General features: G+C 44.5%; 6 protein-coding genes across 12 annotated transcripts; 5 read left to right on the top strand and 1 right to left on the bottom strand.

Moving 5' to 3' along the window:
* The first annotated feature begins 5,708 nt into the window (after window positions 1-5,708).
* LOC110531500 (lysophospholipid acyltransferase LPCAT4) lies at window positions 5,709-19,086 on the top strand. Of its 2 annotated transcripts, XM_021614710.2 has the most exons (13): window positions 5,712-6,328; window positions 8,286-8,652; window positions 11,287-11,399; window positions 11,870-11,930; window positions 12,241-12,299; window positions 13,262-13,296; window positions 15,266-15,320; window positions 15,435-15,517; window positions 15,697-15,822; window positions 16,136-16,289; window positions 16,457-16,549; window positions 18,259-18,394; window positions 18,737-19,085. In XM_021614710.2, the coding sequence occupies exons 1-13, from the start codon at window positions 6,239-6,241 to the stop codon at window positions 18,952-18,954; spliced, it is 1,590 nt and encodes a 529-aa protein (XP_021470385.1). In that variant the 5' UTR covers window positions 5,712-6,238; the 3' UTR covers window positions 18,955-19,085. The 2 variants fall into 2 exon arrangements, with proteins under 2 accessions (XP_036845089.1, XP_021470385.1); XM_036989194.1 differs by lacking the exon at window positions 16,457-16,549 and having other exon boundaries at window positions 5,709-6,328; window positions 18,737-19,086.
* Window positions 14,644-42,691, top strand: nola3 (H/ACA ribonucleoprotein complex subunit 3; the record flags this gene model as incomplete). The annotated part of the gene is given in 5 exon segments (NM_001160680.1): window positions 14,644-14,655; window positions 25,325-25,329; window positions 27,326-27,330; window positions 41,209-41,304; window positions 42,013-42,691. Coding segments are annotated over 2 exon segments (195 nt in total). The 3' UTR covers window positions 42,154-42,691.
* On the bottom strand, window positions 20,719-39,771 carry LOC118966159. The gene is made up of 9 exons (XM_036989250.1): window positions 39,145-39,771; window positions 38,228-38,574; window positions 37,273-37,401; window positions 34,477-34,577; window positions 33,975-34,135; window positions 33,595-33,810; window positions 27,217-27,306; window positions 21,314-27,116; window positions 20,719-20,759 (listed from the first exon to the last, which is right to left on the bottom strand). Exons 1-9 carry the CDS (start codon window positions 39,769-39,771, stop codon window positions 20,719-20,721), a joined length of 7,515 nt encoding a protein of 2,504 aa, XP_036845145.1.
* A 105-nt stretch (window positions 42,692-42,796) lies between the features above and the next one.
* On the top strand, window positions 42,797-67,745 carry LOC110531493 (solute carrier family 12 member 6). 3 transcript variants are annotated; one of them, XM_021614697.2, is made up of 27 exons: window positions 42,797-43,017; window positions 44,659-44,701; window positions 45,267-45,494; window positions 52,114-52,208; window positions 52,318-52,446; window positions 52,890-53,036; window positions 53,506-53,560; window positions 55,062-55,192; window positions 55,483-55,724; window positions 56,074-56,192; window positions 56,501-56,680; window positions 56,759-56,923; window positions 57,217-57,315; window positions 57,687-57,744; window positions 58,010-58,184; window positions 58,295-58,413; window positions 58,533-58,631; window positions 59,309-59,428; window positions 59,674-59,778; window positions 59,875-60,043; window positions 60,322-60,517; window positions 60,761-60,930; window positions 61,030-61,161; window positions 61,465-61,590; window positions 64,361-64,632; window positions 64,815-64,948; window positions 65,186-67,745. In XM_021614697.2, the coding sequence occupies exons 3-27, from the start codon at window positions 45,275-45,277 to the stop codon at window positions 65,275-65,277; spliced, it is 3,549 nt and encodes a 1,182-aa protein (XP_021470372.2). In that variant the 5' UTR covers window positions 42,797-43,017; window positions 44,659-44,701; window positions 45,267-45,274; the 3' UTR covers window positions 65,278-67,745. The 3 variants fall into 3 exon arrangements, with proteins under 3 accessions (XP_021470372.2, XP_021470373.2, XP_021470374.2); XM_021614698.2 differs by lacking the exon at window positions 44,659-44,701 and having other exon boundaries at window positions 42,808-43,017; XM_021614699.2 differs by having other exon boundaries at window positions 42,809-43,017; window positions 44,659-45,494; window positions 61,465-61,572.
* Window positions 67,746-68,567: 822 nt separating this feature from the next.
* Window positions 68,568-78,191, top strand: LOC110531498 (TOX high mobility group box family member 4-A). 3 transcript variants are annotated; one of them, XM_021614706.2, is made up of 9 exons: window positions 68,568-68,694; window positions 70,893-70,961; window positions 71,270-71,566; window positions 71,753-72,013; window positions 73,911-74,237; window positions 75,697-75,777; window positions 76,107-76,754; window positions 76,858-77,012; window positions 77,188-78,191. In XM_021614706.2, exons 1-9 carry the CDS (start codon window positions 68,689-68,691, stop codon window positions 77,243-77,245), a joined length of 1,902 nt encoding a protein of 633 aa, XP_021470381.2. In that variant the 5' UTR covers window positions 68,568-68,688; the 3' UTR covers window positions 77,246-78,191. The 3 variants fall into 3 exon arrangements, with proteins under 3 accessions (XP_021470381.2, XP_021470379.2, XP_021470380.2); XM_021614704.2 differs by lacking the exon at window positions 68,568-68,694 and adding an exon at window positions 69,472-70,145; XM_021614705.2 differs by lacking the exon at window positions 68,568-68,694 and adding an exon at window positions 69,472-70,145 and having other exon boundaries at window positions 73,914-74,237.
* A 2,441-nt stretch (window positions 78,192-80,632) lies between these two features.
* Window positions 80,633-99,823, top strand: LOC110531513 (FACT complex subunit SPT16). 2 transcript variants are annotated; one of them, XM_036989166.1, is made up of 26 exons: window positions 80,633-80,693; window positions 80,926-81,094; window positions 82,004-82,096; window positions 83,200-83,370; window positions 83,586-83,738; window positions 83,966-84,112; window positions 84,356-84,507; window positions 88,427-88,599; window positions 88,713-88,803; window positions 90,287-90,360; window positions 90,505-90,617; window positions 91,038-91,103; window positions 91,311-91,409; window positions 91,542-91,657; window positions 92,044-92,197; window positions 92,314-92,441; window positions 92,604-92,866; window positions 94,853-94,971; window positions 95,254-95,307; window positions 95,400-95,584; window positions 95,900-95,975; window positions 96,756-96,925; window positions 98,217-98,346; window positions 98,442-98,571; window positions 98,653-98,727; window positions 98,989-99,823. In XM_036989166.1, the coding sequence occupies exons 2-26, from the start codon at window positions 81,029-81,031 to the stop codon at window positions 99,093-99,095; spliced, it is 3,105 nt and encodes a 1,034-aa protein (XP_036845061.1). In that variant the 5' UTR covers window positions 80,633-80,693; window positions 80,926-81,028; the 3' UTR covers window positions 99,096-99,823. The 2 variants fall into 2 exon arrangements, with proteins under 2 accessions (XP_036845061.1, XP_036845060.1); XM_036989165.1 differs by having other exon boundaries at window positions 80,646-81,094.
* Window positions 99,824-106,459: the final 6,636 nt, after the last annotated feature.

The raw sequence follows: 106,459 nt of genomic DNA on the forward strand, positions 1-106,459 counted from the left end.
TATGCAGCACAGACAAACTACCCAGTAAATATACCACTTTGTGTTTAAAGGAATTCCTGCCTCAGTCTCCTCCATTCCTCTGTCACCTGACCCGTGACCACCTGTTCACCTTCACTAGTGTCAGTCATCCTACCTGTCCATCTACACACACAGATTCAAATAATCTTTCACCCTCTCTCTTCTTTATCTCTCTCTCTTATTTCTCTGATCTTTCTCTCATCACTTTCTCTTATTTCTCTATCATCTCTCTCTCATCTCACGCTGGCATTGCTCCCTCATCTTTTTCTATTATCTCTATCTATCAATCTAATCTATACCAGGATTCTCCCAGATTGGATAATATTGGGATTTGAGGAGCTAATAAACCAGGCAGCTACTGATGACCAAGTTTCCAATGGAAAGTGAAAAGGGGCATACCTAGTCTGTTGTACAACTGAATGCATTCAACTGAAATGTGTCTTCTGCATTTCACTGGGTGTCGAGGCTTGTCTGGCAGGAAACCTAGAACATCAAGAACAAGAGCATAGCATCTACTAAGTACATAATGCCTATCGAGATGCCAACCAGGAGAAAAACGTCTAGCAAGAGAATGATGCCAAGCAGAAAGCAAACACCTACCAAGAACACAACGGCTAACTAGAAATTGACCCCTGGCAGGAGCAGAACTCCAACCAAGAGCATACTGAAAACCCCTGCCAATAGAATAGTGAAAACCCCTACCAAGAGCATTTTATACTGAAAACCCCTACCAAGAGAATTTCATACTGAAAACGCCTAGCAAGAACCAAACGCCTCGCAAGAGAGTGCATTTCTCTAGAGACAAAAGGGCCTATCAAGAGCAAAAACGGCTACAGAAAGCAAAGACAAAACACCTACAGAGACTGTAAGATCTACAGAGATTCAAACATCTATCAAGTGTGAAGAGGAAATGCCATACAGACAGTGATAGGCCTACAAAGATTGAAAAACTCAGACAGCGAATGGCAGAGTTTATTTACAGAATTGAAAAGGCCTACCAGTGAAAGAGAAATGCCTACCCCAGAGAAAGGCCTGCAGAGACTAAGAAGCCTACTGAAGGAGAAATACCTACCCAGAGAGAAACGCCTACCGAAAGTGAAAGGACTAAAAAGACCAAAAGGCCTACCGAGAGGGCGAAGTCTACCAAGAGGGCGAAGCCTACCAAGAGGGCGAAGTCTACCAAGAGGGCGAAGCCTACCGAGTGAGGCCTATCAAGTGGGAAACACCTATCAAAAAAGTTATTTAACAAAATACTACACACTTTGCAGTGTAACTTTGTTGTTAAATTTGATGGTTGGCCTAATATATTGTACAGTGGTTCCACAGGAGGCTGGTGAGGGGAGGACAGCTCATAATAAGGACTGGAGTAGAGTGAATGGATTGGTGTCAAACTGTGTTTGATGTGCTATATACGATTAAGTAGACTCCGTTCCAGCCATTACTATGAGCCCATTCTCCCCATTGAAGGTGCCACCAGCTACCTGTGGGTGGTTCAGTCTCCTTTTTAATAAGCTGGCTCATTGAAATACACTGTAATGTCCACTATTTGGTTACGTACTGACATTGAAAATACTGAGTTACATTTAATCAGTTACATGCACAGAAACATCAGAACAGTGATTACTCACCACGAACTGGTAGAAGCTTTTTCCTTTAACGAGTTCAACGTGAAGGATATACTGTTTTCCCGGGAACAGGCCCAAATCCCTGTCATTAGCATGAAGAGAAGACAGGGAAAAAGGGGGCGGAGGTCAGGCTGCCTTTATGAGAATTCATTGGCGAGCGAGTAAACCCCCACTGCCATCAGTTCTATTGGCAGACCTGCAATCATTGGAAAATATAATCGATGACCTACGAGCAAGATTAAACTACCAACGGGACATTCAAAACTGTAATATCTTATGTTTCAATGAGTTGTAGCTGAACGATGACATGAACAACATACAGCTGGCATGTTTTACACTGTATCGGCAGGATAAAACAGCAGCCTCTGGTAAGACCAGGGGTGGCGGTCTATGTATATTTGTAAACAACAGCTGGTGCACAATATCTAAGGAAGTCTCAAAGTTTTGCTCGTCTGAGGTAGAGTATCTCATGATAAGCTGTAGACCACACTACCTACCTATAGTTATCATCAGTATTTTTCGTAGCTGTCTACATACCACCACAGACCGATGCTGGCACTAAGACCGCACTCAATGAGCTGTATACCGCCATAAGCAAACAGGAAAACGCTCATCCAGAGGCGGCGCTCCTAGTGGCCCGGGGACTTTAATGCATGGAAACTTAAATCCGTTTGACCAAATTTCCACCAGCATGTTAAATGTGCAACCTGAGGGAAAAAAAACTCTAGACCACCTTTTCTCCGCACACAGAGACGCAAACAAAGCTCTCTCTCGCCCTCCATTTGGCAAAGCTAACCATAACTCTATCCTCCTGAGTACACCACATCAGTCACTGGCTTCATCAACAAGTGCATCGATGACGTCGTCCCCACAGTGACTGTACGTACATACATACCCCAAACAGAAGCCATGGATTACAGGCAACATTCACACTGACCTAAAGGGTACAGCTGCCGCTTTCAAGGACGGGACTCTAACCCGGAAGCTTATAAGAAATCCAGATATACCCTCCGACGAACCATCAAACAGGCAAAGTGTCAATACTACACCGGCTCCAGAGTGTGCAAAGTTGTCATCAAGGCAAAGGGTAGCTACTTTGAAGAATCTCCAAAATAAAATCTATTTTATTTGATTAACACATGATTCCATATGTGTTATTTCATAGTTTTGATTCTGCAATAGTTTTGATTCTACGATGTAGAAAATAGTAAAAAATATAGAAAAACCCTTGAATGAGTAGGTATGTCCAAACTTTTGACTGGTACTGTACATATTACCTCAATTACCTCGACTAACCTGTGCACCCGCACATTGACTCTATACCGGTACCCCCTGTATATAGCCTCCACATTGACTCTATACCGGTACCCCCTGTATATAGCTTCCACATTGACTCTATACCGGTACCCCCTGTATATAGCCTCCACATTGACTCTATACCGGTACCCACTGTATATAGCCTCCACATTGACTCTATACCGGTACCCCCTGTATATAGCCTCGCTACTGTTATTTTATTGTTGCTCTTTAATTATTTGTTATTTTTCAATTTTTTTACTTCGATTTTATTTCTTTTTAATTATTTTGTTTGTAAATACTTTCACTTATTTTTCTTAAAACTGCTTGTTGGCTAAGGGCTTGTAAGTAAACATTTCACTGTAAGGTCGACACCTGTTGTGTTCGGCGCATTTGACAAATGAAATTTTATTAGATTTGATTTAATACTAAATTACCTAGACGATTGGCTAACCTGTGCTCATTCACGAGAACAGGCAGAAGCCGACACGACATCTCTCCTGAAGCACATCTCAGAGCTAGGCCTCAGGTTGAACATGCAAAAAGCCACCTGGCCCGCACACAAACTGCAATATTCGTGGGCATGCGGATTGACTCGTCTCTAATGAGGGCCCACTTTGACGAAGAGAAAGTCCAGAAATTGTAGTTCACCTCAATGTTTTTGTCCAAAACCAGAAGGTAAATGTTTTTCAGTGTCAGAGACCGATGGGTCTCCTCTCCGCAGCCTATTTTTTGACCCCATTGGGCCTTCTACACTTGCAGAGACCCCTGATGAGTTGGTTCAATGCTCAGGGTTTACATCCCAAGGAAGACAGGTATTGTCGTCTGACTGTGTCCAAGGAATGTACCTGAGCAGTGGCAAGATAGCGATCACTGAAATTCCTTTCAGTCAAGATACGCCTGGGCAGAGTCCATCGGAGGGAACTGGTCCAAACAGACGCCTCCTTGACAGGCTGGTGAGCAGGTATTGAGGAGGAGGGAGACCAGTGGGACATGGAGCCCCAGCTGGTCCAAACTCCCCATCATCATGCTGGAGTTGAGAGCAATCCAACTAGCTGGGCTCAATTCTTCTACAACAACTGCGAGACAAACCTGTGCTGGTACAGACAGACAGCACCACAGTGGTAGCTGTGGGGGGTCTGGGTTCCATCCGCCTCCACGGCACTTACACTTCTGCCGTGGTCACAGAAGAATCTGGCCTCACTGCGAAGCTGTACACCTCCCAGGGACTCTGCAGCGGACATGCTGTCCAGGGAAGGCCCTCAGAAAGGGAAGTGGCGACCGCATCCCCGAATAGTGAGGGGAAGCAGAGATGGATCTGTTTGCCTCAGAGAGAAACACACAGTGCCCCCTCTGGTTCTTGATATCCCCCCCCCCGGGTCACTTGGTCTAGATGCCCTGGTTATACACCTTTCCCCGCTCCCGCTGATTCCAGTGACTCTTGTCAGAATCAGGGAAGCGGGCCACCAGGTCCTTCTGATTTCCCTGAGATGGCAGAGACACCACTGGTTCAGCACAATACTGTCACTCCTAGCAGGGACAGCATGGGAACTACCTCGAAGGCCAGACCTATTGTCACATTGTCACATCTGAATCCCTCCCTCCTGCAGCTGTGGGCCTGGCCGCTGAACAGCGAAAATGGTCTGGTTTAGATTTTGAGCCCTCTGTTGTTAACATCTTACAGAGTGTCAGGGCCCCGTCCACCACATCGATCTATGACACAAGGTGACGCGAGTTCTGCCACTGGTGTGGGTAGAGCTGTGGGTTGCTCCAGAATCTTGTAGAATAAATTGATGAATACATGAATGCTATCTAAATTATTTGGATGCATTCAAGCATCCATCTATTTATACGTGCATGTATTTATTTATTAATGTATTTATCTATTTATTTGTGTGTACATTTTATTTATTCATTCATTTTTTTCTAATTGTGGCAGATTAGGTCCTCCATACAATTTACCTACTTGTTGTTTGTTTCTTTGTTCTATGGCCTATCTCATGTTGCTATGTAGGCCTAAATGTTGTTGACTGAGATTGGATGATGGAGCATGATGTTACACAGATTGCGACAGATGTCCATGGTCCATTCTTTACCCGACATTCTAATCGAACACATTTCTCCAGTATTAGGTTATGAGAACAGACAATACTCATTTAGCAATGCAGCCAAGGATGACTATTTTCTCAAAACATGTTTACTGGCAAGCTATCTAAATGGGCTAAATGTAAAACAAATGATCAATAGTTTTTTTGGCACAATAAATGAACTTTAACACCCTAATTAGATGACTGTCGCTCGACTGGGCGTGTAGGCCAATAGGCTAAACATGTTGTACCTGTGACCGACCTTTTAACCGGTTCGACTTGATGCCACAACCGTGGTTGCTTGGATGTCAGTGAGGGGATTCGATTAATCTGTCTCGGGAGCCTGGTGTAGCGTGTTTTGCACCGGGTGAAATTTGATCGCATTCGTTTTGGAACCGGGCTGCCTCCTAGGCGTGAGCCAGGTTGCCCGTTCAAAGCCCACGGCGACATCGGCTTAAAACCAAAGTGATGTAATTAAGCATGTGGGGTAATGAGTAGCATATGCTAAATTGATTGCCATATCTGCCTTACCAATGAAAAGTCGTTTGAATATTAAAAAATATACTTTATGGAAATTATATGTACGTTTCTGGACGATGCACCATGCTGCCTTGTTAACAAAATGACCAAGAAGCACATATTATTGTTCTTTTTGAGAGGGTACTCCTCCCTTACCGCTTTTCCCCGTTCACGTCACAGTCCATAGACCGGTGTCTCGCGGCTCAGCATAATCGAATCCTCCCATTGTCGGAGTCTTTCACTTGTCATGTCTTTCTGAAGAGCGTGACAGGTGTGGTATGTTAAAAGGATGGACTAACTACCCAAGTTGTTGTTATTCTTTTACTTTATGTGCAAGGACGCTAGCGCACCTTTCTTATAACGTTCATTGTGTTGTAGTACAATAAATCAACGTTTGGGATTTTTTGTTTGTTTTGTACGGGTTCACGTCTTCACTTGGCTAGTTTTCATTTTGGACTACTCTTTATTTATTTTTTATCCAACCAGCTTTTTCGCACTCGGTCTCCTGTCCTTCGCTCTCTGTATCTAGACACATTTTGAGATATCAGGTTTTATGCAAAGCAAAACAGTTGCAGCGGAATTAACTTTCGACTCTACGGCATATGTATTACCATTCAGTGAATACCTCACTCAACAAAGCTGAAAGGGTTAATTTGAAATCTGGTTTGATCTGTCAAGGCTTGTCTAGTCGCCATGGAGAGGCAGAACAGTCACCAAGCAACTTATTCTTCCCAACACCCATTTGTGCACACGTTGAAACTGACCAGGGCGCAGTTAATAAGGGTGAGTTGTCTTATTATGCTTGAGGAAATGTGGTAAGAGCTGCACAACGATCATACCTCCAAAACATGCTAACCTCTCACCATTATGCCTAACCTGGTCAGCCGCCAGTGGACGTTATGGATCTCAACTATCCAAACATAGCGCCCACTAGCGGCTGCCCGGCAGGCTACATTATATTTATACCACTTTCACACTGATCATTATTCACGATTGATTAATGATTATCTGTAATCATGGTAGCGTCCACATTTAATGTAGTTCATTAAATGAAGTGTTCAGAAATATATAATATTCTTATTTATAATAAAAATGACACTGCATTATTCACCATTCAGTTACTAATGGGCACAACATGATCCGAAAACACGACCAAAACAAAATGCAAATGCCTCCAACAAGTTGGTAGTCAACAAGTTTGATGTAGTCATTGTGTGCTATGAATATGGGACCGAAAACTAAACTTTTGTCTACTTTAATACACTATAAGGGAATTTGTCCAAATACTTATACACCTTCAAATAAAACAGATATGTATGAAAATACCCACAAATAAAAGGTGACATTCTGTACTGTCGACTTGTGAAATATTTGATCTCAAATTCAAAATGCTCGAGTATAGAGGCAAATCTACTTTGTGCATAACACAAGTCATTTTTCCAACAATTGTTAACAGACAGATTATTTCACTTATAATTCACTGTATCACAATACCAGTGGGTCAGAAGTTTACATACTCTAAATGTACTGTGCCTTCAAAACAGCTTGAGAAATTACGGAAAATGGTGTCATGGCTTTAGAAGCTTCTGATAGGCTAATTGACATCATTTGAGTCAATTGGAGGTGTACCTGTGGATGTATTTCAAAACCTACCTTCTAACTCAGTGCCTCTTTGCTTGACATCATGGGAAAATCAAAAGAAATCAGCCAAGACCTCAGAAAAAAAATTGTAGACCTCCACAAGTCTGGTTCATACTTTGGAGCAATTTCCAAACGCCTGAAGGTACCACGTTCATCTTTACAAACAATAGTACGCACATATAAACACCATGGGATCATGCAGCCGTCATACCTCTCAGGAAGGAGACGTGTTTTGACTCCTAGAGATGAATGTACTTTGGTTTGAAAAGTGCAAATCAATCCCAGAACCTCAGCTAAAGACCTTGTGAAGATGCTGGAGGAAACAGGTACAAAAGTATATATATCCACAGTAAAACGAGTCCTATATCGACATAACCTGAAAGGCTGCACAGCAAGGAAGAAGCCACTGTTTCAAAAACGAAACCAGACTACGGTTTGCAACTGCACATGGGGACAAAGATCGTACTTTTTGGAGAAATGTCCTCTGGTCTGATGAAACAAAAATAGTACTGTATGGCCATAATGACCATCGTTATGTTTGGAGGAAAAAGGGGGAGGCTTGCAAGCCGAAGAACACCATCCCAACCGTGAAGCACGGGGGTGGCAGCATCATGTTGTGTGGGTGCTGCAGGAGGGACTGGTTCACTTCACAAAATAGATGGCATCATGAGGCGGGAAAAATATGTGGATGTATTGAAGCAACATCTCGAGACATCAGTCAAGAAATTAATGGACAATGACCCCAAGCATACTTCCAAAGTTGTTGCAAAATGGCTTAAGGACAACAAAGTCAAGGTATTGGAGTGGCCATCACAAAGCCTTGACCTTAATCCTATAGAAAATGTGTGGGCGGAACTGAAAAAGAAACAAAAGCAGAAATAAATAATTCTCTACTATTATTCAGACATTTCACATTCTTAAAATAAAGTGGTGATCCTAACTGACCTAAAACAAGGAATTTTTACTAGGATTAAATGTCAGGAATTGTGTTTAAAGTTTAAATGTATTTGGCTAAGGTGTATGTCATCTTCCGACTTCAATCTACCCTATGCAACATAATATCCTCCATATATCATATCCCTGTCCCTCCCATCCACAGGGCATGGTGTTGGGCTCCATCCTCGTCCCCATACGAGTTTTTCTGGCTGTCCTCTGCTTCCTGATCATGTGGCCTATTGCCCGGCTCCGATTGGCTGGCCTCTCAGAGGTGGAACGGTCCCGGCCAGTAACGACTGGGTGGAGGAGATGGTTACTACACCCCATCATCTGGTTCCTTAGCCGGGCAGTGTTTTTCTTCCTGGGGTTCTTCTGGTTCCGGGTCAAAGGTTGTAGGGCGGGGCATAAGGAGGCTCCTGTGTTGGCAGTGGCACCTCACAGTAGCTTCCTGGATATGTTGGTGCTGACGGAAACCCAGCTGCCTACGGTGGTGTCTAGATCAGAGAACCAAAGCATTCCCGTTATAGGGGGTGAGTGTTTTGTGGGAGACTGGGAAGAGGTTCTGGGTCAAAGTTGCCCTTTTAAAGAGACAGGATGGACATTTTTCTTTGGCATCACCTTCATTAAAAGAATCACATACATTTTCACATCATACACATTTAAACCAGTCAGTCCATCATTAATACATTAATACATTCACTCACAAACGACCACTGTCCCAACTGCACTAGATAAGTACATATACCGATACAGTCTACTTTGCATTTAGTAGTCCAACAGCACAAGGAACTAATGAATATTTGAACACAACTCTCATGACTCTCTTCTGAATGTGTGCTAAAGTTGTATTTTCCCTCATTTTCTTTCACACCTTCCCCCTCTTAGTCTCTTGTCTCTTTGTCCTACACTCTTTCCCCATCTTCCATCTTTCTCCTTCACCTTTTCCATCCCCTCCTCTCCTCCCTCTTCATCGCCACCTCTCACATTTCCCTGTCTGTTCTCTCTAGTCTCTCTCTCTCTCTCTCTCTCTCTCTCTCTCACACAATTCCCTGTCTGTTCTCTCTAGTCTCTCTCTCTCACACATTTCCCAGTCTGTTCTCTCTAGTTTCTCTCTCACATTTCCCTGTCTGTTCTCTCTAGTTTCTCTCTCTCACAATTCCCTGTCTGTTCTCTCTAGTCTCTCTCTCTCACATAATCCCCTGTCTGTTCTCTCTAGTCTCTCTCTCTCTCTCTCTCATTTACCTGTCTGTTCTCTCTAGTCTCTCTCTCTCTCACATTTCCCTGTCTGTTCTATCTAGTCTCTCTCTCCCTCTCTCTCTCTCATTTCCCTGTCTGTTCTCTCTAGTCTCTCTCTCTCTCACAATTCCCTGTCTGTTCTCTCTAGTCTCTCCCTCCCTCTCTCACATTTCCCGGTCTGTTCTCTCTAGTTTCTCTCTCTCACAATTCCCTGTCTGTTCTCTCTAGTCTCTCCCTCCCTCTCTCACATTTCCCTGTCTGTTCTCTCTAGTTTCTCTCTCTCACAATTCCCTGTCTGTTCTCTCTAGTTTCTCTCTCTCACAATTCCCTGTCTGTTCTCTCTAGTCTCTCTCTCTCTCACAATTCCCTGTCTGTTCTCTCTAGTCTCTCGCTCGCTCACAATTCCCTGTCTGTTCTCTCTAGTCTCTCTCTCTCACACATTTCCCAGTCTGTTCTCTCTAGTCTCTCTCTCTCACACATTTCCCTGTCTGTTCTCTCTAGTCTCTCTCTCTCACACATTTCCCTGTCTGTTCTCTCTAGTTTCTCTCTCTCACACATTTCCCTGTCTGTTCTCTCTAGTTTCTCTCTCTCACACATTTCCCTGTCTGTTCTCTCTAGTTTCTCTCTCTCACAATTCCCTGTCTGTTCTCTCTAGTTTCTCTCTCTCACAATTCCCTGTCTGTTCTCTCTAGTCTCTCTCTCTATCACAATTCCCTGTCTGTTCTCTCTAGTCTCTCTCTCTCTCTCACATTTCCCTGTCTATCTAGTCTCTCTCTCCCTCTCTCCCTCACATTTCCCTGTCTGTTCTCTCTAGTCTCTCTCTCTCTCTCACAATTCCCTGTCTGTTCTCTCTAGTCTCTCTCTCTCTGACAATTCCCTGTCTGTTCTCTCTAGTCTCTCTCTCTCTCACAATTCCCTGTCTGTTCTCTCTAGTCTCTCTCTATCACATTTCCCTGTCTGTTCTATCTAGTCTCTCTCTCCCTCTCTCTCTCTCTCATTTCCCTGTCTGTTCTCTCTAGTCTCTCTCTCTCTCACATTTCCCTGTCTGTTCTCTCTAGTCTCTCTCTCTCTCACATTTCCCTGTCTGTTCTCTCTAGTCTCTCTCTCTCTCTCATTTCCCTGTCTGTTCTCTCTAGTCTCTCTCTCTCTCACAATTCCCTGTCTGTTCTCTCTAGTCTCTCTCTATCACATTTCCCTGTCTGTTCTATCTAGTCTCTCTCTCCCTCTCTCTCTCTCTCATTTCCCTGTCTGTTCTCTCTAGTCTCTCTCTCTCTCACATTTCCCTGTCTGTTCTCTCTAGTCTCTCTCTCTCTCACATTTCCCTGTCTGTTCTCTCTAGTCTCTCTCTCTCTCACAATTCCCTGTCTGTTCTCTCTAGTCTCTCTCTCTCTGACAATTCCCTGTCTGTTCTCTCTAGTCTCTCTCTCTCTCACAATTCCCTGTCTGTTCTCTCTAGTCTCTCTCTATCACATTTCCCTGTCTGTTCTATCTAGTCTCTCTCTCCCTCTCTCTCTCTCTCATTTCCCTGTCTGTTCTCTCTAGTCTCTCTCTCTCTCACATTTCCCTGTCTGTTCTCTCTAGTCTCTCTCTCTCTCACATTTCCCTGTCTGTTCTCTCTAGTCTCTCTCTCTCTCTCATTTCCCTGTCTGTTCTCTCTAGTCTCTCTCTCTCACATTTTCCTGTCTGTTCTATCTAGTCTCTCTCTCCCTCTCTCTCTCTCTCTCATTTCCCTGTCTGTTCTCTCTAGTCTCTCCCTCCCTCTCTCACATTTCCCTGTTCTCTCTCCCTATAGAGTTTAAGTCTCTCCCTCTCCTCTCTTCAGTAGCACTTCAGTGGCGTTTGTGTCCTAATGAATATAATTATCATGTCAATTTGGCTATGTCACATTATAACAGTCGTGTGTATGGTTTGTCTTTTCTCTCTCTCAGCCCTCCTGGAGTTTAACCAGTCAGTGTTGGTAAACAGGAAGAATCCAGAATCCAGGAAACGGGCTGTCGTTCAGATCAAAGAGAGGCTCACCTCCAATGGCTACTGGCCACAGGTAAGCAGGGATCAGAGGGCAGGGGTCAAAGGTCAAATTAGGCTCATGGGGGAACTGGTGTAACGTAGAAGCCCTGCCTGAGACATGCAAACCCAATTGTTGCTAGCAGACTACAATGATTTCCTCTTGGTCTAATGGTTAAGACAGAAGACGCTGGTTCACATCCCACCAGTTACACATGAACCTCACTGCATCAGTCTTGCGTCATATAGCACTACAACTTTGTTGACTTGCAATACTGGTATGTCATGTTCGAATAATGTTACTGGCGGCCAACAATGAACTTTACTGATGAAGGGACGGCTTTCATAGAACTGGTTTAACACACCTCTATTCATCAGTCCCTCCTCCGAATGAACCTTCCTGATGGGAGAACATAGAACTGGTTCTACGAACTCCCTTGCTTTCTAAATTCCCATCGCTCTCATTGTCTCTATTCATCAAACAGTCTCCCTTTCTCTCATGGCCAGATGCTGATGTTCCCAGAAGGCACCACGACGAACGGCACCACTCTCATAAAGTTCAAACCTGGTGAGATTTAGACCTGGGTTCAGATAATATTTGAAATCTTTCAAATGCTTTTTGCCTTTGCTTTAGCCTGCCTAGGGTGCCAGATGGGCGGGGTTTGCACTTTTGTGACTATTCTACTGGTTCCATTGTGCCAGTCAAGCTCAATCAAGCCCAGATAAAGTAGTTGAGATAATTTAAAATAGTATTTGAACCCCGGGTTGGTGAGAACATCATAAAGAATGTCACTTCTTCTACACCTAAAGTAATGGATGGTATGTTGTGTTACATAGGGGGGTGAGCTGACTGGTTTGCTGTTCTGTCTCCTTCCTAGGTGCCTTCCTAGCTGGAGTCCCAGTCCAACCTGTCCTGCTGCACTACCCCAACAAACTGGTGAGTAGACTGGACTGCGTCAATATTGGGATACAGCAGAGAAATTGAGTGTCAGAACGGAGGGGTGGAAGCGCTGGCTCCAGGGGTGCATGTTGTCAGGAGGAAGCAGCACTGTGACTGGTAGTTTACATACCGACGCAGCGGAAGGTGTAGGGTGAAGTTGCACATACATTTGTACTGACTCTACACACATCCCCTCACATACAATCATCATGTGCGCTGCTGCTACTCTGTTTATCATATCCTGTTGCCTAGTACCTTTACCCCTATACATATCTACCCCCATCTCTCCAGTATTCCTGCACATTGTAAATATGGTATTGGAACTGACCCTGTATATAGTACCCTTACCCCTATACATATCTACCTCCATCTCTCCAGTATTCCTGCACATTGTAAATATGGTACTGGAACTGACCCTGTATATAGTACCCTTACCCCTATACATATCTACCTCCATCTCTCCAGTATTCCTGCACATTGTAAATATGGTACTGGAACTGACCCTGTATATAGTATGCTTACTTGCTACTTGTGTTTATATCTTGTGTTTTGTTCTACGTTGTTATTTCTAGTATTACATTGTTGGGGTTAGAGCTAGCAAGAAAGAAAGACTATGCACTGTACGTGTGCATGTGACATTGAAACTTGAAGTTGGCACTAGATGCTTATCTTGGGTCAGTTTTGCATTTCCCCCCACTAATGGCTAAGGTTGGGCTTGTGGGATTTTAACCCGGAGCGCATTGGAATTGTGACTGAGAGCACCCTACCTTATCGTATAAAGAAATAGCATGTGGTTTCTAATCATAGTTAATGTTTGTGGATGTTGGAACTCTCATGGCCCCACAGCATGCCTGTACAGTCAGACGTAGACCCATGGGTGATATACTGTCTGCACATGGCAGTTCACCTTCTAGAGTTATTATTTCTATGCCTTTTTAAAAACATGCTTTACTTTCTAGGATACTGTGCGCTGGACCCACAGGGGAACTACCTGGTAAGACACCATCTATATGAAATAAAAACGTCTAATAATCATTCAAATCAATCTTTATTTGTCCCATGCGCCGAATACAACAAGTGTTGACCTTACCGTAAAATGTTTACTTACAAGCCCTTAATAACCAACAGTGCCGTTCAAGAACTAAAGTAAAACATAATAAAAAAGTAACACCATAAAATAACAACGAGGCCATATAGAGGAGGTACCGGTACCGAGTCAGTGTACAGGTTCGTTGAGGTCATCTGAAGTGACTATGCATAGATCATAAACAGCGAGTAGCAGCAGTGTACAAAACAAATGAGGGGAGGGGTGGTGTTAATTGTTAATTATTAACTGTTCAGCAGTCTTAAGGCTTGGGGGTAGAAGCTTTTAAGGAGACTTTTGGACCTATACTTGGCGATCCGGTACCGCTTGCCGTGCGGTAGCAGAGAAAACAGTCTATGACTTGGGTGACTGGAGTCTCTGACAATTTTATGGGCTTTCCTCTGACACCGCCTATTATATAGGTCCTAGATGGCAGGGAGCTTGGCCCCAGTGATGTACTGGGCCGTACACACTACCCTCTGTAGCGCCTTACAGTCAGATGCCAAGCAGTGCAACTGATCAGGATGCTCTCGATGGTGCAGCTGTATAACTTTTTGAGGATCTGGGGACCCATGCCAAATCTTTTCAGTCTCCTGAGGGGGAAAAGGTTTTGTCATGTTCTCTTAATAACCGTCTTGGTGTGTTTGGACCATGATAGTTTGTTGGTGATGTGGACACCAAGGAACTTGAAACTCTCGACCCGCTCCAATACAGCCCCGTCGATGTTAATGGGGTCCTGTTCGGCCCATCTTTTCCTGTAGTCAACGATCAGCTTCTTTTTCTTGCTCACTTTGAGGAAGAAGTTGTTGTCCTGGCGCCATACTGCCAGTTCTGACCTCCCTATAGGCTGTATCATCGTTGTCGGTGATCAGCCCTACCACTGTTGTGTTGTCAGCAAACTTACTGATGGTGTTGGAGTCGTGTTTGGCCACCCAGTCATGGGTGAACATGGAGTACAGGAGAGGACTAAGTACGCACCCCTGAGGGGTCCCAGTGTTGAGGATCAGCGTGGCAGACGTGTTGTTGCCTACCCTTACCACCTGAGGGCGGCCCGTCAGAAAGTCCAGTGCAGAGGGGTGTGTTTAATCCCAGGGTCATTAGCTTAGTGATGAGCTTCGTGGGCACTATGGTGTTGAACGCTGAGCTGTAGTCAATGAATAGCATTCTCACATAGGTGTTCCTTTTGTCCAGGTGGGAAAGGGCAGTGTGGAGTGCAATAGAGATTGCATCATCTGTGGATCTGTTGGGGTTGTATGTGAATTGGAGTGGGTCTAGGGTTTCTTGAATAATGGTGTTGATGTGAGCCATGCCTTTCAAATCAATTCATGGCTACAGATGTGAGTGCTATGGGTCGGTAGTCATTTAGGCAGGTTACCTTCGCATTCTTGGGCACAGGGACTATGGTGGTCTGCTTGAAACATGTTGGTATTACAGACTCGGTCAGGGAGATGTTGAAAATGTCAATGAAGACACTTGCCAGTTGGTCCGCGCATGCTTTGAGTACACGTCCTGGTAATCCGTCTGGCCCAGCAGCTTTGTGAATGTTGACCTGTTTAAGGGTCTTGCTCATATCGGCTACCGAGAGCGTTATCACACAGTCATCCAGAACAGCTGGTGCTCTCATGCATGCTTCAGTGTTGCGTGCCTCGAAGCGAGCATAAAAGGCATTTAGCTCGTCTAGTAGGCTCTCGTCACAGGGCAGCTCGCGTCCGGGTTTCCCTTTGTCGTCCGTAATAGTTTTCAAGCCCTGCCACATCCGATGAGCGCCAGAGCTCATTATCAACTTCATTATCAAATCTCAATTTAACATACATATTATTGGAAACAAGTGTTCAATATATGATATTTCACTGATTGGTGGGGTTGTTTTTCCCTCCAGGGTTGAGGCATTGTGGCACACCTGCTCTCAGCTCTACACTAACGTTACTGTTGAGGTAAGGTCATATTGTCCATAATCAGAATGACCACTCACCGAAGAAGAATTTCCTGTTTTCTCATTGGCTGTAATACCTGTCAGTAAAAAATGTATGTTCTCTTATTGGCTACAGTACCTGCCAGTATACACCCCCTCCCAGGAGGAGAAGGATGACCCGAATCTGTATGCAGACAATGTCCAGAAACTCATGGCCAAGTGAGTCTACACAGCGTGTGTGTGTAGTTTGTGGACGTTTCCCACTGTTTGGCATGTTGTGGTCAATTTTGCCTCTGTATTTGCATAATGTATACTTGGCTATCTGTTTGCTTTGGATGCATGTATTTTCTGAATGTGTGTAGATGATTCTAACATCTGTAACCTCTTGTGTCTATCAGGACCCTGGGCATCCCGGCGACAGACCATGTGATGGAAGGGCGTGTTCCTACCAGAAAACTGGGTGGGCTCTCCCTCCCCCTAGAACCACCTGCCAGAGAAACTCTCTCTCTGCTGCATAAAGACGGGTAAGAGACGTGTGTGTATGTACACTACATGATCAAAAGTATGTGGACACCTGCTCGTCAAACATCTCATCATTCCAATATCATGGGCATTAATATGGAGCTGGTCCCCCCTTTGCTGCTGGGCCCCTCTCATCTCTCTTTTTCGCTCCTCTCATCTGTCTCTCTTGCCCCTCATCTCTCTCTCTCGCCCCTTTCATCTCTCTCTCTCGCCCCTCTCATCTATCACTCTCTCTCTCTCGCCCCTCTCATCTATCACTCTCTCTCTCTCGCTCTCTCTTGCCCCTGTCATCTTTCTCTCTCTCTCCATCCTCAGTCTCAGAGAGTTCGAGGTGGAGGCAGCACTGAGTAAGATAATTGACAGGTGTCAGTCAGAACAGGGTTGGAGGGCTGGTGTGGATGAGCTGGCACCACTCCTGGGACTGACAGACAGACAGACTGCTGCTAAGATCTGTGGACTCTACTCCAAGGTAAACTACTCCAAGGTTAAACTGGCCACCACCAACCGGCGTCAAGTGTGGTGTGTGTGTGTGCTTCTGTGTCGAGTACTGAAGTAGTAGATTTCCATAAGTATTCCTTGGTGTTGTGTACTTTGCATACTCTCTGTATGTGTTAACAGTACGTGTGTGTGTTCCAGGATGACAAGGTGGACCTCAGGCAGATCTATTTAAGTGTGACATCAGTCTCTGGGCTTCTGGGATTTAAGTCCCTCCTTCACACTGCATTCACTGTAAGTTCTGCTCCAAGTGTGTGTAGAGTAGATTTAGAACCCCAGTGTTTGTGTAGAGTAGATTTAGAACCCCGGTGTTTGTGTTTAGTAGATTTAGAACCCCGGTGTTTGTGTTTAGTAGATTTAGAACCCTGGTGTTTGTGTTTAGTAGATTTAGAACCCTGGTGTTTGTGTTTAGTAGATTTAGAACCCTGGTGTTTGTGTTTAGTAGATTTAGAACCCTGGTGTTTGTGGAGAGTAGATTTAGAACCCTGGTGTTTGTGGAGAGTAGATTTAGAACCCTGGTGTTTGTGTTTAGTAGATTTAGAACCCTGGTGTTTGTGTTTAGTAGATTTAGAACCCTGGTGTTTGTGTTTAGTAGATTTAGAACCCTGGTGTTTGTGTTTAGTAGATTTAGAACCCTGGTGTTTGTGTTTAGTAGATTTAGAACCCAGTGTTTGTGTTTAGTAGATTTAGAACCCAGTGTTTGTGTTTAGTAGATGTAGAACCCCAGTGTTTGTGTTTAGTAGATTTAGAACCCCAGTGTTTGTAGAGTAGATTTAGAACCCCAGATTTAGAACCCCAGTGTTTGTAGAGTAGATTTTGAACCCCAGTGTTTGTGTAGAGTAGATTTAGAACCCAGTGTTTGTGTTTAGTAGATTTAGAACCCTGGTGTTTGTGTTTAGTAGATTTAGAACCCCAGATTTAGAACCCTGGTGTTTGTGTTTAGTAGATTTAGAACCCCAGTGTTTGTGGAGAGTAGATTTAGAACCCCAGTGTTTGTGGAGAGTAGATTTAGAACCCTGGTGTTTGTGTTTAGTAGATTTAGAACCCCAGTGTTTGTGGAGAGTAGATTTAGAACCCCAGTGTTTGTGTTTAGTAGATTTAGAACCCCAGTGTTTGTGGAGAGTAGATTTAGAACCCCGGTGTTTGTGTTTAGTAGATTTAGAACCCCGGTGTTTGTGTTTAGTAGATTTAGAACCCCAGTGTTTGTGTTTAGTAGATTTAGAACCCCGGTGTTTGTGTTTAGTAGATTTAGAACCCCGGTGTTTGTGTTTAGTAGATTTAGAACCCCGGTGTTTGTGTTTAGTAGATTTAGAACCCCGGTGTTTGTGTTTAGTAGATTTAGAACCCCGGTGTTTGTGTTTAGTAGATTTAGAACCCCGGTGTTTGTGTTTAGTAGATTTAGAACCCCGGTGTTTGTGTTTAGTAGATTTAGAACCCCGGTGTTTGTGGAGAGTAGATTTAGAACCCCAGTGTTTGTGGAGAGTAGATTTAGAACCCCAGTGTTTGTGGAGAGTAGATTTAGAACCCCAGTGTTTGTGGAGAGTAGATTTAGAACCCCAGTGTTTGTGGAGAGTAGATTTAGAACCCCGGTGTTTGTGGAGAGTATACATGTTAAACTTGGTATGTACGATATGCAGTTATACGTTTGAACCTATAACTAACTGTATGTACTATACGTAGCCTGGATCCCAGATCGGTTAGTGCTCTTGTCAACTCCAACATGTTTGCAATGACAATTCAATAAGGAGTTGGCAAGGGAGGAGAAATAGACTGGCACCCAGGCGGTATGTCCGGTTACTACGGTATAAAGAGGAAGCTTTAACCTATATACTAAATTAATATATTTTATATAAACTACATTAATATATTTTACATAGACAGTATATAAATGGTATATATTTACATAAATGTATATATTTGAACCCAGTGTAAACTGTCTGCAGCTGTATGACAGAGAGTGTAGTGGCAGTCTGACTGCAGTGGATGTGTCTGACCTGATGGGGGCGCTAGTGGGGAGTCCTCAGTACCACACAGAGGAACTGTACACTGAACTGTCCTTGAGAGGAGCGCCCACCGAACGTAAGCCCAGGCACCCATCCACTAACAATGTTGGCATTCAAATACATGAATAACTTGAAACTTATCTTGATTATTAGTGGTGTATTAGAAACTTCTCCGCCTGTTTGTTGGACCCTAGTTATGGCTGTTTCTCAATTCGTCTTTCTGCGATCCCTCGCAACCCATCTCCTCGCCTCCTTCTCAACAGCATTCGAGAAGTTCCAAGGACCTTTTTCTCCAATGAGAAGGAGGCAAGGAGAGCAGATGCAAGGAATCGAGGAAAGATGAATTGTGAAAGCCATGTCCTGTTGTTCGTCCCACTGTCCCTTGGAACTGCAATGCTATGTGGTTGTATCTCTACAGAAGACCTGTTCAGTGTGCTGACCACCCACCCCACCTATCAGAAACTGATCAGCGAGTACTTCACACCTGAGGGGGTGGTGTCCTCACCACCATCCTCTCCTCTGACCAAAGGGAAGGCAGGGAACAACAATGCAGGATCGCCTAGCGACAACAGAACGGCCTTGCCTTACAAAACGGCTGATAACGGCTCTCCTCTGCCCAGTAAGAAGAACGACTGAGTGAAGGAACTCTGAAGCATACTGATGGCTACCGGTTGGTTATACAGTGCCTTGCGAAAGTATTCGGCCCCCTTGAACTTTGCAACCTTTTGCCACATTTCAGGCTTCAAACCTAAAGATATAAAACTGTATTTTTTTGTGAAGAATCAACAACAAGTGGGACACAATCATGAAGTGGAACGACATTTATTGGATATTTCAAACTTTTTTAACAAATCAAAAACTGAAAAATTGGGCGTGCAAAATTATTCAGCCCCTTTACTTTCAGTGCAGCAAACTCTCTCCAGAAGTTCAGTGAGGATCTCTGAATGATCCAATGTTGACCTAAATGACTAATGATGATAAATACAATCCACCAGTGTGTAATCAAGTCTCCGTATAAATGCACCTGCACTGTGATAGTCTCAGAGGTCCGTTAAAAGCGCAGAGAGCGTCATGAAGAACAAGGAACACACCAGGCAGGTCCGAGAGGCTGTTGTGAAGAAGTTTAAAGCCGGATTTGGATACAAAAAGATTTCCCAAGCTTTAAACATCCCAAGGAGCACTGTGCAAGCGATAATATTGAAATGGAAGGAGTATCAGACCACTGCAAATCTACCAAGACCTGGCCGTCCCTCTAAACTTTCAGCTCATACAAGGAGAAGACTGATCATAGATGCAGCCAAGAGGCCCATGATCACTCTGGATGAACTGCAGAGATCTACAGCTGAGGTGGGAGACTCTGTCCATAGGACAACAATCAGTCGTATATTGCACAAATCTGGCCTTTATGGAAGAGTGGCAAGAAGAAAGCCATTTCTTAAAGATATCCATAAAAAGTGTCGTTTAAAGTTTGCCACAAGCCACCTGGGAGACACACCAAACATGTGGAAGAAGGTGCTCTGGTCAGATGAAACCAAAATTGAACTTTTTGGCAACAATGCAAAACGTTATGTTTGGCGTAAAAGCAACACAGCTCATCACCCTGAACACACCATCCCCACTGTCAAACATGGTGGTGGCAGCATCATGGTTTGGGCCTGCTTTTCTTCAGCAGGGACAGGGAAGATGGTTAAAATTGATGGGAAGATGGATGGAGCCAAATACAGGACCATTCTGGAAGAAAACCTGATGGAGTCTGCAAAAGACCTGAGACTGGGACGGAGATTTGTCTTCCAACAAGACAATGATCCAAAACATAAAGCAAAATCTACAATGGAATGGTTCAAAAATAAACATATCCAGGTGTTAGAATGGCCAAGTCAAAGTCCAGACCTGAATCCAATCGAGAATCTGTGGAAAGATCTGAAAACTGCTGTTCACAAATGCTCTCTATCCAACCTCACTGAGCTCGAGCTGTTTTGCAAGGAGGAATGGGAAAACATTTCAGTCTCTCGATGTGCAAAACTGATAGACATACCCCAAGCGACTTACAGCTGTAATCGCAGCAAAAGGTGGCGCTACAAAGTATTAACTTAAGGGGGCTGAATAATTTTGCACGCCCAATTATTCAGTTTTTGATTTGTTAAAAAAGTTTGAAATATCCAATAAATGTCGTTCCACTTCATGATTGTGTCCCACTTGTTGTTGATTCTTCACAAAAAAATACAGTTTTATATCTTTATGTTTGAAGCCTGAAATGTGGCAAAAGGTCGCAAAGTTCAAGGGGGCCAAATACTTTCGCAAGGCACTGTACATTGACTTGAATGGGGATCCCCTTCTAGGAATTCTATTTCTAATGGGGCTTACGCCATTTTGTGAAATTGAAGAAAAACCTAAGGCAGCTCAACGGTATCGACAGTAATGCCAATTTAACACGCCGTTCTCTAAGAAATCAAAGGGAACGACTCATAGTGAACTAGTGCGTATGTCTTTCAGATGGGTTATATGTGGTCTTTTAAGACTTGTTTACAATGTCATAGCTACATAGCTAGCTATGATTGTTACACAATTCTCTGGATCTGCCTGTCAAGATGCTGTGAAAATAGTATCACGGTAGTGTTTATTTATAAATGTAATATGATTTTAATCAAATTAAGAGTGTCTGTCTTATTTTGTAAGGCTTGAAATGGGATGTGGTATGTGAATTTGTATTGATTTAATGAACAAAATATACAAACCAAATGATTATGTAAATTACTATTCTCAGGATTTTGTATTGTATTTTACATTTAATCTATTAAACTGAATGTTAAACATTGGACTCCTTTTGTTTCATTGTAGCCTTATTTTAAAGAGGCCTTCTTCCTTTTCCTTTGAAGTTTGTTTCTCCCATCCTTCTGCCCTCTCTTCTGTCTTTTACCCACTCTCTGGCTCCATCTCTCTCTCGCTCTGTCCATCTCTGGCTTTCTCTCGGGTTCCACTTTCTCTCTCTTCTCACTCAGTCTCTGTCTTTTACCCACTCTCTGGCTCCATCTCTCTCTCGCTCTGTCCATCTCTGGCTTTCTCTCGGGTTCCACTTTCTCTCTCTTCTCACTCAGTCTCTGTCTTTTACCCACTCTCTGGCTCCATCTCTCTCTCGCTCTGTCCATCTCTGGCTTTCTCTTGGGTTCCACTTTCTCTCTCTTCTCGTCAGATGTGTGACCCTCTGCCTGTGTTGGTTCATCCTCCTCCACTTTACTGAGCTTGGCTGGGAAGGGAGGATGAATGGTCTCTCCATTTCTTTTTCCTCCCTCTGTTTTTCCTGTCCTCCGTTCAGTTACAGGGGACAGAACTGTTTCTATCTCCCTTTTCCCTTCACTGTGTTTGGTTCTGGATGCTGGAATGGTCTTTAGCTCTATTTTGTTTTCTGTTGTCCCTCTGTTTCCTGTTATCTTAGCATCGGTTTCTACCTTCTCTATCTTTCCTTTGGAGGAGGAGGTGGATTCCTCCGTTAGTCCTCTCCTGTTTTTAGTTTTAAGCTTTTTTAATACTAAATGGCTCCCTTCTTCAGATTGAACCACTACTTGTCTTTCCTTCTTCCCTCCCATATCCCCACTCTCTCCCACCTTCCTTTTCATTCCTTTACGGTTTAGACCCCTGTTGGTTACGAATGCATCATTCTCGATAGTCCCTTCCCCCTCGATAGTTTTACTTTTCAGATTTTCTGTCACATGCTCTTCCACCTTGTCCCCTTGTTTCCCCGTCTCCTCCTCTGCAGTGTTTGCGGACTCTTCCTTCTGCTCCTTCCTGCCCATTACGGCTTTAGCATGCCTCGTTCTTGCCATGGGACTTGGAATAGGAGAAGACTTTTCAGTCCTCTCCTCCTTTGTCTCGTTCCCTTGTTTTCCTGTCTCTTTCTCTGCTGGTTTTGGTTTATCCTCTTTCTTTACCTCTACATCCTTCCTTCTTGCTCTAGTCACAGGACGTCTAAGACTAGGCTTCTCAATCGTCTCTCTCTCCTTTTTCCCCATCTCTCCATCTATCTCCATATGTGCTGTGCTCGGCTCCTTCTCGTCTTTCCTCTCCACGTCGTTCTTTCCCCATTTCCTTCTTGTCATAGGACTGAGCTCTCTCCACGTCATCTTCCCTGAGGTTGGTACGTCCTCCCTCTCTTCTCTCCCTCCCTCTTCCCTCTCTTTATCAGTGTAGATATTAGGGGTAGTAGCCAATGCCTCTTTTTGAGCTGTGTGCGGATTCTGTTCTTTCTTACACTCTTCAGCTCTCCAGTTCCCTCTAGTTGTGATCATACGGCTTGTCGCAGTACTAGTGATGGGACAGGGGTTTTCAGTCCTCTCCTCTACCTCATCCCTTTGTTTCTCTGTCTCGCCACCTGTCTCTTTCTTTGTGTTTGGCTTCCCTTCTTTTTTCCCTTCTGCATCTTTTCTTTGCTTTCTTGTCACAGGAGTTAGAGTTCTGGTCCTTTCAGATCTTTGCTCTTTTCCCTCGCCCTCTTCTTCATCCATCTCTACAGATGGCACTTTATTCATTGTGTTTCCTGGTTTGGGCTTCTCCTTCTCTGCTGCTCTGCTCTTCCTTCTTGTGGTTATCATAGGACTTGGGATAAAACGGGGCTTTTCTGTCCTTTTTGCCTCATCCTCTTTCTCTGTCTCTTTCTTAGTTTTTGACGACTCTTTCCCCTTCTCTGCAGCTTTGCTACTCCTCCTTGCTCTTATCATAGGTCCTGTACTTGGCTTTTGTGTCTTATCCTTTGCCTCGTCTCGTTGTTTCAACGTCTCTCTGTCTGCCTCCGTTTTCTGGCCTTGACGCTGTTGAGGCTCTTTCAGTGTCACCTTCACTTTATCAGTGTTAATATTAGGAGCAGTAGCAGCCTTGAACTCCGTCTGCACCGCCCTGTGACTCCTCTGTTCTTTCTCTTCAGCCTGTTCTCTATTCACAGCTTGTCTCTCTCGTCCTTTCCTTGACGGTCTCTGTTTCTTTTTCTCTGTTTTCTCTTCCATCTTGTTTTCGGTTGCTATTACTTCCCCCTCTTCTTCTTCTCTAACTGCTACTTCCCTCATTTCCATTTTCTCAGTTTTCTTTACTACCTCCTTTTCATTTTCTATTTCTTTCTTCCCCTCTTCTGTTTTCATGGTGTCCTTCCTCCGTCTACTATCTCTCTGTTTCTGATGTCTAGTTGACCTCTTGCTGTTTCTGCTTGGATTCGCCTTTGACGTCTCTTCAAGTCTTCCAACGATCTCGTTCCTCTCCTTCATTCTCTCTTCGTCTTCTTCTCTTTCTCTCCTTTCTGTATTCCCTCTATCTGCATCTGCCCGTTGACCGGTTTGGGTGGTCTCTACCTCCGACTCAGTCTCTCTCTTCTGCTGCTTTATCTCTTTCACCTCCATCTCCGCCTCCTCTCCTGTCTCCACCCCGTTTTCTCTCTCTCCATCACTCTTCATCTGTCCCTCGGTGCCACCCAAAACAGTCTCTCCCTCTGTACTTCCACGAGACGCTGGGGTGAGGGAGTGTTCCACCTCAACCTGCCCCAGGGTGAGGAGGGTGTGTGCGGTAGAGATGTTGGCCGTCTCCCTCGTGCTGTCCCTGGGCATGTATGACTGGAGCTGGTCGTTGTTGACCCCTGTAGCCTCCAGACACAGGGGGAGTGGAGTGGACTCATCCCAGGCAGAGTGAGGGTGGAGCAGCCCAGGTATGGAAGCCTGACTATCGGACATAGACTCATCCAAGTTCACCCCTTCTATAGGCTGGTTCCATGTTTCCTCCATTCTAGGATAGGCTTCTTCCACTGTCTCACTTATACAGTCTGACAGTAGGGTTGATCCAGGATCTCTGCTGCTTATGGATGGCGGTGAGCTCTCTATGTCTGAGTCCACCTGAGTGATAATAGGAACTGTACTGGGGTCAGCGAACTCTTTCACACAGTCAATAGCAGGAGAGTCTGGCGACGGTTTGTTGCCACCAGCTGAACCACATGACTCAGTGATACCAGAGGCTTCGGTGGCTGTGATCACGTCTGTTAGCTTTTCGTTGACAGTGGCTGAACTTCCAGAGTTAGTAACGCAAGGTGCTTCAGTGATGGTTGTGTCTGTTGCTTGAACAATTGCACTGTTAGTTGCCTGAGTGTTGACATTGTCTGGAGGATTTGTTTCAGACACATTTGTCACCTTAAGATCAATTCTATTTAATGCTTTAACGTTGGCACGGTCCAGTCCTGAAGCTTGAGAACTGATATGCATGTCTGAAGCTTGAGAACTGACACGCATGTCTGAAGCTTGAGGACTGACACGCATGTCTGAAGTTTGAGGACTGACACGCATGTCTGAAGCTTGAGAACTGACACGCATGTCTGAAGCTTGAGGACTGATACTCATGTCTGAAGCTTGAGGACTGATACTCATGTCTGAAGCTTGAGGACTGATACACATGTCTGAAGCTTGAGGACTGATACGCATGTCTGAAGCTTGAGGACTGATACGCATGTCTGAAGCTTGAGGACTGATACGCATGTCTGAAGCTTGAGGACTGATACGCATGTCTGAAGCTTGAGGACTGATGTGCATGTCTGAAGCTTCAGCTTTGTTGCCATCTGAAGCTGAACTATTCACACAGTCTAACGTTTTAGCATTGAAACTATCAGATGTTTCAGTGTTGGGCCCGTCGAATGACGAAGTGTCTATCACCCTCCATTCCTCCTCACCTCCCTTGTCAGCTGCCTCCACCTCCATTCCTCTCCCAGTCACATCCAGTCTAGGACCTTCCTCCAGCTGAGGCCTGTGTTCCAGACTCCCTTCCCCAATTTGAGGCTCCTCTGTGGGGTCTGAGAGAGAGGCAGTAGCCCATAGAGGTAGAGGCTCTGGATCTCCCTCACCTGCCGGGTTCGGGGTGTCCCTAACCCAGCCTGTCAGGTGAGCATCCAGGAAGGGGTCGCCTCTGGGGGTGGAGCAGGAGACAGCCATGATGAAGGACTGGATGGGTACGGTGCAGGGGGTATCCCCATCCCCATGGCCTGAAGGGGGGGTGACCCTGTCCCTCTCCCGGGCAGGGTGAGACAGCTGAAAGGGGCGAGGATCCTGGGGCTTCCAGTTCAGTTGACCCTCGTCCTTGTTGTCGTCTCCTTGGCCTTCCGGGGGCGTTGAAGAGACAGAGTGGATGAGTGCTGCCATGGCTAGGAGTCTCAGGTTAGGGGGGCGGAATGGTGGGTTTTCCGTCAACATCCTCCTGCCCCCGTGATAAGCCGCCAGAGGGAAAGGGCCGGGGGATGCAATCGGAGTAGGCGGGCCTAGACTAGAGACAGGAGGAGGGGAGGGGAAAGGATATGTCTGGATGGGTGATAGTACTACTCCTTCTCTTCCTCCCTCTTCTTCTTCTCTCCATCCCTCCTCTTCTTTCTTTTCCTCCAGATCCTCCTGTTTCAGCACGTCTCCCACTTGCCCCGCGGTGGAGTCGCCCGAGTCCTCATCTTCTTCACTCATTCCCTCCATCACTCCATCTTCCTCTCTTTCCAGAGGCAGGATCGTGAAGGTTAACCCATCTTTACTCGTATTTAAGGGGACAGACAAGTTTGACAAGTTTGCCTCGTTCCGGGAGTTGTAGTTTTGTTGACCTGACTGGTTGTAGTTCTGTTGATCGGACTTAATCCGGTGCAGGTTGTTGAGTACCCCAGACGTGGTTGAGGATGTGGTGGGCTCGGAGGCTAGAAGATCCCCTTGCAGAGGACCGCCCTGGAGGTCAAGGACTGAAGTGATTGAGAGCGGGTCTTTTGATTCCTGAACCACAAAGTTTGAGGCTGAATGTCCTGTTCTATATTGACCACTGCTGCCCACAACAGGCAAGATGGCGGCGGGTAGTTCTATTGACGAGCTATGACCATGTGACAATATAGCTTCATAGGCTGTATTAGGCCCAGTTGTTATATAAAGATTCTGATTGTTTTCATTTTCTACAGGCAAAGCTCCTGGGGGATAGTAGACATCAGTCACAGCAATAGTATTGTTTGGATAATGATGCTGTGTGTGTTGGGAAGTCTGGTTACTAGGAGTATAACTCAGGATTTGATGTTCCGAGAAAGGAAATGGGGAGGGGGAGTTCATCATCATCGGAAGTGGTGCATTGTGGGGGACGTAATCTCCCATAGGAATAAACATGAAGGGTCCACCCTCAGGGCTGTCCTCACTGAACACAAAGTGCCTGGAACGTTGTGGAGGACACATCTGAAATGCATCCTGGCCTGCCATAGGGGTAGGGAGTGGGGAATAGCTTTCCGGTAGGACGAAAAACCCTTGCGGTGGTGGTGCGTTGTGGTAGTTGTCATTTTTGTGACTAACAGGTAGAGGTGGCAGAGGGAAGGCTCGGAGGTGTGGTGTGGGCCTTGGGAATGGTGCATTGTGGGAGTAGTTGTTCCCAGGTTGAGGAGGAGGGCAGGGACCTTGAAGCTGAAACATGCCGTTCTGTGAGGTTGCCAGTTGGAAAGTTCCAGACGGTGAAGGGGTAGGAGGGATGAGGTAACTAACAGTACAACCGTCCTGGGTCTGTATGAACAATGGAGGCCCGTGGTCAGGTACATTGTGGTTATCGTAGTTTGAAGTTGAACGCCTCTTACGATGAATACTGGTGGACATAGACCTGCAGTGCCTCTCGAATTGTAATTCATATGATGTCATAGGTGGGCTCAGAGCTTCTCTGTGTTCTGTGAGTGACGGGGCCTGTTGTTGTGCAGTACAGCCTTCAGATGCAGTGTGGGTAGCGTAGTCCTCTGGGTCACTGCAAGTAACACTGGCAGGCACGTCTGGCATCTCCTGATCCACCTGTGAGGAGAGAGGGACAGGAGACACACCAATGAAATAGGCTACATCAAAGCATTTCTTTGTTTGACTTTTATTTGAGAGATAGAGCACGTTGTAACACCTGTGCCTCCTCCTGTGCTAGGAGGTCGATGGTATCGGGGTCTGAGGTGAGGAGAGAAGACAGGTACTGCAAATCCAGCACTGCTCCGACCTGCGAGGGAAACACAGAGGGGAGGTGGTATCAAAACCCCACATATCAACCACTGCAACCTACAGGAAAGACAGAGGGGAGGTGGTATCAAAACCCCACGTATCAACCACTGCAACCTACAGGAAACACAGAGGGGAGGTGGTATCAAAACCCCACGTATCAACCACTGCAACCTACAGGAAACACAGAGGGGAGGTGGTATCAAAACCCCACGTATCAACCACTGCAACCTACAGGAAACACAGAGGGGAGGTGGTATCAAAACCCCACGTATCAACCACTGTAACCTACAGGAAACACAGAGGGGAGGTGGTATCAAAACCCCACGTATCAACCACTGCAACCTACAGGAAACACAGAGGGGAGGTGGTATCAAAACCCCACGTATCAACCACTGCAACCTACAGGAAACACAGAGGGGAGGTGGTATCAAAACCCCACATATCAACCACTGCAACCTACAGGAAACACAGAGGGGAGGTGGTTTCAAAACCCCACGTATCAACCACTGCAACCTACAGGAAACACAGAGGGGAGGTGGTATCAAAACCCCACATATCAACCACTGCAACCTACAGGAAACACAGAGGGGAGGTGGTATCAAAACCCCACATATCAACCACTGCAACCTACAGGAAACACAGAGGGGAGGTGGTATCAAAACCCCACATATCAACCACTGCAACCTACAGGAAACACAGAGGGGAGGTGGTATCAAAACCCCACGTATCAACCACTGCAACCTACAGGAAACACAGAGGGGAGGTGGTATCAAAACCCCACGTATCAACCACTGCAACCTACAGGAAACACAGAGGGGAGGTGGTATCAAAACCCCACGTATCAACCACTGCAACCTACAGGAAACACAGAGGGGAGGTGGTATCAAAACCCCACATATCAACCACTGCAACCTACAGGAAACACAGAGGGGAGGTGGTATCAAAACCCCACATATCAACCACTGCAACCTACAGGAAACACAGAGGGGAGGTGGTTTCAAAACCCCACATATCAACCACTGCAACCTACAGGAAACACAGAGGGGAGGTGGTATCAAAACCCCACATATCAACCACTGCAACCTACAGGAAACACAGAGGGGAGGTGGTATCAAAACCCCACATATCAACCACTGTAACCTACAGGAAACACAGAGGGGAGGTGGTATCAAAACCCCACATATCAACCACTGCAACCTACAGGAAACACAGAGGGGAGGTGGTATCAAAACCCCACATATCAACCACTGTAACCTACAGGAAACACAGAGGGGAGGTGGTATCAAAACCCCACGTATCAACCACTGTAACCTACAGGAAACACAGAGGGGAGGTGGTATCAAAACCCCACATATCAACCACTGCAACCTACAGGAAACACAGAGGGGAGGTGGTATCAAAACCCCACATATCAACCACTGCAACCTACATCAAACACAGAGGGGAGGTGGTATCAAAACCCCACATATCAACCACTGCAACCTACAGGAAACACAGAGGGGAGGTGGTATCAAAACCCCACGTATCAACCACTGCAACCTACAGGAAACACAGAGGGGAGGTGGTATCAAAACCCCACGTATCAACCACTGTAACCTACAGGAAACACAGAGGGGAGGTGGTATCAAAACCCCACGTATCAACCACTGCAACCTACAGGAAACACAGAGGGGAGGTGGTATCAAAACCCCACGTATCAACCACTGCAACCTACAGGAAACACAGAGGGGAGGTGGTATCAAAACCCCACATATCAACCACTGCAACCTACAGGAAACACAGAGGGGAGGTGGTATCAAAACCCCACATATCAACCACTGCAACCTACAGGAAACACAGAGGGGAGGTGGTATCAAAACCCCACATATCAACCACTGCAACCTACAGGAAACACAGAGGGGAGGTGGTATCAAAACCCCACATATCAACCACTGCAACCTACAGGAAACACAGAGGGGAGGTGGTATCAAAACCCCACATATCAACCACTGCAACCTACAGGAAACACAGAGGGGAGGTGGTATCAAAACCCCACATATCAACCACTGCAACCTACAGGAAACACAGAGGGGAGGTGGTATCAAAACCCCACATATCAACCACTGCAACCTACAGGAAACACAGAGGGGAGGTGGTATCAAAACCCCACATATCAACCACTGCAACCTACAGGAAACACAGAGGGGAGGTGGTTTCAAAACCCCACATATCAACCACTGCAACCTACAGGAAACACAGAGGGGAGGTGGTATCAAAACCCCACATATCAACCACTGCAACCTACAGGAAACACAGAGGGGAGGTGGTATCAAAACCCCACATATCAACCACTGCAACCTACAGGAAACACAGAGGGGAGGTGGTTTCAAAACCCCACATATCAACCACTGCAACCTACAGGAAACACAGAGGGGAGGTGGTATCAAAACCCCACGTATCAACCACTGCAACCTACAGGAAACACAGAGGGGAGGTGGTATCAAAACCCCACATATCAACCACTGCAACCTACAGGAAACACAGAGGGGAGGTGGTATCAAAACCCCACATATCAACCACTGCAACCTACAGGAAACACAGAGGGGAGGTGGTATCAAAACCCCACATATCAACCACTGCAACCTACAGGAAACACAGAGGGGAGGTGGTTTCAAAACCCCACATATCAACCACTGCAACCTACAGGAAACACAGAGGGGAGGTGGTATCAAAACCCCACATATCAACCACTGCAACCTACAGGAAACACAGAGGGGAGGTGGTATCAAAACCCCACGTATCAACCACTGCAACCTACAGGAAACACAGAATTCAACTGTTGTTTGAATAGTAGCTTATCATGTGTGAAAAATAAACAATAACATCATCCACGATGGATGGAGGACCACACTGGAAAACAAGTCTATTGACTTTATTGTGTTTACACCAGAGGCTAGCGGGAGGAGCTATAGGAGGACGGGCTCATTGTATGGCAGGAATGGAACGGTGTCACACATGGAAATCACATGCTTGATTCAGTTCCATGAATTCAATTCCAATGTCTGGAAAACTAAAGCTCATCCCACCAGCCTCCTCTGGTTTATACCCTTTATACAGTTGTTGGTAAATGTAGCTGTTGCCAGGTGTAACATGTTTTTTAAATTGTCAAATAAAATAAAACCAGCACATTATACTATTTAAAAGACTATTAGGAGACAAAATCCACTACTGATCTGTGTAAGAAAAGAAAAAAAGTGACATCAATTATTTTAACTGTTGTTCGTTCAAAATTCAAAAGGCACTTGCACATTGAGCTATCTTTGATGCAGGTGCCTGGTAACAGTTGAATAAGATGAGAAAAAATAAGGAACTGCTGTTGCTAATATCACTGTTATTTATTAAGCTTTATGTTTCGGAAAGGGGGATACCTAGTCAGTTGTACAACTGAATGCATTGAACTGAAATGTGTCTTCCGCATTTAACCCCGCCCCTGAATCGGCCTCAAGGCCTTCGGCGGAGCTTTTGTGAGTGTTTGTAATTTGCATCCTTATGTAGATATGGCTCCACCCACATCCGTTCAATGCACCGAATGGGGTTGGAGTCGAGGGAAAATGAGCAAGTGTTACCAACCATGTGTGTTTCAGAAGTATTCTAATAAAGTGTGTACAGAAAACGTATTAAACACGTCTGTAAACCACAAGTACGTTTTCATAAATCATCGGGTACAGCGCTAGAACAACGTCAGAGTCATCTGAAGTGGAGACATTAATTCATGTTCACATTTATAACATGACATACAGGCATTTCATCATTAAGTCCTTTAGGAATTAACATCTGGAGGGTGGAAATCCTAAAACATTCTCTTTTTCTCAGAGTATTATTTATATCACCTCCCCTGTCTGATATCTTAACTTTCTCTATGCCACAAAATCTAAAGTTAGAAATGTCATGTTTTAGGTCATTGAAATGTACTGCGACTGGATAATCCCTGTCGTTTCTTCTGATTGAACTTTTATGTTCACTAATTCTCTGTTTGAGAGAACGTTAGGTTTTACCTCCTTAACACAGCCCACGTGGACATTTAATAATGTAGATAAATGGGTGGTGGAGCACATAATAATGTCATTTATTTGGAACTGTTTTCCTGTGTGTGGGTGGCAGAAATATTCACACTTCATCATGTTGTTGCACTGTGCGCATCCTCTGTATTTATAGCTACCATTTGGAAGAGTGCGTAAAAGAGCCTGGCTCGTTTTCTTTTGTGGTTGGCTGTTGGCATGGAACAATTTATCGCGTAAATTGCTACCTCTCCTATATACAATAAGTGGTGGGTTCTTAAATTCAGCTGGAATAACTGGGTCCGATGATAAAACATGCCAGTGTTTCTTGACAGCATCTCCCACTTTGCGCGAGTTCAAAGTATATGTGGTGGTGAACATTCCAGTGTTCTTTAGCTTCAGCGGGTCCTTTTTGTAGCAGTTCATCTCGTGTTTGCCCCAATGCCAAATGAAGAGCTTCATCCACACATTGTGGAGTGTAGCTTCTTCTTAGAAACCTTATACACATCTCCGCTGCTTTTTCTAGACAGTCCTCGGTGGAGTGGAATATAAAGCAAGGTCTGAAAAACTGGCTTCTTAGAAGTCCTCTTTTTAATGGCCCCGGGTGGAATCTGTCTCTCTGTATTAGAGTATTTATGTACGTTTCGGTTTCTGTACTGAGTGGTAAACAGGGTTCCATTTGATTTCTCAATCCACATACCAAGGTAATGAACACGTTTAGTGTCACATTCAATAGTGAATTTGAGATGGGGGTCAATGTCATTGAGTAGTGCCATAAAGTCTGACAGCTCTTCTTCCGTTCCTTCCCATATGCAAAATATATCGTCAATATATCAATACCACTTCAGGACTTTATTCAAAAATGGATTTTCATTTTCATTATTAACAAAACGTTCTTCAAAAAGACCCAAATAAAGGTTTGCATATCTCAGAGCGAATGTAGAGCCCACCGATGTTCCATTCGTTTGGAGGTAATATTCATCATCAAACCTGAAATAGTTATACATCCAAACATATTCAGCCAGCTCTAGAATGAAGTCTGTTGGTCGGTATTTGTTAGAATCTCTGTCTCTCAAATAGTGAGCTAGTGCTGCCAGCCCCCCAACATGGGGAATACTGGTATACAGACTCTCAACATCTAATGTGACCAAAATACTGTCTTCTGTTAAACCCGTTATTGGTGAAATCTTGTTTATGAAGTCTGTAGAGTCTTTCACATATGATGGCAATGATTGCACGTGAGATTTAATAAAAGAGTCAACAAAGTTCAGCAATGGCTCTAACATTGGGATTATTCCTGCAACCACTGGTCTGCCTGGATAAGTCCCTAATTTAGGTTAAATGTACAGGCATGGACATATGGCACATTTGTAGCAAAGGTATTCATATTCAAGTTGTGAGATGAGGTTGTTTAATCGGGCTCCAGATTAGAGCGAATGTCCCTTTGGAACACCTGTGTGGGATCAACACAAATGTTCATTACTGAGTTGTCTCTGTCTTTCTAAAACAACCACAGCACCCCCCTTGTCTGCAGGTTTGATAACCAAACATGTTCTTCTGTACTGGTGAGGTTCTTCTGAATATGGTTTGTTTGTCTCGTATATACTGACAAGGCTTCTTGTTCCACTAACCTACAATAGGTATTAATCGATGAGTTGTTACCCATAAAACACAATTTTCTTTTGGGCTTAAAATGGGTAACAGTTCTTTGTTGGGTTTCTATGCCAGAAATAGTGTTTTGGGAAAACACATGTTTAAGTTTAATTTTGCGAAAGAATTTAAACAGATCTACTTTCGTATCAAATGGTTTGTCTGTACATGTGGGTACAAAAGAGACGCCCTTAGATAAGACTTTTTTAATACGTTTTATGTACACACTTCATTAGAATACTTATGAAATGCACATTGTTATATTTGGTAACACTTGCTTATTTTCCCTCGACTCCAACCCCATTCGGTGCATTGAACGGATGTGGGTGGAGCCATGTCTATATAAGGTTGCAAATTACAAACACTCACAAAAGCTCAGACGAAGGCCTTGAGGCCGATATGTAAAGGTTAATAAATAGCAGGGATACCAACAAGAGCAGTGTGCAGGTTTCTTATTTTTTCTCAACTGTTGTTCGTTACCTTAAAACTCCATCATCACACTATATGATTTATAAGACTGAAAAGACAGAATCCACCAGGAAATGCTTATGATTGTAAGAAAAATAGACATCACATCAATTCCTTTGTCTGTTCATTACCTTAGTGACAAACTCCTTCTGACTGCACAGCTCATTCAGGTACTCTGTGAACGAGCCTTCCCCATCTCCTCCTCCCTCCTCTTCCTCATCATTCTTCTTCTCATCCCCCTCTTCCTCTTGATTTCTGACCTCTAACCTCTCCCTGATCCCGGTGGGGTCAATAAGGAGGGCCTCCATGGCTGCAGTGTACTCCCCGAGGGCACGTTCCTCCAGGACCTTAAGGAAAGAAGAGAAATTGTTGCCTTTGTTTAACATTCTACACGGCCATGCCAAATGAATAAAGTTTAACTGCGACTAAAGCATCTGACAAGAGTGACTGGGTCCTTTTGGGACAGTCTCTATATCCTACAAGTGTAGCTTCCAGTAACTTTTGTCAATACCTTGATGTCCACTTTCCCTAGTCGGCGACCACGGGACACTCTAGGACCACTGCCACTCTTAGTGGCCCTCTGAGTTTTGTCTTTGGCTTGGTTAACTCTTGTGTTGCATTTGGTTTCTGTCTCTTTGGCTGACGTGGTGGCACTGCTCTTCCCCGTGTAACCTGCCGAGAGGGGAGAGAAAGAGGGAGAGAAAGAGAGAGAGGGGAGAGAGAGAGAAAGAGGGAGAGAAAGAGAGAGAGAGACCATCATAAAGTTGCCACACCATGTGGCTTCATTCGTTGATACAAATGATTAATTCACTTTTTGGTTAATCACTTTAACTATATATATAATTAACTATACACTACCGGTTAAAGGTTTTAGAACACCTACTCATTCAAGGGTTTTTCTTATTTTTTTTAATGTTCTACATTGTAGAATAATAGTGAAGACATCAAAACTATGAAATAACACATATGCTAAACAAAAAAGGGTTAAACATATCTAAATATCCTGACCTGACCTTTCAACTCAGCCTGGGCTCCACTCTGACCTGACGGTGACCTTTGTATGACCTTTGACCTTTCCTTAGCTGTCACCTCCTCCACCTCAAGCTCCACAAATCTAGAGTTGATCAAGCACACACACACACACACACACGCATGCGCACACACACACGCATGCGCACACACACACACAAGCACACACACAAGACACCTCAAATGACACCCTATTCCCCAACATACTTTAACGTGATCAAAATGTATGTGCACTACTATATTGGTCAAATTATGAGAAACAACCAGAAACTGAGCATCAATTACCAGGTCGTCCCATTCTCATGTTTCACATGCATAGTGGTCTAATTTTGACTGGGCCAATAGGGCTCTGGTCAAAAGAAGTGTATAGTATATACTACCACTTTATAGAATATAGGGTGCCATTTAGGATGCACCCATGGCATTTAGGGCCACAAACAGCATGTTTTGACAAGTTATGTGACAAGTGTTTGTAATCTAATTACATTCAGAGATACTAGAGAAAGAGGAGCTGATCGAGGGAGGAGCTGATCGCAGACGACAGGAAACAGGGGGTGTAGAACACGTCCCCATCCACATTGACTGGGCTGCAGTGGAGCGGGTCGAGAGCTTCAAGTTTCTCTGTGTCCAAATCACAAAGGACTTAAACTGTTCCACACGCACACGCGCACAGTCGTGAAGAAGGCGTGACAGCGCTTCTACCCCCTCAGGAGGTTGAAAAGGTTTAGCATGGGCCCTCAATTCCTCAAAGTTTTACAGCTGCACCACTGATAGTATCTTGACTAGCTGCATCACTGCTTGGTATGGCAACAGCACCGCCCTCGATTGCATGGCGCTACAGAGGCTGGTGCAAACAGCCCAGTACATCACTGGGGCCGAGCTCCCTGCCATCCAAGACATCTATATCAGGCGGTGTGAAAGGGAGGCCAAGAAAGACTCCAGCCACTCAAGTCATAGACTGTTCTCTCTGCATCTGCACAGCAAGCAGTACATCAAGTCTGACACCAACAGGCTCCTGAACAGCTTCTATCCCCAAGCCATAAGACTGCTAAATATCTAACAAAATGACTACATGGACAATCTGAGTTGACCCTTGTATTTACATTTTTCATTGCACACTCACTGGACTCTACACACACACACACACACACACACACACACACACTTAATTTGCTCACACACACACACAATTTGCTCACACACACAACATTCACACACATTTATACTGACTCTACACACACGCACACGGACTCACATACAATCATCAACTGCTGTTACTGTTTATCATATATTCAGATGCCTAGTCACCTTACCCCTATACATATCTCCCTCTATCACTCCAGTATCCCTGCACATTGTAAATATGGTCTTGGAACAGACCCTGATATATATATATACTGAACAAAAACATAAATGCAGCATGTAGGCTGTATCACATCAGGCCGTGATTGGGAGTCCCATAGGACAATTGGCCCAGCGTCGTCCGGGTTTGGCCGGTGTAGGCCTTCATTGTAAATAATAATTTGTTCTTAACTGACTTGCCTAGTTAAATAAAGGTTCAATTAAAAATTAAAAAATGCAAAGTGTTGGCCCCATGTTTCATGAGCTGAAATAAAAGATCCCAGAAATGTTCTATACGCACAAAAAGCTTATTTCTATCAGATTCTGTGCACACAATTTTATATCCCTGTTATCCCTCCTTTCCCAAGATCATCCATCCACCTGACAGGTGTGGCATATCAAGAGGCTGATTAAACAGCATGATCGTTACACGTCTGACACCAGCCACCCGGACAGCTGATGAAACCGAGGAGTATTTCTGTCTGTAATAAAGCGCTTTTGTGGGGGAAAACTCATTTTGATTGGCTAGGCCTGGCTCCCCAGGGGGTGGGCCTGATCCCTCCCAGGGTCCCCCATGGCAGAGCCCCTGTCCAGTCATGTGAAATCCATAGATTAGGGCCTGATCCCTCCCAGGGTCCCCCATGGCAGAGCCCCTGTCCAGTCATGTGAAATCCATAGATTAGGGCCTGATGCATTTATTTAAATGAACTGATTTCCTCATATGAACTGTAACTCAGTAAAATCTTTGAAATTGTTGCATGTTGTGTTTAGATTTTTGTTCAGTATAGCTTAAATACTTCTCGTGTTCTTATTTTTTATTTCTCATGTGTTTTTGTTCTACCTTGTGTAATTTTCAGTACTACGTTGATATTGATTACTGCATTGTTGGGTTTAGAACTCGCAAGAAAGGAATTTCACTGCACTTGTGCACGTGACATTAAGACTTGAAACTACTAATTTAAATGGAATCTAAATGGATAAATAAACTCTTTCCACATGATTCATATCTTTATATCTTCAGTAGGGTATCTTTGTTAGTAGCCTTCAATGTAATTCCACAATGATGCAGTTACCCACTTATTTGATAATCTAATCAAACATTCCATCTTTTATGAGAACATTCTGTTGACGTTAACACGAAAAGAACATTTAAAGGAGCAATCTGGGGGATGGAATCAATGGCAATATCAGTATAAAAATGGATGAACCAATCCCAGATTGCTCTTTAGGTGCAGAGCTATGGGAGTTACAAAACTGTACAAACTGTGAGGGTAATAATTGGATGGTATGTCAGTGTTAACACTTCTTTCAAAAGTTGTTTGTGTGTCTTAAAAACTGTGCCAAAGTTGAATGACATCTTGTGTTTTGTGAGGACACACACAGACACACTGACTGACTGACATGCACACACGCACCACACACACACACTGTGGACTCACTTCTGGGCCAAGTGATAGTACTCCATACGGTCGTAGTTAGAGAGCTTCCCCCATTCTCCCACCGCTATACCGATGCCCTGGGTGAAGAGGAGCGAGGGGTACTTGAGACAGAGGGAACGAATCACTGGACTGAAGAGAGAGACACACACACACACACACACACAGGGTTAGGGGTAGCACGGTCAATAACTATGTAGCCAAAACTGTAACAAAACCCTCTACAACTCTCACTCGCAGGTCCTCTACTCAGAGACTATTAGTTTTCAAGTTTTAATGTCACATGCACAAGTACAGTGAAATGTCTTTCCTGTTAACTCAAAACCCTACAATGCAGTAATCAATAACAGTGTAATACTATTAATAACAAGGTAGAACAAGAACACAATATATAAAAATATGAAGAACACAAGTAGCAAGTAAGCATACTATATACAGGGTCGGTTCCAATACCATATTTACAATGTGCAGGAATACTGGAGAGATGGAGGTAGATATGTATAGGGGTAAGGGTACTAGGCAACAGGATATAAGATTAACAGAGTAGCAGCAGTGTAGAGTGTGTGTAGAGTCAGTATAAATGCATATTATGTGTGAGTGAGCAGATGATGGTGTGAGTGTTTGTGTGTGTTGGAGTGACACTGTGTGTGTGAGTGTGTAGGGCCCTGTGAGTCTGCATAGTGACAGTGCAAAAATGTAAATAAAAGGTCAATAAGATTCAAGGTTTCTATTTATATTAAGTTATTACGTGGTAATAAAGACTGTATTACCAAAACAATACACAGCACCAAGTCACTGAGCAAGAGTCTACATAAAAACTAGCTAAACAAGAATAGTTAAGGGAAAGGGGGATGGAAAGTGCCCTATAGAGTGCACTCATTTTTGTCCAGGGCTCTATGAAAAATAGTGCACTACATAGGGAAAAGGGTGCCATTTCAGACGCAACCTCAATACTCACATGAAGAAGCAGGCCAGGGCCTCTGCGTCAGGCCCACTGTCGGGGTAGATTTTGCTGGCTATGTCTCGGAGGTTCTGCCACCACCTGTAGTTCTCAAACATCCCCCGGGAGGAGGAGCCCTCGCTGCGACACCAGGCCTGGGGAGGTAGGGGCTGGCTGGGGATAGAACCAGGGATGGAACCAGCCATCCCAGGGAGATGACCAGGTAAGCCTGGGCCGAGCTGGAGGTCCAGTGGTGGTTGGAGGTGGTTCGGGCGTAGCTGGGGGGCCAGTGAGAGGAAATTAGTCCTCGGTTGGGGGGTCATTGAGGGGTGATTAGGGCCTGGTTGAGGGCAGTTGTGGTTCATCTGGGGGTGATATGAAGGATAGTCTGATGGGAGATCCAGGGGAGGGCAGCTAGGGATAAGGATTGAGTGACAGATCATCGGACAAGGGCCATTCGATATGGATGGAGACTGCTGAGGCCGCATGGGTGAATATGGTAGTGATTGTATGGGTGGAAAGTATGGGACAGACTGAGACTTTGGTTGCAGACATCGCAGGTGGGAACTTTCAAGGATTCTGTCCCTCCCCTGTGAGTCAGACTGCAGAGTCTCTACACCTGGTTCTTGTCGGATGTATGCTGCTGGATACAATATAGCCAGAGAAGAGAGACCGGGCTCAGTCTTGACAGTCAGTGAGACTGGGGCTGGCTGTTCTGGCTGTAGGCCTGTCTGTGCTGGGTCGGATTGATGAGGTGGCACCGGCTCAAATTCCTGGGAGACTAGGTGAGGGAGAGGATCATTAGCCTGTATCTGGACCAGTTCAGGACATTTTTCTATCTCTATCTGAAGTGGCTCTGACGCAGGCATGGGATTTTCAGATCGCATCCCATTGCACAAGTCTGGTTGTCCAACACATGACACTGAACATGATACAGCTGGAGAGGCCAGGTCAACCTCAGATTCAGACATAGAGCTCAATGCTGTGGCCGGCTGCTCTGAAGGTATCTCGGCTGGGTCGGGCTCCCCTTGGAGCTCAGGCGGTGTCTCTGTTGTAGATCTTGGGTTTTCTGAGTCTGTGTCAGGGCTTGGGTCTGGCCCTAGCTTCGGCGTAGCCTCTAGCTCTCTGGAATCTACGTGAAGATGAGGAGTAGGCCTGGGCATAGACACCAACTCAGGGTCTGGTTCCAAGTCTATCTGAGGTGGTTCTGAAGCAGATATGGGATCCTCAGAGCCCCTCATGTCATATGGGTCTAGTTCTGGTCCTAGACACAGTGCTGTCTCTGACACAGTTGTAAAGGAGAGATCAGTCAGCAGGATCAAACCTGGGACTGGATCTCGCTGCTCTGATGGTTTCTGTGCCGAGTCGAATTCCTCTTGTGTCTGACATGGAACTGAGTCAGAGTTTGTGTTTTCAGGGTCCACCTCAGGGCATGGGGCTGTCTCCAGCTTCAGAACTGACTCTGATTCCTCAGGGTCTATGTCAGGAAGTGGAGAAATAGATACCGTCTGAGCAGGGTGTGATTCCCATAGTATCTGAGGTGGTGGCTCTGACTCAGACATGGGCCTTTCCGAGTTCACCCCACAGTCTGGGTTTGCTCCCTGTGCCGTTACAGACTTTGATTCATCCGGGTCTGTATGAGGAAGAGGAGTTGATATGGATGCTGTCTGTGTATCGCCAAGGTCCATGGGAGATGATGTTCCTTCTCCTTCCTCCTGGGGTAAAGAAGTGGGTTGTGGGGTTGTTTCCAAAAGTGGATCGGTCTAGAATTTGAATTTTTGCACCTGCCAAAACACATAGTATTTGATATCATGCTAAACTTACTGTAACTTTGGGAGTGTCTGTTTAGTGAGTGTCAGTGAGCGTCTCAATCTCTCCCTGAAATAGGACTATTACAACTAGTCTAGCTCAGGGATGGTCTCTTTGATGTCATGGGGCGGGGAGAAGTATTGCTATTTTATAAATGAATTTCATGCAATTCTACTCATTTTGCAATTTGCAGTTTTACAGCTAATTTCCTGCAATTCTACACATTTTGCCATAGGGTGGAGGCAAATGATTGCAGTTTTTAATATGATAACTGATGATCAATGGGCCTCACCCTGGTCGGTAATTCGACCATGCTTACTAGGTTACAAGTTTAGATAGCTGGCCGCTTGAATAATTGACCAATCTAAAAAAAATGCTGACATGGGATAATTGAGTGACTGCTAATACGCAACCAAATTTCGAAATTGCACCTTGTGTATTCTATTATTCTAACTAGTAACATTAAATTGATTCGTCCTCGTCCCAGTCCCCCCGGTTGGACGAGACCCGGACTGAGTCGTCGCCCTCCACCCCGGACATCACTGATCTAGCTGCATCGAAAACAACTATGTAAACTATGTAATAAAGCTAACTTTGTAAGTGTCATAAACTATCACAGACAGGCCTCTTATGATAGAGACTGGCGAATCTGATGTATTTAAAGCCAGCATAATAGGGAAAATACATTGATATCCCACTGGGTAATTTGATTAATCATCAGAAAAACTAGAGAAGCTATATATATATATATATATATATATAAACTCACCTGTTATGGCATTTGTTTTGGACGATGTTTTGCAATCTGTGCGCACACGCAAATTATCATTTTGCATTTTTCGTTCATTTTGTTTCGAAAATAAACATTTCGAGTTCTGATTCTAACTCAGATAGTTACGATGATCAAACATTATGGGGACAAAAAAAAACTATTTTTTAAACAGAACATTATAATAATGTTGTACAGACTGTGTTTATAAACTATTATAATACGAAAACTCTTTCAAGTATGAGGACTGCAAATAAAACTCATTTTCCCGATTTGCTTTGCGGAAGAGCTATCCTTTTGCTTACGGATATCCGCTTTTTAGTTTCTACCAAATGAGAAAAAGTTGCACGTGGAGCGCAGGAACGTTACAGATATATTTTCTGTAGAATAAAAGTGAACAAGTCCACTTTGGTCGGTGCAGTAAATTTGTTTATAACTTAAAAAGCACAAGTTATTTACCACGATGTTCCTGCAATTCTATTTGAACGAGAATGGGGAGAGAGTTTACACATTGAAGGTATGTTTAGCAAGCTACTTTTTATTTATTTAATTTAACTACTGTACTGTAACGTTAGCAGTATTCAATGTGGAATAGAATCGTGTCTGCTCTATACACATTGGCTACATTTTCAGTATTTTAATGCATTTTTCACGGAATGTGTTATTACATTGTGTGTATACCGTTATATGGTTTTATTGTAACTAGATCCTGATTTAAATAGCTAGTTAGCTAACGTTAGTGTTTTTATGTCCTGCTTAGATGGCACGTCAACTAATTACACAATTCATAATCTTCTCTAAGGATTGGTACACGTATCCAAACAACTTATTTTTCTGACCCTACAACTTGTATGTAGAAAATGGGCCTGTCCAACACTAACATCCTAGCTATGTGACAAGTTATACAAGGCTACTTGTTCATACTATCTGTTGTCCAGTGTTAATCTGCATAATTGTAATTATTTGCCTACCTCATGCCTTTTGCACACAATGTATATATAGACTCCCCTTTTTTTCTACTGTGTTATTGACTTGTTAATTGTTTACTCCATGTGTAACTCTGTGTTGTCTGTTCACACTGCTATGCCTTATCTTGGCCAGGTCGCAGTTGCAAATGAGAACTTGTTCTCAACTAGCCTACCTGGTTAAATAAAGGTGAAATAAATAAAATAAAAAGTCTTCTCACCCCTCTTTCCTCACGTTCTCCCATGGCGTGGCTCAACAGAAGGTGGATCTATTGGGCCAGCCCACCAGCTCTGCCCATCCTGCCCGCTTTTCGCCTGATGACAAGTTCTCCAGGCACCGGGTGACCCTGAAGAAACGCTTCGGCCTCCTCCTGACCCAGCAGCCTAGACCCATACTATGATTGAAGCATGGAACAACACTTTCCCAATAACTTATGGCTGATTAATGCAATATGGCTGACCCAAACTGTAGGCTTGGATATTTTTTTTCTTCACATTGTCCTTTCCAGCATGCTGTGATATGTAATCAGTACAGCTCAGCTTTGTCATGTATGTGTGAATCAGGCTTTGATTCACACATTATCAATTGATTTGAGAGGCTCGCTCCTCCATTGTTTGACAGACATGGGCCAAAGGGGTGTCGATGGCTATTGTTTGTTGACATCTGTTTAGGATGTTCGCTTGGGGCTAGCCTGAGATATCTGCTTGTGAAAGTCTCAGGCTGGCACCTATATAGGTTGTTTGATCTGCTAGAATGATTTTTTAAATTTAGTTTGTTTTATTTCTGTCTTGTTTACAGAAGACTTATAATTTTGGACATCACATTCTACATTGTGATTCTCCTGTAATGTGGTTTCAGAGCTGTCAAATTGAGGTGTACTATTGTCAATATGTTCTGAAGATGTCTTGGAGATGGAGAATAAATGAAATGTGGAAAGTACATTGAGTTCTACTAGCTACTGTTTCACTTGCTTTCCCAACTCTTTTGGTTCATCCTACCCCGCATGCGTGAGTTCGAAATTACGGAAAGCGAAAGAGGTATTGAGAGGCGGGGGCTGGCACGCGTTTCTGACTGTTGGACAAAGTGCCGACAAAAGGATGAGGCGAGTACATGCATGGAGCTACTATGGTTTCAATTCATTTTGAGGACCACTAGCAAGCCAAGCAGCTGGATACAAGAGTACTATATACGCGCTATGTATATTGTTTGAAATATTTCCGTGAAGTTGCCGCAGAATTCTGCCAATTTCTAGCGGTTGAGCAAGGTACGTGGAGTTCTGTCACACGTTAGCGGCGTGGCTAACAGCTATCTACTGTACCACTGTAAATTCAACAGACGACAGTCGTCTGATACCGACAAGTAGCTAATGTACTGAACGAGTTGAGGGGATCCTTTCATGATAAGCAAGACAAACGTAGTAGTGTGTTCGTCTAGTTTATTTCTATACCATGACTTGAAAGTTGACACAAATTACCGTACACATTATATTGTGTAATTCCAGAAAGAAAATGTTGTTTACTACAACGGAACATCTGCTTGCATACATTGATTGACATGCTAATACATTGTTGACATGCCGCATCGTTTTGTCAACAAAAACGCTATAGCTAGCTACCCATGCTAGTTGTAGTTTAAAAACACTATTTTTTTCCTAAATATATTTCAACCGCGGGATTGGAATATATTGATATGACAATTTTCCCTGACTGTTTCAAACTAGCTAGAAATTATAATTGGCTTAACGGTTAAGGGTAGTTACTAGTTAGCCAGCCAGCTAATGTTAGCATAACCGATACTAGCTAGCTCGTCGTACGATATTTCAAGCAAGTGCACGTAGGTGTAACGTTATCAGTATGTTTCATCTGGACATTTGATGAGTCTTGCTCCGCGAACACAATCTTATTTCGCTTTACATATATATGCTCCAACTAGTTGCTAAGCGTTCATTATAATTTCAACGGCTGCAGTTCAATTCAACAGTCGCATACTGGCCAGTTTTACAGATGCTGGTCCTTGTCTCTACCATTTGTATAGATTCATGGGATGGCAATCAAGGTTCAAACTAGCTATGAGACTAAAATAATTTAATGCACTATTAACTAGCTTCAGTTCATGTGTACCCCGCGAACTGACATGATTGCCCAAACAATTTGCCACCCCCTCGTCTAGCTAAAAATGTCTAGTATAAGACGAGTAGTACAACTCGAAATGTTGCGAAACTGATAAGCTACCATCCCATCTTTACATACGGGTAAGCAGTCTACAATACAGCCACAGCACTGCACAAAGCCATGAGTGCCTCCGCATGTGGCTCGGCTCTAGCTGCCGCTGGCCCAACCGGTTGGAACTGCTCTTGTATAATAATTAAATTATAAACCGCACCAAAGCAACTACTCAACTGAACTACAAGTAACTGCCAGAATAAAGGAAACAATTTAGTTAAATGAGGGAAACAAAGCAAGTGCATCCACACAGGTGTGGTTCCTGAGTTAATTAAGGAATTAACGTCACATCATGCTTAGGGTCATGTGTATATCTATGAAGACACTTTATGTTGGTGTTTCCTTTATTTTGGCAGGTACTTGTACCTCACATAATTGTGTCAGAGCAAGGAGACTGTTTATCAGTCAGTGTTCTCACCTGGTTAACTTTGCAGTTTGCTCCCCTGAGCGGTGTTTGTGAAAGCACATGGTTCTGTTCTGCTCTTTGTCAGGTCAGGTTAGGTTACTGAATGACCTACATGTCATCACTCATTAATCAAAACAAATGCCTTTTGTATACTGTCACCTACCATACATAATTGAACTCTAATAGCAGCTATCCTCCTTTGCTCTTCTCCCTTTTTTCTCTCCTTTTGTCTTGGTTCTTACCCCTTCCCTGTTCCCCCCAATCAATCCATCATTAGTCACTCATTGTCATCCATAGAGGAAATCTAAGCTCTCACTGAGGTGCATATAACCACAGAGGAAAAAAACAAACCCATGTTTACTTGGGAATACGAGAGGAGAGGCAGATTTGAGACTAGGCGTACATATTGATAGCCAGTATTATTCAGTTCATTGTCAGGTCATTTGGGCATGTACGAACTAACCATACTAATCCAGTTTCTGAACAAGCAATGAGATGCAATAATATTAATCGAAGTGAAAAGGGAACGCTACTTTGCTTCCCTCTTTTTAAAAATATAACCTGACTTGAAAGCTGAAGGGGAAGTTAAAAAAAATATTCTTAGAGACACAATTTTAAAGTGTAGGCTCTATGTTAAACCATTACACATTCATCAAATGGAAAAAAAGGCACACATATCTCATGACATTCATCCCATATGTGCCATTAAAACCAGTCCAATTCAATGGGGAAGTGCAGATTCAAGTCTAGTAGGTGTCTCTGCACAGTCACTTGAACGTTAGCTTAGCATAGGTTAGCATAGCGTGGGTTAGCCTAGTATTGGTTAGCCGAGCTAGCGTAGTTGGTGACCCTTGACCTCTAACCCTTGACCCCCATTCCTCCAAGACCCAATAATGGCGTCGGTACGGTTCACGGTGACGCCCACCAAGGCCGAGGACCTCCCGGGGCTGTCAGACACCTCGCCGGACATCAGTTCCCGGTCCAGCGGCCGCGGCCACGTACGTTTTGGCTCGCGGGAGAGTGTGAACCGCAGTGAACCGCTAAGCGAGGGGTCGGGAGGGCTCACCACAACTGGTGAAAACGAGACGCCTGACAGGACCAACACAGATCAAGGTGACACATCACTTCGTGTGTGTGTGTGTGTGTGTGTGTGTGTGCAACAAGTTGACAACTTTAGGTTATAAATGGGTTGTATTCATTAGGCACCAAACATAAAAAAAACAGACAAACAGCGATGGACTGTCTGGGCTTGTCTAATAAGCAGCCCTCATTTTTGTTTTCCATTGCAAAAAGTGTCCCATTGCATGTCCTAATGAACATTACCCTGTTTTGGACTGTTGGCCTATTTGCTCAACTGTTTGTGATGTCGCCCTCTAGTGGCAGGGTACTCTCAATCATTCTTCTGGACAGAATCAGCTTCTATGTTACAATAATAGTCTCAATGTTAATAAGCAATTACTGGCTCCAGAAATAGTCTCAGCTGGGTTATCTCATTGGTGATGCTTTGGTTATTTATATCAAGAAAGGAGAAAAGAAACACAACAAGTCAAACAGGAAATTAACTGGCACAGGCTGAACTAAAGAAGCAGACATGCACGCACACATTTGAAATGCTGGTGGTGAGAACACCTTTCTCACCTAAGTAGGTAACAGCTCGACAAGGCAGTCATGTCTTGCAATGTACATGTCTTTGTATGAACGGCAACCATTAACAACATGTGCAACAGTCTCCATTACATTTAACTCTGGGTGTAAAACACAGAAGGGATCATGGTTTGCAGGGTACCAGAGTGTTAGGTTGTGTTTTGAGAGTAGAACTTACAGCCTCGCCTTAACAGTAAGTGTGAGAATGTCCTCGTCACTGGCAGTATTCTGGTACATGGAATGGAAGACAGAAACGTCAGCACAGTCCAGAGCAGCAAGTTTCCCCAGCAGCCTCAGGCCAGTCCAGAGGTGCCGTTGCTGCATCTGTCTAAAACAGAGGAGTGTTGTCATGGGTGACAGAAGCCTCCACGACAACACAACTGCATCACAGGCAGTCACAGTCTCAGTCCGCGTCAGTGGAGGCTGCTGAGGGGAGGACGGCTCATAATAGTGGCTGGAATGGCATCAAACACGTTGAAACCGTTAATTGAGCCCGTCCTCTCCAATTAAGGTGCCACCAACCTCCTGTGGTCTGTGTGTCAGTTTGTGTCCGGTTGTACAGCTCCTTGAGGTCTGACCAGACTCCAAAGCCTGCAGCACGAGTGTCCAGTTTTCCATTGGCCTTCCTAATGAAGCTCAGGAAGTTGTCCCTTAGTGTCATTGGCCAGTGGGACCTTCCTAGTCAAGGAGGAGAAAGGCTCTGGCTAAATGTCGCGTTGAGCATGTTCGACAGGTGAGTCAGTCTGGTAGCAGTGTAAATCCACTGGACATTCGGGACACCCAGACCGTTTAGCTCAGGAAGATAATGTCATGTGTTGTGTCTGTGTTTGAGCATAGCCATTTTATTATCATTTCCCTTAGAATGTTCTGTGGGAGAGGTACAGTTGATGTCGAAAGTTTACGTACACTTAGCTTGGAGTCATTGAAACTTGTTTTTCAACCACTCCACAAATTTCTTGTTAACAAATTTAGTTTTGGCAAGTCGGGTAGGACATTTACTTTGTGCATGACACAAGTAATTTTTCCAACAATTGTTTACAGACAGATTATGTCACTTATAATTCACTGTATCATAATTCTAGTGGGTCAGAAGTTTACATACACTAAGTTGATTGTGCCTTTAAACAGCTTGGAAAATTCCAGAAAATGATGTCAAAGCTTTAGAAGCTTCTGATAAGCTAATTGACATAATTTGAGTCAATTGGAGGTGTAGCTGTGGATGTATTTCAAGGCCTACCTTCAAACTCGATGCCTCTTTGCTTGACATCATGGGAAAATCAAAAGAAATCAGACCTCAGAAAAAAAATTGTAGACCTCCACAAGTCTGGTTCATCCTTGGGAACAATTTCCAAATGCCTGAAGGTACCACGTTCATCTGTACAAACAATAGTACGCAAGTATAAACACCATGGGACCACGCAGCCGTCATACCGCTCAGGAAGGAGATGCGTTCTGTCTCCTAGAGATGAACGTACTTTGGTGCGAGAACAGAACAACCGCAAAGGACCTTGTGAAGATGCTGGAGAAAACGGGTACAAAAGTATCTATATCCACAGTAAAACAATTCCTATATCGACATAAACTGAAAGGCCGCTCACCAAGGAAGAAGCCACTGTTCCAAAACCGCCATAAAAAAAGCCAGACTACGGTTTGCAACTGCACATGGAGACAAAGATTGTACTTTTTGGAGAAATGTCCTCTGGTCTGATAAAACAAAAATAGAACTGTTTGGCCATAATGACCATCGTATTGTTTGGAGGAAAAAGGGGGAGATTTGCAAGCCAAAGAACACCATCCCAACCATGATGCACAGGGGTGGCAGCATCATGTTGTGGGGGTGCTTTGCTGCAGAAGGGACTTGTTCACTTCACAAAATAGATGGAATCATGAGGGAGGAAAATTATGTGGATATATTGAAGCAACATCTCAAGACATCAGCCAGGGAATTAAAGCTTAGTCGCAAGTGGGTCTTCCAAATGGACAATGACCCCAAGCATACTTCCAAAGTTGTGGCAAAATGGCTTAAGGACAACAAAGTCAAGGTATTGGAGTGGCCATCACAAAGCCCTGAACTCAATCCCATAGAAAATGTGTGGGCAGAACTGAAAAAGCATGTGCGAGCAAGGAGGCCTTCAAACCTGACTCTGTTACACCAGCTCTGTCAGGAGGAATGGGCCAAAATTCACCCACATTATTGTGGGAAGCTTGTGGAAGGCTACCCGAAACGTTTCACCCAAGTTAAACAATTTAAAGGCAATACTACCAAATACTAATCAAATGTATTTCTGGCCCACTGAGAATGTGATGAAAGAAATAAAAGCTGTAATAAATAATTCTCTCTACTATTATTCTAACATTTCACATTCTTAAAATAAAGTGGTGATCCTAACTGACCTATGACAGGGAGTTTGTACTAGGATTAAATGCCAGGAATTGTGAAACTGGGTTTCAATGTACTTGGCTACGGTGTATGTAAACCTCTGACTTCAACTGTACATTGAATCTTTGCAAGGGCCACCTTTTTCACAGCCGCTAGCTTCATGACCACAGTCGGATGGGAAATGTCAATCATATCAAGCCAGCACATTTAGTGTCTTTCACTTCCAGCCCAGACCATTTCTAAAAGTTGTCTGTGCAAGAAAGCATGTTTTTGATCTGAACATCATCACCATTCCCCTGTACTGGGTTCAGTGACCACACATGGGCTGGGGTACACACACTGGCATAGCCATTTCAGCCACTGGTTGATGGCTAGGATGAAGTTGACAGCAGTCTGTTTCTATGCTAACCCTGAGTGGGATTGGTTCGTTTTAGCTGCTTCCCACAGGTAACTTGGAGAAAAGAGCCTTTGTACTTATCAGATCTAATGTCCACATAAGCCAGTGTTATTTCCTCAATGCATCTCTAAAGTCCAGAAACACTGTGTAAAACCTTGTGGATTCATGCTTGAAGCCATCAATTCCAAATGCTCATTCATGCCCTGTCTGTCTATATACACTACATGACCGAAAGTATGTGGACACCCGCTTGTCAAATGTCTCATTTCCAAGGTCATGGACATTAACATGGAGTTGTGTGCTCGATTGTTATTCTTTTATACACCTGTCAGTAATGGGTGTGGCTAAAGTAGCCAAATCCACAAATTTGCAGGGGTGTCCACATACTTTTGTGTATATATGGTGTATATGCCTGTTGTTTGGGAGAGAGAATGCCTGTATCTATGAGCCATGGTAGTATGCAGGCGAAAAGCATTTCATGAACACTTTATAGACCAAGGGTGACGCTTTGGTTATTTATATCAAGAAAGGAGAAACGAAACGCAACAAATCGATTAGGAATTGACTTGCACAGGCTGATCTACCGACGCAGACACACACACACACACTGCTGAGACGATGCAGTGTACTGGCTGAGCAGCCATAACAGACAAAAGCAGTGGAGAGAGTGAGGCAGCTGTGTTATTTCAAGGAAGGTCAAGCGCGTGCAGAGATGGTTATTTTTAGTCGGTCTTGCCCACAAAGCAGTAATAGAATTTGACAGACTGGATCCATTCACATCACACATTAACTCCTGATATCACATTCTGCTCCATCAGACACACGCACATGCAGGGATACGCACGCGCACATGCACGCACACACCTCAGGTGAGCACTATCTGGAGGGAGGGAGAGAGAGAGACCCCTACACCTCAGTTGAGCACTATCTCACCTGTCATACACACATAAGGCTACCTTTGTGTATTGCTGGGGAGGATGTGCTTGCTGTGGCGGTTGTGTTTCCTGTGACGGTTGTGTTTGCCGCATAGGCTGTACAAAACATTAGGAGACCTGCTCTTTCCATGACAGACTGACCAGGTGAATCCTGGTGAAAGCCATGATCCCTTATTGATGTCACTTGTTAAATCCACTTCATTCAGTGTAGATGAAGGGGAGGAGACAGATTAAAGAAGGATTTCTAATCCTTAAGACTTTTGACACATGGATTGTGTATGTGTGCCATTCAAGGTGAACGGGCAAGACAAGAGATTTAAGTGCCTTTGAACAGGGTATGGTAGTAGGTTCCAGGCGCACTGGTTTGTGTCAAGAACTGCAACGCTGCTGGGTTTTTCATGCTCAATAGTTTCCCGTGTTTATCAAGAATGGTCCACCACCCAAAGGACATCCAGCCAACTTGGCACAACTGTGGGAAGCATTGGAGTCAACATGGGCCAGCATTCCTGTGGAACGCTTTCGACACCTTGTAGAGCAACAACTCAAAATTAGGAAAGTTTTCCTAATGTCTTGTACACTCTGGATAAGAGCGTATGCTAACTGATTAAAATGTATTTGTTTACTCAGCAAAAAAAGAAACATCAACTGCGTTTATTTGTAGCAAACTTACCGTGTAAATATTTGTGTGAACATAACAAGATTCAACAACTGAGACATAAACTGAACAAGTTCTACAGACATGTGACTAACAGAAATTGAATAATTTGTCCCTGAACAAAGGGGGGAGGTAAAAATTAAAAGTAACAGTCAGTATCTGGTGTGGTCACCAGCTGCATTAAGTACTGTAGTGCATCTCCTCCTCATGGACTGCACCAGATTTGCCAGTTCTTGCTGTGAGATGTTACCCCATTCTTCCACTAAGGCACCTGCATGTTCCCGGACATTTCTGGGGGGAATGGCCCTAGCCCACTACCTCCGATCCAACAGGTCCCAGATGTGCTCAATGGGATTGAGATCCGGGCTCTTCGCTGGCCATTGCAGAACACTGACATTCCGGTCCTACAGGAAATCCCGCACAGAACGAGCAGTATGGCTGTTGGCACTGTCATGCTGGAGGGTCATGTCAGGATGCGCCTGCAGGAATGGTACCACATAAGGGAGGATGATGTCTTCCCTGTAACGCACAGCATTGAGATTGCCTGCAATGACAACAAGCTCAGTCCGATGATGCTGTAACACACCGCCCCAGACTATGACGGACCCTCCACCTCCAAATTGATCCCGCTCCAGAGTACAGGCCTCGGTGTAGCGCTCATTCCTTCGACGATAAACACGATTCCGACCATCACCCCTGGTGAGACAAAACCGCAATTCGTCAGTGAAGAGCATATTTTTGCCAGTCCTGTCTGGTCCAGTGATGGTGGGTTTGTGCCCGCAGGAAACGATGTTGCCGTTGATGTCTGGTGAGGACCTGCCTTACAACAGGCCTACAAGCCCCCACTCCAGCCTCTTTCAGCAGCTGTCTGTCCTGTCTCCCTGTAGTGCTGTCTTAGGCATCTCACAGTACAGACATCTGCAGTCCTCATGCCTCCTTGCAGCATGCCTAAGGCACGTTCACGTAGATGAGCAGGGACCCTGGGCATCTTTCTTTTGGTGTTTTTTCAGAGTCAGTAGAAAAGCCTCTTTAGTGTCCTAAGTTTTCATAACTGTGACCTTAATTGACTACTGTCGGTAAACTGTTAGTGTCTTAACGACCGTTCCACAGGTGCATGTTCATTAATTGTTTATGGTTCAATGAACAAGCATGGGAAACAGTGTTTAAACCCTTTACAATGACGTTTTGGATTTTTACAAATTGTCTTTGAAAGACAGGTTCCTGAGAAAGGGATGTTTTTTATTTTTTGCTGAGTTTAGATGTTTGTGTATATGTGTAGCAATGAATGAGACAAGGATGTCACAAGGATCATCCCTGTGTGTGTGTTTTCAAGACGCAGTGTGTTTGTAGACATGTCTGTATTTAACTATGCATGTCTGAGACTGTCACGTGCGTGTGTGTTTTTGTGTGTCCTCCCTGGTGGTAGAGGAGAGGGAACTGAGAGTGCTGATTCAGGGCCCTGCTGACAGAGGTATAACTGTTCTCTCCTTCTTCCTCTCTCTCCCTTGTCTCCTTTCTGTCTCCCCTCTTTCTCTCTCTCTCTCCTGCTTCCTCCCTCTTTCTCTCCTTCTTCCTCTCTCTCTCACTTTCTCCCTTCTGTCTCCCCTCTCTCTCACTCACTCTCTCCTTTTCTGTCTCCTCTCTTCCTCTTCCTCTTTCTCACTCTCTCCTTTTCTGTCTCCTCTCTTCCTCCCTCTCTTTGTCTCTGTCTGTGTGTGTAGGAGATGGCAATGCCAAAATGTCCAATGTCTACATCAACAACAGTCATGGGGTGGACGATGATGACTTCTATGACCGAAACTTGGCTCTCTTTGAGGTTAGAGCATCAATCAATCAATAAATAGTGTTTGATGCACTCTGTTTTATGAGTGTCTCGTCATGTCTTCATCTCTTCCTATCTTCTCTCTCTGCTCCCCCTCCTGCAGGAGGAGATGGACACTAGGCCGAAGGTATCTTCTCTCCTCAACCGTCTGGCCAACTACACCAACCTGACCCAGGGGGCCAGGGAGCACGAGGAGGCAGAGAGCATAGGAGAGAAGAGAAAGGCCCAGAAGGTACACTCCACTCTGACCCCTTTGCTCCCGGCATGGCCTGGCATGGTACTTTGATCCCTGGCAGTAATATCTAAGCGCTGTGATTCCCATGATGCTTTTAGGTTGTACTTTTGACTCCCTTGTTACTGACGACTCCACCCTTACTGCACTGACTTACAGCACCATACAGGTACTGTAGAAGAGAATAGACCCAGGGATGTAAGATGTCTGACCTAATATAATCGCACCTAGCACGTCATGGATATGATCAGGAGTTTTTATTTTTTGGAAAATGCTTTGCTACGGTGTTCACTAATGAACAGGACCCTCATATCTAATGCCATTTGTGTCTCCCAGTCTCCGCAGATGGGTACGTTCATGGGGTTGTACCTGCCCTGTCTGCAGAACATGTTTTTGTTACGTTGTGCATTAATGATCACTATTCTCCTGTGTGTCTATCCCAGTCTCCCCAAATGGGTACGTTCATGGGGGTGTACCTGCCATGCCTGCAGAACATCTTCGGGGTGATCTTGTTCCTGCGTCTCACCTGGGTGGTGGGAACTGCCGGTGTGCTGCAAGCTCTCTGCATCGTCTTCATATGCTGCTGCTGCGTGAGGATAATACACACACACACAGAGTTTTGAATCCACAAATCACATTACTGTCGAGAAGGATTCAAACATTTCCTAGGTCATGGATATATGGACACTTATGGATACAAGACGCACCTTCCTCTGACCTTTGCTGTATTAACAATGACCGTTACAACAGGTGGGCTTAAGTTATGTTAGTAGATTACCATGTTTTGGTACAGAGCTGCAGCACACGTCTACTCCTGGCAAACACACACACACACACAGTAGAGGCAACACACACGGACAGATGCAGACACACATACACACATTTTAACATTTTGGTGATTTAGCAGACAATAATCCAGAAAGTATTTAAGATAAAGAGAACAGGAGATAATTGGAACAGGCCTGTTAAGAGCAGTGCCCTGTAGATTGTGATTAGTGAGTATCTTTATGTGTATCGATATATGCATGATACAGCTACTGCTCCTCTCTCATTCTGCAGACTTTACTGACTGCTATCTCAATGAGTGCCATCGCCACCAATGGAGTTGTACCAGGTATTCCCTCCATCCATCTCTCCCTACCTCCATCCCTCCCTCCATCCCTCTCCATCTCTCCATCCCTCCAGCTCTCCATCCCTCTCCATCTCTTCATCCCTCTCTCCATACATCCATCTCTCCCTACCTCCATCCCTCCCTCCATCCCTCTCCATCTCTTCATCCCTCTCTCCATACATCCATCTCTCCCTACCTCCATCCCTCTATCATCCCTCTCCATCTCTTCATCCCTCTCTCCATACATCCATCTCTCCCTACCTCCATCCCTCCCTCCATCCCTCTCCATCTCTTCATCCCTCTCCATCTCTTCATCCCTCTCCATCTCTTCATCCCTCCATCCCTCTCCTTCCCTCTCCATCCCTACCTCCATTCCTCTCTCCATCTCTTCATCCCTCTCCATCCATCCATCTCTCCCTACCTCCATCCATCCATGTCTTCATCCCTCTCTCCATCCATCCATCTCTCGCTCTCTTTCTCTCCATCCCTATATCCATCTCTCCATCCATCCCTCTCCCTCCTTCCCTCTGTCTTGTTGTCATCCAAGTATATGTTTAATGTTTGTTATGGTTTAAAAATGCTGGTTACTTTCTCCAGAATTCCCAGGTTTTCAGGAATTTTGGAAAAGTGATCTGAATTTTGCAACTCTGTCTCAGTGATGTCTGTATGTGTCAGACCTGGGTATTTAAAAATACTTGTAGCTTTTGGTTTAGTCTGCCTGAACTGCCGGGTGGGCGGAGTCTGGCAGTTTCCCAACTATTGTATCGCTTCCACTGCGCCAGGCAGCATAAAGATAAAATATTTCAAATGATTTCAAATGATATTTAAACCTGACCCGGGTTCAAATATCGTCAGTTCATTCTAACGTCTGATTTGCCTCTCCCCTCTGACTGTACACATTGAGACATAGTGTCCTCACCCAGAAATACCATTCACCACTAGTAAAACTATAGACATAGAATGAGTAATTATACACACATAATAAAATCATTCTAATTCTGAGTGAAACAACATTCACGCCGGAAATATCCCAAATGTCAAAGTTGTCGTTGAACAATTCTAACATTCTTGTGATATTTGAATATGAAGCAAATCAATTTCAGTTGATTTGAACTATTCCATCTGATAACATTGTAGTTAGAATCAGTAAGGGGCTCTATGTCAAGACAAAACCTTTGCTTCTATCTGCAAAGTTACATTTCCTCCATTGTTCTCCTCCCTCATCTATGGGCCTGGTCAAAAGTAGTGCACTGCATAGGGAATAGGGTGCCATTTGGGACCTATGCTTATTGGTACAATCTTAGTGTGTTGTCTCTCATTATCATAATACTGTACTATTCTACTTTCTTTCTTTCTCCTTCTCTCTGTTTTCCTCTTCCATAACACCCATAATGATACTAACACCCATTCTTCTCTTTACTTCTCTTCCCCCCACCCCTTCCCCTTCTCTCTCCCAAACTTCTCCTCCCCTACCCTCTCTCTCCCCCTCTTCTCTCCTCTCCAGCGGGTGGTTCCTACTTCATGATCAGTCGTTCTCTGGGGCCAGAGTTTGGGGGGGCGGTGGGGCTGTGCTTCTACCTGGGCACCACATTTGCCGGGGCCATGTACATCCTGGGAGCCATCGAGATCCTGCTGGTGGGTGGGAGAGCCTTCGTTGCCCGCTCCTCTTCCTCACCGTCATCCTCATTATAACCATCATTTATAACCGCCAACAAATTACTCTGACGTTCATTATGGTTATTGTCATGTTCATGTTGTCTGTATAAGTGTTCACATGACATGCACAGTTTTGTCAGTATGGACCTTCATATATATATATATGTATATATATATATATATACACACCATATGAAACTCCAGCATCAACTCACCCTCACCAATCCAATATGTTATCTTACCCTCTCTCGCTCTCCTCCTACCCCCAGATGTACATTGCCCCATGGGCGGCCATCTTTGTCTCCGGCAGCCCGGACGGTGAGGGAGCAGCCATGTTGAACAACATGAGGGTCTACGGATCAATCTTCCTCCTCCTCATGGCATTACTGGTCTTTGTCGGCGTCAAATATGTCAACAAGCTGGCGTCCGTCTTCCTGGCCTGTGTCATCATCTCCATCCTGTCCATCTACACCGGAGCGCTGGTCTCCGCCTTCAGCCCGCCCACTTTCCCGTGAGTTCCTCCATTGTGATCGTAGAGCGGTTTGATTGATAGATTCATGGTGTAATCGGAATTGATTATGGGTCACATTTTAGTCGCAAAGAAACAAGAAACTAATCTGATGTGTTTCCATTGGCATGCCTGATTTACACTTTCACCGCCGGTAACACCAGTGAGAAACCTGAGAACGTTGTAACCACTCTCATTGAGACGTACCCGTATTGACCCATTCTCAAGACTTTCACACCACTCTTACTGCCAAACACTCAAACTTGACTGATGCCCTAATTGACCATCCGTTCACTGTGATCTCTGTGATTGACTAATCCCGTGCTCTCATTTTCTCCTCCCTCCTCCTCAGGGTGTGTATGCTGGGTAACCGTACCCTGTCAGGACACATCCTTCATGATAGTCCCTGTGCCAAGACCACCCTGCCCAAAGAACCACCCCGACCTGTGGATACCAACCTCACACTCGCTGGTAAAACCGTCAATATTACCTTTCAATTTGGAAAAATGACATAGTCAATTATAAAGAGATTTTTGTATTTTTATGTTAACCCTCATGTTCTCTCTCGGTCCATTCTGTTTGACATCTCACTATGGGTCATGCCCACTTGCGGCTCATTTGCTGAAGCCTTAATCAATCACGCCTAACAGGCCAATCAAGGCTTTGAAGGTGTTAGATCTGCCTGCCATTCGACCACTGTTAGAATTCCTCATTCTCCACCTCTTTGCTCGCTTGTTCATTATCGTCCCCAATATCAACTAATCAACCAATTCTTCTAGGAAATGGCACGGTGCCGTCAACCTTTGATCTCTCCCTGCCCTCCTCTGAGGCGACCACGACCCTGTGGCTGCAGTTCTGTGAAGGCCCAGACCTCAACGCTTCCTGTGACTACTACTTTAACCTCAGCAACATCTCTGAGATACCTGGCATACCAGGCCTGTCCAGTGGAGTTATCACAGGTACATTCTCTGTCTCTCACACTCTCTCTCTCTCTCTCTCGCTCTCTTTCTCTCTAATAATTAGTATTCTCTCCATAGAGAACATATGGAGTGTTTACCTCAGTAAAGGGGACGTCCTGGAGAAAGGGTCACTCCCCTCGCCCAGACCCGTCCACCCACCCACCAATCGGCTGCCCTATGTCTTCGCTGACATCACCACCTCCTTCACGCTATTGGTGGGAATCTTCTTCCCCTCAGTCACAGGTATATTTCCTCCTCTTTTCGTCTCTCCTGATCCCAGTACCTCCCGATCCCCTTGGACCTCTTGATGTTGGTAGATCTGAATCGGTAGAAGCAGTGCAGTGGTGGAGCTCCCACCATGGTGCTTACAGCTCTGCGGAAACAGAGACGAGTTGTAGGGAGAGATTTGGGACAGGCTGATCCAGCTGTAAAATAATTTGCCATACATTCATACACCAACTCTGTCTCGCTCGCTCGCTCTTTCTTTCTTTCTCTCTCTCCCTCCTCACAATTCCTCCCCCTTCTCCACCCTCCAGGTATAATGGCTGGATCTAACCGGTCTGGGGACCTGAAAGACGCTCAGCGCTCCATCCCCATAGGAACCATTATGGCCATCCTCACTACCTCCCTCGTCTGTATCCTTCACTGTGGACAATAAAGCTTTTGGATTTTTAATTGAGAATCTCTTCCATATTAACTCTGTTTGCGTCCGAATTGACACCCTAATCCCTACATAGTGCACTACATTTGACTAGGGCTCTTGTCAAAAGTAGTGCAGTGTGTAGGGTTTAGGGGGCAATTTCAGACACCCAAGGACAACAAAGCTGTTGTATTTTTAATTGAAAATGTCACATGTAAACTCGGTCCTAGTCATAGAATTAGAATCATTCTAGTTACACACACCTGCATGGTGCTTAGTGTGTGGTAATGGGTTGATATTGGGACAGACTTGTGTTGTGGTTCAGGTGTGATGTGACTGGGTTATTTACCTGAGTGTCCTGGCCAGACCTGAGCAGTGTGGTGCTGTTTGGAGCCTGCATCGAAGGAGTGGTGCTCAGAGACAAGTTTGTATATTGTTGTCTCTCTCTGTGTGTGTGTGTGTGTGTGTGTGTGTGTTTCAGGGTGGAGTTTAAATTGAGTCAATTTAGGAAGTAAATTGAAATTGGTGTGTCTTGGCCTTCTTAGGACACATTCTGTGGTCACACTAACTGACCTGTCTGTCTGTAGGTTTGGAGACTTAGTGAAGTCACACTAACTGATCTGTCTGTCTATCTGAAGGTTTTGAGACTCATTGAAGTCACACTAACTGACCTGTCTGTTGTTCGGAAGGTTTGGAGACTCTGTAAAGGGAAACCTGGTAGTGGGCACCTTGTCTTGGCCCTCCCCCTGGGTCATTGTGATTGGCTCCTTCTTTTCGACGTGCGGCGCTGGCCTCCAGTCACTGACTGGCGCTCCCCGCCTCCTCCAGGCCATCGCCAAGGACAACATCATCCCCTTCCTCAGGGTGAGATAGATAAACAAGTGTTGTAGTGTATATATAGCTCTTCTTTCTCTCTCATTCTCTCATTCCTCTCTCACTCCTCTCTCTCGCTCTGTTCTGTTCTCTCTGTCCAGGTGTTTGGTCATGGCAAGGCTAATGGAGAGCCTACCTGGGCTCTGCTCCTGACAGCTCTGATAGCTGAGCTGGGAATCCTCATTGCTTCTCTGGACCTGGTTGCACCCATCCTTTCCATGTGAGTGTGTGTTTCTTGGAGAGAGAAAGTGTGTGTGTGTGTGAGTGATTGTTTGTTTGTCTGAGTGTATGGATGCTGATTCAGTGCAGCCTGAGTCCCACATCTCCCTCTCTCTGTAGGTTCTTCTTGATGTGCTATCTGTTTGTGAACCTGGCCTGTGCTCTGCAGACGCTGCTGAGAACTCCCAACTGGAGACCACGCTTCTCCTACTACCACTGGTACACACACACACACACAGTCTTGCACAGCTAACCTTGTGTGGACATACATTTCAGTCCCATTCAAAATCCAATTTTCCTTAACCTGTACCTTAACCTATCCCTAGCTCTTAAGCCTAACACTAATTCTAAACTTAACCCTAAACACCCTAGATAGCATTTGACCTCGTGGGGACCTCGTCACATTTTTGTTTGTTTACTCTTCTTGTGGAGACTTCTGGTCCCTTTTTTAGTCACAAATGATGTGGTCTGTAACAAGTGTTTTCACATCAACGTTTGATGCAAGGAACCACTTTACAAAATAAAATGTGTTACTTTTTGCCATAGACAATCGGATAGAAATGTAGGCTACACTCTGTCCATTGGCTTCTCTGCATATTCTAGCCTGTCTCAAAATCCAACCCTGGCCCTTTAAGACTCTCCTGCCGGATGGTTGACCACCCTTGGTAGCCTATAAAATATTACAGTTGATCCCATTCTGATCAGAGTCATTTTTGATTTTGTGATTTATTGTACTATATTATTTTTTACTTGTCCATTCTTCTTGTCCGACAATAAAAACAAAAAAAAAACTTGTCATAATGTTATTTTTACTTGTCCCGGACAAGAGGGCAAGCATTAATGTTGAGCCCTGTGTGATGATGGATTATTTTATATCTCTCTCCCTCTCTCTCTAGGACCTTGTCATTTCTGGGTATGATCATCTGCTTGGCGCTGATGTTCATATCGTCATGGTACTATGCTATTGTTGCTATAGTGATTGCTGGCATGATCTACAAATACATCGAGTACCACGGGTAGGTTTCCATGGGGACCTACTGGAACAAACCAGTTGTGTGTGTTTCAGATTTTGTGGTGTGTGTGTGTGGGCTTGTGTGAATGGAGGTCACAGAAATCCAATTATATATTTTGTGGAGGTGTTACATTCATAATTCAAAAGGAAGATGAATATATTTATACAAAGTGTGTGTGTGCATGAATCTCTGAGTTGTCTTCATGTGTGTGTAGGAATCTCTAAGTTGTCTTCATGTGTGTGTTCCAGGGCAGAGAAGGAGTGGGGAGATGGTATTCGGGGTCTGTCCCTCAGCGCTGCTCGCTACGCCCTCTTGAGGTTGGAAGAGGGACCACCACACACCAAGAACTGGAGGTAAAGTATAGCAGTATACCGTTAAGTGACTCATGCACAACCACCCATGTATACACCCAATCTCACACCTTTACAATCTCTCTCTCTCCCCTCCAGACCCCAGCTCTTAGTTCTATTGAAGTTAGATGAGGATGCCTATGTCAAGTCTCCCCGCCTGCTAACCTTTGCATCTCAGCTGAAGGCAGGTAAAGGTCTGACCATTGTAGGGACCGTCATCACTGGAAACTATCTCCACAGCTACGGAGAGGCACTGGCTGCAGAACAGGTTGGTCTCTCTTTTCTCTCTGTCTACTACTCTTGGTGCATTTCTCTAGAAATGTTTTAAAAAAAATACCTCTTCTGATTTTCGCCCCTCTTCCTCTCCCTTCTTTCAGGCGTCTAATTTTGTCTTTCTCCTTCAGACTCACATGATGGATCTGTAGGTGTATTGTGTTATAACATCTCTCTCTCTCTCTCTCCATTCCCTCTCACTATCCCTCCTCTCTCTCCCTATTTCCCATCTCTCTCTCGCTCTTTATTCACCCCCCCCCCCCCCTCCTGTAGACTCTGAAGCACCAGATGGACAAGGAGAAGGTGAAAGGGTTCTGTCAGTGTATTGTGGCTAACAAGGCCAGGGAAGGCATCAGCCACATGATCCAGTCCAGTGGGTTAGGAGGGATGAGGCACAACACTGTAGTTATGGGCTGGCCCCTGGCCTGGAGGCAGAGTGAGGATCCACAGTCCTGGAAGACCTTTATCAGTGAGTACAGGACAGGAGAGGAGAGGTGTGCATGTGCGCTTTCTCATCAGGCTTCAAGGCAAAAGCCATGAGCGAAAGAGAGAGGGGGGGGGGTAGCAAGAGGGAATCATTGAATGGTAACATTACTGCCATCTGTTTGTCAAACATTGTAACTGGCCCTTTGAATTTGACTACCTGCCATCTAACTTTGAGACGTTGTGGTTTGAATAAACAGCACCCCCTCTCTCTGTGTGTTTCCTCCAGACACGGTGCGTGTGACGACAGCGGCCCACCTGGCCCTACTTGTGCCCAAGAACATCTCTCTGTTCCCCGGCAACAGTGAGCCGTGCGCGGAGGGATACATTGACGTGTGGTGGATCGTCCACGACGGGGGCATGCTCATGCTACTGCCCTTCCTGCTGAGGCAACACAAGGTCAGAGAAATATTTAATCATATCATGTCATCATCTTCTCGAAGAGAGAAAGGTTGTGTACACATGTAACTGACGACGTTGTCGTGTTTCCGTCCCCAGGTGTGGCGTAAGTGTGCGATGCGTATCTTCACGGTGGCTCAGATGGAGGATAACTCTATTCAGATGAAGAAGGACCTGGCTACGTTCCTCTACCACCTCCGCATAGAGGCTGATGTTGAAGTGGTGGAGATGGTAGGTTTCTGCATAGACCCAATAATAACTTGAGGCCCACGCACTTTACTCAAACGTTCATGTAAAAATGGCGTAGTGTACTGATGATCAAGAAATATCTTTTGATTTCAATATTGACCGCTAGCTAATAGCTATGTGTTAGGCTTTGTTCATTTGACCCATGAGAAACTGTCGTTCTCTCCTCCCTTCTCCTTTCTCCCCCTGCTCTCTCCCCTCTCCTCTGTACCCCCCTATTCTCTCTCCACCACCTCCCCCCCCCCCTCTCTCTCCACCTCACTCCCCCCTCACTATCTCCTCTCCTAGCATAACAGTGACATCTCAGCCTACACCTATGAGAGGACTCTGATGATGGAGCAGAGGTCTCAGATGCTCAGACAGATGAGGCTGTCCAAGTCTGACCGGGAGAAAGAGGTGCGGAGGCCTCAACAAGTGTGTTTGTTTCATAGTTCTGTTTCCATACGTGCGTGTGTGTGCGAAAATGAGAGAGAGAAAAAGTGTGTGTGTGCGTTCATCTTCACCTCATCTGCCTATTGTTGTTTTCCTTAGCGAGTTCGCTGGAGTATAGATGAAGTAAGTTTGCTGTCTGCTCAGTTAGTAATTGACTCCGAACTGTCTCGTAGACTACGTAGTCAACTTCAGACGTAATGCCCTACTCTATCCTGCAGCCTACATATTGCTAATGTCGCTAGACGTAAGCTGTCCTGTGTTGGAGAGTGTGTATCAGGGTCGTATTCATTAGGCACCGAACGGGAGAAAGCGGACTGAAACAGGGAGGGGATGACCTAAACTTGTCTTATAAGAAACACCCGTTTTTGTTTTCCGTTACAAAATGTTTTGCTACGGTGTGCCCTAATGAATATGACCATATAATAGGGCTGGGCGATATGTCCAAAAAATCATATCTACAATTTGTTCAAACTTCTGGCTGATTCACAATATATACCTCGATATTTTTTACAGTTTCTCTAAATAGCCTTTGTGTCACAATTAAAGTTCAGTACACATAATTTCAGACAGTCAGGAATAATCTAATGAATTTTGGGTTTGTAAAATTATACCTAGGCTAAATATAAGCCTTCCACAACCATAAGACCCATTCATAATTGAATTATTTTATCAAAATAGTTTAACCTGCTTTTTTACAATACTTACTGATCTGGCTTTTAAATCTGTATATGAAAATGCCAATTTTCTTACAAATGTAACCATGCACAATGCACGTCCACTAACGGTATCAAGCATTCTAGAAAATGAACACCGGTCTCATCTCTCAAGCACAAAACCACTTGCTAGTGAGTAACCAGCTGATCTTAATATTTAAAGTCTCGTCAACTTGGATCTACTTGCTTGCTAACAAGGTAGAACAGTCTAACTGTTATGAATGCACCTTTCAGTCTGTCTCCAACTGTTTGAACAACAGCCTGTTCACTTTTAGATATTTCAGTCAAGTAGCCTACCTGGATAAGATGCTTATTTTTCAAGTTCCTTATATACATACATGTGTTTTTTTTATGGTCATTGCACATTTCTAAAACCCAGACTAGACAGCTAGCACAACAGTCTGTGGACATTCTAAAACCCAGACTAGACAGCTAGCACATAACAGTCTGTGGACATTCTAAAACCCAGACTAGACAGCTAGCACATAACAGTCTGTGGACATTTCTAAAACCCAGGCTAGACAGCTAGCACATAACAGTCTGTGGACAATTCTAAAACCCAGACTAGACAGCTAGCACATAACAGTCTGTGGACATTTCTAAAACCCAGACTAGACAGCTAGCACATAACAGTCTGTGGACATTTCTAAAACCCAGACTAGACAGCTAGCACAGTTCAGTCTGTGGACATTTCTAAAAACCCAGGCTAGACAGCTAGCACAGTTCAGTCTGTGGTTAAAATCCTGCTAGCGGTATGTGGTACTGCAATGCTGCACACGACAACCTGACCATTCATTTTCCACAATCATGTTCATTGATACTCTCGTCTTAGTAGGGTCTGCTCGGTTCTACATTTTGGGAGTTGAGACATAAAAAGGGTATCGTTGGAAATTTCAAGTCTATTACAGTAAAATAATGTCTAAGTGTTTAGGTGTCCATGTGACTGGTTATGTTGAACCAAGTTTAAACTGCTTGTTGTCAGAGAGGAAGAAGTCATCTTTTTGATTGTTTTGTTGTGGGAAGTATGCAAGTGAGAAGGTGCACAGAAGGAGGGGCTTGGTGTCTGTGAGTGGGAAGATTCACAGAAGGAGGAGGGGCTTGGTGTCTGCAAGTGGGAAGGCGCACAGAAGGAGGGGCTTGGTGTCTGCAAGTGGGAAGGCGCACAGAAGGAGGAGGGGCTTGGTGTCTGCAAATGGGAAGGCACACAGCACAGAAGGAGGAGAGGCTTGGTGTCTATACAAGTGGGAAGGCACACAGCACAGAAGGAGGAGGGGCTTGGTGTCTGCAAGTGGGAAGGCACACAGCATAGAAGGAGGGGCTTGGTGTCTGTGAGTGGGAAGGCACACGTCACAAAAGGAGGGGGGGCTTGGTGTCTGTGCGAGTGGGAAGGCACACATCACAGAAGGAGGAGGGGCTTGGTGTCTGCGAGTGGGAAGGCACACAGCATAGAAGGAGGGGCTTGGTGTCTGTGTGAGTGGGAAGGCACACAGCACAGAAGGAGGGGGGGCTTGGTGTCTGTGCGAGTGGGAAGGCACACAGCACAGAAGGAGGGGGGGGCTTGGTGTCTGTGTGTGGGAAGGCACACATCACAGAAGGAGGAGGGGCTTGGTGTCTGTGTGAGTGGGAAGGCACACAGCACAGAAGGAGGGGGGGCTTGGTGTCTGTGCGAGTGGGAAGGCACACAGCACAGAAGGAGGGGGGGGCTTGGTGTCTGTGTGTGGGAAGGCACACAGCACAGAAGGAGGATGGGCTTGGTGTCTGTGTGAGTGGGAAGGCACACAGCACAAAAGGAGCGAAGGAGACGAGACCAAAAAGACAGAATGCTCAAACATCACAAAATAACCTTGATGAAGGCATTTGGAACATCACGTTAAAACAAAAATTCTAATCAATTGGATATATCGCCCAGCCCTACCCTGTACTCAGTGACTAAGTGTCTTTTGTAGGTGTATCTCTCTCAGAGGGAGGGAGGGGGGGGGGGGGGGGGGGGGGAGGAGAGGGAGGATTTCTAAACGTGTGTTACACATTCTCTCCCCCAGGCACAGTTGGTAAAGGATCGTAACTCCATGCTTCGGCTAACCAGCATTGGTTCTGACGACGATGAAGACACCGACGGGGGTGGAGGCCCCACAGGAAATGCCGAAAAGGGAGGAGGAGCAGCCGGAGGAAGGGAAAGGGATGGAGGGATGTCAGCCTCGGAGAACAGACGAGTCCACATGACCTGGACTAAGGAGAAAGCCCTGCAGTACAGAGCTACACACTCCGGCTGTAGTACGCCAGAGGGCTTCAGAGATATGCTCAGTATCAGGCCGTAAGTCACACACACACACACACACACACATGCACGCATGGACACACAACACACATGCACGCATGGAGACACACGCACGCATGGACACACACATGCATGGACACACACACACACTTGAATGGAGACACATACAAACGGATGACTGTTGATGGTTGTTGTTATTAATGATGTCTCTCTCCCAGGGACCACTCCAACGTGCGGCGGATGCACACGGCCGTCAAGCTCAACGAGGTCATCGTCAACAAATCCCATGATGCTCGGCTGGTCCTGCTCAACATGCCGGGACCACCACGGAACCCAGCCGGAGACGAAAACTGTATCCTTCACTTTCTACTTACTGTTGACTGTGCTTCTCTTCCTGTGTACCAGGATTGGACTCAATTCCACTTCAATCGATTTATTTTTCACCTCCTTAATTGAGTGAATTGAAAATGAACCAATAGCTGTGTGTTCTGTCATAGCTATAGTAGACACAGTTGTAGTAGTTACAGTATTTACGCTTTTTATTGTTATTGAGAAAACGTTTCCAGACCAGTCCTTAACCGATGGTCAGATATGGAATTTCTGGAAGTTCTAACTGAGGGATTGGAACGCGTCCTATTGGTCAGGGGTGGAGGAAGTGAAGTCATCACCATCTACTCCTGATTTGCTCACACAAACCAGCTATGTCAGAGCAGCCAATCACGTGGAAGAGAATGCTAAAGGAGGTGGGGCTAAGGAGCCCTGGGGGTGTGGCCCCTCTGTCAGACAGCGCAAAGATGGACTGTCATTGGCTGCAGCTTGGATAAACCCCTCCCATCTCTCCGCTGTCAGTCATTATTCCTAGGCTTCCCCATTCCACTAAAGACAAGCTACAAAAAGCCAACACGATTCCTCAAGTGAACATTGAGCGAAAGTTCTCATAATGTGTGTCTGTGTGTGTCTAATTGTATGAGAGATATTCATCTCAACATATAATACAAAAAGGACCAGCCCACGTGACTAGACCAGGACAACTCCTGGTCCTGGTTATAGCTGATAACTAGGGCCCTGAGTATTCCCCCTGATCAGGTCACATGGTCAGGAAAAACTCCTGGCCTCCCACATAATGCACAATAATATACAGCAGTTGGATCAGGGACCAGTGTTTATGTCCCAAATGGCACCATGTTCCCCATAGTGCACTACTTTTGCACTAAATGGGGAATAGGGTGTGATTTTGGACTTACAATGTGTAGTATGAGCATGTATGGACCAATGGATGATAGTCATAATCTAGTAGACAGACAGACCATATAGAATCTAGAACATCGATATAAAATTGAGATCATTCTAGAACATCTATATAGAATCTAGAAAATCAATATAGAATCTCGAACATTGTAGAACATCTAGATAGAATCTAGCACATCCTAGAATATCTACTTAGAATCTAGAATATTGATATAGAATCTAGAACACCCTGAAACAGTGAGTGTTCCACTGAGTGACTCAGGGTTTAGTTATAGAAAACGACAACAGGCGCACTCTTCCAAAATCCACGTCTAGCATGCTAGAGTGAAGCCGTGCATTCTACGTAGTATGGATTATTGGAACGCAGACCTGATGATGAGTGGATTGTGTGGTACGAGTGTGAGAAAATGTGTATGTTATGTATGTACAGTATGTATGTACATTGTGTAGGCTAGAGCTAGACAGAGAATGGACTTAGGTTCATATACTATTTGAAATAATTTGAAATACTTGAGCTATGCTTGATGGAACCAAAAGAAGAGTGCCAAAACATGCAAACCCAACGTTTGGTATTGGTGTCTCCAACCAGGCAAAGCAGACAGACGCTCAAGAAGAAACATTTGAAATAGTACCCAGGTTTTGTGATACGTTATAATAGCCTGCTGGTCTCTGATCTGTATTTGGGTCATTATCATTAAAACGGTTTTAAAATGTCTGTACCAAATTGAGTTACAAAACCATGATACATCTTAAAAAATCAACTATCATTCTGAGGAATAAGATGTCTAGTTTTGGGGAAAGTGTCTTATTTGAAATAAATTTCACGTTTTCATCCAAATTCTCATTACCGAAATGCGTCTGGATTAAATTCTCTGGTCTATTAAAAAATAATCTTTACAAAAATGTAACCTATTTGAATAAAACACCAAATATGTTGCTTTAGTTTGTCCATAAATCATACAAATGGTATTCTAGTTGGAGTTTACATTAAAGTATAATATTTATTAAGTACAAACAGTGTCTGTGGACGTCTCATTACTTATTCAAGTTCCTGTAAAACATTTTTAATAAAGTTTTATTCACCCATGATGCATCATCTAGAGGAGTAATCCTTATATGAGCACAAGTTGTTAATTTATTAGCTTGAATGCCTTCAGAATAAGGTTCTTATTCTCAAACACCCACTTTACCCCACTTGGCCTTCTCATTACTGAAATGGCTAAAGAGCTCAAATAGGGGGGAAAACTAAGATTTTATAGTAATTGTATAATTTTATTTTCAGTGTTCTGTTTAACTCGGGTGTTTTCATTAGGGAAGACATTTTTAAACAATCTAAATATTGATTTGTTTATGACTTTTTTTTACTTTTAAAACTGTTATGGTAATGAGAATTTTGTGAAACTGTTGTTAAAATGCATAATATCTGATCAAAAAACATAATTATGAAATAGATAAGTACATATCCTAATCTCAGTGATTCAAGAGGATATTATGTGAAAAATTACACAATTTTTTGGGACAGTTTTGTGAGAATTACCCATTTGCTATAGCCGACTCCTCTAACAATACAGCCATAGGAGTTGGTTAAAGCATAGACTGATCTGGGACCAGGCTGTCCTTGAATAGAGAGAGGTGTGAGTAAGACATGTAGTTCAGGACTAGGAATGCAAAAAGGTACATGTGTTGACAGCAATGGCTCCTAGTTTAGGTGTAAACATCCCCTAGATGTGTTTTCTCAAGGCGGGGTGCCAAATCAAGGCCTACCAAGTCAATATCAAGGGGGTGGTTCACTTTAAACACAACAGTAGTCAATTGAAGCCAAATTATTTCAGGCCTGCCCAGCCTGGTAGGGGAAAACTTGAGTGAGAGAGGTGTGGAAGGTTTTAAGGATGTTAGGAATGGGTTGAAGTATTGTGAATGAGTAACAGTGTTGTAGGTAGCCATATTAGGGGGGGGGGGGGGGGTGTTATTGTTGCACACTGGACCACTGTTGTAAAGAGACCATTACCCTGCATGCTGTTTAACATTTTTTTTACGTTGCACTGTCAGTGAAAGGGAGGGATTGGAAGTTTGCGTGCGCGCTTGTGTGTGTGTGTGAGAGAAGGAAAAAGGTGATTTAAAAAATAAAAATAAATCATTTTACGAGTTATCCTCCCCCTCACTACCTACCTATTAGTACATGCCTGTGCTGTTCCGTCAGATTCTGCTGTGCTAACTGCCCATTTATTTCCCAAATGGCACTCTACTTCCTTTGTAGTGCACTATGTAGGGAATTAGGGTGCCATTTGGGGGACAAGCTGGTGGTATTTTATTCCACAATGCTTGTCTTCGATCTTCTCAATGTATTGACTTTATTGTACAGGGATGGATTATTTGTGTTCAATTGTTTTTCCTCCACCATTTGTTTTTGCTTGTACATAGAAACTAAGAGAAATCCCACGTTTTTTTTATTTTTTATTACATGAATATAAAACAATAAAAAAAAAATGTTGCTTGAGAAAATGTGAATAAAACCAATTTTGAAATAAAGATATCACCACTTGTCATGTTCTGTGTCTTCTGACATGGATATAGTAGAACATGTTCAAATAACAAATATAATTCTCAATATCATAATTGATCAATTGTAGTTAAAAAAAATAATACACACTTAACTTGACTCATTTGCATATTTGAAACTTGAGCCCGCGCTACGTCAACGTGCTCACGTCGCTCCGTGGAAATTATGTCACTTCCTCATGTTATCCCGGAAGCCGGTGCCATGTTGTGATTTTTGACGAAAAACTAAAAAATCATCACGGGCGAAGTTCAGAAAAGTGGGACAGAGCACATTTCGGGGTGAGAATGGAGGTAAGAACGAGAGTATAAAGTTTTCAGTGGGGAATCACTTGTGTGGTCGGCATATCCAACCCTGTACAGGTTGGATCGCACAAGTGTCAACAATATTTGGTTTTCAAACACACAACAATGAATACACGCTCAGAAAGCCTGACATCATTCAGACCTAGCAAGCTAACTAGCTATTAGCCAACTCTTTCCTAGTTTGTCAGCATTGAGTAGAGAGCTTTAACCTCTATTTTCTAAAAGTCCCTGAAGATTGAGATTAACTAACTACCTTATATGATCTTTGTGAGAAAGCTTGCTAGTAAACAGCAAGAAGGTGACAACAGGAAAATCATTTCCTCTGCCACTCTATTCGAGTTGTCTCTAAAATTAACGCGTGGCAATTGCTGTTTTTCTATGTTATTCTTGACAGTGGGATTTTCCAAAGATGTGAAAGGCAGTTAGTAGTGGTTGTTGTAACATTTATTTTAGGTTTTGTCCAGAGAATAAACGGTTAAAGCCTTTAATTTGGCGTGGTCTTTACTAGGCCATTGGGATAAACCATTTGAGAAAAGTGGGAGGGAGTGAAAATCCATGTTGGATATCAGATGTTTATTTAATTCAATAATGTATTGGTTTATTTGTCATAATTGAGCCATATGTGCATTTTTAAAAAGTACATCGATTGTTACATGATGACAAACCGCTTTGAAATAAACTGTTTGTAAGCAAAATTCCGATATCCCAGACACCCTCCCACACTGACACCCGCCCCCAAGATTATGGCGATTCAATTCCAAATCCACAATTCTGGTTCCATTGATCAGCCTTGCTCGAACGCAGAGCAGCGGTGAGAAAGAACCGGACGAGCTAAATTCTTAAATGCATCAAGACAAGTCAAACTACGGTCATTTTCGGGATTCCATATATCGTATAATTTTAGCCTTATGCTTGTTTGTGAGGTGAAGATAGTTTGAGTTTGTTCTAGTGTAGTAATTTAGGTGTATAAATATAGCTAGCACAGGATTCGGTACCACCGCCTTGCGTCAGCATAGTAGGATAGCCACGCTAGCTAGTAACTAGACGGGTTATTTTTGGTATGAGTGACCCGAGCTCTGGCGTGCACTGAGAGAATTATTTCGCCATATGCATAGCAAACGTCCGCTTCGTTTTATACCTTGAAGTTGCTATGAATCCTACATATTTCATGACAGAAATCTGAAGTCTGGGCTGTAGCCATTTTTGATTTATTCTTCATTGTTTGTACATTTCGTGATACTAAAACAGTCAGTGAGTGGTACAGTAGTTTTCGTTTATAGATTTGTTCCGCACTTCATCCAATTGCATTGATTGAATGTCATACGAAGCGCCCTTAGAAAATGGACCTGAATTTTTACTCTGATCTAATGGATGGGACTGGGCAACACGGAGATCCAGAATTCCTGGACCCGGGGTCTTTCAATGGATTTGACAATAAGGTGACCGACAACAAGAGCTGTGTGTGTGTCTGTGTCTGTCTGCGCGCGTGCGCGAGCTCTATGGCGACATCTATGACCCCCACAAACACTCAGAAGTCTTATAACTGCATATTAAGGCTTGGTTGAATATGTGGTAGCTACAATACACGTGTAATGTATTGGCTGATATGGCGAGGTGAGCTGTGGTCATTGGGATGTTTACTATGTGAAAAGTATGCCTAGCTGTGTGTGTGGTTGTTGTAAATCAAATCAAATCAAATTTTATTTGTCACATACACATGGTTAGCAGATGTTAATGCGAGTGTAGCGAAATGCTTGTGCTTCTAGTTCCGACAATGCAGTAATAACAAGTAATCTAACTAACAATTCCAAAACTACTGTCTTGTACACAGTGTAAGGGGATAAAGAATATGTACATAAGGATATATGAATGAGTGATGGTACAGAGCAGCATAGGCAAGATACAGTAGATGGTATCGGGTACAGTATGTACAAATGAGATGAGTATGTAAACAAAGTGGCATAGTATAGTATAAAGTGGCTAGTGATACATGTATTACATAAGGATACCGTCGATGATATAGAGTACAGTATATACGTATGCATATGAGATGAATAATGTAAGGTTTGATGAGGTGTTGTTGATGCTATGCATGATGTCATTGACTTTATAAACATGATGATGATGCTGCTCATTGTTATGTGGTGATGATGGTTTGACCCATGTGTGTGTGCTCTGTGTTTCAGTTCCCTGGAGGCAGTGACAACTTCCTGACCATCAGCGGGGCAAGCCATCCGTTCCTCTCCTCCTCTGAGGTAGCTACTCAAACCTTCCACTTCACTCTCTTTTCTAAACATGCTTTCCCTCTCTTTTTCCTCTCCCCTATCCTGTTTCTCTGTCTACAAATCCTCAAACAATCTGCAGTTATTCACACACCTCTAACATACAGTATAGCAGGTGAGGACGTCTCATACTTGACATCGTTTCATACTTACAATGGCATACTTCTCCCTGCCCTCTACTGTCTCCTCTCCACCCCTTTCTTCCTTACCATCTCCCCCCATCCCTTACCCTCTCTTCTCCCCCTTCTCATTCCTCTCCATTCTATCCCTCCCCTCAACAGACATTCCACACCCCCAGCCTGGGCGATGAGGAGTTTGAGATCCCCCCCATCTCCCTGGATCCGGACCAGGCCCTCACTGTGTCTGATGTAGTGGCCCACTTCGGAGAGCTCTCGGACGGGGAGCGCGGTGGCCTGTCCACCCCCGGGAATGCGGTGGTGGGGGGAGACGACCCGTCCTTCGCCATGACCTTTGTCAACACACATTCGGGGTCACAGGGGCTGGAACACCATCTTAGTCTGGGGGTCATCAGTCAACCTGGTGGAGGAGGGGCCATGCTGGGGTCTGCTCTGGGGATGGTGAGAACCATAGAGATCATTTCAATTAATAAATATTATCTGACCAATATGGCCGTCCTGTAGTCACGTTGCCCGGAATGCCAATCACCATTCTAGTGTTTTATTTAATTCTGTGAGGACTACAATATTTTATTTAGCTCGTAATACTCAGCCCTTGTCTGTTTATGAACCCCACATCTTTTCCAGGATCTGGGACACCCCATTGGTTCCCAGTTCAGCAGCTCCTCCCCAATGACCATAGACGTCCCGCTGAATGACATGGGCCACGGCCTGTTGGGCCACAATCAGCTGACCACCATGGACCAATCAGAGTTCAGCGCACAGCTGGGGCTCAGCCTGGGGGGCGGGGCCATCCTGGCGTGCTCGCAGTCGCCTGACCAACCACTATCGGCCGCTGCTTCACCCGTTGGTTCACTACAGGATGACGACATGGACGACTTCAGACGGGTCAGTCCTATTGGTCAATCTTTCTGTCATGTCTGTCTATTGGTGGATTAGTCTCTGTCGGTCTTGTTTGTTCGTCTTTCTGTTGTAATGCAATTCTCAATGTTGTGTTTACAGTGCATTTAGAAAGTATTCAGACCCCTTGACTTTTTCCACATTGTTACATTACAGCCTTATTCTAAAATGTATCAAATATTTTTTTCCCTCATCAATCTGCACACACTATCCCATAATGACATTTTAGCAAAAACAGGTTTTTAGAAATTTAGCAACAGTATTCAAAATAAAAAAGATATTATATTTACATAAGTATTCAGACCCTTTACTCAGTACTTTGTTGAAGCAGCGATGACAGCCTCAAGTCTTCTTGTGTATGACTCTACAAGCTTGGCACACCTGTATTTGGGGAGTTTCTTCCATTCTTCTCTGCAGATCCTCTCAAGCTCTGTCAGGTTGGATGGGGATCGTCGCTGCACAGCTATTTTCAGGTCTCCAGAGATGTTTGATCGAGTTCATGTCCGGGCTCTGGCTGGGTCACTCGAGGACATTCAGAGACTTGTCCCAAAGCCACTCCTGCATTGTCTTGGCTGTGTGCTTAGGGTCGTTGTGCTGTTGGAATGTGAACCTTCGCCCCAGTCTGAGGTCCTAAGCAGGTTTTCATCAAGGAACTTTCTGTACTTTTCTCCGTTCATCTTTCCCTTGATCCTGAATAGTCTCCCTGTCGCTGAAAAACATATTGACAGCATGATGCTGCCACCACCATGCTTCGCTGTAGGGAAGGTGCCGGGTTTCCTCCAGGCGTGATGCTGCCACCACCATGCTTCGCTGTAGGGATGGTGCCGGGTTTCCTCCAGACATGATGCTGGCACCACCATGCTTCGCTGTAGGGATGGTGCCGGGTTTCCTCCAGGCGCGATGCTTGGCATTCAGGCTAAAACGTTCAATCTTGGTTTCATCAGACCAGACAATCTTGTTTCTCATGGTCAGAGTCCTTCAAGTGCCTTTTGGCAAACTCCAAGCGGGCTGTCATGTGCCTTTTACTGAGGAGTGGTTTCTATCTGGCCACTCTACCGTAAAGGCCTGATTGGTTGAGTGCTGCAGAGATGGTTGTCCTTCTGGAAGGTTCTCCCATCTCCACAGAGGAAGTCTGGAGCTCTGTCAGAGTGACCATCAGGTTCTTGGTCACCTCCCTAACCAAGGCCCTTCTCCCTCGGTTGCTCAGTTTAGCCGGGCGGCCAGCTGTAATAAGTCTTGGTGGTTCCATACTTCTTCCATTTAAGAATGATGGAGGCCACTGTGTTCTTGGGGACCTTCAGTGCTACAGAAATGTTGTTGGTACCCTTGCCAAGTTCTGTGCCTCGTCACAATCCTGTCTTGGAGCTCTACAGACAATTTCTTCGACCTCATGGCTTGGTTTTGGCTCTGACATGCACTGTCAACTGTGGGACCTTTTTATATAGACAGGTGTGTGCCTTTTCTAAATCATGTCCAATCAATTGAATTTACGACAGGTGGACTCCAATCAAGTTGTAGAACCCTCTCAAGGATGATCAAGGGAAACAGGATGCACCTGAGCTCAATTCCAAGTCTCATAGAAAAAGGATCTGAATACTTATGTAAATAAGGTATTTCTGTTTTTTTATTTCTAATAAATTTGCAAACATTTCTAAAAACCTGTTTTCGCTTTGTCATTATGGGGTACTGTGTGTATATTGTTGAGGACATTATTTATTTAATCCATTTTAGAATATGGCTGTAACGTAACAAAATGTGGAAAGGGGGAGGGCTCTGAATGCACTCTATATTCAAGTACTTTGATCAATGTATGGGAAACTGTTTTTCTGTATTCTCTCTATTTCTCGTCTCTCTCTCCCCATCTCTCTCGCCTATTCTAATTCAGCAGAGCGTGTTGGTGGAGTCCCCTGTCTCTCTCAGCGTCATCTCCCTCGATCCCTCTCTCTCCGATTCCCCCATACCTTCCTCCGCTCCGTCCTTCAGCACCCCTCCTACCCTCGTCCGGAGAGGGGGAGCGGTCGGAGGAGGAGGAGGGAAGAAAGGGAAGAGGAGGAAAGATCCCAACGAGCCCCAGAAGCCAGTGTCGGCCTACGCTCTGTTCTTCAGGGACACACAGGCAGCCATTAAGGGACAGAACCCTAACGCCACCTTCGGAGAGGTGTCCAAGATAGTGGCCTCCATGTGGGAAAGTTTGGGGGAGGAGCAGAAACAGGTACACATTCACGTGCAAACGAACACACGCATGCAGACATTCAAACGCACATGTTCACATTCACTATACAAGAACATATGTAGATATGAGTAATGTATACTGAACAAAAATATAAACGCATCATGTAAAGTGTCGGTTTCATGAGCTGAAATAAAATATCCCAGAATTGTTCCATACGGACAAAAAGCTTATTTCTCTAAAGTTTTGTGCACAAATTAGTTTACGCATGTTAGTGAGAATTTCTATGCTATAATCCATACACCTGACAGGTGTGGCATATCAAGAAGCTGATTAAACGGCATGATCATTACACAGGTGCACCTTGTGCTGTGGACAATAAAAGGCCAGTCTAACATGTGCAGTTTTGTCACACAACACAATGCCAATGATGTCTGAAGTTTTGAGGGAGCGTGCAATTGGCAAGCTGACTGCAGGAATGTCCACCAGAGCTGTTGCAAGAGAATTTTATGTTATTTTCTCTACTATGTGCCGACTCCAAAGTGATTTTAGAGAATTTGGCAGTACGTCCAACCGGCCTCACAACCGCACACAACTTGTAACCATGCCAGCCCAGGACCTCCACATCCAGCTTCTTCACCTGCACAAACTGTCAGACCCACTCAGGGAAGCTAATCTGCGTGCTCGTCGTCCTCACGACAAAGCTTATTCCCCCTCAGGAGACTGAAAAGATTTGGCATGGGTCCTCAGATCCTCAAAAGGTTCTACAGCTGCTCCATCAAGAGTATCCTGACTGGTTGCATCACTGCCTGGTATGGCAACTGCTCGGCCTCTGACCACAAGGTACGGCCCAGTACATCGCTGGGGCCAAGCTTCCTGCCACCCAGGACCTCTATACCAGGCGGTGTCAGAGGAAGGCCTTAAAAATTGTCAGACTCCAGCCACCCTAGTTATAGACTGTTCTATCTTCTACCGCACGGCAAGCGGTACCTGAGTGCCAAGTCTAGGTCCAAAAGGCTTAACAGCTTCTAACCCCAAGCCATAAGACTCCTGAACATCTAATCAAATGGCTACCCAGACTATTCTCATTGTCCCCCCCATCCCCTTTTTATCCTGTTGCTACTTTGTTTATTATCTATGCATAGTCATTTTAACTCTACCTACATGTACATATTACCTCGACTAACCTGTGCCCCCGCACACTGTATATAGCCTCGGTATTGTTATTTTACTGCTGCGCTTTAATTATGATTATTTAAGAGAATTTACTAATTTATTTTTACTTAACACTTATTTTTCTTAACTGCATTGTTGTTAAGGGCTTGTAAGCATTTCACTGTTGTATTCGGGGTATTATTATTTATATTATTTCAATTGACTTTTTGAACTGTAACTCAGTTAAAATCTTAAAAATTGTTGCATGTTGCATTTATTTTTGTTCAGTGTAATATCATCGGGTTCACACATTCTCTCATGATATCCCTGTATGTATTCTTCTCAGGTGTACAAGAGGAAGACTGAGGCAGCTAAGACAGGGGATCTCAAGGCTCTGGCAGCCTACAGAGATGATCAACTTCCTGAGGTGAGACAAGACTAGTGTTCCTAGAGAATGATATTCAGTTGTACTGTGTGTGTGCTTAGGTTTATTACGATGGCCAGTCTTTGTCAACGGGGTGCAGGTAGCCTAGCGGTTTAGAGCATTGGGCCAGTAAACGCTGGTTCAAATCCTGAGCCATCTAGGTGAAAAAACTGTTGATGTACTGTTGAGCAAGGCACTTAACCCTAATTGCTCCTTTAAGTCGCTCTGGATAAAAGCATCTGTTAAATTAATCAAATGTAATGTGTAAACTAAATGTCCACTTTTACCTCTACCCCTCTAACTTCAAACTCCTTTCTCCTCCTTTCTCCCAGCCAACCATAGAGCTTCTGGACACTGCTCTGTCACCTCCCTCTCCTCCTTCCCCCGCCCTTCTCCCCACCCACGTCGCCCCCCATCCCCGCTCCACTCGTTCCTCCACCCCCCACCTGGCCCCTGAGGAGAACACCATTACCAACATCTGCACCTCCAACATCATCCTAACAGGTGGAGATCTCCCTCAAGTCACCACCCGTTCCCGTACAGGGGCGCACAAACCGCCCGCCCCGGCCCCCAGCCCCCCCACCGTTACCAAAATCATCATCAAGCAACAGAAGTCTCCCTCAGGGGTGACTGTGGTGTCTAGTAGTACGGTATTGTCGTCCCGTCAACCACCGCCACTCCAACAGATGCAAAACACCCCTCCGCCCCCCCGTCTCCAGCAGATGGTACATGCCCAGGCCCCTCCGCCACTGCAGGCCAAACCAAGAGGCGGGGGTGCCGGTGGTGCCACAGCACCACCCCCCCTGCAGATAAAAATGGTCCATCCCTCAGATTTGGACTCTCCGATTATCGTGACTGCTGCAGGGGGGTTAGCTGCGTCGGGTGGGTTCAATCCGAACTCGGGGAAGGTGGTACAGTCCTCTGCCATAGTAATGGCCTGTTCAACGGAGGCTGAGGACGGGGCTGAAGGAGAGGAAGGGGTAAGATGCTTCCTAGATATGGTGATGTCATAATATATGCTTGGTAACATACCTGATAATTCTATAAATCTGATATTTGCCACTCAACCCTCCCCCATCTTAGATGCAGGTGGAGTTGAATGTGTCTTCAGGGCCAGTTGTGACCCAGGCCTCCAGCCCTAACCTGTGTGTCAGAGCCGGCTGCACCAACCCAGCTGTCGAGAACAAGGACTGGGACAGGGAGTACTGCAGCAACGAGTGTGTGGCCACACACTGCAGGTACGGACGGATGTATACGTACACACACACACACACACTGACATTACCACGTGAAACGCTTGGAAGTCAAGATAGATCATGTTCTTCCCAAAGAATGGAAAATGTCGATAAACAAAATTTCTGCTCCCAATTGTGATTTTAAAAATTGGTGTTGATCTATTGACGATCTCTATAGGGATGTCTTCATGGCCTGGTGTGCGATCCGAGGGCAGAACTCCACCTCCGTCACGTAAGGAATGGACAGAAGGAGTGAGAGAAGATTATCATGATATAGACATGATAGAGGGAGGACTAGGAAGGAGAGAAGAGGAGTGTGGACTGAACAATGGACATGGTGGAGGAAGGAGAGAAAGGAGAATAGATTTGGCTTTTATTCACAGCAGACTTTGTCCTCTTAAGAAGAATCAAGTGGAAGACCAATACTCCTGTGATGTTAAATTATGAAGTTTAAATAATGAGAGTATTTTATATGAAATGTTTTTAATCATTTTAAGATGTTGGTAAAAAGTAATATAACACTGCAGGGTACTATTGGGATGTCTTGCATTTCATAGCTTGGATGTTAGAGTTGGATAAAGGGTAAGATCAGGAGTTTCTTTTTCCTGATCACGTGACACAAGGAAAAACTTAGCCACAATGACCATATTCTTCTTGGCTAGGTCACGTGATCAGCAGAAACTCCTGTTCCTATCCATCAGCCAATGAGAAGGCATGTTTATTTCACATGTGCGTCCTCTCGTCCGACTTCCGTTGAAACGGAGATCACGGTATCAATGTTGTCCATGTTATCAATGTTGCCTGCGACTTAAAATCAGTCTCACCCTCAGCCCTAGTGGGAAATCCCCTTCAGTCTAATCGTTTAGACCGTTGGTTTCCCAAGCAGACCTGGTTTCAGATCCCACCGTGACATACAAACCTCTGGGCTGCGTTCAGGAGTGTGAAAAATTCAGAACGTTGCTGATAGACTGGCCATGTATTGAATTGACATGATTCCTTTCTCTAGAACATGACAGAGAAGCATGTCTGTTTACATGTTGTATTTCTATCAGAACGGTTGTTCCACACTGAACATGATTGCCATTGAATGGGAAGGTTTCACGTATGCATATTACGAACATTCAGGATTACAGTTTGTTTTTGAAAAACCATCATGTTGGTGAAATAAAACTGTAGGAAAAATATATTTGAAAGAAAATACATAGTCATTTAAGTAACGCACAAAACAACACTAAACCAGCTTTTATTTTGACACTACATGACCAAAAGCATGTGGACACCTGCTCGTCGAACATCTCATTCCAAAATCATGTGCATTAATATGGAGGTGGTGCCACCCCCCCCCCCCCCCCCCCCCCTTGCTGCTAATGTGGGAACATGGCTGCGGTGACTTGCAGCCACAAGTCGTTCAAATTCCTCCAAACGATGTTCGTTGGGGTTGAGGTCAGGGCTCTGTGCAGGCCAGCCATGTTCTTACATACCGATCTCGACAAACCATTTCTGTATGGACCTCGCTTTGTGCACGGGGGTCTTGTCATTCTGAAACAGGTAAGGGCCTTCCCCAAACTGTTGCCACAAAGTTGGAAGCACAGAATCTTCTAGAACGTCACTGTATGCTGTAGTGTTAAGATTTCCCTTCACTGGAACTAAGGGGCCTAGCCCGAATCATGAAAAACAGCCCCAGGCAATTATTCCTCATCCACCAAACTTTACAGTTGCCACTGCATTCGGCCAGGTAGTGTCCTCCTGGCATCCGCCAAACCCAGATTCATCTGTCGGACTGCCAGGTGAAGCATGATTCATCATTCCAGAGAGTGTTTCCACTGCTCCAGAGTGCAATGGTGGCAAGCTTTCCACCACTCCAGTCAACGCTTGGCATTGCACTTGGTGATCTTAGGCTTGTGTGCGGCTGCTCGGCCTTGGAAACCCATTTCATGAAGCTCCCGACAAACAGTAATGTGCTGACGTTGCTTCCAGCGGCTGTTTGGGACTTGGTAGTGAGTGTTGCAACCGAGGACATACAATTTTTACACGTTACATGCTTCAGCACTCTGGGGTCCCGTTCTGTGAGCTTGTGTGGCCTACCACTTCGCGGCTGAGTCGTTGTTGCTCCTATACGTTTCCACTTCACGATAACAGCACTTACAGTTGACCGGGGCAGCTCTAGCAGGGCAGAAATTTGACTTACTGACTTTTTGGAAAGGTGGCATCCTATGACGGTGCCACGTTGAAAGTCACTGAGCTCTTCAGTAAGGCCATTCTACTGCCAATGTTTGTTTATAGAGATTGCATGGCTGTCAGCATTGGGTGTGGCTGAAATAGCCAAACCCAGTAATTGTAAAGTGGTGTCCACATACTTTTGTAGGTATATATGGTGTGTTTCTGGAGAGGAAAGGGAGAATATATATTTTTTAAATGTTTTAGTGTCTCGGAGTAGGAATGCTGATTTAGGATCAGGTCCCCCATATGTGATCGTGTTAATTTGGATCTAAAAGGCTGAACTAATCCTAGATCAGCACTTCTACTCAGATGCTTTATGAAGACGGCAAATGAAGAAATTAGTATTTTAACCATTGAAATGCAATTACGAGAAAGGACATCCCCATTCACTAGTGTAACAATAAAGGGAATTCTCATTTAATATAAATTCTATTCAATAGTAATTATATTGATATGGTTTTACCACGTGCATCCATAGATTTACTTGGTATTGCATTCGTAAAAGGGAAATTATGGGTTGTGAATTATCACTTACTAGTTGTCATCACTACATTATGCATGTGGAACAAAAATGACATTAACATGTTAATGTATATATATAAAAAAAGGAAATGAATGAAAAGGTTATTTTTTTGTAGATAATTTGAACTAATGATCATAAATGTTTTATGGAAAAATAATGCTTTATGTATCATTAGGTAAGATTTGTGTGTGTTTTGGTTTATATCCCTAAAAGGGAAAAATAAGGGGGAAAAAATGGGGTAACGTTGCAGAAAATTAAATGAACTAATCCAGTTAATTATTTTTTTAAATCACTTTTTCAAGAGCCATCCCTGCACATCCCATTTCAGCGGCAAGGAGAAGAGGTTTCTGCAGTGATGTCAAAAACTTTTTAAATATACGTTTGTTTCCAGCGTGACGTGTCAGCAATTTCGAATTCTGGAGGTGGCGGGAAAATATGCAGTGGCGGGAAAAAAAGCGCATGGTCACAGCCACGATCCGACGGAGGCGGGTTTTCAGATGTACCTTGGGAGGCGCTGTCGAGCAATGTAAAACAAATAAATGATACACTATGTGTAACAAACAACACACGAGTACTGTCTTTGGTAACAATATGCATGAAATATCCCAAATAGAACCCCCCATCAAACGATTTTATGCACTGATATAAAAATAAACATGTACGTTCAATAAAGATAGAAATCAAGGCATGGGTCAAGAGAAAAACATAAGCAAACCACGTGTGGCATATAAATTAGTCCACCAGCATTTTATAAACACATGTCGCTATTTTATCAAAATAATGTGGTTGCCATTATAGGGGCGAGTGTGGTAATTGACCTATCAAACATCAACATGCCCGACAGACTAACAACGGGGAGGGAGGGGGAAAACAGAGAAGGGGGGAGGGTATTCATTATTTCGAGTCGTTTATGCTTGGCACCAGTGTGGGCAACAAAACAGGTAGTTAGCAGGGCATTATGTTACATAATTCTTAATCAGAAGAAAAATTATGCGTTTTATATTTGTATCGATTTTTAACAAAACGGGTGTATGTTAATGTGTATATATATATTTCAAAAAATATATACAAAAAAAAAGGTAATATATCAACCATAGAGGCACATCTTGAGGAGAACTGAACGTAACCACCGTGCATATATCGAGAAGGAAAGAAACATCTCTTTTGATATAGGTTTCAAGGCGTGGAAAGTGCGAGAAAACAGCAACCACGCTCATTCGGCCTGTGCTGCTCTGAGAAGCCAGGAGCTGGAGTTTGAAGGTGTAAAATACTCGCTATGGCGGTAAACTTGGACAAGGAAGCGTACTACCGTCGAATCAAGCGATTATATGGCAATTGGAAGGTAATTAGCACGATATAAATATTTGTATATCAAATTAGTAAAAGCTAGTAAAATCTGGATGCTGGCACGGCGGGGAGCCACGTTTTTAAAGTGCGTTTTTTGACTTTGTTTTCAGCATGAGTGAGTGCCGTGGTTGGTTTTGTAGCTACAGAAGCGCAAACCGCAATGATCAATTTGATTATATAGACTTACATGTAGTTATGAAACACTTGTAGATTGAATACATTCAGGAGACATTACACATCCTAAAAATGATAGTTACAACATGGCCACTTATTATGCATTGTATATTATCCACCAAGTCAGGCTGTTAACGTTAGCTATGCTAATATACAGTTAACTAGCTTAACCAGCCATATCTGGCACTTTGTGGAACAACCACTTTAGCACGTTGCCAGTCCAGCAAAATATTAATTCATTCTGAAGTTGCACCAAAATACGTTGTCAGAAAGTACCATGGAATGTTTTGCCAGAGATTGCTAGCTAGTTGCCGCTTGTCCACATAACTAACATCAAAGTTTGACATTTTCAAGCTAGCATGCTTACTGTAGCTAACTAGCTTTACATCGCGCCAAGCAGGCACTGATTTGTTGCATGCACTTTTTTCTTTTGAGGGCACAACGATTGATCTCATCTGCATTTGAATGCCAACCAGTAGTTCACTAGCAACTTTCTCTCAATCTTCATTGAGATAAAGCAATAGATATAGTTATCAACTTTAGCTAACATGTTCTTAACTGGTTAGCTAACTTTCCATTTATTCATACTTACCACCCGCACTCAAAAAGAACAAGCAACGTGTCGACCACGACTGTGGCTAACTGTACCTTTTTGCTCACTAGTTGACTTAGCTTGAACAATGTGAAACATTTCTATGTTAATCAACAAGTATCTATTTTTCTCTATTAGAAAGGAGAAGATGAGTTTGGCAAAGTGGATGCCATGGTGGTCTCCGTCGGGGTGGACGAAGAGATAGTGTATGCCAAATCCACTGCCCTGCAGGTAAAACTCATGGACTTAACCCTATCCAGGAGTTATTCCTGACTGAGCTCATCAGGGAAAATTGTGTGCATGTGTATAAGTGCATTCAGAAAGTATTCAGACTCCTTGACTTTTTCTACATTTTGTTACATTAGTCTTATTCTAAAGAATATATTTTTTAAATTCCCCCCTCAATCTACACACTATCCCATAATGACAAAGCAAAAACCGGTGTAGAAATTTTTGCAAATGTAAAAACCGAACATATTTACATAAGTATTCAGACCCTTTTCTCATTACTTTGTTGTAGTTCCTTTGGCAGCGATTACAGGCTCAAGTCTTCTTGGGTATGACACTACAAGCTTGGCACTCCTGTATTTGGGGAGTTTCTCCCATTCTTCTCTGCAGATCTTCAAGCTCGATCAGGTTGGATGGGGAGCGTTGCTGCACAGCTATTTTACGGTCTTTACGGTCAGCTATCGGGTTCTTGGTCATCGCCCACACCAAGGCCCTTCTCCCCCGATTGCGCAGTCTGGCTGGGGCGGCCAGCTCGAGGAAGTCTTGGTGGTTCCAAACTTCTTCCATTTAAGAATAGAGGCCAGCATGTTCTTGGGGACCTTCAATGCTGCAGACAATTTTTGGGACCCTTCCCGAGATCTGTGCTTCGACACAATCCAGTGTCGGGGCTCTACAGACGATTCCTTTGACCTCATGGCTTTGTTTTTGCTCTGACATGTACTGTCAACTTTGGGACCTTTTTATATAGACAGGTGTGTCCCTTTCCAAATCACATCCAATCAACTTGTAGAAACATCTCAAGGATGATTGATAGAAATAGGATGCACCTGAGTTCAATTTCGAGTCATAGCAAAGGGTCTGAATATTTACATAAGGTATTTCAGTTTTTTACTGTTTTTTGCTTTGTGTTGATTGAGGGTTAAACATTTTTTTTAAATCCATTTTAGAATAAGGTTGTAATGTAACAAAGTGGAAAATGGGGGAAGGTGGTCAGAATGCACTGTATGTGTTATGGCTTCTGTTCTGAAGAAACCTTGGTAGTTTACACTCCAGCATAAGCATATTGCATGGAGTAATTCATATACCCTCTTGTCCTTCCTCTCCAGACATGGCTGTTTGGTTATGAGCTGACAGACACCATCATGGTGTTCTGTGAGTCTAAGATCATCTTCCTGGCCAGCAAAAAGAAGGTGGAGTTCCTTAAACAGGTGGCTGTAACCAAGGGCAATGAGAACGCCAACGGGGTTCCACCAATCACACTGCTCATCAGGGAAAAGGTAAGTGTTGATTGGTAGACTCGGGATGTTCTATCCCTGATTCGCTGTCAATGTGTATTCCCCCATTTCAGGACAGTTCTTTAATGTGTGTGGCACAAGAAGTTGGTGTGACCGTTCGTGTGTTTGAAAGTGTGTGTGTGAGTGCATGCACTCATGTCAATGTATTTGAGCAGAATGATAACGCTTTAACACTCCTCTCCCCCTCCTTCCCTCAGAACGAGAGCAACAAGGTTAACTTTGAGAAGATGGTGGAGGCGATCAGGGCCAGTAGGGAAGGCAAGACTGTGGGTGTGTTCAGCAAGGACAAGTTCCCCGGCGAGTACATGAAGAGCTGGAACGACATGATCACTGCCGAGGGCCTGGAGAAGGTGAGCGAAAGGAGGAATGTGGGGAGGGAGGAAGGGGTGAGATGGGTTGATAATAAAATATCATTGTTTCCATGTGGTATCAATTTGCAGAATGGTGGGTAGCTGGTCTGTGGCGGGAGGCAGTGTTGCATTAAAAAGAGACTCGCATGTAGCTAGTTATTGGTCTGCAACAGGTCACAATCCTTATGGGCTCTCCCTGCCTCCATCTCTCTCTCACCTCCCCCCAGGTGGACATCAGTGCGGTGGTGGCCTACACCATTGCCGTGAAGGAGGATGGGGAACTGGCTCTGATGAGGAAGGCTGCAGCCGTCACCAGCGACGTCTACTCCAAGTTCTTCAAGGAGCGCGTCATGGAGATCGTGGACGCAGACGAGGTAGGCTTTGTAGTCACGCTCATTACCCGCTCCTCCATCGCCTGTAGACGGGTGCAACATCCCAGCAACCACATTCATATGATATAGCCATCCTGGAAAGCCACTGTTATCATTCAGACAGGTGCAGTCAAATTTAAGATCTAGACTATGTCCAAATAGTTTTGAACCATCTCATTTTGTCCCCAAGATGACAGAAACAAAGCATTGTTTCCTGAATGTGTTCTCTCCTCTGTTCCCTAACAGAAGGTGCGCCACAGTAAGCTGGCTGAGTCTGTGGAGAAGGCAATCGAGGAGAAGAAGTATCTGGGGGGAGCAGACCCCTCCACGGTCGAGATGTGTTACCCCCCCATTATTCAGAGTGGGGGCAACTACAGCCTCAAGTTCAGCGTCGTCAGGTAAACAGCTGCTTCCTGTTATGTTCATGTTTTAAGTATCCCTATATTTCTGTTATTACTGTGCTATCACTCTGTTATTAGTGCTCCTGCACAGGAGTCTCAGTTGATGGACCTGAGTGTAATGGCGACGGATGTGAAGTAAACGTTGTTCAACTGGAGCCTAGTCGTTGTCATTTTGAGTTAACATTGGTAGCAGATGATGGCTAATAACTGCAATGTTGGAGGGAAAAGCAAGAGATACAGCAATGATGACGGTATGGGAACTTTGATCAGAGCACTGGATTCTGTGTGTAAAGAGAAAGACCGTGCCTACGAGGCACATTCAAACGTTGACAGTGTAGAGACATTTCGGGTTGCGATGACGGACTACATCATTGATTTGGAACAGAGGTACAATAGAATGCGCAATTACGACATGGTTCTCCCGGATGCAGCGTCAGCTTTCAAGTTGCTAGATACTACTGCCTGTCTGGATGTTAGGGGGAACAGTTGGCTTTGACTGCTTGTACTGTGCTGACCTTTGCGTCATTGAAGTCGGCACTAAAAAGGATTTTTGATGGAAAGACGGATGGAATGCAAGTGAGGGACGTGGAATATTACACTGAGCAGCAGAGAAAAGGTGCCAACAAGTCACGTTCTCAAGACCACCAGACGAGGGCGCCATTGCCCGGCACAAATCCACTGGACAGATATGAAAGGAGATCAAAATATGCTATTTGTCAGAGCACTTACCATTGGGTTAAAGACTGTCCTCATACAAATGAACACGTTAAACTAACAGAGGAACATGTAAACACAGAGAGAGAGCAGTGTACCATTACACTGTTTTCAAACTAATCTGCTTTTGAGATCTTTATAGTTGAATCCTTAGGTTCCGCTGTGAGTGATACTGCATGGACACGGACAGTGTGTGGCGCAGAATGGCTTGATAGAGATGTCAGTGAACGAAATATGAAAGAAGTACAAAATATGATTGGCACACCAAGCAACGGAGCTTTCACATTTGAAGATGAGAGAATTGTCCATTCTACCAAGAGTTTAAGATACCAGTAAACGTTGGTCAGACTAAGAGACATTGAAACAGAGGTGGTCCCTACAGATATCCCCTTACTATTAAGCAAAGCTTCCCTCAAGAAGGCAGGGGCTGTACTAGACATAGAAAATGACACGGCAGTGATGTTTAAACAACCAGTGACCCTTGAACTTACTACATCGGCCCACTATTGTGTAAACATTTTAGACGGACGTCAGAGTCCATGTAAAAATTTGATTCTGACGGACACAACACAAAGTATTGTTAACTTCACAAACAGTTTGGACATGCTACAGCTGACAGTCTTCAGAAATGACTCCACAGTTCAGGGAATAATGATGAGATTATTTCCATTCTACTGCAGATAGTTAACAGTTGTGAGATGTCAGAAATACAGCAAACCTAAGCCCAAACCAGCTGTTGGTTTGCCACTGGCTTCCAAGTGCAATGAAACAGTGGCCGTAGAACTACATGAGCCTGGACCAAGTGTGTGGTACTGTCACATAACCCACCACTTTACACGCTTCAGTTCTGGAAGCCTTGTGGATACATAGAAACCCAGTGAAATGGTCAAGCACTTCATTCACTCCTGGATAAGTGTGCATGGCCCGCCCCAGAAATTGTACAGTGACAATGGAGGAGAATTCAATAATAATGAAATAAGAGAAATGGTAAAGAAATTCAACATGGAAGTAAAGCAACTGTTGCATACAGTCCATGGAGCAATGGACTTCTGGAGAGACTTAATCAGACACTCAGAGATCATGCTGAAAGTGAAGCAAGACAATGGATGTGACTGGAAAACAGCCCTAGATTGGACTTTGATGGCAAAAAACTCAATGCACAATGTTCATAGTTACAGCCCATAGCAACTAGTGTTGGGGCAGAACCCTACTCTTCCCTCTGTACTGGTTGACAAGCCACCAGCACTAGAAGGGACCAGTGTGAGTGCATGGGGGTGGGACAGCACCTTTCAGCACTACATGCAGTGAGAAAAGCGTTCACTGAAGCAGAGTGTTCAGAGAATTCACAGGGCTCTGCGTAAACCGCTATGTCCCGCAGATGAGAAATACGAGACTGGAAACAAAGTACACTACAAATGAGTTTACTGTCAAGAGTGGAAAGGACCGGGAGTAGTCATTGGCCGAGATGGTGTGGTGATATTTGTGAGACACGGAGGCACCATTGTCAGGTTGCATCACTCAAGATTGCGGAAAGTAAATGATCAACAAGATGTAGGGGCTGTTGCTGAGAATCAGCCTCCCACTGCAAATAACAAAAAGGATGCATTAACAGACACAAACCTACCAGATGTCGGATCCAATGATACGGACACTGAAACAGGAAATGGAGCAGAGACCTTCAACCATGACAGGTAATACTGTTGTGTTCAAATTAGGAAAAACGTTCATCGACATATTTGTTAAGACAACGTGGTTGTTCCAGTCTGAAAACTGGACAAACTGTTAAATACATGGACAGCGAAAGTGGTATTCCACACACAGCAACAGTCATTGGACGAGCAGGAAAAGCCAAAGGAAAACACCAGAACTGGTCCAACTTGCACTACTCTGAACCAGCTACACTTTCTGGTACAACAGGGCCAGCTGACCTGTCACTTGTCACATGATTTCATCCAATAGAAAATTGAGACAGAATGACATTCAAAATGATGTACTTGAAACAAAAAATGTGTCATTTGACTCGGCTAAACTATATGAGATCAGTAATTGGAGGAAAAATTGAGTGTTTTGAGGAAGTCAAAGACATTGGACAAAAATGTCTCAACAAGGTGGGTGTTTACCCTTAACCGGAATAGTGCCAAAATCATGTCTAGTTGCTAGAGGTTTAGAGGAGCTGGCTGCTAAAGAACTCCCAAACGACTCACTGACATGTGCCTCAGTCACTCAGATTGCTGCTGACGGTGATCTGCCAGAAAAAAATGGAAACTTCATTCCATAGACATCAAATCTGCATTTTTGCAGGAAACGGAGCTGTCAAGGGACAGACATCTGACCTCCGCCTGAAGCTAAGAGCGAAGGAACACTGGAAACAAAAAAAGTGTGGATATGGCCTGGCAGGTGCATCTATCAACTGGTACAACAAAGTGAAGGCGGCAATGCTGAGTACAGGTGGAAACATGTCAAGTGGATCCCGCAGTCTTCTATTGGCTTGATCAAGACTGCAATGTGACTGGACTACTACCTGTCATGTTGATGACTTCATCTGGGGGCGTGGCTCACAGACCTTTGCTACAACTGTGATTCCACACCTCAAAGCTGTTTTCCTGGTCGACCACAAAGCAACAGCCTGCTGACTGTCAGACTAAAAGGGAGCATCCGGTCTTGTGTTCCTAAAGTAATGGAAAGTGGCAACTTGAGTAATACAAATAAAAACCTTGTCACTCAACCCATTTGTAATGGGGAACTTAAACAATACTGGGGACATTTTCAATATTTTGTTTTATTTGTCTAAAGAAAAGTGGGAGATTGTTAAGTTCATGTTTTAAGGATGCCTATATTTCTGTTATTACGGGGCTATCACTCTGTTGTTAGTGCGCCTGCGCGGGAAGTCTGATGGACCTGTCCTGAGTGTAATGGCAACGATGTACGGTGAAGTAAATGTTGTTCAACCTAGTCGTTGTGTCACTTCCATGGCGACGTCTTCAACGACCGTCCCCACTGTGATGTCTATTTCTTGAACCTAGTTTCAGTGCTCAACCTTAACATGCAAAACTATTTTCTTTTTTAATTAACGGGTTAATCCAAAATGTGACCCATTTTGATGATAAAGACCAACTTCTTTCTGTATCACACATACAGTACCTGTCACTGCAGACTCATAAGACGTTATAACACCTTTTATAACACTGCTCTAACTCTTCAGCGATAAGAACCACATGCACTTTGGGGCCATCACCTGTGCCATGGGGATCCGCTACAAATCGTACTGCTCCAACCTGGTCCGGACCCTGATGGTGGACCCCCCACAGGAGATGCAGGACAACTACAGCTTCCTACTGCAGGTGGAAGAGGAACTACTCAAAGAGCTCAAACACGGTGAGGGATGGAAGGGAGATGCAGGGTGTTTGTGTTTTACGGGGTAGAGCACACATGATTTACGTAACCAGACTTTATTTCAAGTTCTTTCCCTCTTACCTTGTTCTCTGTAGGTATAAAGATCTGCGACGTGTACAATGCCGTGTTGGACTACGTCAAGAAGGAGAAGCCCGACCTGGCGGCCAAATTCACCAAGAACCTAGGGTAGGACACATACTCTTACCTTCTCACACACATGGCCTCCTGTAGGCTTGGGCGGTAATCCAGATTGTCATACCTTCGTACCGACCTTGTGCCATTCCGGGATATTCTGTAATACCAGCGATGAACACAAAGGACACTATTTTCAAACCCCACTGATCCTCTTTAATCCGAAGGTTAGCTATGCTAACAAGTACATGTAAAATCACATAGAGAATGATAACTTAATGCTAACGAGCGGCTGTAGGCTGTGTTGTGGGCTGTGTGGTCGGCTGTATGGTGGGCTGTGGGCTGTGTGGTCGGCTGTGGGGTGGGCTGTGGGGTCAGCTGTAGGGCCTACCTGTCACCCTGAATCTCAGTCCAAGAGGCGTCACTGCAGTACCTGGTTCGAATCCAGGCTGCATCACATCCGGACGTCATTGGGAGTCCCATAAGGCGGCGTACAATTGGCCCAGCATCGTCCGGGGTAGGCCGTCACTGTAAATAAGAATTTGTTCGTAACTGACTTGCCTAGTTAAATAATAGAAATGAAAAAGGCACAGTGATGCAGACATGTTGGTGGTTTACCCAATAAATTACTGTGAGCTTGTGTACATACAGTCTGCAACTCTTATCTTATCTAAAGTATTTGCAGGACAGACATCCCAGCTAATAATACACTTATACAAGTAACTCAAAAATGCTACTCAAGGCCTCCCGGGTGGCGCAGTGGTCTAAGGCACTGCATCGCAGAGACACCAGAGACTCTGGGTTCGAGCCCAGGCTCTGTCGCAGCCGGTCGCGACCGGGAGACCCATGGCGCGGCGCACAATCGACCAGATCGCTAGGTGTACGGTGTTTCCTCCGACACATTGGTCCGGCTGGCTTCCGGGTTATCATATCTACACCTAAACAAAAATATAAACGCAGGATGTTGTGTTGGTCCCATTTTTCGTGAGCTGAAATAAAAGATCCCAGAAATGTTCCATACACACACAAACCTTATTCGTCTCTAGTTTTGTGCAGCAATTTGTTTAAATTTGACTGCAGGTATTTACTTAAAGATATACAAACGTATTTTAAAAAACTTCAAAGAAATAGATTCAGCAGTATTGGAAAATACCATCCCATGGCTATTTTCAAACAGGGTGGGACATGTACTTTTGGTCCACCAGCCGCAGTAGCTGGTGAATACCCTTATTTTACCAGCCACATTTCATTCTGAAAGAAATGATAGTGAAGATTAATCACAGAACACAGTACCTGCTTTCTCCACTAGGTTAGATATTTTCTCTTCCAGAGCTGACACATTTTTTATTTATTTTTTTACATGGGTTTGGTATTGTATAGGGAAGTAAATAAAATAAAAACTGCTCCTAAATGCTCTGTGTAACCACCTGCCAATTTGGCTGGTAAATACCCCAATATTACGGTATACTGCCCAAGCCTATTGAGGATAGAGTATTTATCATGTGTTGATTTTGTGCGTCCCCTCTCCCTGCTGTAGATTTGCCATGGGGATAGAGTTCAGAGAGGGTTCCCTGGTCCTGAACAGTAAGAACCAGTACAAACTGAAGAAAGGTGAGCACTCAAGTCACTGTAGTGTCTTACTGACTATAAGTAGGATACTTTGTAGACATGGTGTTTTGTGAGTGTCTCATACAGAGGCCATTTTAAAGGGTGTGTAGAGCGGACACTCATCACTCATCGTTGTGTGTTTTACAGGCATGGTACTGAGCATCAGCCTGGGGTTCGCTGACCTGGTCAATAAGGAGGCGAAGAAGGAGGAGCAGAAGAAATACGCCCTGTTCATAGGAGACTCCGTACAGATCAATGAGGTAGGAGAGAGGAAGGATGAGGGGGTGGCGGGGGGTGGAAGGTTGAGGGGGGGTGGGGGGTGGAAGGATGAGGGGGTGCGGGGGGGTGGAAGGATGAGGGGGGGTGGGGGGTGGAAGGATGAGGGGGTGCGGGGGGGTGGAAGGATGAGGGGGGGGTGCGGGGGGTGGAAGGATGAGGGGGGGCGGGGGATGAAGGATGAGGGGGGGCGGGGGATGAAGGATGAGGGGGAAAGGAAGAAATGTGCCCTGTTTATAGAATATACAGGTCAACAAAGTAGGATATATTTCACTCTTTTTTTTGATTTTATTTTTTTAACAAAGTGACTGTCAAACATATTTAGTTATCTATCAATCACATTTGGGTTGTGATATTTGCTCAGTGATGGCAGTAAAGAAACACGTATAATGTATATCTTTAAGGATGATCCAGCGACAGTTCTCACTCCGGTCAAGAAGAAGATAAAGAATGTCGGAATCTTCCTAAAGGTACGAAAGATGTCATATCTAAGGTGCATATCTATTTTAAATGTTTAGTTAGGGCTCTATGTCCTCTGTTTATATTTAAGCAACAAGGCCTATGGTATATTGTCTGACATACACGCGGCTGAAATACTGTTTCGGCCAATCAGTATCCAGGACCCAAACTACCCAGTTTAGCCCCCCCCAAAAATACGATTTGTTTCTTCTTGACAGAACGATGAGGAGGAAGATGATGAGGAAGATGCTGACGATGCAGAGGAACTACTGGGGAAGGGAGCGCGTGGACAAGCTTTACTCCAGGACAGGACTAGGGTGGGTGTGTGTGTCTGTGTATGTGCTTGAGAGACATTCACTATACTTACACCATCTCAGTTTGTGTGTATGAGCTGAAACGCTGTCTTTTTGATTGGTCAGAATGTGAGAAACTGTTATTTATTTGGGCAGAACGAGATGACGGCAGAGGAGAAGAGGCGGGCTCACCAGAAGGAGCTGGCCGATCAGGTGAACGAGGAGGCCAAGAGACGTCTGACAGAACAGAAAGGAGAGCAACAGATCCAGAAGTGAGTGAACGAGGGGAAAAGAGGAGGAGAAGGGATGATGGTATAATAATTGGAGGGATATGGGAGACCAGAATGAGAGGAGGCTGGTAACAGTTGAAGGAGTGGAATGGAACGGAGGGGGAGAGGTGGTAGAATCTACATGATTGGGGAGAGGTGGAAGAACGAGAGAATTACGAGATATTTATAGTATTTATAGGAAGAATGAGATATTTCTAGTATTATGTTGGTCTAAATTATCTTTCGTAGAAAACAACTAGAACATACATTTGCATGATTAAATAATTCATGATTTCACTCCCTATGTTTATGTAGATCGTCTTTCCAAAAATGTGTGACGACACCAATGAATTAAATGATTAAATGCAGTGTTTCCTTCTCTTTTCCAGGTCCAGAAAGTCAAATGTCTCCTACAAGAACGGCTCTCAGATGCCTCGAGAGAAAGATATTCGAGACATGAAGATTTTCATCGACAAGAAATATGAGACGGTTGTTATGCCTGTCTTCGGTATTGCCACCCCTTTCCATATCGCTACCATCAAGGTACACCTCTCACACTCACACACACAGACAGACACGAATCGCAATTTGACCGAATTTGAGACTATACCTATCTGAGGATTAAAAAAAAACATTTCTGTGTCCCTCTGTCTGTGTAGAACATCAGTTCGTCGGTGGAAGGAGACTGGACGTACCTGAGGATAAACTTCTATGTTCCCGGCAGCTCTCTGGGACGCAACGAGGGCAACATTTTCCCCAACCCTGATGCCACCTTTGTCAAAGAAATGTGAGAGGAAATGTGTGTCTGAGTGCCCATGTACTGCATGTTTCACTGTTGTCAACTATCCAGCAGATAGACTGATAGTCAGTGTGTGTGTGTGTGTGTTTTTATCCATCTTTATCCACCTGCTGCTGTGTCTGACGTTGCTCAAATCCCCCCCACCCTCAGTACGTACCGGGCGTCGAACCTCAAGGCGCCTGGCGACCCAACAGTCCCGTCCACTAACCTCCAGAACGCCTTCCGCATCATCAAGGAGGTACAGAAGCGCTATAAGACCCGGGAGGCTGAGGAGAAGGAGAAGGAGGGCATCGTCAAGCAGGACTCTCTGGTCATCAACCTGAACCGCTCCAACCCCAAACTCAAAGACCTCTACATCAGACCCAACATCGCCCAGAAGAGGATGCAGGGGTCGCTGGAGGCCCATACCAACGGTGAGGAAAAGGTTCCATTAACAAGGAATTGAGAGAAGAGGAGAGGAATGGAGGAACGAACAGAGGGGAAAGAGAGAATGGTTGAGGTTCTTCGCAGATCACAGCGTTGCTGTAAAGACCAAGAATGCTGTGTGCTCTCAATCAACATTTGTCATTTAGCTGACTCTCTTACCCAGAGTGACTTACAGGTAATGCATCCATCTTAAGATGGCTGGGTGAGACAACTACATATCAGTCGTAGTAAACGTATTTTTCTCTAAAAAGTGGGGTCTAGTAGGAAAAAGTGTGTCCCTCCAGCCTCAACGAACCTGGTAAATAACATGCCTGTCTGTCCAGGACAGAACCTGGTAAACAACATGTCTGTCTGTCCAGGACAGAACCTGGTAAACAACGTGTCTGTCCAGGACAGAACCTGGTAAACAACATGTCTGTCCAGGACAGAACCTGGTAAACATGTCTGTCTGTCCAGGACAGAACCTGGTAAATAACATGTCTGTCTGTCCAGGACAGAACCTGGTAAACAACATGTCTGTCTGTCCAGGACAGAACCTGGTAAATAACATGTCTGTCTGTCCAGGACAGAACCTGGTAAATAACATGTCTGTCCAGGACAGAACCTGGTAAATAACATGTCTGTCTGTCTGTCCAGGACAGAACCTGGTAAACAACATGTCTGTCCAGGACAGAACCTGGTAAACAACATGTCTGTCTGTCCAGGACAGAACCTGGTAAACAACATGTCTGTCTGTCTGTCCAGGACAGAACCTGGTAAACAACATGTCTGTCTGTCTGTCCAGGACAGAACCTGGTAAATAACATGTCTGTCTGTCCAGGACAGAACCTGGTAAATAACATGTCTGTCTGTCCAGGACAGAACCTGGTAAATAACATGTCTGTCTGTCCAGGACAGAACCTGGTAAATAACATGTCTGTCTGTCCAGGACAGAACCTGGTAAATAACATGTCTGTCTGTCCAGGACAGAACCTGGTAAATAACATGTCTGTCTGTCCAGGACAGAACCTGGTAAACAACATGTCTGTCTGTCCAGGACAGAACCTGGTAAACAACATGTCTTGTCTGTCCAGGACAGAACCTGGTAAATAACATGTCTGTCTGTCCAGGACAGAACCTGGTAAATAACATGTCTGTCTGTCTGTCCAGGACAGAACCTGGTAAATAACATGTCTTGTCTGTCCAGGACAGAACCTGGTAAATAACATGTCTTGTCTGTCCAGGACAGAACCTGGTAAGTACCATGTCTGTCTGTCTGTCTAGGACAGAACCTGGTAAATAACATGTCTGTCTGTCCAGGACAGAACCTGGTAAACAACATGTCTGTCTGTCTGTCTGTCCAGGACAGAACCTGGTAAACAACATGTCTGTCTGTCCAGGACAGAACCTGGTAAACAACATGTCTTGTCTGTCCAGGACAGAACCTGGTAAATAACATGTCTTGTCTGTCCAGGACAGAACCTGGTAAGTACCATGTCTGTCTGTCTGTCTAGGACAGAACCTGGTAAATAACATGTCTGTCTGTCCAGGACAGAACCTGGTAAGTACCATGTCTGTCTGTCTGTCTAGGACAGAACCTGGTAAACAACATGTCTGTCTGTCTGTCTGTCCAGGACAGAACCTGGTAAACAACATGTCTGTCTGTCTGTCTGTCCAGGACAGAACCTGGTAAACAACATGTCTGTCTGTCTGTCTGTCCAGGACAGAACCTGGTAAATAACATGTCTGTCTGTCTGTCTGTCCAGGACAGAACCTGGTAAACAACATGTCTGTCTGTCTGTCTGTCCAGGACAGAACCTGGTAAATAACATGTCTGTCTGTCTGTCCAGGACAGAACCTGGTAAACAACATGTCTGTCTGTCCAGGACAGAACCTGGTAAATAACATGTCTGTCTGTCCAGGACAGAACCTGGTAAATAACATGTCTGTCTGTCCAGGACAGAACCTGGTAAATAACATGTCTGTCTGTCCAGGTTTCCGTTTCACGTCCGTCCGTGGGGACAAAGTGGACATTCTCTACAACAACATTAAACACTCCCTCTTCCAGCCATGTGACGGAGAAATGATCATCGTACTGCACTTCCACCTCAAGGTGTGTGTGACCTTAGGCTAAGTACAAGATGTCTGACTGCACTTCCACCTCAAGGTGTGTGTGACCTTAGGCTAAGTACAAGATGTCTGACTGCACTTCCACCTCAAGGTGTGTGTGACCTTAGGCTAAGTACAAGATGTCTGACTTTCTATGCATTGGTAATCAAGATGTGGGTATTTGGGTCTATGCTTTCCCCCGTGGCACTTGGGAGTGGTCTTGATTTAGTTTAGATATGTGTTTGTGTGTCCATTTTGACTAATCCCACCCCTCGTCCTCCATCAGAACGCCATCATGTTTGGTAAGAAGCGTCACACAGACGTGCAGTTCTACACAGAGGTAAATATGAGATTAAATAAAGTTGTGATCCTATGTTTTATCTTACCTTATTATATTGTCTTCATATTGTCTCATCCTACCTTATCTCTTAGGTGGGTGAGATCACCACAGACCTGGGCAAGCACCAGCACATGCATGACCGCGACGACCTGTACGCCGAGCAAATGGAGAGGGAGATGAGACACAAGCTCAAGTCTGCCTTCAAGAACTTCATCGAGAAGGTGGAGACCCTCACCAAGGAGGAGCTGGAGTTCGAAGTGCCCTTCCGAGACCTCGGGTATGAGGGGGGGGGGGGGGGGGGGGGGGGGGGGGGTGGAGGAAAGTGATTGGAGGGATATTGACAGGGTTAAGTCATTTTGGGAAAGTGAGTATTTAAAGGAAACATTCACCCACTTTGAATTTTGTCTACTTTTTGTGCCTCTTTGAGTGATGTTCTATTGATTCCCAAGGACATTTCATGTTTTAATGTGTATCTGAGCGATGGCTGAGTTTAGCATCATATGATGGGTGGCTCTTGTCTTTCAGCACAGAGTTGGGTGTTCAAGTAATGAACTGTATGAAACTGTTGAAGTTAGTTACTGTTTGTGTTCAGGTTCCAGGGCGCCCCCTACAGGAGTACCTGTCTGCTGCAGCCCACCTCCAGTTCCCTGTGTAACACAACTGAGTGGGTGAGTGCCTGCTAGTACTGTTACTGCTCCTGCTGCTAGTACTGTTACCGCTCCTGCCGCTAGTACTGTTACCGCTCCTGCCGCTAGTACTGTTACCGCTCCTGCCGCTAGTACTGTTACCGCTCCTGCCGCTAGTACTGTTACCGCTCTTGCCGCTAGTACTGTTACCGCTCCTGCCGCTAGTACTGTTACCGCTCCTGCCGCTAGTACTGTTACTGCTGCTAGTACTGCTCCTGCTGCTAGTACTGCTCCTGCTGCTAGTACTGCTCCTGCTGCTAGTACTGCTCCTGCTGCTAGTACTGTTACTGCTGCTAGTACTGCTCCTGCTGCTAGTACTGCTCCTGCTGCTAGTACTGCTCCTGCTCCTGCCGCTGGTGTTTAGTAGTAGTAGTACAACACCTTCCCTGATATAGCCAGCAGCACTGCTTGCTTACTCCCATGTGTTTTAAACCAAGTTAGGCCTTGAGGCAGGTATTTGAATACAGATCTAATAATAAAATCCTCAAGGGGTTAAAAGGGACATGCTCTCAGCAGTCTGTTTTCATTCCATCCTTCCTCGTCCTCTCCCTCTCTCCTACCCCGTCCTCTCCCTCTCTCCTTCCCCGTCCTCTCCCTCTCTCCTTCCCCGTCCTCTCCCTCTCTCCTTCCCCGTCCTCTCCCTCTCTCCTTCCCCGTCCTCTCCCTCTCTCCTTCCCCGTCCTCTCCCTCTCTCCTTCCCCGTCCTCTTCCCTCTCTCCTTCCCCGTCCTCTTCCCTGTCCTCTCCCTCTCTCCTTCCCCAGCCTCCGTTCGTGGTGACTCTGGATGAGGTCGAGCTGGTTCATTTTGAGCGTGTTCAGTTCCACCTGAAGAACTTTGACGTGGTCATCGTCTACAAGGACTACAGCAAGAAGGTCACCATGATCAACGCCGTGCCCGTCAACTCACTGGACCCCATCAAGGAGTGGCTCAAGTAAGTACATCAATTAACCCAGACTAGTTTTTCTGACTAGATTACTAATCTACTGCCTTTCCTCAAAGTCCCACCCACAGTGATTGATTGACAGGTCTGAAACCCTACCAACTCTGACTCACAAACATCCTGCCCCCTCATCTGAAAATTCCACCCACAGTGATTGACAGGCCAAACTCTTAGTGGTAGTTCACCCAAATTACAAAATGACATTGGTTTCTTTATCCTAGGTGTCGACAGCAGCAGATCCAATAACATACATCATTTTAAAGAACAAGCATTGTGGCAATTCATATTTTGCAGTAAAACTAAATATTACTTTTAATTTCAAGAGTACAGGTTTAATGTTAAAGGTTCTCTTCCTTATAAAATAGTCCTGATCATGAAGGTCTTGGCCTAGACGATATCCAAAACAAGTAACGCACTGAATGCATACATTTTCAGTCATTTTAATTGTAGTCTTTCTACTGAATGCCACAACTCCTCTTACCAATCTGGGAGGTAAAGTTGTTAAACTATTTAATAAATCAGCTGTGCATTTTGGATGGAATCAAGGCATTAGAATGTACCAGGGGCCTCCACAAATGGACCTTGTTCTGCCCCTCAAATTCAGGGGACATACCCCCTCCCCTGGCTGGCTACTTTTCTTCTGTTTGGCTGGCTACTCCATGAATCTACGGAAAACACGGATTAACCAATTAGTCAGTCCACTCACTGGACCCCATCAAGGAGGGGCTGAAGTACATCAATTAACTAATAAATACCTTAACCAATCAACTTATAAGCCGGTCTGTCAACTCACTGGACCCCATCAAGGAGGGGCTGAAGTCGACTGGATCAGTAGGTAGTGTGGCACTCGCAACGCTAAAGTCGTGGGTTTGATTTCAGATCTGCAACCAATACGAAAATGTAAGCACATCTGTTAAACGCTCTGGATTAAGTGTCTGCTAAATGTCATATAGCCATCAACCAATCACTTTATGGATTCCTTTTTAACTGTGAATTTGTTTTTGGGGGAAAGGAATTAGATTTGAAATAGTTTGTGTTTTAGTGGAGTTTTACCAAGTGTAGCTCCTCAAAAGAAATGAATACTTTAAAAACCTGTCTCGTTCTCCTCTGTGTCCCTCGTTCTCCTCTGTGTCCCCCGCTCTCCTCTGTGTCCCCCGCTCTCCTCTGTGTCCCCCGCTCTCCTCTGTGTCCCCCGCTCTCCTCTGTGTCCCCCGCTCTCCTCTGTGTCCCCCGCTCTCCTCTGTGTCCCCCGCTCTCTCTCTCTCTGTCATTCTCTGTCCAGTTCCTGTGATATCAAGTACACCGAGGGGGTCCAGTCTCTGAACTGGACTAAGATCATGAAGACTATAGTGGACGATCCAGAGGGCTTCTTTGAACAGGGGGGCTGGTCTTTCTTAGACCCGGAGAGCGAGGTGTGTGTGTGTGTGTGTGTGTGTTATTGCAAGATACAAAACCGTGTTAAAATGAAAATGTTGGACAAATGTATTTCTCTCTCCATCTGTCTCAGGGGGAAGGAGCAGAGGATGACTCTGAGTCGGGGGAAGACGAGACATTTAACCCCTCGGCAGACGAGAGTGAGGTAGAGGAGGAAGACAGTGATGAAGATTATGACTCGGAGAGTGAGGACTCCGGTAATGGTAAGAAGTCATGTTGAGACGCACACACACACACACACACACACAGAGACTTAGTAGTGTGTGTGGCCGTGTGTATTTCAGACTACAGTGCGTCGCTGGGCAGTGAAGAGGAGAGCGGTAAAGACTGGGATGAGTTGGAAGAGGAGGCCAGGAAAGGTGAGTCTACTCTACATTCTCCCCAAGGAGGGAGAAACCTAGCTTACCATCCCTGAAGCAAGAGGTACCATCGCTTGCTGCTCCATGGTAGAGGAACACTGGAAAATAATCCTACTTTGTTATCCGATGTGAATTGGAACTTCTTCGCTGACCTATGACATCTTTGTCCCCGTGTGTTTTGATATTGACACTCTTCCTGTAATGTGAAATCAGTTTCAAATGTCTTGGTATTGAGTGTCTGTCTCGCACCTCCTCTCCTAGCCGACAAAGAGTCTCACTATGAGGACGCGGAGGAGACCTCGTCGGCTAAGCGGAAGGGTCGCTCGTCAGCCCCGCCTCCCAGCGCCAAGAAGAAACGTCGCCACTGAATGGCACCACCACTAGACTGTCTCACCTACGCACACACTGCCAGAAACATTGTTGATTCAATCCCCCTCTCCTCTAATTCATCTTGGCTCTGTCATTTCCCTTTGTCTTTCTCTCACACACACACACACACACACACACACGCTATACGATGTGTATATAGAGGTAGTAGCACACCCATGCGTTTGTATTAGGCCGTGAGTGTCGTGATTAAATGGGCATATCGTACCTGACGGTAGACGGTTCATTCCTCCCTCCATTCCTTTGGCAACTCATTCCTCTGTTTCCAAGGGCCAGGTGTGTGTGTGTGTGTGTGTGTGTTTTGAAAGGGTTTTAATTGCAAACTATTGTTTTTCTGTTAAATTGTTTCTAAACCAATATAGTAAGCAGTGATGATACAGTATCTTCTGCTAAGCATTTTTACAAGATTTAGTCTAAACAAATAATCTTCCATTCCTCCTTTCTACCGTTCTGTCCTTCTTGGACATAGTTTATTTGTTGAGAGCGGTGTGTGTGTGGGGGGTGGGGGTGGGGGGGGGCAGAGCAGATATCAATTCCGTTTTCCAATTCCTTTTTTATGGGGGTTTGTACAGACTGACTGACGCTCAAGAACCTCAATGTCTCTAATTTCCCCACCACTTTCCTCCATCTTTCTGTTAATCCTGGATAGGTAGACTGTTGAATTGTTAATTAAAAATCCTGATGTTTTTGTAATAAAATTCAAAAATAGTGGTTATTTTGTCTTTTTCATTCATTTGAGTGTCACTGTCAATGCTGCCTATTAATAACTATGAGATTGATTAACCATTCTCTGTGCTACAGTGTTCACTTCTGTGTTGGTCTAGCATGACCAGTCTTCTGTTAAATTATTCTCATACAAAATTTGTATATAGTGATTTGAAAGTAACAAAGTGCTTCACATCGTAAAATAATGAACTGAAAGTACTAACAAATAAACACAGGACCGGAGGAAGGAGAGTGTTGTCTGGCTACCATCTCTGCCAATAACCAGGTAAGTAACAACAATTGTCAGGTGGTATGAGGGGAAACTAACAATGGGACCAGGAAGTCAAATCTAAACTAAAGGAATTCCTTCATTCTTAGCCAACCCTCTTTAAGTCTTTGGGCCACAATGAGCTCCACAGACAGAGGGGATTAAATAACTGGCTGTAACTGAAGGTACACTACATGACCAAAAATATGTGGACACCTGGCAGTCGAACATCTCGTTCCAAAAAATCATGGGCATTAATATGGACTTGGTTCCCCCTTTGCTGTAACAGCCTCTACTCTTCTGGGAAGGTGTTCCACTAGATGTTGGACCGTTGCTGAGGGGACTTGCTTCCATTCAGCCACGAGCATTAGAAAGGTCAGGGTAATTAGGTCTGGCTCGCAATCGGCGTTTCAATTAATCTCTAAGGTGTTCGATGGAGTTGAGGTCAGGGCTCTGTGCAGGCCAGTCAAGTTCTTTCACACCGATCTCGACAAACCATTTCTGTATGGATCCCGCTTTGCGCACGGGGGTAATTGTCATGCTGAAACGAAAGGGCCTTCCCCAAACTGTTGCCACAAAGTTGAAAGCACAGAATCGTATAGAATGTCATTGTATGCTGTAGTGTTAAGATGTCCCTTTAATGGAATTAAGGGGCTTAGCCTGAACCATGAAAAACAGCCCCAAACGTATTTCTCCATCAAACTTTACAGTTGGTACTATGCATTGGGGCAGGTAGCGTTCTCCTGGAATCGGCCAAACTCAGATTTGTCCGTTGGACTGCTAGATGGTGAAGCGTGAGTCATCACTACAGAGAACGCGTTTCCACTGAGTCCAATGGCTGCGAGCTTTACACCACTCCAGCCGACACTTGGCATTGCGCATGGTGATCTTCCGGTTGTGATACAGCCTGGAATTGAACAAGGGTCTGTAGTGACGCCTCTAGCACTGAGCTGCAGTGCATTAGATCACTGCGCCTCTCAGGACTGACTGGAGCTGAATCAGTGGAATGGTATCAAATACATCAAACACAGGGTTGATAACTTTGGTTCTACAGAGAAGGAGAGACAGAGTTTACTAACTGGGATGACGGACAGCTGAATCATTTTGGAGGAAGTCAATACTGTGGACTGTTGTTGAGTGGAGGGAAGTGGGAAGATACTGACTTTTCCGAATGAACTTCTTTGTGTGTTGTGATGGTGAGTAGCCTTCTGTACTTGTGTACATTAGTTTTCCCATGGACAGCAATGCATAACTATAACACTGAATTATCACAGTTAAAATGCAAACCCAGGTATAAATGTTTCTCCACTTTTATCCTAACTTCCATTTAAGTAAATTCTTTACTTAGCCATACATTGATGTCAATGGGAGACTTAACGCGAAAAATGTGACTTAAGTGGAAGTTAGGATTCACACCTTATGTTTGTTCATTTGTTGTGCAGAAAGAAAGTAGGGAGTCGGACATTCTTATCAGACAGCTGACGAGTTGGTCTGAAGCTCAGAGTTGCTGCAGAGAGTACTACACAGACAGAGAGTACTACACAGACAGAGAGTACTACACAGACAGAGAGTACTACACAGACAGACAGTACTACACCGACAGAGAGTACTACACAGACAGAGAGTACAACACAGACAGAGAGTACAACACAGACAGAGAGTACAACACAGACAGAGAGTACTACACAGACAGAGAGTACAACACAGACAGAGAGTACTACACAGACAGAGAGTACTACACAGACCTGGCCAGTGTGAGGAACCAGGCTCAGTACCATGGAGGTACAGAGCCTAGCCCGGTGCATCAGCAGCGTGGGGATTGGTTTGTTCAGAAACAGGGAGTGGTCAGATCAGAGTGACTCCTCCTCCAGGTAACACCAACACGTTACATTGCAGTGCTCTTGCTACACTGTACTTACCCAGCACGTGGGGTTAGGGGGGTTGTTGCTCTAAATACATACCATGTATAACAGGAATAATTACACTGTAACAAGGACACTAATGTAAAGAGACTCCTCTTCCTCCTCTGCCTCCTCCTCTTCCTCCCCTTCCCCCCTCCTCCTCCTCCCTTAGATTCTGGCGTTCAGGAGTCAACTCGGGAGGGCATCAGAGGTGTACCACAGTGTTCATGTTGGATTCTGGGAAATGAACAGATGACAACTGCAGTGACAAACAGCTGCTGCAGGTAAAGGTGTGTTCACCATTTAAATGATTATTTACACAATTTAAAATGATCATTCCAGATAGTTTGGACTGCTGGCTGTTCTAATCAGCTGCAGTGGTTAAATAATGTATACAGTGTTATTCAGATAAGTGTGTGTGTGTGTGTGTGTGGGTGAAATCACTTCAACAAAACAGCTGACAGCTGACATCAGAGAGCTGCACTTGAAGGAAGTGAGAGTCACTAAAACTACAGTACTGTGTGCGCGTGTGTGCTACAACTAGGGCCCAGATATGTCCCTGGTCAGATCATGAGGTGACTGTTCTAGTTGTCTTCCTCTCTTAGCTACAAGATGAACTGAGAGGGCGAGGGATATCAGAGTCTGTCAATCTGAGATGGAAGAAAAAGACTGACACGAAACCTCCACTTTTTATGCTGCAGTAGTTTATGTGTCGGGGGGCTAGGGTCAGTTTGTTATATCTGGAGTACTTCTCCTGTCCTATTCGGTGTCCTGTGTGAATTTAAGTATGCTCTCTCTAATTCTCTCTTTCTCTCTTTCTTTCTCTCTCTCGGAGGACCTGAGCCCTAGGACCATGCCTCAGGACGACATGGCATGATGACTCCTTGCTGTCCCCAGTCCACCTGGCCGTGCTGCTGCTCCAGTTTCAACTGTTCTGCCTGTGATTATTATTACTTGACCATGCTGGTCATTTATGAACATGTGAACATCTTGGCCATGTTCTGTTATAATCTCCACCCGGCACAGCCAGAAGAGTACTGGCCACCCCACATGTGCTCTATCTAATTCTCTCTTTCTCTCTTTCTTTCTCTTTCTCGGAGGACCTGAGCCCTAGGACCATGCCTCAGGACTACATGGCATGATGACTCCTTGCTGTCCCCAGTCCACCTGGCCGTGCTGCTGCTCCAGTTTCAACTGTTCTGCCTGTGATTATTGTTACTTGACCATGCTGGTCATTTATGAACATTTGAACATCTTGGCCATGTTCTGTTATAATCTCCACCCGGCACAGCCAGAAGAGGACTGGCCACCCCTCATAGCCTGGTTCCTCTCGAGGGTTCTTCTTAGGTTTTGGCCTTTCTAGGGAGTTTTTCCTAGCTGTTTGGGGTTTTAGGCTGGGCTCTGTACAGCACTTTGAGATATCAGCTGATGTACGAAGGGCTATATAAATCGATTTGATTTGATGGATGGAAGAAGAAGTGTTGATAAGGAGAAGAAAAGAAAGGAGGATGAAGAGAGAATCATATTTATTTTCATGGCAAATAGAGGAAACGTGCTACAGAAAGATGGCTTTATTCTTTGATTCTTGTCTAACTCTTATACAGGATAACAATGTACTTCACTATATACCAATTAGTTAATGCTCTTTGTGATTCAATGTTCGTTGTAAATTCTGTATTTACAGATTTAATTGGGGTGGTAACTGAAAGGTTACTGGATTGAATCCCCGAGCTGACAAGGTAAAAATCTGTCGTTCTTCCCCTGAACAAGGCAGTTAACCCACTGTTCCCCGGTAGGCCGTCATTGGAAATAAGCATTTGTTCTTAACTGACTTGCCTAGTTAAATGTAAAAAAATATATACTTTTACAACAAACTATATCCACTAAATCAGCACTTATCTAAATGTTAATATTAGCATTTGTCCTGTCGCTATAGAATTTTCTTGAATGTAATAAAGGAAATAAACATGTTTCATACACAACATACATTTTTACATACACTACCTTTAAAAAGGTTGGGGTCACTTAGAAATGTCCTTGTTTTTGAAAGAAAAGCAATTTTTTTGTCCATAAAAATAACATCAAATTGATCAGAAATACAGTGTAGACATTGTTAATGTTGTAAATGACTATTAGCTGGAAACTGCAGATTTTTTAAATGGAATATCTACATAGGCGTACAGAGGCCCATTATCAGCAACCATCACTCCTGTGTTCCAATGGCACATTGTGTTAGCTAAAAAGGCCAGTATCCCGGAGTCGCCTCTTCACTGTTGACGTTGAGACTGGTGTTTTGCAGGTACTATTTAATGAAGCTGCCAGTTGAAGACTTGTGAGGCGTATGTTTCTCAAGACACTCTAATGTACTTGTCCTCTTGCTCAGTTGTGCCCCGGGGCCTCCCACTCCTCTTTCTATTTTGATTAGAGCCTGTTTGCGCTGTTCTGTGAAGGGAGTCGTACACAGCGTTGTACAAGATCTTCAGTTTATTGGCAATTGTACATCCGTTACCATTTGGGGTCACTTTTGGAAAAAGTAACAATCACAGCAAAATATGATCTTATTTCTTTTCAAAACATTATTAGACATGAAAAATGACCAAAACATACTGTTATTTTAGCAAAATTACAGTGAATTTGCATTTTCTTTCAAACAAAAATATGGATTTTTCCTTTATATAAGTCCTAATGGCCTCTACATGTTTTATATACTATGAACTGAGTCCTAATGGCCTCTACATGTTTTATATACTATGAACTGAGTCCTAATGGCCTCTACATGTTTTATATACTATGAACTGAGTCCTAATGGCCTCTACATGTTTTATATACTATGAACTGAGTCCTAATGGCCTCTACATGTTTTATATACAATGAACTGAGTCCTAATGGCCTCTACATGTTTTATATACAATGAACTGAGTCCTAATGGCCACTACATGTTTTATATACAATGAACTGAGTCCTAATGGCCTCTACATGTTTTATATACAATGAACTGAGTCCTAATGGCCTCTACATGTTTTATATACAATGAACTGAGTCCTAATGGCCACTACATGTTTTATATACTATGAACTGGGTCCTAATGGCCTCTACATGTTTTATATACTATGAACTGAGTCCTAATGGCCTCTACATGTTTTATATACTATGAACTGAGTCCTAATGGCCACTACATGTTTTATATACTATGAACTGAGTCCTACTACATCAACCTATTATGCATTTATTTTGGACGATACACACACCACTGGGCACACCAAGTCATTTCAATGTGGACAATTGGGTAATATTTGAAGATATGTCGATCAATGAGATTACAATTTATATTCACCCACTCAAAAAGTTTGTTGAATTCCAAACGTGTATTCATGTTGCTTTCAACCATCTAAAAGAACCACCAAATTCCAATGAAAAAATAATGTCTTATTTTTGGTTTAGTTGTCACGTGTTATCACTGCACATTATAACAATTTAAAAGCGCAACCAAATTCAAGTGGGGTAGCAGGTGTCATTGGATACTTGGACCTTGTGACCCGTCTGTATTTATTTTCTTAGTCAACCTTGTGTTCTGTTTCTTTGTGTTCTTGAACATAGCCCTGTCTTTCATTTTTGTTCATTGATTTCACCTGTGTTAGTTACTCACCTGGTCTCATCAGCTCCTTATTTAGTTCAGTTCATTCTGTTTGTGCCTTTGCGAGGTACTGCTCATTTAGACTCTACAAAGCCTTTTCCTAGCTAAGTTTGTGAGAACCAGTTATAGCCTTCAGTCCTAGTTTGATTCACCTGCCTGTTTATGACCTGGATTCCTGCCTTCTGTGAAGGCAAAATAAACACCTGCTGCGCTCTGCGAGCTAATCTACACCCTTTTCTCCCTCAGTATTCATTACAATGGGGATGGGCTCATTGGAATGGAATAAATGGACAGAGTGAAACATGTGGTTTATATATGTTTGATAACGCTCCCAACTATTCCATTCTGATGAGCCTGTCCTCCTATAGCACCTCCTCTGGGGAGAGAGAGACACACACACGCACGCACGCACGCGCGAGGTTTGTTCCCAATATCCTTTCCCAACAGGAGGGACCAATTCCTCCAATTATTTCAGTTTGATTAATGAAAGCCAAAGTTGGTCTGAGGCGCAGAACTACTGTAGAGAGCATCACACAGACCTGGCCAGTGTGAGGAACCAGACTGAGAACCAGGAGATACAGGTTTATTGTTTTCTTCTATGTTTCGTCCCTAATATATGCCATTTAGCAGACAGTTTTATCCAAAGAAACACAGTCGTGCATGCATACAAACATTTGAACTTACTGTCTTGGCATTACAAGCACCATGCTCTACCAACTGAGCCACAAAGGAACAGAGGACCACTTGGGAGTCTTCCTGGCCACTGTGATCTCGCTTGCGCTTTGCTTTCTCTTTCGGGTTGTAGGCCGGGTTACAGTAAAGAAGTTACTTTGTGAC

The sequence above is a fragment of the Oncorhynchus mykiss genome, chromosome 9 (genome assembly GCF_013265735.2).
Source record: "Oncorhynchus mykiss isolate Arlee chromosome 9, USDA_OmykA_1.1, whole genome shotgun sequence".
Classification (NCBI taxonomy): domain Eukaryota; kingdom Metazoa; phylum Chordata; class Actinopteri; order Salmoniformes; family Salmonidae; genus Oncorhynchus; species Oncorhynchus mykiss.

What these genes read in the sequence shown, in the direction of transcription:
- LOC110531498 (XM_021614704.2), top strand. Translation starts at nt 70,047, where the DNA reads ATGGACCTGAATTTTTACTCTGATCTAATGGATGGGACTGGGCAACAC. An exon ending in TGGGGTCTGCTCTGGGGATG is followed by an intron (nt 71,567 to 71,752) that starts GTGAGAACCATA and finishes CATCTTTTCCAG; the next exon opens with GATCTGGGACACCCCATTGG. An exon ending in GAGATGATCAACTTCCTGAG is followed by an intron (nt 75,778 to 76,106) that starts GTGAGACAAGAC and finishes CCTTTCTCCCAG; the next exon opens with CCAACCATAGAGCTTCTGGA.
- LOC110531493 (XM_021614697.2), top strand. Translation starts at nt 45,275, where the DNA reads ATGGCGTCGGTACGGTTCACGGTGACGCCCACCAAGGCCGAGGACCTC. An exon ending in CTTCTTCCCCTCAGTCACAG is followed by an intron (nt 56,924 to 57,216) that starts GTATATTTCCTC and finishes TCCACCCTCCAG; the next exon opens with GTATAATGGCTGGATCTAAC. An exon ending in GGAGTGGTGCTCAGAGACAA is followed by an intron (nt 57,745 to 58,009) that starts GTTTGTATATTG and finishes GTTGTTCGGAAG; the next exon opens with GTTTGGAGACTCTGTAAAGG.
- LOC110531513 (XM_036989166.1), top strand. Translation starts at nt 81,029, where the DNA reads ATGGCGGTAAACTTGGACAAGGAAGCGTACTACCGTCGAATCAAGCGA. An exon ending in CCAAATCCACTGCCCTGCAG is followed by an intron (nt 82,097 to 83,199) that starts GTAAAACTCATG and finishes CTTCCTCTCCAG; the next exon opens with ACATGGCTGTTTGGTTATGA. An exon ending in CACTGCTCATCAGGGAAAAG is followed by an intron (nt 83,371 to 83,585) that starts GTAAGTGTTGAT and finishes TCCTTCCCTCAG; the next exon opens with AACGAGAGCAACAAGGTTAA.
- LOC118966159 (XM_036989250.1), bottom strand. Translation starts at nt 39,771, where the DNA reads ATGTCTGAGTCAGAGCCACCACCTCAGATACTATGGGAATCACACCCT. An exon ending in AGCCCAGGCTGAGTTGAAAG is followed by an intron (nt 34,136 to 34,476) that starts GTCAGGTCAGGA and finishes CCCTCTCGGCAG; the next exon opens with GTTACACGGGGAAGAGCAGT. An exon ending in AGAAGGAGTTTGTCACTAAG is followed by an intron (nt 27,307 to 33,594) that starts GTAATGAACAGA and finishes TTTCCCTCGCAG; the next exon opens with GTCGGAGCAGTGCTGGATTT.
- LOC110531500 (XM_021614710.2), top strand. Translation starts at nt 6,239, where the DNA reads ATGGAGAGGCAGAACAGTCACCAAGCAACTTATTCTTCCCAACACCCA. An exon ending in TGCACTACCCCAACAAACTG is followed by an intron (nt 12,300 to 13,261) that starts GTGAGTAGACTG and finishes TTTACTTTCTAG; the next exon opens with GATACTGTGCGCTGGACCCA. An exon ending in ACCCACAGGGGAACTACCTG is followed by an intron (nt 13,297 to 15,265) that starts GTAAGACACCAT and finishes TTTTCCCTCCAG; the next exon opens with GGTTGAGGCATTGTGGCACA.